General features: G+C 44.0%; 3 protein-coding genes and 1 pseudogene across 3 annotated transcripts; 3 read left to right on the top strand and 1 right to left on the bottom strand.

Annotated features, from left to right (window-relative positions):
• Positions 1 to 17,765: 17,765 nt before the first annotated feature.
• On the top strand, positions 17,766 to 33,194 carry LOC115134760 (serine/threonine-protein kinase H1 homolog). Its single transcript, XM_029668956.2, has 3 exons — positions 17,766 to 18,153; positions 18,983 to 20,136; positions 26,902 to 33,194. Exons 2-3 carry the CDS (start codon positions 19,186 to 19,188, stop codon positions 27,217 to 27,219), a joined length of 1,269 nt encoding a protein of 422 aa, XP_029524816.1. The 5' UTR covers positions 17,766 to 18,153; positions 18,983 to 19,185; the 3' UTR covers positions 27,220 to 33,194.
• A 1,711-nt stretch (positions 33,195 to 34,905) lies between these two features.
• On the top strand, positions 34,906 to 62,559 carry LOC115134880 (membrane-bound transcription factor site-1 protease-like; annotated as a pseudogene).
• Positions 62,560 to 73,951: 11,392 nt separating this feature from the next.
• LOC115134276 (putative sodium-coupled neutral amino acid transporter 8) lies at positions 73,952 to 82,706 on the top strand. Its single transcript, XM_029668077.2, has 10 exons — positions 73,952 to 74,437; positions 77,730 to 77,928; positions 78,164 to 78,320; positions 78,467 to 78,571; positions 80,193 to 80,250; positions 80,974 to 81,088; positions 81,400 to 81,547; positions 81,713 to 81,912; positions 82,018 to 82,069; positions 82,187 to 82,706. Exons 1-10 carry the CDS (start codon positions 74,249 to 74,251, stop codon positions 82,287 to 82,289), a joined length of 1,326 nt encoding a protein of 441 aa, XP_029523937.1. The 5' UTR covers positions 73,952 to 74,248; the 3' UTR covers positions 82,290 to 82,706.
• An 87-nt stretch (positions 82,707 to 82,793) lies between these two features.
• On the bottom strand, positions 82,794 to 92,068 carry LOC135573391 (N-terminal EF-hand calcium-binding protein 2-like). Its single transcript, XM_065022579.1, has 4 exons — positions 90,010 to 92,068; positions 86,719 to 86,796; positions 85,598 to 85,689; positions 82,794 to 85,212 (listed from the first exon to the last, which is right to left on the bottom strand). The coding sequence occupies exons 1-4, from the start codon at positions 90,246 to 90,248 to the stop codon at positions 85,184 to 85,186; spliced, it is 438 nt and encodes a 145-aa protein (XP_064878651.1). The 5' UTR covers positions 90,249 to 92,068; the 3' UTR covers positions 82,794 to 85,183.
• Positions 92,069 to 103,937: the final 11,869 nt, after the last annotated feature.

Below are 103,937 nucleotides of genomic sequence, written 5' to 3'. Positions count from 1 at the left end.
TTGTTTACAGACAGATTAGTGGGTCACAAGTTAACATACATTAAGTTGACTGTGCCTTTAAACAGCTTGGACAATTCCAGAAAATTATGTCATGATTTTCGAAGCTTCTGATAGGCTAATTGACATCATTTGTCAATTGTCAATTGGCGGTGTACCTGTGGATGTATTTCAAGACCTACCTTCAAACTTAGCGCCTCTTTGCTTGACATCATGGGAAAATCAAATAGAAATCAGCCATGACCTCAGAAAATAAATTGTAGACCTCCGCAAGTCTGGTTCATCCTTGGGAGCAATTTCCAAACGCCTGAAGGTACCTCGTTCATCTGTACAAACAATAGTACGCAAGTATAAACATCATGGGACCACGTAGCCATCCTACCGCTCAGGAAGGAGACGCGTTCTGTCTCCTAGAGATGAACGTACTTTAGTGCGAAAAGTGCAAATCATCCCAGAACAACAGCTAAGGACCTTGTGAAGATGTTGGAGGAAACGGGTGAGTCCTATATCGACATAACCTGAATGGCCACTCAGCAAGGAAGAAGCCACTGTTCCAAAACCACCATAAAAAGCCAGACTACGGTTTGCAACTGCACATGGGGACAAAGATCATACATTTTGGAGAAATGTCCTCTGGTCTGACGAAACAAAAATAGAACTGTTTGGCCGTAATGACCATCGTTATGTTTGGAGGAAAAAGGGGGTAGGCTTGCAAGCCAAAGAACACCATCCCATTCATGAAGGGGTGGCAGAATCATGTTGTGGGGGTGCTTGCTGCAGGAGGGACTGGTGCACTTAACAAAATAGATGGCATCATGAGGAAGGACAATTATGTGGATATATTGAAGCAACATCTCAAGACATCAGTTATGAAGTTAAAGCTTGGACAGTGACATCAAGCATACTTCCAAAGTTGTGGCAAAATGGCTTAAGGACAACAAAGTCAAGCTATTGGAGTGGCCATCACAAAGTCCTGACCTCAATTCTATAGAAAATGTGTGGGCAGAACTGAAAAAGGGTGTGCGAGCAAGGAGGCCTACAAACCTGACTCAGTTACAGCAGCTCTGTCAGGAGGAATGGGCCAAAATTCACACAACTTAATGTGGGAAGCTTGTGGAAGGCTACCTGAAAAGTTTGACCCAAGTTAAACAATTGAAAGGCAATGCTACCAAATACTAATTGAGTGTATTCAAACTTCTGACCCACTGGGAATGTGATGAAAGAAATAAAAGCTGAAATAAAGAATTCTCTCTACTATTATTCTGACATGTCACATTCTTACAATAAAGTGGTGATCCTAACTGACCTTAGACAGGGAATTTTTACTCTGATTAAATGTCAGGAATTGTGAAAAACTGAGTTGAAATGTATTTGGCTAAGGTGTACGTAAACTTCTGACTTCAACTGTAAGTTTTCACACCAAGTCAAAACTTTGTGAAGCACCATTGCCGACAATTACAGCTGTGAGTTTTTGGGGTAAGTTTCTAAGGGCTTTGCACACCTGGAATGTAAAGTATTTGCCAATAATTTGCTAAATTCTCCAAGTTCTGTCAAGTTTATGCTGATCATTGCTAGACAGCCATTTTCAAGTCTTGCCATATATTTTAAAGTGGATTTAAGTCAAACTGTAACTAGGCCACTCAGGAACATTCAATGTCATCTTGGTAAGCAACTCCAGTGTAGATTTGGTCTTGTGTTTTTTGTTCTTATCCTGCTGAAAGGTGAATTTGTCTCTCAGTGTCTGTTGGAAGGCAGACTGAACCAGGTTTCCTCTAGGATTTTGCCTGTGCTTATAGCTGTATTACATTTCTTTTTATTCTAAAAAACTCCCTAGTCCTTGCCGATGTCAAACATACCTATAGCATGATGCAGCCACAACAATGCTTGAAAATGTGGTACTCAGTGATGTGTTGTGTTGGATTTGCCCCAAAAATAACGCTTTGTATTCTGGACAAAAAGATAATTTCTTTGCCACATTTTTTGCAGTTTTTTGAGTGGCGCAGCGGTCTGAGGCACTGCATCTTAGTGCTAGAGGCATCACTACAGACCGTGGTTCGATTCCAGGCTGTATCACAACCGGCCGTGATTGAGAGTCCCATAGGGCGACGGAACAATTGGCTCAGTGTCGTCCAGTTTAGGGTTTGGCCGGGTTAGGCCGTCATTGTAATTAAGAATTTGTTCTTAACTGACTTGCTTAGTTAAATAAAGTAAAAAAATACAAAAAATGAAAAAGTGCCTTGTAAACAGGATGCATGTTTTGGAATATGTTTCATTCTTTATAGGCTTCCTTCTTTTCACTTTGTCATTTAAGTTTGAATTGTGGAGTAACTACAATATTGTTGATCCATCTTCAGTTTTCTCATATCACAATCATTCCACTCTGTAAATGTTTTAAAATCACAATTGGCCTCATGTTTCCTTCCTTTCCGGCAACTGAGTTTGGAAGGACTACTCTGTATTTGTAGTGACTGGGTGTATTCATTTGTTTTGGGGCTCCCGAGTGGTGCAGCGGTTCTAAGGCATCTCAGTGCAAGAGGCGTCACTAGAGACACCCTGGTTTGTATCCAGGCTGTATCACAACCGGCCATGATTGGAAGTCCCACGGGGCGGCGCACAATTGGCCCAGCATCGTCCGGGTTTGGTCGGTATAAGCTGTCTGTGTAAATAGAATTTGTTCTTAACTGACTTGCCTAGTTACATAAAGGTAAACAAATATATATATATATAAACATTTGATACATCATCCAAAGTGTAATTTATAACTTCACCTGAAAGGGTGAAGGGATATTCAGTGTCTGCTTTTTTAAAATTTATTTATTTTTTATTTTATTTTTTACACATCTACCAATAGGTGCCCTTCTTTGCGAGGCATTGAAAAACCTCCCTGGTCCTTGTGGTTGAATCTGTGCTTGAAATTCAGTGCTCATTTGTGGGACCTGACAGATACTTGAATGTGTGGGGTACAGAGATGGGGTAGTCATTCAGAAATCATGCTAACCACTATTATTGAACAAGGAATGAGTCCATGCAACTTATTATGAGATTTGATAACCACATTTTTATTCATTAACTTATTTAGGCTTGCCATAGCAAAGAGGTTGGATACTCATTGACTCAAGATATTTCAACTTGTATTTGTTACTATTTTCAAACATTTTCTACAAACAAAATTCCACTTCGACATTATGGGGAATTGTGTGTAGATCAGTGACACAAAATCTCAATCTAATCAATTTTACATTAAGGATGTGTGGGAAAAGTAAAGGGGCTTGAATACTTTCTCTTACTGTTTGTCACTTATGTTAAAATTGCATTTGAATCCATAGCAACTGATTAGACCCAACATGTCATTACAAATGTATAAAGCTTAACTGGAGAAGTAGCAACACTGCCTAAATTAACTAGCTGTGGTGCCACCAATATTAATTTCATGTGGTGTACAGTATAGCTCAGTATAGCTGTGTCTGCCTGAAATATATCCATTCAATGAAAATGGCATTGAAATAACAGTTGTTAAAGATGTCTTTGTTTTTCAAATCAACTCAGACAGAGCAACACAGACCCACCCAAACAGGAGAGATGTATGTTCTCTCGACAAAGCTCACTTTTGCACACATTGTCAAGGATTTGCTATACAGTAACTGTAGTTCTCACACCGTGTAAAGCAGGTCTATTGCATTCTCCAAGAGGTAATCCCCCATGATGGATTACTGCTGCTTGAAAATCCCTCTCAATGTTCACTTAATAAATTCAGGAAGACAATAGGTGATTTATCACTCAGGAAATCCTGATATTGCCCCTACCAGCTCCAAAGAAAACAAGCACACACTTGCTTATTAAAACTGTGCCCAAGGGGCTGACTGGAGTTTACTTTCAGCATTTCCCTCATTTCAGCAGTCTATAAGTCTGAGAGCAACACAGAGAGAATTTTGATTAATTTTTCCTTTCCTCTCCGCTTTGTATACAAGGTCTCAAGTCATTGTCTGAAAGGAGAGGGGATAGGAAAGGAGAGATCATGCAGATGGAGATTGAGAAGAGGAATGGAGAATGCAAAGCAGAGAGAGGTTGGGGGGCAGAAAGAGAGAGAACAGAAGGTACACTACATGACCAAAAGTGTGTGGACACCTGCTCATCTAACATTAAGTCCCCCCTTTGCTACTATAACAGCCTCCACTCTTCTGGGAATGCTTTCCACTAGATGTTGGAACATTGCTGAGGGGACTTGCTTCCATTCAACAACAATAGCATTAGTGAAGTTGGGCACTGATGTTAAGCGATTAGGCCTGGCTCGCAGTCGGTGTTCCAATTCATCCAAAATGTGTTCAATGGGGTTGAGGTCAGGGCTCTGTCATGACTTGTATTTAACATTAATCTGAAGACTGTTATTTATCTAATTAGCTACATTAATCATGTAACAATTAGCTCATTAGGATCTGGGGCACCATGAGAGCGGTTCTTTAAAGAGTTACCATCTCCCGAATAAAACTCTAAAAGGTCTTTACCTATCACATCTATAAGCAGTCAACTTATCAATCATAACATCGTATCATATCATCATTCTGAACAGTCGTAACCTTGCATCTGCAAAAACCTGAGCCTTACTTATGAATCAGTACTTCACATATTGGTTTAATTATTTATTTACTAGCTAATTAAATGGGAACACAAGATAAACATAAACACTCTGCACCAGTTATTGACTGGAGACTTAATATGTTAAAAACAGTCCCTAGCGAAATGACAACAACATGGCTGCTTGTTACAAAAGCGATGGAGAGGGGGGAGAAAGGGACGGACACACTTAACATTGGTACATTCAGAAACTACTCTTACTTACAGTAACCATATACTTTGCACACAAACCGCTGCCCGTTTTGAGTAAGAAATCATGAATGTATTTATGTGAAATGCCTGGGTTCACCGGGGATCTCTCTCGGTGGACAGGGCAACCTAGGAAAGGGAGTTGGGCCTTTTCGCGGCACGCTTGTAAGGCTCTGATTGTCCGAAATGGTTCCGACACGTCTTCTACTGTTGTCCTTCTCTGTAGTTGTCCGGTATCCAGTGACTTGTCGTGTAGTCCTGAACCGAACTACAGAGTTGACTTTCCTTCTATTCACTCTTGAAGATGCTTCTTTGAAGATAGGCTAGCCAGATGTGCGGATGGTTCCCCAGTGGGGGGATGGGAGTAAAGTAATACAATGGTTTGAGCAGAGTAATAGAATGGTCCTATCTAAATTAGCCTTCGAAGATACTTTACTTTGGAAAGCTAATCAGCAGTACCAGTGATTGTCCGGGAGGTGAGTTTATCATCTCTACCTCGTGTTGAGATTCAAAGTTCAAGCCACTTTAAACGTGCAGCTGCAGCTTCACGTCTTTCTGGCCTGTTAATTTCTTAGCCCATCATTTATACCGTTTGTTAGAAAGGGGCGGTTCCGTCAGGCTGACCCGCTCTCTGACCTCACTGGGGGGCGTGACTTGTCACTGTGCAAAGCTATGTAAAACACATCTCTTTTTGCTTCTCAAATCACATCCCTCTCTTTAACAAAAAAACTTTTATAATTTGTCATATCACATGCACAACGCATAGTGGGTATACTTTTCAAGTTACAATATTTCCTTTATAATATTTTTAATGACTTCACAAAATAACAAACAAAAGGACATTAGTGTTCTATAGATTGCCTCTAACCCTTCCCCACGTTCTATGATATAAATATTTTTGCAGTATTCGCTTTTGAACATGTTAGAATTTTGTCGGGAAAAGTATATTGCAACAAAGAACATTCCTTTGGTGAATCTTAGAGACGGAGGCCTGAATCCCCTTTTACTTTAATTTACAACAGTCCGTGAGTTGTTAATCCACTGGTTCTTTCCTCAACCCCTCTGTGGTAAGAGGGGGTTTGATTGAAGTTATTCATTGCAAACCTGATCTATTTGGATTCTCGTGGACAGTCATGACAGCTCTGTGCAGGCCAGTCAAGTTCTTTCACACTGATCTCAACAAACCATTTCTGTATGGACCTGGCTTTGTGCATGGGGGCATTGTCATGCTGAAACAGGAAAGGGCCTTCCCCAAACTGTTGCCACAAAGTTGGAAGCACAGAATCGTCTAGAATGTCATTGTATGCTGTAGCGTTAAGATTTCCCTTCACTGGAACTAAGAGGCCTAGCCCAACCCATGAAAAACAGCCCCAGGCCATAATTTATCCTCCACCAAACTTTACACTTGGCACTATGCATTGGGGCAGGTTGTGTTCTCCTGGCATCCGCCAAACTCATATTAATCCGTCGGACTGCCAGATGGTGAAGCGTGATTCATCACTCCAGAAATTGCGTTTCCACTGTTCCACTGAGTCCAATGGCGGTGAGCTTTACCCCACTCTAGCTGACGCTTGGCATTGCGCATGGTGATCTTAAGCTTGTGTGCGGCTGTTCACCCATTTCATGAAGCTCCTGACGAACTTTGCTTCCTGAGGCAGTTTGGAACTCGGTAGTGAGTGTTGCAACCAAGGACAGACGATTTTTATGCACTACGCGCTTCAGCACCCGGCGGTCCCTTTCTGTGAGCTTGTGTGGGCTAACACTTCATATCTGAGCTGTTGTTGCTCCTAGACTTTTCCACTTCACAATAACAACACTTACACTTCCTATGACAGTGCCATGTTGAAAGTCACTGAGCTCTTCAGTAAGGCCATTCTACTGCCAAAGTTTGTCTATGGAGATTGCATGGCTGTGTGCTCGATTTTATACACCTGTCAGTAACTGGTGTGGCTGAAATAGCCGAATCCACTCATTTGAATGGGGTGTCCACATAGTTTTGTATATATTGTGTACGTGTCAAGAGGACAGATGGCTAAGTAATAAAAGAGGAGGAGAATGAGATGCTCAGTGTGTGGACTAACCTTGAAAAGACAGGAAAAGCATTGCTGATACAAGTGACATAGCCTTGGAGTATTGAGATGAAATGATTCATATTGTGTGCTCAATAGGGATGTATTTGAGATGATTACTGGGCCATTGTACAGTACTGCGCACAATGATACATAACACACAAACACTATTCAGTCTTTGTCCTCTCTCCAATATTAGAATGCATCCTGATCCGACACTAAAACACAGGGTTGGATGGGCTGGTAAACAGTCTGGATGCTATGCTTTCACATGTCCCAGTCACCCGTGGTGAATTGATCCAATGAACAAGTCAAGAGATTTTTGTTTTTGTTCTGTCATTAATTGTGTTGAATATAAATTTGATAGAATGGGTACTGGTCGAGTGATTGTTTGACCTTTAACTAATTGTTTCAAATCAATCATACTCTCAAAATCTCCAATAATGGTACTAAAGATTTCCAGTCTACAAGAGGCAATCTACACAATTATCTTGTCTGTTTGTACCTGCAAAGGGCAATGTGCATCATAAATTCTTGTTTTGTCAGCCACAGAAAACATACTGTAGTTGGTTATTGAGAGTTTTGACCCTGCCCATATCTTTCCCCCAACAAAACACTGACTGCCCTTACATTGAATTGAAGCAGAAGAGTTGTTTGTTACGTTCTCCTTCCCTCTGGTCTGCATGTAGGGTGCCACTCTATTCAAATCAATATTCTCTAACCCTATGGCCTCACTTCCTCCCTAGGGACTTCTTTCTCTGTTGAATCCAGACACACAAAAAACAGGGTTATGTAGGGGCTGGAAGTCCTGTTCATCCCATTTTCTGCTCACCCGCCCCCTGTTTCTGCATGTTATGATATTGTCTCTTTTCAAAAGGTCATAAGACCATTGTATGGCATGGTGCACTTGAAACATGACATTTCAACATGAGATTGGTTCCCTGGAGGATCCAGTGACTGGATGAGCAGTTTGACTTTTCTTGTTTTTCCCATCTTACGTTCTCTCCATATATCTATCTTTAATGGAAGTTGAAATATAAAAAACAACATGACAGTAAAAGAGCATTTGAATCTTAGTTATTATTTAATGATTCTGAATTGTTCTTGATATCTTAGTATAGATTAGCATGAGTCAATGTCTGTAACTTATCCCACTGCATAATGTCCAGAGATTTGTCCATAGGGATTTATAGCAGTGTTTTTATGATTGCCATAAAACACCAATCACAAGAGCCCATGAGGGGTTACACTGCATGCCCTATAGGATGCTATGTGTGTGGGTGCTTGTGCATGCGTGCTTGTGTGTGCATGTGTGTGTAGCAAGTATAAAGCTGTGATTAATTTCTCTCTGTAATCATATTCTAATTTCCAACTGAGATGGGAATGGTCCCTGAAAGAGTCCCAGTGGAAATCATGCTAGGCAGCAGTGCGCTTGCAATTGCTCTGCACTCGGAGAAACAGTGATGAATAATCGATCGAACAGAGGGAGAGAGGTGTGTGTGGAGGAGGGTGCTGAGGAGGGATGATAGGAATGCACAGAGTCATATACACAATGTCTATGACATGGGAAATCCATTGCCTGTACACACTCATTTCGTTACACCCGCAATAACATCAGCTAAATATGTGTATACGACCAATACAATTTGATTTGATTAGATTTCTTCCTGTGTGGCAATTTTTTTCTTCAAATCTGTACCTGACGAATATTGTGTTACTGTTATTGTGCTTGTTTATTTGGCTCACTGTATTATGATCTCTACATAAACAAAATTGGTCAGCTCTTTAGCAACGATTACAAAGTTGTTCATCTGAAAACTTTAATATTGACAATTCTACAGAGAAAATGTCCTTTAACACTCTGTACAGCGTATACACTCAGTGGGACACAAAATAACAGTTAGAGAGCATTATACCATACTTATATCTAGTATACATTTTTAACATGGTCACATAAGTGATAATGCCTGATAAGCTAGTGTTAGGAGGATATATTGTCATGAGTGTTGTTAGGCCTGAGACGAAACCATGCCAATATATCCTCCAAACACCGCCTTCGAAGGCATTATCACTTTTATATAACAGGTTACCAACATATTCAAATGATGATTGATATATTTGACATTTATTCATACTAATTCATCCTTCCACGAGATATACAGTGTTGAATGCATGTACTTGGGGAAATTTGGATGATAGATTTTTTATGTTTAACAGCCTGTCTTTCAGGGAAATTCGTTCTGCTTTAATAGGTTTAATATTTGTATAAAGAGAACTTCTCAAAAGATAAGGTACTTACAGAGAATGGCTTAGAAAAGGATTGTTCACAATATTACATAACGGTTCAAGTAGCACTTTGCAAGCTAAGAACAATCTTTAAGTGTTTATGCTGGAACACAAAATGAGCAGTGGGTAGTGGAGAATAAGCTCCTGAAGTGGTAATCAATAAAATGCATAACAGGCATTCAATTCTTAACATTATTTATTGAAATTATGTTCAAAATACTACTGTTGTTTTAGTGTTCTGCCTTGGATCCCTCACAATTGCCGAGAGAGGGAAATGACAGGAATGAACTAAAACATTCACAGAGAATGGTTTCCATTCAATCTCAGTTCTGTGTCATTGATTGTTATGGAAGAGCAATCAGCCAAATAATGTTCCTCTGTTCTTCAGCCTGCTTTGCTAGGGAAGTCCCCAGTGCCATTGGACGGGACAGGAAATGAGATTGTCGAGCAGAAATAAAACCACAGAAACCACAATGAGTTTAGGGGATCTGACAAAAGTCAGTGTACCAAATCTACCAACTCTGATTTATTATGTTTGTAGTGCTGTCCATTTGCCAAGAGACAGATACACCGAGTAAGAATGATCATCAGGAGAATAATTCAGCGAGAGAGAAGCAGTCAGTAGAGCTTTTAATAGAGCTGCTTCTCTCTCCATGTTGATAAATAATTCACAGCAGTCAGCAAATTCGGATTTAACAGATGATATTTACCTTTTTGGAGTTTGAAGAGGGAGGATATAGACAGACTTAGACAGGGGAGAATGTGGTGGACATTGCTATGCAGGAGAGAGAACATGAGTGTCAATACTTTTGAAGGGATTGAGCAAAGAATCTTTATTTATCAGGGGGACAGAAGAGCACTCAATCATAAATGTTTAACTGTTAACCTCCCATCTATTATGCAGGTATCTGACCACATCTGCACTGCAGCACCAGGCCAAAAAGACAGCTGTTAACCTGAGGAACAGCAAGGTAAAAACAGGGTAAACTATTGGGCACATGTGTGGTCTGGTAAATTTTTCTCTGTAGAGATAATGCCCTTATTAATTTCTAAACAGATGTAAAATGTTCCTTTTTTGAATAATTTAATAGATTGGGTTTAGTCTGCTCTATATCAAATTAGCATACCCCCTGAGTCTCTTCCCTATGTCACACCTGGTAGGACTTTATTTAACTAATTATGTGACTTCTGAAGGTAATTGGTTGCACCAGACCTTATTTAGGAGCTCCATGGCAAAGGGGGTGAATTCATATGCACGCACCACTTTTCCGATTGCAATTTTTTTGTAATTTTTTAAAACAAGTTATTTTTCATTTCACTTCACCAATTTGGACTATTTTGTGTATATCCATTACATGAAATCCAAATAAAAATCTATTTAAATTACAGGCTGTAATGCAATGAAATAGGAGGAATGCTAATGTGGATGATTACTTTTGCCAGGCACTGTAGGTGCTGCTGTAGGCCCTCCTTGGTTGGGGACAGAAGCACCAGATCATCAGCAAACAGTAGACATTGGATTTCAGATTCTTGCAGGGTTGAGGCTGGGTGCTGCAGACTGTTCTAGTGCCATCACCAATTTGTTGATATAAATGTTGAAGAGGGTGGGGCTCAAGCTGCATCCCTGTCTCATCCTACGACCCTGTGGAAAGAAATGTGTGTACTTTCTGTTGCCAATGTTAACCGCACACTTGTTTGTGTACATGGATTTTATAACATTTACATTTACATTTAAGTCATTTAGCAGACGCTCTTATCCATAGCGACTTACAAATTGGTGCGTTCACCTTATGACATCCAGTGGAACAGCCACTTTACAATAGTGCATCTAAATCTTTTAAGGGGGGGGGTGAGAAGGATTACTTTATCCTATCCTAGGTATTCCTTAAAGAGGTGGGGTTTCAGGTGTCTCCGGAAGGTAATATATAATATTATAATATCGTATGTTTTCCCCCCAACACCTCTTTCCATCAATTTGTATAACAAAACCTCATGCCAAATTGAGTCAAAAGCTTTTTTGAAATCAACAAAGCATTAAAAAACTTTGCCTTTGTTTTGTTTTGTTTGTTTGTCAGTAAGGGTATTCAGGGTAAATACGTGGTTTGTCGTCTGTAATTTGGTAAAAAGCCAATTTGACATTTGCTCTGTACATTGTTTTCACTGAGGAAATGTATGAGTCTGATGTTAATGATAATGCAGAGGATTTTCACATATCCCACTGTAGTTATTGGAGTCAAATTTGTCTCCACTTTCGTGGATTGGGTGGTCAGTCCATGGTTCCAAATGTTTGGGAAGATGCCAGAGCTGAGGATGATGTTAAAGAGTTTAAGTATAGATAATTGGAATTTGTTATCTGTATATTTTATAATTTCATTTCAGATACCATCGACACCACAGGCCCTTTTGTATTGGAGGGTTTGTATTTTGTCCTGTAGTTCATTCAATGTAATTAAAGAATCCTGTGGGTTCTGGTAGTCTTTAGTAGTTGATTCTAAAATGTGTATTTCATCATGTATATGTTGTTTGCTGTTAATTCTTTGTTATAGAGCCAAACATATTGGAGAAGTGGTTTATCCATACATGTCTGTTTTGGATCGATAACTCTTTGTGTTGTTGTTTGTTTAGTGCGTTCCGATTTTCCCAGAAGTGGTTTGATAATCATTACGCGCACCTGGCTTTCATCATCAAGCACACCTGTTCTCCATTACCTCACTCATTACCTCCCCTTTATCTGGCACTCCCTTAGATTCGTTCCCCAGGCAGTATTATTTCTGTTTGTTCATGTCTAGACACTACTCCTACGTATCGTTTGTTGTTATATTAAACTTACCACCTGCTTCTCGACTCCCAGCGTCTACGTTACAGAATACTGCCTCAACAAATGGAAGCAGCAGGAAATCAAGACATCGCCCAGACGGTTGACAAACAGGGATAACTACTTTGTAAACACCACGACCAGCTGGCTCAACTGGGGACGGCCATGGAAGAGGTTCTTCACAGTCTCCAACGTCTCAAACATGCCCGAGAGTCGTTGCCTTCCACTAGTGGAGGATACTCTTCCACCAGTTGACCCAGCGAGCCAGCGCATTAGTCCATTTAGCAGTCCGCCCAGGTCAGAGATGCCCGTTTGTCCCTCCCGCATAAATATGATGGATCCGCATCTAAATGCCATGGCTTCCCACTCCAGTGCTCCCTCTATTTTGCACCCCAGATGGGAGCTCCCACCACTGATAGGTCCAAGGTTGCCATAAATATTTTTCTGCTGACTGGATGGGTTGGTGTGGGCTACGGCTGTCTGGGAGAGAGAAGAGGAGTAGCTGGTTTCCTATGAGGGGTTCATAGCTCTGTTCAGAAGTATTTTTGATTATCCACCGGCGGGCAGGGTGAGCGCCTACTCCAACTACGGCAGGATGACCAGACCGCTGCCAAGTACTGCTCACCTTCCGGACAGTAGCAGCATCCAGCGGATGAAATAAACCTCTCCAATCTTCTTCGGGAGAGTCGGTACCTACATCACTTCTCTCCCTCCCTCAGTGAACAATCTGTAGCAGAGTATGAACCTATGGAGGTAGGGGTCACACGCCTCCCCATGGCGGAGAGATGCAGATGGAGACAGCTGGGGCTCTATTGTGGTCAAGGAGGGCTCCAGCAGTGTCCAGTACGTCCCAACTGGGTATCCACAAGAGCAGAGGGATGGTCAGATCTTCCACCGCCTGGGACACGTGTGAGTATCCCATCTTCATCAGTTTCTGCCTTTCAGTGTCAATCACACTAGCTGACTGTCCCTCGTCCTGTTTCTACAGCACTAGTGAATTCAGGTGCTGCATGGTACTTTATTGACCAGACCCTTGCCGCTTCTCTGAACATCCCCTCATACCTGCTCTCCTCTCCGTTTTCTGGTGCAAGCCCTTGACAATCGGCCACTAGGCTCCGGAACCATCACACACACATCACCACACCACTCACCCTCACCGTGGAATCCAGTAATCAGGAAAACATCCCCTCTTCATCACCAGTTCATAAGATCATCCTCTGCCTCCCATGGTCCCAACGCATAACCCCACCATCTCATGGTCGAGGATGAGGATCACGGACTTGGTCACCCGAATGCCGGAGGACCTGTTTTCTTGTTCCTTCTCATGTTGTAGCCCCTGTGGTCTGGGATGTAGATGTGGACATTTGCCAGACTCTGAAGAGGGAATCCGCTCCCACTCCCTGTCCTTCTAAACGCATCTATGTTCCCATGGTGATAAGGGAGTGCCTGTTGACCTGGGCACACACAGCTGTCGTTGTTGGACATCCTGGGATCATCCGTACTATACAAACACTCTCCGAGAAATATTGGTGGCCCACCTTGGCGCAGGATGTTAGATGTTACTTGCTACGTCAACTCTTGTTCTGTGTGTGCCCAAACTAAGTCTAACACGCTCCAGCAGGGAAACTCCTTCCCCTTCCCATGCCTCAGTGTCCCTGGTCTCCTCTATCCATTGACTTTGTCACTGATATCCCCTCTGACGGTTCACCACCATTTTGGTGGTTGTGGATAGATTTTCTAAATCCATGTCATTTTATTCCTCTCTCTTGTCTCCCTACAGCTTTCCAGGTCGCGATGGCACTATTCCAGCAGGTCTTCTGGCATTATGGCCTTACGGAGAACATCATCTCCGACCGTGTGCCCCAATTCACATCATGGGTATGGAAAGCCTTTATGGAAAAGCTTGGGGTCACGGCAGCCTCACTGCCGGGTATAGGCCTCAGTCCAACGGGCAGGTGGGGAGGGTGAACCAGGAGCTGGAGAGGTTCCTGAGGAGTCACTGCTAGGACTGGCAGGGAGAGTGGGCCTGATTCCTTCCATGGGCAGAGTACGCCCAGAATTCATTATGTCACTCCTCCACCGGGCTGACTCCCTTCCAGTGTGTCCTGGGTTTTCAGCCGGCTCTGGCTCCGTGGTCCCTGGGCCAGACCGATGCTCCTGCGGTTTATGAGTGGTTCAAGCGCCCAGAAGTGTGGAGCGGGGCTCAGGTCAGACTCCAGCGCATTGTCCACCGTCAGAACAGTGAGACTCCAGTGTTCTATCCTGAGGATCGCATCTGGCTCTCTAACGGGAACCTCTCACTCCGTTTGTGGGGCCGTTTGAGGTTCTCTGGTGGGTCAATGAGGTGACTTATAGGTTACAGCTTCCCAGTGATTATCGTATCTCACCTTCTTTTCATGGCTCCCTTCTTAGGCTGGCGGTTCCTGTTCCCCTGGCTGATGCAGTCCCCCATGACACCCATCTGCCCCCCCCCTTGACGTAGATGGGACCCCCGCCTATGCAGTCAGAGCCCTACTGGACTCCCGACGTCGTGGTGGACTGTGGACTGGGGTACGGCCCAGAGGAGTTGTGTTGCGGTGGATAACATTCTGGCTCCCAACATCATCAGTGATTTCCATCTTTGCTGCCCAGACTGACCTACTCCTCATTCTCGGGGCCGTCCCTCTGGCCAGCGTCGTCTTGTGTACTGTCACGTCTACTCCCGCTCCTCACCTCCTGCGTTCATGTCGCCGGTTTCCTAACCACCGGTCCTGGGAATTGTCATTACGCGCACCTGGCATTCATCATTATGCACACCTGCACTTCATCAAGCACATCTGTTCTCCATTACTTCCCCTTTTTCTGGCACTTCCTTAGGTTCCTTCCCCAGGCAGTATTGTTTCTGTTTGTTCATGTCTAGACACTACTCCTACGTTGTATCATTCCATGTTCGTTGTTATATTAAACTTACCACCTGCTTCTCAACTCCCAGTGTCTACGATACATGGGTAGGTTTCTCAATTTCTTTCTTAGGGTTTTACATTCTTTAAACCATTTTTCAATGCTGTTAATTTTCTTAGGTTGTCTGCTTGAAATGTTTAGATTTGATAGGGAAGCTGAGAGGTCAAATGCTTTCCTACTGACAAGTTTCACTATTACAAAACCTTCACTATTACAGTGAAATGTTTTGTCCAGGATCTTGTCAAAAGGGGATTGAATTTGTTGCCTAATTGTTTTTTGTTGTAGTTTTCTACACTATTTTCCTTCCATCTATAACATTGCATAATATTATGCATTTCCTTTGGCTTTGATGCCTGATTGAGTATTGCTCCGTTCAAGCAGTCTGTGGGCTGACTGAACGCTCAGAGACTAAAGTACTATGGTACTACTGCCAAGGGATGAGCTGTAGGTGTACCTACCGTAAGAGCCCACTTGAAGCCTACCATTGACTGTGTACAGCGCTGCAGGAGTTGTAACCCACTTTTGTTGGTTGTTTTGTCATAGTTGTGTCTAGGGTGGCATATTTGGGATAGAATGCTGTCACCTCCAGGAGTTTCTCCCCCTGTGTGCTGAGTGTCAGGTTCTTGTCCAGTTCTGGCATTTATGTCGCCTCAGACAAGTACTTGTCCCTGGGCCTGGAAATGGTTGATACCTCCCTCTAGGATGGAGAAGCCGTCATCGTTAAAGGATTATATTTGGGGGGATATACAAAGATATACAATGCATTTGGAAAGTATTCAGACCCCTTGACTTTTTCACATTTTGTTAAGTTACAGCATTTATTTTTAATCAATTTTAGATCGTTTTCCCCCCCTCACCAAACTACACACAATACCCAATAATGACAAAGCAAAAACAAGTTTTTATAAATTGTTGCAAAATTATTACAAATAACAAGTATTACATTTCCATAATAATTCAGACCCTTCACTCAGTACTTTGTTGAAGAACCTTTGGCAGCGATTACAGCCTCAAGTCTCCTTAGGTTGACGCTACAAGCTTGGTGCTCCTGTATTCGGGGAGTTTCTCCCATTATTCTCTGCAGATCCTTTCAAGCTCTGTCAGGTTGGATGGGGAGCGTCACTGCACAGCTATTTTCAGGTCGTTCCAGAGATGTTCGATCAGGTTCAAGTCCGGGCTCTGGCTGTGCCACTCAAGGACATTCAGAGACTTGTTCTGTCTTTGCTCTGTGTTTAGGGTCGTTTTCCTGTTGGGTCTGCTCTATATCAAATTAGCATACCCCTGAGTCTCTTCCCTGTTTCATACCTGGTAGTTTGGTGGATGGGACTACCAGCACTCTGTAACCTAGAGGGCAACCAGTGGATCCGTCTCCTCCAAACCATATCTTTTGTAGGTTTACAATGTCTGTATTTCCAATTTATTTGATGAAGTCTAGGTTCCTGCTCTTTAGTCCAAAGGCAGATGACCTCAGACTTTGTATTTTCCAGGGTGAAATAGGAAAAGATTTGTGTTCCATAGTGTTTTTGCATGGTTTAGGCTCAGACCATTACAGTAGGTGTGAGCAGAGCATGTTGAGCATCTGATACAGACCTCTTAGGTCACAGGATGGGACTTGGGTGGGTGTATTAATGGGGGTTGGAGCTGTTGCTCTGCTCATTGCCTGTGTATATGTGCAGCTGTCATGTTGAGGTCCCCGCTGCAGGGGCGGGAGGCATGTCAGTGGCAATCATTTACAACTAATCCAACACAATTCATAACATTCATTGACCCTATAAAAACCATAGGCTTTTCATTGCCTTGCCCTGTTTGTTGGAATTGTTTATCTGAACATTCTAATTCAAAAGTCACCCATGTAGCCAGCTGAGCACAAGCTCAGCAAGAAGCGTGAAGTATGAAAAATTTGAATTTCTGCCCCAAAATGTCATAGGAATACAACAGATAAAGGGGTAGTTACCAAAATCATAAGAAAAAAGAAGAAAAACCATCTCTAATGAATACAGTACATCTGGAAAGACTCTGAAAACCATTAATCATACGCAAACATATTCATGAGAACAAGAAATTATTCTCTTAAATCTAATCCAGGAGTTACCAAACATTTTAACTCGGGGCCCCCTTCCAGCATTAGAGAACATCGTGGGTACGCTCTATTTCTATGGGCACAAGCGCTGTTCGTAACACAAACTGTTCACACCCTTCTTGTTTTGCAGGTTTAAAGCTTATTTCATGGACTTCTACACATTTTACACCACTTTTCAAAAGTATGTTTCAAGCCGGACTGAGTTCCTTCAACAAACAAAAAAATGCACCCCCCACCCCTTGCGCCCCACAGTTTGGCAACCACTGGTCTAATCTATATCACATGCATATAGCGCCATCCTGTGGATCTGTGTGGTAAAATTAAAAAGCAGAGTAACGTTTATTAGTTTACAATATGCCAAATCAAAATTGTAGCTAACCTATGCTGGTTTTATAGAGCAACATTCTGAGGCTTAGGCTTTAGGTCTTTACACCAGATCACATTTCAAGTAGCCTACATTTGATATAGACCTTGCAGCATCAAGAGAAAACAAAATTCTGAAATACATATAATTACCCACATCAACACTTAATTGATTAGCCTAATAATAAAAAATAATTATGACAGAGTTTGTTAGCAGGACAACAACTTCAGGTAGGTCTGCCCTACACTGTAATTCAAGAGCGATTTCAACGTGTCATGTATTTTCCACTTTTGACAGCTGTTCTTGTAATATTTTAGATAAACAAAATATATGCGTTGGTACCGTACTTTTCTTCGGATCCAGGAAGTGACCTCACGACGTCCTCGATGATTTTCTGGGGTAGAAACAAGCCGACGAGGAGGTCGTTCCAACAAAGAAGTTTGCAGGAAAAAGGTGGTCCCACTCAAGAACACCGTTTTATGAAGCGAACGACCGAGCGCTTCTATCTGTTTTTTTTGCCACGGTGTTGTTGCTTTACGCGCAAAATGAAGCCATCAACTTGTTGCAATTTACTTGAAACGTTATCAGAGCCATAAGGGAGCAGTATGCCGTTTTATAATCTGGATTCAACTTCGGAAAAATCCGAACCAAAAAAACTGAGACAACAGCTGAGAGTGGGGTGAGGAGGAGGTTGGCTTTGGCAAGTTGTGGACTTCTGCCTTGTAACTCCCGCTGTCGTATGTTGCTAGCTAACTTGCTAATTATCTAACTTTGATATAAGGTAAGATTTTACGTTGTTTTGATGCTTCAGAGTATATAATACGATTAAATCTACTCAAACAAGGTATAACGTTACATATATTTTTACATATATGTATATATTTTCTGTAACATTCGATCAAGATAAATGGCTTGGAACTTCACTATCTTTATCTGGCAAATTGTTTCAAATCCCAACCATAAACATTCAAACAACTTTTAGGCCTATACTTTTAGTTCATGATATAGAGGAATGCTAGGCTACTATCGGCATTTAGGTTTGTTACAATCATCATGGCCGACAAAAGTCATTTTGCTGGTTACATCCACCAAATTATACACTGTGCAGTTTATGACAACATTGTATAATTTTGTAATTTGTGGATACATTATATATTTGATACATGGCGGCTGTTGCCAATACCGCTATTTTCCTCGTTTACAAGGTCAGTATACGATGTATCCAGGCCTAAAGCGTAAATGGATATGGATCTGGGGGGTGGTTGGTGGGATGGGTGAACCGTTATTTAGCGGTATGTCAACACATGCCGATTTTTAAATTTATTTTTATAGGTGATCTTGGTAGGCCCGATTCTAGAACGTTTACCAGACAGCCCAGTGTTGATTCTATTAACATAATTCTTGATTTTATTTTGTGTAGTCAACGGTTGTCAGTTTAGGTAGAACGTGATACATTGCCACAGCAAATAGGCCTAAATGCAATGTTTAGTCAAATCAGTCAATGGCTCTAATCTTTCAGGATGCACATTTCTTTTTTTGCTGTTGAACTTGGTATTGGACAATGATTTATTTCAAATGTATAATTGTTCACTCTGTATTCTTTCTTTCAGAATTGCCCCATTTCATCAGTCTACTACAGTGTGGTGAGGTCTGTTTTCTGAGTGGTCTGCCACAGTGATTGGTTCAGTGGGCCACTGCAGCATTTCCTCAAGAACATTGGCTGCCTCCTGTGGCTTGATGCTTTTCAGTGCTTGGATGTTGCGTGGGCGATGAGGATGTCCTGCTGGTCCCAGTGGGACAGGATTGTGATGTGATGGGGTGCAGGACGAGCAAGGTCCTCCCTGAGCCACCTGGAGATGTCCAGCTAGACTTGGTCAAAAAGGTGGATCCCCTCCAGACCGACATCTACAAACATTTTATCCGAGGCGACGGCAGTGGGAGTAAAATGAGAGGGGAGAAAACAGGCTCTCCCCCGCCCCAGGCAGCATTCTCAGCCGCCCAGGCACCCACAAATACAGGCCAACCAGAGGCCTCTGACCCACGCAGAAACAAGGTAGCCAAGTACAGAGCTAAGTTTGACCCACGGGTCACAGCCAAATATGACATTAAGGCGCTGATAGGCCGAGGTAGCTTCAGCCGGGTGGTGCGAGTGGAGCATAAGAGCACGCGGCAGCCCTACGCCATCAAGATGATAGAGACGCGCTACAGAGAGGGACGTGAGGTATGTGAGTCAGAGCTGTGTGTCCTGCGGCGTGTACGCCACACCAACATTATCCAGCTGATGGAGGTGTTTGAGACAGCTGAGAGAGTGTACATGGTGATGGAGCTGGCTACAGGAGGAGAGCTTTTTGACCGTATCATCGCCCGTGGCTCTTTCACAGAGCGTGATGCTACACGTGTCCTACAGATGGTACTGGACGGGGTCAAGTATCTACATACACTTGGCATCACCCACCGTGACCTCAAGCCTGAGAACCTGCTCTACTATCACCCCGGTGCAGACTCTAAGATTATGGTCACTGACTTTGGGCTGGCCAGCACTCGTAAGAAGGGTGATGAGTGCTTGATGAAGACTACTTGTGGGACACCAGAGTACATTGCCCCAGAGATCCTGGTACGAAAGCCATACACCAATGCTGTGGATATGTGGGCTCTAGGGGTCATCTCCTACATTCTGCTGAGTGGAACCATGCCCTTTGAGGATGACAACCGCATGCGCCTCTACCGTCAGATCCTCAAGGGGAAGTACAGCTTTTCTGGGGAGGTAAGCACCTATGACGTTACACCCTCTTCGTCCATTTCTTTTCTTTTTGTTGTCCTCTCTACTTCTCAATACTTCTACAATCCCCTATCGAGCAGTCCTCCTTTGACGTGTTGATAATGGTTGTTATATGATATACCAGACAGTACATACACTGACACACACCACATATTAGTGAGTGGTGAAAAGGGTACCAATACCAGTCGATGTACTGGTACATACATGGCCATTAGAAGGTATTCACACCCTGGCTGTGATAGGAGAAAATTGAGGATGGATCAACATTGTAGTTACTCCCCAATACATACTTAATTGACTGAGTGAAAAGGAAGCCTGTACAAAATAAAACATATTTCAAAACATGCATCCTGTTTGCAATAAGGCACTAAAGTGAAACTCCAAAAAATGTGGCAAAGAACTGAACTTTGCCCCCAACATAACACTTTGCATTCAGGACAAACAGAACACATCACTGAGTACCACTCTTCATATTTTCAAGCATGGTGGTGGCTGCATCATGTTATGGGTATGCTTGTCATCTGCAAGGACTAGGGAGTTTTTTGTAGGATAAGAAGAAACAGAATAGAGCTAAGCACAGGCAAAATCCTAGAGGAAAATCTGGTTTAGTCTGCTTTCCAACAGACACTGGGAGACAAATTCACATTTCAGCAGGACAATGACCTAAAACACAAGGCCAAATATACGCTGGAGTTGCTTACCAAGACAACATTGATTGTTCCCGGGGGCCTAGTTAAAGTTTTGGCTTGAAAATCTATGGCAAAACTTGAAAATGGCTGTCTAGCAATGATCAACATCCAACTTGACAGAGCTTGAATCATTTAAAAAAATTGTGCAAATGGAAATGTACAATCCAGGTGTGCAAAGCTCTTAGAGACATATTACTCAGCTATAATCACAATCGCCATGCTCAGGGGTGTGAATACTTACAGTACAAGTCAAAAGTTTGGACACGCCTACTCATTCAAGGGTTTTTCTTTATTTGTACTATTTTCTGCATTGTAGAATAATAGTGCAGACATCAAAACTATGAAATAACACATTTGGAATCATGTAGTAACCAAAGAAAGTGTTAAACAAATGAAAATATATTTGAAATTCTTCGAAGTAGCCACCCTTTGCCTTGATGATGGCTTTGCACACTCTTGGCATTCTCTCAACCAGTTTCATGAGGATTGCTTTTCCAACAGTCTTGAAGGAGTTCCCACATATGCTGAGCACTTGTTGGCTGCTTTTCCTTCACTGCGGTTCAACTCATCCCAAACCATCTCAATTGGGTTGAGGTCAGGTGATTGTGGAGGCCAGGTCATCTAATGCAGCACTCCATCCCTCTCCTTATTGGTCAAATAGCCCTTACACGCCATCACACCTCCTCCGTGCTTCATGGTGGGAACCACACATACAGAGATCATCCGTTCACCTACTCTGCGTCTCAAAGACACGGCGGTTGGAACCAAAAATCTCAAATTTGAACTCATCAGACCAAAGAACAGATTTCCACCGGTCTAATGTCCATTGCTCGTGTTTCTTGGCCCAAGCAGGTCTCTTCTTCTTCTTGTGTCCTTTTAGTTGTGGTTTCTTTGCAGAAATTCGACCATGAAGGCCTGATTCACGCACCCTCCTCTGAACAGTTCATGTTGAGATGTGTTTGTTACTTGAACTCTGTGAAGCATTTATTTGGGCTGCAATCTGAGGTGCAGTTGGGATCGTTCGGGACGCTAGCGTCCCACCTCGCCAACAGCCAGTGAAATTGCAGGGCGCCAAATTCAAGACGACAGAAATCTCATAATTAAAATTCCTCAACCATACAAGTATTTTACACCATTTTAAAGATACACTTCTCGTTAATCCAACTACAGTGTCCGATTTCAAAAAGGCTTTTCGGCATAAGCAGAACATATCAGGTCAGCAACTAGTCACAGAAAGCATTCAGCCATTTTCCAACCAAAGAGAGGTACAATTAATCACTAACCTTTGACGATCTTCATCAGATGACACTCCCAGGACTCGATGTTACACAATACATGTATGTTTTGTTTGAACAAGTTCATATTTATATCCAAAAATCTCAGTTTACATTGGTGCCATGTTCAGAAATGCCTCCAAAACATCCGGCGAAATTGCAGAGAGCCACATCAAATAACAGAAATACTAATCATAAACTTTGATGAAAGATACATGTTTTACATAGAATTAAAGATAAACTTGTTCTTAATGCAACCGCTGTGTCAGATTTCAAAAAAGCTTTACGGCAAAAGCACAATATTCAATAATCTGAGAACAGCGTTCAGCCACATATGCAAACCATACAGTTACCCGCCAAATTGTGGAGTTAACAAAAGTCATAAATAGCATTATAAATCTTCACTTGCTGATCTTCGTCGGAATGCACTCCCAGGACTCCCACTTCCACAAGAACTGTTCGTTTTGTTCGATTACATCCATATTTATGACCAAATACCTGTTTTTGTTTGTGCGTTTAGTTCACTATTCCAAAGGCACAATGCTCAAGCGCAAAATCCAGACAGTCAAAAGAGTTCCATTACAGTTTGTAGAAACATGTCAAACGATGTTTACAATCTATCCTTAGGGTCTTTTTATAATAAATCTTCAATAATATTCCAACCGGACAATAGCGTATTCATTACAGAGGAAAAAGAAGGCACGGCGTGCCCGTGTGACCGCACAGTAAACAACTGATTGGCCTCAGCCTAGTCCACTTGTTGAAACAGCTCTTATTCGACCACCTTCCACAATAGAAGCATCAAACTACTTTCTAACGACTGTTGACATCTGCTGGAAGCCTTGGGAAGTGCAATTTGGCCCCATAGACACAGCATATTGGATAGGCAGTCACTTAAATGAAACTACAAACCTCAAATGTCCCACTTCCTGGTTGGATTTGTCTCAGGTTTTTGCCTGCCATATGAGTTCTATTATACTCACAGACATCATTCAAACAGTTTTTAGAAACTTCAGTGTGTTTCTATCCAATACCACTAATAATATGCATATATTAGCATCTAGGACAGAGTAGCAGGCAGTTTACTCTGGGAACCTTATTCATCCAAGCTACTCAATACTGCCCCCCCTGTCACCACGAAGTTAACTCTAATGAACTTATCTTCTGCAGCAGAGGTAACTCTGGGTCTTCCTTTCATGTCACGGTCCTCATGTGAGCCAGTTTCATCATAGCGCTTGATGGTTTTTGCGACTGCACTTGAAGAAACTTTCAATGTTCTTGATTTTCCGCATTGTATGACCTTCATGTTTTAAAGTAACGATGGACTGACGTTTCTCTTTGATTATTTGAGCTGTTCTTGCCATAATATGGACTTAGCCCTATTTGGTAAGACCATCTTCTGTATACCACCCCTACCTTGTCACAACACAACTGATTGACTCAAACGCATTAATTTGGGATCTCAAATATAAAATATATTTTCGTTTAACACTTTTTGGTTACTAAATGATTCCAAATGTGTTATTTCATAGTTTTGATATCTTCATTATTCTACAATGTAGAAAATAGTAAAAATAAAGTAAATCACTGATAATGAGTAGGCGTGTCAACTTTTGGCTGGTACTGTATGTAAATGAGATCTCTATTTAATTTTAAGTAGATTTACAAACATTTCTAAAAACATGTTTTCAATTTGCCATTATGAGTACTGTTTGTAGATTGGCAAGAATAAAATATATTTAAACCATTTGAATTCAGGCTGTAACACAACAACATTTGGAATAAGTCAAGGAGTATGAATACTTTCTGAAGGCACTGTAGATTTTAAAACAAATATTTGAGTAGATTGTTTTGGAGTAGTGGACATTATGGTAATTATCATAAATGCCTTCAGCATCATGTCAGTTTGGGGATGTAACATCTTTGAGCTGTATATGTGTCATGTATATTAAGCTCATATGAGATTTATCTGTGGGTCTAAAAATATGTATATTGGATGTCTGCTGGGTGATTGGAAATGCAGCAGTTTACAGTTCAGGAGGTGTAACATCTAGGTCTGTGGGGGTAATGACATTTTCTTAGCTGGTTGTCATGCAAAAGAAGGCCGGTCTTCTGGTAATTAACAAACACGTTTAGCATCTCCAGGCCCCCACGCATACAAGCTGCTGATGTGAGCCTTTAGAACATCTACATAAAAATAAAAAAAGTAGAATAAATCAATTGAATATACACCATCACAATAAATCAATTTATTTTAGTCTGGTCTAAAGAAACATGATATGACAAATGTATTTCAGAAGAACATTTGCCCTAATGTATGTTATCTGGCTATGCGCCATGCTGTAGGCTACTTCATTTTGCAGACAATATATGCTTTAAGTCCCACACCATTATAGTAAGAAGTATATAACTTAGCTAAATAAAATAGATGGGATATTTTTCCCATTCCGGAGCGAGTGTGCTATGAAGTGACTGTTGAGCGTAAAAGTGGTCATTTGAAACGGGTCCTATATGTTAACTCTAAATCTGTTTGGCAACTTTAGTTGTGAATGGTACAAAACGTACAATGTCTTTATAAATCAAAATATATGGGCTGCATGATGCGACTATAGGCTATTGATTTGAGAAAGTAAAAAAAAAAAAAAACTTTGTTCCTTGCTTCAGGCTGCACACGCTAATCTCATCAAGTGATCGATCATATTTTCACCCATCAGACTACTCTCAATTTAATCTGTCTTTACTAATATGTAAAATTTCTTTCAATTTATAATGGTCCATTATCAAATGGGCAGGGGAAAAAATATGTCTGTATGCACTGAATAGTGAATGGAGGCCACTTACCCGCAGGTTAGTTTTTCACTGATGCCGGGGTAGGCTACTCCATTATTTCACTTCACACATTAACCACTATTTGAGGAGCATGCAGCCTCTCACTACGTGAAAGGTGACATTCTTCCCAAACTCTCTATACCATGAGCTCTACAACCCTGTTCCTGCAACTACCTGATGCTTAATTTGGGAAACCAAGTGAAGTCTGTTCGGGCACATCAATAGTAACATGTTTTCACAACGAAACATTGAATGAACTGTTGACAGCCCCTCTCACTGCATGCTCGAGAAAGGGATGAAGGAGAGAGGGGAGGAGATGGAAACGCACCGTGGTGAGAGATTCTGTAGCTAAAGGTCATGTCAGCCTATTCATTATAGAAATGTAAAAGTAATCCCTATTAATAGGCTATTCAAAATCAAATACAAATTCACTAATTGGACACCAATTGTAATTATGTACCAAAGACATCTTATTTTTTTGTGTTTTTTTCTGCAATGTATAATATGCACTAGGCTATGCATTGTATAGACACAATCATTATTTTAAATTCAGTTTTTGGGGGGTTGTTTGGGCTCATATATAGACCTATGCATAAGCTCTAATATGCGTAAGCTCTAATATGCGTAAGCTCTAATATGCATATTCATACGCTGTAATATGCATATGGGTGTTTTTTAATTAATCCTCACCTTAAAGTGTTGTGTTGGGCTTTGAAACACCCACAAAGATCATGTTTTCTACTGTTTCAACCAATTGTTGAACTTTCTTCAATTGATCAGTCACAGTTAAGTAAGTTTTAAAACCACATACTGTTTTGATGATAAGTGTTTGATGTCATTTTTGATTGAATTTGCATTGACTTCATACTGGTTAGAGGGACAAAAGAGTCCCGAGTACCAGGCCATTAGCTTCCTGATGATTGTTACTGAGTTGAGTACTACCAACGCATGTCCAGAGTGCATAGAGGGAGATGACCGTGACTCAACGGTCACTTGGGATATTACTGTGGTCGTGACTTGTGTAGCAGTAATATGGTCACTGCAACAGCCCTAGTAACATCTGACTGGGGTAGAAACAAGTGTACAGTAGGGCACTTAGTGACTCCGCTGTAGTAAAGAAAGATTCCTCATAGTTGGAAAGCTACCCAATCATGCCAAAAGAGTTGAACACCTGAATCCCAGCAAGAGAATCAACCAAAGTTACACTTCTTTTAGTTTAAAAAAAATAATTCTGGATGCATTGCAGACATTTGCTTATGTGTTAGGTTTCATTTTAATAAAAAACATGTGTCTGTGTTTCTCGACTGGGCGTAATGCTCATGTCATCTCTGAACTTACAACACGACCCCCCCTACGTGACTTTGTGACGTAGCTTAAGGCTGGAGTTCCTGGAAGCAACCACAGTATGCCTAATGTGTGCGTGCGTTGGGGCCTTTCTTATACTCTGAATCAGACAGGCTCAGCTTCTCAGTGGGGGTAACATACATGGTTGTAGCTATTCTTCCTTTATAAAGGCCTAATGTTTATGCTGTAGTCTGAGGGCAAATCACCCCCTGTCCTTTATCATTGGACAGCACTTTGAATGAGCGAAAGACATGCCTGGCCAAGTCTTTTTCCTTGGATCCTAGGGTTCAGAAATTGTACTCAATATCTCGTTGCCCTATGTTACACTACAAAAAAAGAATCGGCCTTTAAGTTCACATTGTGAAGTTACTACTGTGCTATTAACATGTAGCCTGTAGGTTTACAGAGCCTTACAGTACAGCAATATTAAACTGTAGCTGCTTTACACTCTGCTGCCCCCTTGTGTGCATTGTTCATTATGGCCATGCCCCCAAATTGACCTGTTATCAACCAGTGTGCTAGAGAAATTGACCCTCTGCTAATTAATTACTTTGATTCGACCCCCCCCAGTGCAGTTTCTCAACATTTAAACCTCTTTCTTTCTCCCTGCTCAGCCATGGCCCAGTGTGTCCAACCTGGCAAAGGACTTCATCGACCGTGTGCTGACTGTTGACTCCAGTGAGAGGTTAACAGCAGGCCAGGCTCTGAAGCACCCCTGGATCGTCAGCATGGCTGCGTCATCCTCCATGAAGAACCTGCAGCGCTCTATCTCCCAAAACCTCCTGAAGAGGGCCTCATCACGCTGTCACAGCACCAAGTCTGCCCAGTCCACACGCTCCAGCCGCTCCACCAAGTCCAACAAGGCTCGTCGTGCTCGGGAGAAAGAGCTGCGTGAGCTCAACCGCCGCTACCAACAACAATACAATGGCTGAGTAATAGTTATGTGGGTTGCAATGTTGAAACTCATAATGTTGTGTGTCTCATTGAGACCACAAGCAGGGACTTACCAGCAGCTGCCTGGAACAGTAATTCAGCTCCTAGGCCATAGTGCCACTGGGGCAGCAAGAAAAACATCCTAATATTTCACCCTTTTTTCCTAGATTCCTATTCCCTAATGTTTCTTTCCTGTCCTTGTGTGTCTCACATTTTATTTATTGTTGATTATATTGTTTCTGTGGAAATGGTCACTTGAAGCTGCCCATCTAAACGGATCTGTTGAGCAACATTTTAGGAATTAAGTTTTAGGAAGAGGTGTTAAAATGCTGTTCCTGCACTAGTTCTTGATTATTTGCTGTGAATTCATGGTACAAGAACAGTGGGTCACTTGCTTTGGTGGAGATACACTACATGACCAAAGGTATGTGGACACCTGCTCGTCGAACATCTCATTCCAAAATCATGGGCATTAATATGGAGTTGGTCCCCCTTTTCGGCTATAAACCCTCTTCTGGGTAGGCTTTCCACTAGATCCATTCAGCTACAAGGGCATTAGTGAGGTCGGGTACGGTCGGCGTTCCAATTAATCTGAAAGGTGTTCGATGGGGTTGAGGTCAGGACTTTGTGCAGGCCAGTCAAATTCTTCCACACCGATCTCGACAAACCATTTCTGTATGGACCTCCCTTTGTGCACGGGGGCATTGTCATGCTGAAACAGGAAAGGGCCTTCCCCAAACTGTTGTCACAAAGTTGGAGGCACCGAATCGTCTAGAATGGCATTGTATGCTGTAGCGTTAAGATTTCAGACTTCACTGGAACTAAGAGGCCTAGCCCGAACCATGAAAAACATCCCAGACCATTATTTCTCCTCCACCAAACTTTACAGTTGGCACTATGCATTGGGGCAGCTAGTGTTCTCCTGGCATCCACCAAACCCAGATTTGTCCGTTAGACTGCGAGATGGTGAAGCGTGATTCATCACTCCAGAGAATGTGGTTCCACTGCTCCAGGGTCCAATTGCAGCGAGCTTTACACCACTCCAGCCAACGCTTGGCATTGCGCATGATGATCTTAGGCTTGTGTGCGGTTGCTCAGCCATGGAAACCCATTTCATGAAGCTCCTGACTAACAGTTCTTGTGCTGACGTTGCTTCCAGTGGTAGTTTGGAACTCGAGTGAGTGTTGCAACTGAGGACGGACGATTTTTACGCACTATGCGGTCCCGTTCTGTAAGCTTGTGTGGCCTACCACTTCGCAGCTGAGCCGTTGTTGCTTCTAGAAGTTTTCACTTCACAATAGCAGCACTTACAGTTGACCGGGGCAGCTCTAGCAGAGAAGAAATTTTATGTACTGACTTGTTGGAAAGGTGGCATCTTATGACCGTGCCACATTGAAAGTAATTTAACGCTTCAGTACGGGCCATTCTACTCCCAATGTTTGTGTATGGTGTGCTTGATTTTATACACCTGTCAGCAATGGGTGTGGCCGAATCCACTAATTTGAAGGGACGTCCACATACTTCTGGTCATGTAGTGAATATATCCTGAGATACGGAATATTTTTTTTAATACTTTGTGCTAAAACACAAGTATGTCAGAAGCAAGGTTTCCATCCAATTGACTACAGATTTTCTTGTGAATATTAAAAAAAGAAGAAGAATTAAAAACAATCAGAGAATTAAAACCCATCAGAGATGTGTTTCCGGGAAATTAACTTGTTGCGGATGAAAGGCTTTGCTTGATGATGTAGTGTACATAAAAATAACTTTTGAGGTTAAATTCCCAAATAACAAAATACAAGTTAAATGGGTTTCCATCGCATTTTCAACTCGGATTGTTTTGCCACAAAAAAAATTGTGTTATATAGCGGATGTGCCCACTCTGGTACTGACCCTGGCGCTCTAGCCAACAGCTCTGATACAATGCAGGTAAAGCCTACATGATGAGATTATTATGGCCATCATGTCACCAGAATAAGACCCTCAATATTTATTGGATAGGAGATTCAAGCTCATCACCTTGCACTTTCACCACCCTGTGAAGTTCATCATAATTTATTTCATCTGTAGCATAATAAACTGCATGGTTTCCCGAGTTGTAGTGGGAGGACCATACATGTCATCACTTGACTCCAAGTTTACTTCGATATGATGGTTATTCTATCACTATTTGCGCATAAAAGCATTTCCACCTACATTTCTCTGATAATTAATTTTACTGACACAAAAATATCCCACCTTGTGTAGCATATATTGTTTTGTCGACATTTGGAAAGTTTACTGAAAAATGTGCTGTTTCCATCAGGCCAGTCGTGACTTAAAAAAAAAAAGCAGGTTGGATGGAAACCTGGTTAATGAAGGCCAAAATAAACATTTATTTATTTAATTTTGGTTTAGAAGTCTAGTGTATCCAATATTATTGTATTCTGACCAGTTGCTTTCATGATTTGAAAATTAAGTATTTTTCTAACCAGGATTCAGTTTTTATAACCTGTTAATGTAGGAGTTGTTTCTATTCATTTTGGGATTATTTTTTAACTGTGATCTTGAAAGACTATGGGAGGTTGACTGGAAACTCTAAATAAGGAAAGATGAGCCAGTGCTTTTGCATAGTTGTCAGTGGGGACTGGGGACTTATTCGGATCGAGGCCTGTCCTGTCTCTGCACTTTCTGCTACACAGTCTGAGATGGACAGCCCTGTTGTAATGAAGGATACACATCAATGGATGTGTAATTTAACAAATTGATGGAGAATCGATCCAATAGATCGCTAACTGGTTGATGGCTCAGTATTAATTTAGTTTGGTATATCAAATGTCTTTCCAATTTGTTCTGATTAGTTTAGACATGTCATGTTTTTATTGTATTTTTTCCCATAATTGTCATTGACCAAACCGTATAGTTAGTAGGTTGACAACATTTGTAATATTGTGGATGCTTTGCCAGTCAGAGCTCAGACCGCTATTGGGAGAGACCAATTTAAATCTGGCACTTGTTCTCTATTGTCAAGTCTTTTAAAAATCAATAATAATTGCCATAAAATATGCTTAAAAATAAAATCTGGAGTGTTGTGATGATGTATTTTACATTGTTCTTTCAAATAATTATCTTCAATACTTCCATGTTTTATTTTTAGCGTACTTTGTTATAGCCTGTGAATGCACTTATTTTAATTATATTCGAGGGATGGATCAAGAACCTGATCACATTTAACTGATTGTTTCAGTTTCTAGCACTTCATTTTAAGGGGTCATTCAAGTGTTTTGAAGGGCTTCAAAAGCAATTGTGTGTTTAAAAACAACAATAATAATAATAATAATTATACCTCTTAGTTATTGTGTTGACAGGATGTAGGTTTTATGTCTTCATTAAAACTGCTCTTGTTAGATACTTTTGTGTTTACCTTTTTGTACTCCCCAACCAGAACAACCATTATAAGCAATTGGTATGATGTGATCATATGTACTTTTAAGTAATTTGTGGTGAGAAGCGCTGGTATTTTGAGGTACATTTTTTTTAAGATACTGGAAATTCAACAGAGCCGTATCAGCTGATCTCAGTCTCTCTTTTGGAATTTCTATAATGTTACATTATGCTCTATCTACACTGTCGGTCCTACTGCTGTTATTTGTTTTGTAAGTCGTTGCACACAGTCAAGTGCAGTGGTGTCCCCCGTCCCCCCCTCTCCACATAGTTCACGTGGTCACCTGTTGACGTAATGGTAACTCAATTTTAATAGCATCTCTTCGTCACATGAAGTGCCTGACATTTGTATTGTTGTCATTTATGTGCATGTTTCTGTAAGTAGACACTATTTTTGTTCAACTCTGTGTGTGTCATGCAGCATACAGTGCATTTGGAAAGTTCAGACCCCTTGACTTTTTATGTTACAGCCTTTTTCTAAAATGGATTAAATACATTTCTTTCCTCATCACTCTACACACTACCCCATAATGACAAAGTGAAAAGTTTTATTTTTATTTTTTATGTTTGCAAATGTATGAAAAGTAAAAAACAGATTTACTTATGAAAATAAGTTTTCAGAACCTTGAAGTTGAGCTCAGGAGCATTCTTTTTTAATTCCTCATCCTTGATGTTTCTACAACTTGATTAGAGTCCATCTGTGGTAAATTCAATTGATTAGACATGATTTGCAAAGGCACACACCTGTCTACATAAGGTCCCACAATTAACAGTGCATGTCAGAGCAAAAACCAAGCCCTGAGATCGAAGGAATTGTCCGTAGAGCTCCGAGACAGGATTGTGTCGAGGCGTAGATCTGGGGATGGGTACCAAAAAATGTCTGCAGCATTGAAGGTCCCCAAGAACACAGTGGCCTCCATCATTCTTAAATGGAAGAAGTTTGGAACCACCAAGACTCTTCCTAGAGCTGGCCACCTGGCCAAACGGAGAAATATGGGGAGAAGGGCCTTGGTCGGGGAGGTGACCAAGAACCTGATGATCACTCTGACAGAGCTCCAGAGTTCCTCTGTGGAGATGGGAAAACCTTCCAGAAGGACAAACCATATCTGCAGCACTCCACCAATCAGGCCTTTATGGTAGAGTGGCCAGACAGAAGCCCCTCCTCAGTAAAAGGCACATGACAGCCTGCTTGGAGTTTGCCAAAAGGCACCTAAAGGACTCTCAAACCATGAGGAACAAGATTCTCTGGTCTGATGAAACCAAGATGGAACTCTTTGGCCTGAATACCAAGCGTCAAGTCTGGAGGAAACGTGGCACCGTCCCTACAGTGAAGCATGGTGGCAGCATCATGCTGTGGAGATGTTTTTCAGCGGCAGACTAGTCAGGATCGAGGGAAAGATGAACGGAGCAAAGGAAAGAGAGATCCTTGATGAAAACCTGTTCCAGAGTGCTCAGGATCTCATACTGGGGCTAAGGTTAACCTTCCAAACAGGACAACGACCCTAAGCATACAGCCATGACGACGCAAGATTCGGAACAAGTCTCTGAATGTCCTTGAGTGGCCCAGCCAGAGCCCGGACTTGAACCCGATTGAACATCTTTGTAGAGACCTGAAAATAGCTGTGCAGCAATGTTCCCCATCCAACCTAACAGGGCTCTGCAGATAAGAATTTGAGAAACTCCCCAAATACAAGTGTGCCAAGTGTGTAGCGTCATACTCAAGGCTGTAATTGCTGCCAAAGGTGCTTCAACAAAATAACGGGTCTGAATAGTTATGTAAATGTGATATTTATGTTTTGCTAACATTTACATTTTTTAAATATTTTTTTAAAAGTTTGGCTTTGTCATTATGGGGTACTGTGTGTAGATAGATGAAGAAAAAACTATTTAATCCATTTTAGAATAAGGCTGTAATGTAACAAAATGTGAAAAAAGTCTAGGGGTCTGAATACTTTCCGAATGCACTGTACGTCTATCTGTAACATGCATTTCCACCCCACAGAACTAATAATGCCATGGTTTCAGTCACTTGTTGATTTGGTTTTTGGAACACCACTGTCTTACATTTATTTAAAAAAAAAAAAAGGTTTGGTTTAAATGCACATTTGAGATTCTAAATTCCCTCTACATCACAAAAACACAATTGCTGGACCAAAAGAGAAATAAATAAAAAAACATGTTGAAATGAAGCAAAGGTTTAAAAATAAAACACATAGTTGTAAAGTGTGCAATGTGTGCCAGGTCAATGAAAAAGTAAATAGTATTTGCAAGCGATTTTGCAGAATGTGAAAATTTTCCTAAAGCGTTTCCTTTCACATTTTCTATATGTACTATACATGTATAAATGTTGTTGACCGTTTTCTGAAGTAGCCAATTCAACACTGTCTTCTGAGTACAATTGTTTTTATGATTTTGAATATTCTTGTTCATGTGTATGTTTAAATGAGTGATAACAACATATTGATTATTCTACATTAACTAATGGTGAGCTGGTTCAAAGAGTCATGTTTTATGCAAATGTGCCAAATAAACGCGAACCTGACTACCTTTTTTAATAGTATTTTAAATGAGTTTTCAGCAATGATCAGTCTTCGTGATAGTTTCTTGCAACAATCTAAGCAAGTATCAGCCATTTGTTCATACCAAAGTGAAGAAACGCACCCTTATTCACACCGAGTGTGTCTCATGCTCTGTCAGATTTCACTGTGTTTTCATCGATTCGGCATCATTGTGGTCTCCCATGTGTGAGCCCTATAGATTTTTTGTTTGGCAGTCCTAGTAAAACATTCCACAAATATGACTAAAAGGGGTTTGCTGCAATGTAAGATTGATGGTGATCTATCATGTTTCATCATAGGTAGGTATTATGTGGCTAATTAAATTAGCTAAGAAGTTTAAAGACTTTACAACAAGGAGCAGCATTGCTATTACTGGCTGATTTCAGATTGGGTAACCCTAAGAAATCCTCCACTCCATCATGTCAACACTATGGCTCGAACGATCAATGCATTTAAAAATCCAAGCCTCTGAAATTGTGCTTTTATCTCGTTTACCAGTTGATGTGTGCAATGTGTTTACTTAATAGACTAGTGTTGATGACTAGTTTAAATGTAGCCAATAAATAATTTGGTGGTCCCGGGTGGCAGGTAGCCTAGTGGTTAGAGCGTTGGGCCAGTAACCATAAAGGTTGCTACATCGAATCCCCGAGCTGACAAGGTAAAAATCTGTCGTTCTGCCCCTGAACAAGGCAGTTAACCCACTGTTCCTAGGCTGTCATTGAAAATAAGAATTTGTTCTTAACTGACGTACCTAGTTAAATAAATGCTGAAGGCAAAGATTCCCAGTGTATGTGATGCTCGGCATTTGATGCAACGCAGACAGGGTGGCTAGAGTAGGGGAACAGAAGAGTCATTGTCTGTTCTTTTGAGTTTTGAAGCTGAGTCTTTGCCTGATAAAGTGAATTTAGGATATATAATTTATCCTGTACGAGCATATGTGCCGAATACGTTAAGATGTTACAGGTGTCAAGCTTATGGGCATGTGGCAGCAGTGTGTAGGAGGGAGGGTCCAAGGTGTGAGAAATGTACAAAAGGGCATGAGACAAAGGAATGTGTAGAATTGGGGAAGTAGTGGAATGTGTTAATTGTAGGGGTGCCCATAGAGCTGGGGATCAGAAATGTCCCGTGCGAGAGAGGCAGGTTGAGGTTTCCAGGGTTAGAGTAGAGCAGAAGTTGTCATATGCAGAGGCAATTAAGAAAGTAGAGGAAGATGGGTTAAAGGGGAGGAGTGGTGAGAGTAGTAGAAGTATACCAGTACAGAGGGAGGAGTGGTGAGAGTAGTAGAGGTATACCAGTACAGAGGGAGGAGTGGGGAGAGTAGTAGAGGTATACCAGTACAGAGGGAGGAGTGGTGAGAGTAGTAGTGGTATACCAGTACAGAGGGAGGAGTGGGGAGAGTAGTAGAGGTATACCAGTACAGAGGGAGGAGTGGTGAGAGTAGTAGAGGTATACCAGTACAGAGGGTGGAGTGGGGAGAGTAGTAGAGGTATACCAGTACAGAGGGAGGAGTGGTGAGAGTAGTAGAGGTATACCAGTACAGAGGGAGGAGTGGTGAGAGTAGTAGAGGTATACCAGTACAGAGGGAGGAGTGGGGAGAGTAGTAGAGGTATACCAGTACAGAGGGAGAGGCCAAAAAGTTAAATAGGTTTCAGTAAGATTGGTATTTTAGCATTTATAGCAATGTTTATTAATGGTACTGCAGGGATGGATCGGAAGTCTCAGGAAATTGAGGTTGTGGTGGCAGATGCAGAGATGTATTTGGGTGTGCAGGACTTGACAGCAGGAGAGTTACAGGATGTGTTGAGTGGTGATGTCCAATCCCTTTAGGGTGATGGCATGAGGTAGGAATAAATGCATTTAATTAGTGGAGTAGGGGGGTGTTCATTTATTTGATATAGTTTTGAAATTAGTGAGTATAGTATTAGATGGTAGGGTATTTATTTAATAAATTATTGTAAGTCGCTCTGGATAAGAGCGTCTGCTAAATGACTTAAATGTAATGTAAATGTAAAGTATAAGGGGGTTTGGTAATGCAACAAATTGGATGCCAACCGCCGTTGAAACCTCATAAAGAAGAAGAAGTGCAATCTGCATCCCATCCAGCAGGCAGGGCTAGATAGCTCATGTCGTAGCCTGGCGTAGAGGCGTCTCTGTTGCTGCTGAATGATGATGGTTAGCTATCTGAACGTTAGTGTTCTGCGGCTGTGAAGTTATTGCTTTTGTTTGAGACCAAGCCAGCTACCAGTCGCATACAATATTATATCAAATGAATCAGGCTGGCAAATTAAAAGTGAGTATATCTGTCAACCAGGTAAATGATAACGTTAGCTAAGCTAGCTGCGTTTCACGCGACGAGAGAAACTCATGTTGACACTGTCGGCTAGATAACTAGTTGGCTAGCTATCTAATAGCGGGCTAGCCAGTCAGTGGAATGTATTTGATGAAAATGCTTAATTAGTTAGTTGACTGGCAACAGTGAGCTGTACAGCGTCGCTCCACAAACAGCGTATTGTTGGGAACTTCAGTGCGTTTTAGCAAACGCAGCTCTGGTGTGGTAGCGGTAAGCTATGTAGAAAATATAATCACATCTCATTTAGCAGACACTTTTATTAAAAACGACTTAGTCATACGTGCATACATTTTATGGATGGTCCCGGGAATCAAGCCCACTACCCTGTCCCCTTACGAAAAAATATTGCAGCTGGAGTGAAGTAACGTATAATTAGTAATGGAGAGTCGACTCAAATCGATTCCTCGACTCCTTACCCGTCTACTCCTAAGATTCAGTATTTTTTTGCAACGGAGGGAACTATTTTCCGTAGCCTACTTCAAGAACAAACTCTTGCGTCTTTCACAGCAAAGAAAGACTGGGATAGGGGGGAGAGATATGGGAAGGTCACAGCCAGGCATATCGGCCACCAGGTACAGTCAGAACCGTGCATCGGTAATCCAAAATATTTAGTCTATCACAATGCTGTATTTCGCAATTTCTGGTATTTTAATGACTAGCGCAAATTCAGTAAAGTAGGGGTTATCAATGAGTATGCTGAGTTATTCTACACACAAGACCGAATAAAATAAATTCATTGTGTTAATAAAGCTGCATACAAACATGGTCTATTTTTTGCTTTCTTGAGTAATGCAACTCCAAAATACAGGTGTTTCAGCCTAGCTCAGTACTTTCTGTAGTGGTGGGGCAGCCAGCCGGCAATAAGGAGCGTAAGGGTGGTAATTGTAAGGAAGTGCTATTTCCTATGCAAATGACCAGCTTACTGCTATTACGTTGCTATAACTGAGACAGCACATAACAACGTATTTTCACAGTAAAACATGGTAGGCCCCATACAGGATAGCTCTCACACCCACTAACTGCCGAGGACACACAGATAAGACATACACCCACACATTGCGAACACACAATGACTTGCCAAGACAGGAACGCACACACATACACACACGCACCCCCACCCCTGGGGATGGGCTCCAAAGACAAAGAACTCTTCCAAACTGCCAATGGGACGCCACAGACACCAGTCTGGAGGGAACTGCCAATCAACTACCAGTAACCTACCAGAGGCCAGATCTACCAGAATCTACCTACGTTATACCCATGAATAAAATGACTGCACACAATGTATTCGGGGCTCTTGTCTGAAGGTTCCCTATGGACTGGACGAACGAGGGTCCGTGCACGCTATGCCAGATATCTCTACACTATAAAATAAACTGTTCCTACTATATCTGATCCACCTTGTCCAGTGTTTCAACTTTATCCTAGGTTCTAAGTTGGTGTACAGGGAGAATACTGTAAGAACTGCCCATGTTCTGAATTCTGTTGCTGTACATTTCAAATGTGCTGAACAACCTAGCTCGCTTATTAATGTCTTAATTTAAATGACGGATTTCCTCTTATCCGCTCGACAACAGCCAGCCAGGGTTTCATTTAATAAGCTAAAGGCTATTATTTACTATTTATTGCACATTTAGGCTTAAAACTTGTTGGGGATAGGGGGCAGTATTTTCACTTTGGATGAATTGCGTGCCCATAGTGAACTGCATCCTACTCTGCCCTAGATTGCTAATATATGCATATTATTATTACTATTGGATAGAAAACACTCTGAAGTTTCTAAAACTGTTTGAATTATGTCTGTGAGTATAACAGAACTCATTAGGGCAGGCAATCTTCCAAACAGGAAGTGAAATTCTGAATACATGTCTAATTTCAAGTCATCGCCTATCCACTTCCAAATAAGATATGGATCTGGTAGCACTTCCTACGCCTTCCACTAGATGTCCTTATTCAGTAGAACGTGGAATGGAGCTTCTGATGTGAACTTTACCCGAATGGGAGGGGAAATAGTCACTATCCCGACAGAATGCCATTTTCCTGTGGTGCATTTGTCTGTGGGTGTCACCATCGTTCCATTTGGCTGCAGATGAAAACATATGCTCCGGTTGGAACGTTATTGGATATATATGAAAATAACATTCTGAAGATTGATTCTCTACTTAGTTTGACCAGTTTATATGAGTGTCATCTGATGAAGATTTTCGAAAGGTTAGTGATTCATTTTATCTCTAATCCTGCTTTTGTGACTATCTTTGGCTGGGAAAAATGGCTGTTTTTTTTTATTTGGTGGTGGTCTAACAAATATATGTTGTGTTTTCGCTGTAAAACATTTTAAAAATCGGACATGATGGGTAGATGAACAAGATGTTTATTTTTCATTTGCTGTATTGGATTTGTTAATGTGTGAAAGTTAAATATTTCTTCAGTCAAAGTTGTCAGGTATTCTGCCACGTGTACTCTCTGTTTAGGGCCAAATAGCATTCTAGTTTGCTCAGTTTGTTTTGTGTACCTCGCTCTTTCTTTGCTGTGAAAGATGCAAGAGTTTGTTTTCTTTAAGTAGTCTACGGAGAATAGTTTCCGCCGCTGTAAAAATATTTAATCTTAAGAGTCGATTCCGCTATCTTGACATCCAGAAATGGGAGTCGACGTGCAAGGAATAGAGGAATCTATTATTTTGGAGTAGACTCCCCACCACTAATCACAGGACCTGTGAGTTTGCAGAAAAACAGTAGGTTTTTAGGTATAATGTGTGCCCAAACAACCAGAAAAAACAATGAAGTTCAAAAACACAACAAAATATCGTCATAATATATGCACGAACTCTACCAAACTTTTTCGGCTGGGAAGCATGCTAACACCTCAACTCCTCAGCTGATAAAAGAACATGAAATCACGCTTCTGCTTAATAGCTTACTGAGGCATGGAATGCAATAGTTCGAACATGTCGACCATGTCCTTGTTGATAAAAGGATATTAGAAGGGTGAGCCGGTTAAGGATCGATTCAGACCAGGTGTTAAAATTGTACGACAAGCGACAGTTTATTTCAGAGTGAGAATATCTGGTACACGTAAATACGGCTCTTCCGTTAGTTCGTGTTGGAACAGCAAGCAGAGAGCGAGTAAACAGTCAGCACAGCCCTTATATACGTCACAGAAAGTAGGTTGACTCTAGGAAGATCGGATCTCCGGATTGGTTCAGCTGGTTGTAGTCTGTAGTCTTCCGCCATTGGCTCAGTTGTCTGTCCGTCATCGTAGAATCTTCTTCGGGCACACAGTGTTCGGTTAAAAGGGAGATTATGTGTGTAATGTGGGAGCTATCCTGTAGGGGACCCCACAGGCTTTACTGTGAAAATACGTTGCTATGTGTTGTCTCAGTTATAACAATGCAATAGCCATGTATTTAGCAGTAGGTTGGTCTCCTGCATAATAGCAATTCTTTACATCCTTTTGTGTATAACATGACATTTGTAGGCTACACCAGACAACGGCATTCATCACCGATCAAGGAGTGCAAAGCAGCAGCTGAGTACTGAGCAACAGCTACGTGAACAGCAGCTACGGCAAAAATATCCTGCACATGTGCAGAAATCTTTATCTTTAGCCTGGCAAATTGAGTTTCCAGAAAATACGGAACCGCAGCCAATCCATTTATATTTTTGTTTATATATTTGTTTTTATTTCTATTAATTTCAGTTTAGTTTTCAGATCCATTTTACTTGTATTTATTAAACTGTAATGACCTGACTAGATCATAAATGAACAATTGTCCAGACAGAGGCCTGAGCTTGCGAATTGACGGTTTATTGAACCAACTTTACACAGGCTACTGTTTGGGCCGTAAGCACACGCCAAATAGATAACCCACAATCCAACCGTGACCTTCTCTTGTGAAGCCCAGATGTAAGAGAGAGAGAACAAAGGCTGAACCTGGTCTTAACTTCCAATGCCCAACCCCCCCTCCACGCCACTCCGCCAACCACCAGGATGCCCGGCATCAGAACATTCCAGGCATTCCCGTGATTGGCAGATAGCAGGTTGATTGACATGTCGGACCCCGCGAACACCGGGTACTGGTCAGTACAACACAACCACCTCCTAGCCTAGCACATAACACACAGCTGTCTGTGCGGGTCGCTACACAGCCCCCCCACCACAAAGTCCCAAAGTCTCTGAAGCGACCCGGAGGTCTCCTTTGCCTGCGTGGCCGTGATGGTCGCAGAGTGCCCCTCTGGGAACCAGGGGATGAAGGCAGGGATATGGGGGACAAGGAAGCGGGAACGGGTAATACAGTCCGTGGTTCTGGGGAACCACGCGGTGACACAGGGGGGGAGACAGGGGGAGTGGGCTGTCTGGAGCCTTGTCTGCGGCACCTGAGGGTGGGTGCCTGGAGAATGTCATTGCCAGAGAGGGGAATTGTGGGGGTTCCTGGGGTTTGGGGAGAAGAGGCCCCTCTGTATGGGGCTAACCTGTCCCGGTGCAGTGCCACCTTTCTCCCCCTGGGAGGAAGCTGCACCCGGTACACAACCTCCCCTACCCTCTCCAGGACACTGCAGGGTCCCACCCAGTGACTGTCCAACTTGGGGCATCTGCCTTTTTCCTTAGGGGGCTGTAGACCCAGACCAGCTCCCCAGCCACAAAGTGCCTTCCCGGGTGTGCACGTCATAGTTCCTTTTCTGCCTCACACCTGCATTCACCAGCTGCTCTCTGGCGAAGGTGTGGGCTGTCTCCAGGCGGTCCTGGAGTCTCCGGGCATACTCCGGCCCCGGAGGAACATGAGGGCTATCCAGGGGCCGACCAACGCCATCTCCGCAGGGGTGCGGATCTCTCTCCCCAGCATGAGGAGGGCAGGCGTGCAGGAGGTGGAGTCTTGGACAGCGGAGCGGCATGCCATGAGGACCATAGGCAGGTGCTTGTCCCAGTCACGCTGGTGTTTGGAAGAGACGATGGCCAGCTGCTGTCCAAGCGTTTTGTTGAAGCGCTCCACAAGGCCATCACTTTGAGGATGGAGAGGAGTAGTGCGGGTCTTGTGCATACCCAGCCTCTCACACATGGTGGCGAACACACGGGACTCAAAGTTTCTGCCTTGGTCGCTGTGGATGGACTCTGCAGCTCCAAACCTGCTGAACATCCCCGCTGTCAGGGCGTCGACGATGGTCTCTGCCTCCTGGTCAGGCAGAGCATAGGCCTCGGGCCATTTTGTGAAATAGTCCATGGCCGTGAGCACCCAGCGGTTTCCACTGTCTGTGGTGGGGAACGGCCCAACTACATCCACTCCCACCCTCTCCATGGGAGCCCCCACTGGGAACTGTTGGAGCTGAGCATGAGAGCGGCCTGGGGGGCCCTTTCTCGCTGTGCAGTTGTCACAGCGGCGACAAAAGTCCTCCACATCCCTCTTGTGCTGCCCCCAGTAGAAGCCCTGACGGAGACGGCGCAGTGTTTTTGTGACCCCAAAGTGTCCAGTCCCCACCCCCCCATGAGTACTCTGGAGCACAGCCTCCCGCAATGCTTTTGGGACCACCACCTGCCACCTCTCCTCTCCCGTAGCTGACTCCTTCCATGCCCGCTGTAGCACGCCATCAGCCAGCCGCAGTCTCTCAAACTTCGACCACAACCCTTTGGTCGCGAGTGAGAGCGCTGTCACCTCTTCCCATGGTGGCCTCACCTGCGCCTCTACCCACTGTAGCACTGGCTGTAGGTCTGTGTCCCGTCCCTGCTGCTGCCGCCATTCAGCCACGTCGACAGTCTGCAGCTCACAGCAGACAGGCCCGCTCGCCCGACACACTGTGGCACAGACACCCTCCTCTGCCCGCAGCTCTCTCTCCCGTCCCTCTCTCCGTTCACAGTGGCGGCAGCCGTCTGCAGTACAGGGCCGACGGGACATGGCGTTGGAGTGGCGTGCCCCTGCCCTGTGCACCACCGTGAAGTCATACGGCTGAAGCTCCTCCAACCAGCGTGCCACCTGCCCCTCTGGCTCTCTGAAAGACATGAGCCACTGGAGAGCAGAGTGGTCAGTCCTTACAGTAAAGGGCAGACCACCCAGGTAGTACTTGAAGTGTTTGACGGAAGCCACAACAGCCAAGAGCTCCCGCCGGGTGACACAGTAGCGGCGCTCATGTTTGTCAAATGTTTTGCTGAAGTACGCCACCACTCTCTCCCCCTCTGGCCCCACCTGGGCCAGCACCCCACCCATGCCCACATTGCTCGCGTCTGTGTCCAGGATAAAGGGCAAGGTGAGGTCAGGGGGGGCGAGCACGGGGCCTCGATCAGTGCACGTTTGAGGGTGTTGAACGCCTCCTCACACTCCACTGTCCAAGTGAAAGCCTTGTCCTTCGGCAGCAGGCGGTTCAGTGGAGCAGCAACGCTTGAGAAGCCCCGTACAAACCTCCTGTAGTACGAGGCCAGGCCCAGGAAGCTCTTCAGCTGACGCTGGTCGGTGGGGGTGGGCCAGTCTCTGACAGCCCCTACCTTGTCCTCCATGGTGCTGATCCCCTCCTTCCCCACTCGGTGGCCCAAGAAGGACACCTCTCTCCTCATGAAGTGGCACTTCTCGGGGTGGAGCTTCAGACCTGCGGCAGCCACCCTCTCCAGCACACGCCGTAGCGCCCCCAGGGCTGACTGGAAGGAGCTGCCATGGGCCAGGATGTCATCGAGGTATACCAGACACTGCTGTCGGGGGATGCCATCCAGCACCCTGTCCATCAAACGCTCAAAAGTAGCTGGAGCGTTGCACAGGCCAAAGCACAGGACCTTGAACAGCCAGTGTCCTCTGTTAGTGGAGAACACAGTTTTGGCTCTGGCCTCTGGGGAGAGGGGCACCTGCCAGTAGCCACTGCGGAGGTCTAGTGAGGAGAACCAGGAGGACCCCCTAACCAGGTCCAGCGACTCATCGATACGTGGTATGGGGTATGAGTCCTTCCTGGTTACCTCATTCAGCCGCCTGTAGTCCGCACAGAACCTCAGCTTGCCCCCCTTCTTCGGAACCATGACGACTGGCGCCGCCCAGGGGCTGTCTGAGGGCTCAATGAAGTCTGCCCGCTGCATCTCCAACACAGCCTTGTCTGCCGCCTCCTGGCGTGCCAGCGGAATACGGCGGGGACGCGTCTTGATGGGTCGAGCATCACCTGTGTCGATCTCATGCTGCACCAGAAGAGTCTGACCCACCTCTTCCTCACTCAACGCAAAGCTGTCTCTGAATTCAAACAGCAACTGCCACAACCGTTCCTGCTGCTCAGGGTCAAGACCAACACAGTTCCTCCCCCATATCTCCCTCACTGCAGACAGTGTCCTCTCCTCTCCCATCTGGGGTAGCTGGGCTGGGGGGTGCGGCCCGGGCTCACAGAGGGCTGTGTCATGGAGGTAGCTGGGGGAATGTAACACACCGCCGTAGGTGACAGGGGACTGGGGAAAAGTCACACACAGCTGTGGGGGGGGGCGCAGCCATGAGTCTCTGCTGCTTTAACTGTTGGAGTAAAGGGTTTGTTGGGTTGAGTGAATGTGACATTAGGGGGGCCATGGTGACTTCCGTCCCTCCCTGGAAGCTCAGTGTGCCCCTATTTAGGTCTAACTGGCAGCCTGTGCTCCTAAGAAAGTCCAACCCCAGGATACAAGGGTCCTGCACAGCCGCCACCCACACAGGATGACGCACAGTCCTGCCCCCTACTGTCAGAGTCATTATTCCCTTCCCTTTCATGGGTGCCAGCTCACCTGTGACTGTGCGGAGCTGCACAGTTGTAGGCTCACACTGAGTCCAACCTGGCACAATATCTGGCCTCACCAGGGTTACTGTGGACCCAGTGTCCACCAGGGCGGAGCAGGGCACCCCTCCACAGTGACAGGGACATGACAAAAGTCCCCAACACAGGTCCGGCCCACCACAACAACAGGCTCCCTCCGCTTGCCCTCGTCTGCTTCTGGGGGAAGTGGAGCCTTGCTTCCCCGTCTGTGCCGGTGGGCTCCTCCTGAAGATGATGGTGGTTGGGATAGAAAGCCAGGGGTCCGCACTACCCGGTCTATGCGGACCCCGAGCCGTTTCCCTGAGCTCTGGGGGACATGGGGCAATCTCGGCGCAGATGGCCTGGCTGGCCACAACCCCAGCAGACCCTGGGACCAGGGCTTGTGTTTCGTGCCGCCTGTAGCGACACAGCCCGAATGAGTTCTGTCATTTCGGCCACCCAAGCAGGCTTTTCCGGCTCCGGGCTGCTCTGCCCCCAGCTCGCACAGAGGGTGTGTCTCCCTGCACCCCCACCAAAGCCCCAGCTGAAGCCCCAGCCCACACCAGCTCCCTCTCCAAAGCCATCTCCAAGGCTGTCTGCAATGACTCAGGATGAGCCAGCTGGGTCTGTATGCGCAGCTCCGTAGGGGAGAGCGCCTGTATGAACTGGTCCCGTGCTAGCTCGCTCTGCACGGAGGGGGCATGTGAGCATATGCCCGCCGAGAGAGGCTCTCAATGTCATTAGCTAGCACCCATAGAGGCTCTCCAGGCTGCCTGCGTCTATTCCTCAGTTCGGAGCGCAGTAGCCCGGGCTGTACACACTGTCCATAGCGCCTCCTCAGTGCTCCCACTAGAGCACCATAATCATGCCTGTCCTCGGGGCTAATCAATATCAAACAGGACAGAGCTTCATCCGTGAGGCATAAAGCCAACTGCAGTGCCCTTTCTTCATCCGACCACCCCCTAAAATGAGCTAACAGTTCAAACTGAGCATGAAAAGCTTCCCAATCCGCCTTACCGGAATACTTTGGGGTCTTAACAGATACGGACGCAGCCGGGAACTGGACGCCGCCATGTTTGTTTACATCCTGAGCCCCAGATTCCTCGTCACGCCGACGTCGCCACTTCGGTCCGCCCACCAGAATCCGCGCGAAATACACTCGACGAAGCACTCATGCCCGCTTCAGCCACCATCACTCTAACGTCCTCCCTCAAGCGGCCTCTGCGCTCCGACGCCCTGGCGATCTCCTCAGACAGAACCCCCGACGTCCATTCACACGCACCTCCTTGGCCATAATCGTCCCCTACCTCCACCTTCACTTTCGGATTCCCTCGACGCATTTTCAATCCCCGTTCTCACCTACGGTAGCTAGCCACATAAGTCAGCTAGCTAGCTGGCTAACTTGTATCAACGTTTTTACTTCTGACACCAATGTAATGACCTGACTAGATCATAAATGAACAATTGTCCAGACAGAGGCCTGAGCTTGCGAATTGACGGTTTATTGAACCAACTTTACACAGGCTACTGTTTGGGCCGTAGCACACGCCAAATAGATAACCCACAATCCAACCGTGACCTTCTCTTGTGAAGCCCAGATGTAAGAGAGAGAGAACAAAGGCTGAACCTGGTCTTAACTTCCAATGCCCAACCCCCCCTCCACGCCACTCCGCCAACCACCAGGATGCCCGGCATCAGAACATTCCAGGCATTCCCGTGATTGGCAGATAGCAGGTTGATTGACATGTCGGACCCCGCGAACACCGGGTACTGGTCAGTACAACACAACCACCTCCTAGCCTAGCACATAACACACAGCTGTCTGTGCGGGTCGCTACAAAACGTTTTAGAAAAACATTTCTATTTCGTTTTTATATTATTTAGTTTCAGTTTTCGTGTTAGGAACAGAAAGTAGCCTATGCGTGGGAGGCTAGGAGACATTTGTGTTGTATATGTTTTGGGATGTAACTTCTAACAACTTGAAAACATGACTCTTGTCCCATTTCATTTGCAAAATAGAGTTTTGACCCACAGGTAATGATTCATCTTTATTTTTGCGGACAATTGTTCTAATAGGGGGATGACGTGCCCAGAGGTTTGATGTTGTTTTCTCATGTTAACACAAGTGGCTCTAGTCTAATCTGATTTAATGGACCACACACACCACACCGACTGTTGATCTGCCGTTTGTTCGGCACAGTGTATTTTAGGAACCACTCGCTGGTGGACGTCTGACTAATTACGTTTGGCACTCAGTTCAGATGTGCTAAGTACTCTCGGGACGGCTAATGCTACCAGTGTGTCCAAGCCTTTACAGCCCTATTTTTAACCCAGCAGGCTGTTCCCAGCCGGAGCCTGAACTAGTTGTTTGGGTCTCAGAAAGGCCCATCTGATGTGCACAATGGGAGGGAGAGAGCTGTCCATATATTCCAGGAAAAGGCTGCCTTAGTGGTATAATGTCTCTGTCTTTGGAGGGGTCGTGGCTGAAGGGTCTATACCTCAGGACACCGAAGGGAAATTAAACCCCACCTGTCCAGGGTCTGTGATTTAGAGGGTGGGGTTTTACGGCTCCTGACCTATCTCAATGATGAGGGATTTTTTTCTCTTGGGGCATACCCCAGATTTCTGGTTTCCTTGCAAGAGTGGAAGACCAATACGTCAAAAAAGCATTACCCATGCTTAGATGTCCCTTTAACCACCCCATTCCGATTTTATGGTGCTTGTAACTACTGAAATTACATTGTACAATAGTTTAACCTTCCAAAACTAGGCTACATAGAATTTAAGTATACTGAAAAAAAATGCAACATGCAACAATTTCAAAGATTTTACTGAGTTACAGTTCATATAAGGAAATCAGTCAATTGAAATAAATAAAGCCCTAATCTATGGATATCACATGACTGGGCAGGAGCCCGGCTTTTCTTGTTTTAACTGATCCACATACTTTACGCTTTGTCATATGGACTGTCCCCATATCCCACGTGTGTGTCAAGCCGTATAGCTGCCCTCCGGTCATGTTTTTCTATCCCCCTGGTAAACTCACCATGTTCTTGTCCCTTACTTGAAACCGTGTCATGAAACTGTTCGATATCACATGTCCACTCACCAAACTGCTCCCATACACACAGACTCCTTTCAGTCAGAGGTAAATTGGTGCTTATTTTATTTCTGCTACACAGTAGCTTTAGTTTGGTCAGTGTGCTTTTGTTTCAGTGGTCTGTTCTGTCAATGTGTTTGGACGTTTAGCAGGGATCATATATCATGCAGCACCTACCTCCTAACCAGAAGTGGGGCAGCTCCAGAGCACTGTTTGTCCCCGGGGGTTGGTAGAAACTCCTCTCAGGACCTGGGTCGGAATGAGAGTGCTGTGTCTGGGCACATTGGAGCCCCCTCCACCCCAGAGCCCTAAATAGTCGTCCTTCTCCCACCACCTAGTCTGCATCTGTAGTGCAGGAATCACTCACCACCACAATGACCATGCTGCACTACAAACCAACACCAGTACCACTAACTGCCACCAATTTAAACATGATGTAATTGAAAGGGAACATTTTAAAATGAACTTGATGGAAGGGGAGTGCACTTAAAATCACAGTGCTCTCCTTGCGTGATGCGAGTTGATGAACCATTTCATAGTTTTCAGTGATGTTTTATTCTATTGACATTAACCAGACTAAAGTTATCTCCACAGGTTGACCTGGATCCATTTAGAGGTGGTAATAATTATGAGTAGACAGTGGCGGTATCATAATCTGTAGGAGTGACTGTAGGAGAATAGTGTAATATAATTACACTTCATAGTGGAGACATCAGCAGCTCTGTCAGTGTCACTGAAGACTGTTACTGCAATTGGGCCATTTCACATGATTAGATCAGTGGTCCTTGTTAGTCGAGAGCTTCTGGTCAGCGGGGTGGTGGCACCGGGATCCTCATCTCTCCCAAGTGGTCATTCTCTCTTTCTCCCCTTACCCATCTGTCTATCGCCTCCTTTGAATTCCATGCTGTCACAGTTACCAGCCCTTTCAAGCTTAACATCCTTATCATTTATCGCCCTCCAGGTTCCCTCGGAGAGTTCATCAATGAGCTTGATGCCTTGATAAGCTCCTTTCCTGAGGACGGCTCACCTCTCACAGTTCTGGGCGACTATAACCTCCCCACGTCTACCTTTGACTCATTCCTCTCTGCCTCCTTCTTTCCACTCCTCTCCTCTTTTGACCTCTCCCTCTCACCTTCCCCCCCTACTCACAAGGCAGGCAATACGCTCGACCTCATCTTTACTAGATGCTGTTCTTCCACTAACCTCATTGCAACTCCCCTCCAAGTCTCCGACCACTACCTTGTATTCTTTTCCCTCTCGCTCTCATCCAACACTTCCCACACTGCCCCTACTCGGATGGTATCACGCCGTCCCAACCTTCGCTCTCTCTCCCCCGCTACTCTCTCCTCTTCCATCCTATCATCTCTTCCCTCTGCTCAAACCTTCTCCAACCTATCTCCTGATTCTGCCTCCTCAACCCTCTCCTCCCTTTCTGCATCCTTTGACTCTCTATGTCCCCTATCCTCCAGGCCGGCTCGGTCCTCCCCTCCCGCTCCGTGGCTCGACGACTCATTGCGAGCTCACAGAACAGGGCTCCGGGCAGCCGAGCGGAAATGGAGGAAAACTCGCCTCCCTGCGGACCTGGCATCCTTTCACTCCCTCCTCTCTACATTTTCCTCTTCTGTCGCTGCTGCTAAAGCCACTTTCTACCACTCTAAATTCCAAGCATCTGCCTCTAACCCTAGGAAGCTCTTTGCCACCTTCTCCTCCCTCCTGAATCCCCCTCCCCCTCCTCCCTCTCTGCAGATGACTTCGTCAACCATTTTGAAAAGAAGGTCGACGACATCCGATCCTCGTTTGCTAAGTCAAACGACACCGCTGGTTCTGCTCACACTGCCCTACCCTGTGCTCTGACCTCTTTCTCCCTCTCTCTCCAGATGAAATCTCGCGTCTTGTGACGGCCGGCCGCCCAACAACCTGCCCGCTTGACCCTATCCCATCCTCTCTTCTCCAGACCATTTCCGGAGACCTTCTCCCTTACCTCACCTCGCTCATCAACTCATCCCTGACCGCTGGCTACGTCCCTTCCGTCTTCAAGAGAGCGAGAGTTGCACCCCTTCTGAAAAAACCTACACTCGATCCCTCCGATGTCAACAACTACAGACCAGTATCCCTTCTTTCTTTTCTCTCCAAAACCCTTGAACGTGCCGTCCTTGGCCAGCTCTCCCGCTATCTCTCTCAGAATGACCTTCTTGATCCAAATCAGTCAGGTTTCAAGACTAGTCATTCAACCTGAGACTGCTCTTCTCTGTATCACGGAGGCGCTCCGCACTGCTAAAGCTAACTCTCTCTCCTCTGCTCTCATCCTTCTAGACCTATCGGCTGCCTTCGATACTGTGAACCATCAGATCCTCCTCTCCACCCTCTCCGAGTTGGGCATCTCCGGCGCGGCCCACGCTTGGATTGCGTCCTACCTGACAGGTCGCTCCTACCAGGTGGCGTGGCGAGAATCCGTCTCCTCACCACTGGTGTCCCCCAGGGCTCTGTTCTAGGCCCTCTCCTATTCTCGCTATATACCAAGTCACTTGGCTCTGTCATAACCTCACATGGTCTCTCCTATCATTGCTATGCAGACGACACGCAATTAATCTTCTCCTTTCCCCCTTCTGATGACCAGGTGGCGAATCGCATCTCTGCATGTCTGGCAGACATATCAGTGTGGATGACGGATCACCACCTCAAGCTGAACCTCGGCAAGACGGAGCTGCTCTTCCTCCCGGGAAGGACTGCCCGTTCCATGATCTCGCCATCACGGTTGACAACTCCACTGTGTCCTCCTCCCAGAGCGCTAAGAACCTTGGCGTGATCCTGGACAACACCCTGTCGTTCTCAACTAACATCAAGGCGGTGGCCCGTTCCTGTAGGTTCATGCTCTACAACATCCGCAGAGTACGACCCTGCCTCACACAGGAAGCGGCGCAGGTCCTAATCCAGGCACTTGTCATCTCCCGTCTGGATTACTGCAACTCGCTGTTGGCTGGGCTCCCTGCCTGTGCCATTAAACCCCTACAACTCATCCAGAACGCCGCAGCCCGTCTGGTGTTCAACCTTCCCAAGTTCTCTCACGTCACCCCGCTCCTCCGCTCTCTCCACTGGCTTCCAGTTGAAGCTCGCATCCGCTACAAGACCATGGTGCTTGCCTATGGAGCTGTGAGGGGAACGGCACCTCAGTACCTCCAGGCTCTGATCAGGCCCTACACCCAAACAAGGGCACTGCGTTCATCCACCTCTGGCCTGCTCGCCTCCCTACCACTGAGGAAGTACAGTTCCCGCTCAGCCCAGTCAAAACTGTTCGCTGCGCTGGCCCCCCAATGGTGGAACAAACTCCCTCACGACGCCAGGACAGCGGAGTCAATCACCACCTTCCGGAGACACCTGAAACCCCACCTCTTTAAGGAATACCTAGGATAAAGTAATCCTTCTCACCCCCCTTAAAAGATTTAGATGCACTATTGTAAAGTGGCTGCTCCACTGGATGTCATAAGGTGAATGCACCAATTTGTAAGTCGCTCTGGATAAGAGCGTCTGCTAAATGACTTAAATGTAAATGTAAATGTTAAATGTTAGTCACCCACCACCATCTCCTATATCTTGTCTCTGAATATTGTAATGGTCTGGTCACGGAGTGCTGTTTCATTTGGAACCCAATCAAGTTCAATGAGCTCATGTATTCTTCATGATAAACTAAATTCAGTAGCTCGTTAACATGCAGATTATTTTAAATGAGAACAAAAGAGGTTCCTTCACTGTATGCAGAATAGAGAGATTTCATATCACTCTGTGGAGCTATCAATTTCTCTCTATTGTGCACGCACTACCAATGTATGACTGAATGTTTGTTTTTCACTTCTGGCTTTTTCAGCAACGATTGTTCTTGACGTTTTCCTCTCTTGTCATCCCTGCCTGTCAGCGCCGGACCCCGGGGAACCCTGCAACAATGACACCCGCTGGACCCAGAAGTGTCAGTCGTCCCGGCCGCTGCACCGGACTAGCCTGTCTCTGGCCTCGGGCCTCTGGCACGCCACGGGCCGCCACTCCAGCCGGAGGCTACTGAGCACCATCCCGCGGCACGTGGCCCAGATACTGCAGGCTGATGTCCTCTGGCAAATGGGACACACCGGTGAGGACAGACAGCAGGGGGCACTGTGTCTGTCTGGTTAATAACATGTTGTGTGTAAACAGTTGAATGGGTGTGTTTGTAGTTGTTTACATTAACGTGTCTTGTGTACATGTTGTAGTTTGTGTACATTTATTTGCTGGTTGATTCTAGCTGTCTGTATTCTCCGTGTAGGTTCGGGAGTGAAGGTGGCTGTTTTTGACACAGGACTCATCGAAAAACATCCACATTTTAAAAATGTGAAGGAGAGATCCAACTGGACCAATGAAAAGACACTTGATGATGGTAGGATCATGGGTACTAAGTGAACCCTGTCCTCTCCTTGTGCTTTAGTAATGTGATCTATTTCTGTGCTGTGGCCATTGACACTAAGTTTGACCTCATCCTTCTCTCTCCAGGGCTGGGACATGGTACTTTTGTGGCAGGGGTCATTGCCAGCATGCGAGAGTGCCAGGGCTTTGCCCCTGACTCTGAGCTTCAGAGTGTTCACCCAACAATCAGGTTTCCTACACCTCTTGGTTCCTGGATGCCTTTAACTATGCCATTCTGAAGAAGATTGATGTCTTAAACCTCAGCGTTGTTGATAAGGTGAATAATAAAGAATCCCAAAAGCATTTAGTTTCTTTTGCTGAAAATGTGTGTTTGTGTGTGCCAGGTTTGGGAGCTGACTGCTAACAGAGTGATCATGGTCTCTGCCATTGGGAATGCTGGACCACTCACTATATGGGTGTGTTCTGACACCGAGAGGAGGTGTGGTGGTCAAAAGGGCGTAGCATTGATTATTACAAGATACAGATTTGTTTAAAGGAAAGCCAAGATGAAAATGTATGTAAAATAATAATTACAATTCTATATGTATCCTAGCACCCTGAACAATCCAGCAGATCAGATGGATGTGATTGGGGTCGGTGGGATAGATTTTGAGGACAATGTTGCCAGGTTCTCCTCACGGGGGATGACTACATGGGTACGTCTCAATCCCAGAATAACCCTGAATAACCTCGCAAATGTCTATCTCAGTGTACTCTTACCTTTCACAGTAATAGGAAACTGAACTCTGTTTCCCAGCCTACTTGTTATCAGTTCCACACTAGACATCTAACCCTGTGATCTGCAGCCCCCGTCTCTGACACTGAGATAGAGGAATTGGATGTGTTCAGACCATATGGCAGCGTATGGCACTCCATAACCTTTTTTCTTCTTCTGTGGGACATATAAATGAGGAATGCAAACATGGTCATATCTCAGTTTACTTACAGTGCTGCCTACTCCTGATCATTCGTTTTTCAAATAATATGAGCAAAAAATATTTTGCTTTGTCTGGGACTCTAAACAAGACAAGATAAAGCATGCCCATCTATTTAATGAATATGAACTGGGTGGGTTGAGATTATTAAATATAAAAAGCACTAAACCTTAATCTAAAAGTTTCAAATGAAGCCTAAATGGGTCTCAAGTAGATTACTAAAAAAAGCTCATCCATTGTTTAAAATTTGCCTTTATACCTTTGTGCAGATTGCCATGTCTCATTTTCGATTAATTGAAAATGAAAACTTTTTCAAACGAGCATTGCAGAGCTGGTTTCAATATGACCCCCCTGAAAAGATAGAACAAATATTACAACAAATGTTTGGTTGAACTCAAATGTGCTGGTTGATCAAAGAGCAGTATTTATGGAAAATATGTTTTAAAGCTTTCTTTAAAAAAAATGATATTGAAAATTGGAGTAAATAACTCTTTCATGGAGTTATTAGAATTGTAAGGGATGGTCTGCTCAAGATTACAACCAATTGATGACAGCATTACCTGGTAGGGATCTGGTCTGTCCAATATAAAGGATCAAAACTAGCAGAAGAATAAAAATAGGAAAGTATACCAGTTTCATTTGAGGACCAGGATATTGACAGCTGTGCCATACAGATTGCAAAAAAACATTTTTGATGTAGCTATTCCATGATACAGAATGTATGAAACAACGTAAGATTCAAGACTTTGTGCTTTTCAGCTAAAATGATTGTACAGAATTCTTGCTACCAACAAAATGTTGAACATTTGGGGCATATCATCACAGCTCTGCAGATTTTGTTGTGAAGATACAGAATCAATAGATTTATGGTCTTGCACTCAGGTAGACTGTTTCTGGTCTGTATTGGTAATTGACCCTAGAAATAGCTTTGGGAGATCTGGAGAGACCTGGTCAGTCAAATACCAATACTCTATTTCATTTTACTCCCTTTTTTCTCCCCAATTTCGTGATATCCAATTGGTAGTTAGTCTTGTCCCATTGCTGCAGCTCCCGTACAGACTCGGGAGAGGTGAAGGTCGAAAGCCAGGCGTCCTCCGAAACACAACCCTACCAAGCTGCACTGCTTCTTGACACACTGCTCACTTAAGCCAGCCACACCAATGTGTCGGAGGAAACACCGTACATGCGCCTGGCCCGCTAAAAGGAGTCGCTAGAGCGTGATGCAACAAGGACACCCCGGTCGGCCAAACCCTCCCCTAACCCGGACGACACTGGGCCAATTGTGCACCGCCTCATGGGTCTCCTGGTCACGGCTAGCTGTGACACAGCCTGGGATCTAACCCGGGTCTGCAGTCTAAGTAAAAGTATTTTTCTTCAACTCGTATTTGTGGATACTATTCGATAGATTCAAATATCACAGCATAGTTGAAAGATGTATGAAAATCTGAAGAGGGTGGCCAGCAGAGATCGGTGGGATGGGCTGAGGGAAGCTGTGGATTTGGAGACAAGTGGGAGTGGAGTTAGAATGACGGTCAAAGATAAGTGGAAAAAAAAGTTTGTTTGCCTGAGGCTGATTCCGCGCAAGTGTTTGTACGCGTGTACACATATGGAGAATGGATTTTTTTTTTTTTCAGGGGGTCTCAATGGTTGTGGGGGGGATCTTGGGGGGCTGGCGGTTGGGAGCTTGAGGAAGGTTTTTGACCTTGTGGGAGATTTGTTGACGTGCCCTTAAGCAGGGCGTTGCTTCTGTGGGTCGCTCTGAATGGGTGTCTGTTAGATGACTGAATGTAAATGTTGAGCGGCTTCGCTGCAAGTGTCTTTTTCTCCCATGTTCTCTTTCCCCTATATACTCTTTATTCAACATGATTCTCTCTGCCTGCTGTTTTAGGAGCTGCCTGGGGGTATGGCAGAGTGAAGCCTGACATTGTGACCTATGGCTCTGGGGTGAGGGGCTCAGGGATGAAGGAGGGCTGCCGCTCTTTCTCAGGAACCAGCATAGCATCACCTGTGGTGGCAGGCGCTGTGACCCTACTGGTGAGGTGAGTTCTGTCACGAACCGGCTCAAAGCCTGTAACAAAAGGGAGACAACGTGGAGATAAGGAGTAACAAAATATATATTTATTAAATAAAGTAAAGTACAATATACAATGGTGTGTGTAATCGAGTGTTTTGCATGCATAAAGGTGCCAAAGCAAACAACCAAAAGGCCACCAAGATACACAACTAAATCTGTAAAGGTGTCTGTATGGAGTCTTCTCCATGACTGGGGAAGTGGTATATTTATCCTGGGACACACCGGGCCCAGGTGTTTCCCATGTAGCTGACGACCCTCCCAATTCCGCCCACCGGCATCCTAGTAAGGAAACAAGAACAAAGAGAATACGGCAGACAGGGTGGGATGGTCGTCACAATCTCTACCTTAACAGGTGAATTTATGTTCATGTGTGAGAAAAATTATTTTTCCTTGCCTGGCTGTCTACACCTGGCCCCTCCCTCCCTCCCGCATGCTCTTCACACTCCCCCACTTTCTCCACAACACATACACAATATATTATTCATGGTCAAACTTTGCTTTATGAGAGAGACGTTGCTGCTTTTTATCTGTGAGCAGAATAACTTCAGAACATACTCTAACAAGAAGTGGCTGCTGCATTACCTACCAGAGGCATTATTAGTGTCCCAGGCCAGCTCATAGCCTGTGGCAAAAATGAGGGGACACGAACAACAGATATAGGCCAATCAAAAAGGTTCTTTATTTTAAACCAAAAACAATGAACTTTAAACAAAGAAAAAGGAATGAGGTGTGAAAGTGTCATAATGTAGGGTGTATGTAAAGTGCAGGGTTGCGTGAATCTGTGTGTGTGAATGACTGAGTGAAAACTACAAAAAAAAATGACGAAGGAACAAACAAAACAGGATCATACCTGGAGAAGCAGAGAGAGAGAGACGAGTGGTTAGTGAAGCAGTTTAAATACCCTGAGCCCAGGTGGCTCCAATTACTAACGACCCTCCTCTGCCTGCAGGAGGAACCGCCCCTGCAATGCAGAGGAGGGGCCGTGACATTAGTTTCTACTGAAATGCTGAAATATGGCTAATGGTGAACATTCTTCTATAGTCTGCCAGCAGTTCACTCAATTTATTTGGTTCAATAATTACCATTACAACACATCTCAATGGGTTGTCATACATCTTGTCTGTAAACATTATGCTACAGTCTGGTGTATAGGCCTAGTAGCATTAAAGCATTTGATTGATAAGTTAGTCTCCTTGTCCTGCAGTTTCTGAAGGAGACCGCTTACCCAGCAGCATTTCTTTAATAGACCACGAACACCTCATTTGCAGTGTTAGTGACAGACTAAGAGTTATCGGATGAATTGAAACAATTGTTTTCAGGTTCAAGATGCAGTTACAATTTAACAGAAAGACTGTTTGTGTGTAAGTGGTCTGATGCTGTTTTTTCATGTGGACCTTTTGGGATAAATGAAATCGATAGATATCCTTCACTTCAAAACAACAAGGACACAGACATTTAACAGAATGAATCTACTTTCCATCCAGGGAAGGAGCTGGCACACTTTCACTTTTATCTCCACTTATGTTTGTCTCTTAAGATCCAGACTGAGTTTAATTCTCACGTCTCAAATGGGTTTATTGTACCTAAATCTCCATCTATCTGTTTCTAAAACCTCATCCCTCTCTTTTTCATAGCAAGCTGTTGAGTCCAATGGAAGCTCTGCTTTTTTCCCCTCATCTTTATTGATCATTGAAACATAATGCAAAGTTAATGTAATAGTTGTTAACCCAGCTGTGTCCCTCCTACAGCACGGTGTTGAACAGAGAGCTGGTGAACCCAGCCAGTATGAAGCAGGCTCTGATCGCCTCAGCACGGAGGCTCTCTGGAGTCAACATGTTTGAACAGGGCCACGGAAAACTGGACCTTTTCAGAGCCTACCAGATCCTCAACCGCTACAAACCCCAGGCCAGGTACTGCACACACTCCGCACGCTCATCATACACTTTGTTTTACATAGTATTCACTTTGTTATATGTTCACTCTTTTAAATTCTTGAAAGGTTCTAGCAATGTCCAGCAGTCCTCTTTCAAAACTCTGACCTGATCCTGTTTGTCTTTAGTCTCAGTGTCCCTACATGTGGCCTTACTGCTCCCAGCCCATCTACTACGGTGGCATGCCCACCATCGTCAACGTCACCATCCTCAATGGCATGGGTGTGACGGGGAGGATTTTGGACAAGGTACTTTTGTATTGAAGGCTTTAGGTCTCATGTCAAACATAAATAATATAAATTGATCTGACATGCTGTGTTTTTTTGTTGTGTCATCCTCCCGTTTGTTGACATTTTCCTTTCTTGTGCTCTCCAGCCCATCTGGCAGCCTTACCTACCACAGAATGGTGACCACATTGATGTGGCAGTCTCCTATTCGCCAGTCCTCTGACCCTGTGCTGAAGACCTGGCAGACTCCATCTCTGTTGCCAAGAAATCTGCATCATGGGAGGGGATTGCCCAGGTTCATGTGATGGTGACTGTGTCTTCGCCTGTTGGGAATAATGTGAGTAATAACCAGGATATGTTTCGCGTAGTTACCATATCTCACCATTCACTTTTTAAACATGTTGTTATTTCTGTAATCTCACACTGCCATCCTCTAATGTAGATTTATAACCAGAGAGCACAATATTTAGATACTACTGTTAGAGTTAGCAAGCTACCTACTAGCAAAGTAGCTTGCTGTATCCTGGGTCAATGGTTCAAAGTCCTGACCCTCAATGTTATCTAATTCCTCAGTCTGAGGTGGATGGGGAGATGACCTCTATGGTTAAATTGCCAGTCAAGGTGAAGATAGTGCCAACTCCTCCTCGTAGTAAGAGGGTTCTGTGGGACCAGTACCACAACCTGCGCTATCCGCCTGGCTACTTCCCACGAGATAACCTGCGCATGAAGAATGACCCACTGTACTGGTGAGTTCTTTGGGCAACTATTTAGCTCTGTATCACTGTTTAGTTTTAAGAGAGAAGATTAGGCTGTTTGGGGTCATTGCAGTGCAACTCTTAAAACGTGCCTATAGAGGGTGCCATATAAGAGCAAGCCAGACCTTTTTCCCCTTTACAATCATTGCTTTTTTTGTGATTGGTGTCTTGATATTGGCTTTGTCTGAATACTTTGTAGGAATGGAGATCACATTCACACCAACTTCAGGGACATGTACTAGCACCTGAGGAGCATGGGTTATTTTGTGGAGGTTCTGGGTGCACCCATCACCTGCTTTGATGCTAGTCAATATGATGCCTGTCTTTGTCAGTTGATTGTCATCTAACATATTTTAGAGCGGGATATGGGGGAGCAGCACATTAATGAATGGCTTATCATGCTGTCATTGCTTACAGCAAAAGTTCCAGTGCCTCCCATGCATAGCAGAGCTTGTTTTTCTGTATCTGGTCTCAGCCTGACATTTCCTGTGTGTGTTTAGGGACATTGATGATGGTGGACAGTGAAGAGGAGTACTTTCCAGAGGACATAACCAAGCTGCGGCGAGACATTGATTGTCTCTCATCAAGGGACTGTCTCTCGTCTTCAGTGACTGGTACAACATTTCTGTCAAGAGGAAAGTCAAGTTCTACGATGAAAACACCAGGTAGGTATTATAACCCCACTTTGTATCTTCTCTGAATCTCTCGTCCTAAAGTCCTAATTAAAACATCAAAGGACAGACAGGGCGTCAAGCCTCCACATAGCCTGTGTCAATAGGGGATGGCGGTAGCTTCGAGGTTAGAGGAGTGGGACATCAACCAGAGGGTTGCCGGTTCGAATGCCAGTGCTGATGGGGTGTAAAATCAGGCGCGAGAAAGCAGTCAATCTCAGGAGTCACCCACTGCCGAGGAACTAAACCAGGCGTCCATTTCCTTAATGCACACAGTTTTTGCTTAATAAAAATGTTAGACTACCACACTTTATTGTGATTTAGTAGGACCAGTATAAACATAATAAGAAATCCATTGCAGATTTGACTTGCAAAGACTAGGCTGCCTTATCATATACCCCAGATTTCTCGCTTCAGAGCTGTCTATGGTAACCTCATAAACAATTAATTTAGACGCAGTGTTTATTTGAAACGGGTGTTTATTTGCTGAAATGTGTGCCGATGCCCAGCATATTAGCATAGACATGACATCAGTCAAAACAAGACATGGTATCAATAACGAGACGAGCTGAAATGAGCCATTGAAGATTCCTCCCATATGGCAGCTTCTTGTCATTGTTGCTAGCTATCTGACCATTCAGAATCATAGCAACACACTGCCCCATCAATGCGTGGACATCGTTTTCGTGACGTCAGCTAACCCATCTGTTTTAAAATTGGCCTTTCATTTGTATCCCCTCTCATTGGTTTAATATGTTCTCCTCAGGCAATGGTGGATGCCAGACACAGGGGGAGCCAACGTGCCAGCTCTGAATGATCTGATCTCTGTATGGGGGATGGCCTTCAGTGATGGGCACTATGAGGGAGACTTCACCATGGCAGACCACGACATTAAGAACACACACCCTCATTCACTCGCTGTGTCACTCATTTGTGTGTAAATCTAGAAAATGAATCAAGGTGAGATGGATTAATACATCTTATATTATTTAGTGTAATGTTTAAACTCGTCTGTCTCCTCAGTGTACTATGCATCAGGCAGCAGTATTGCAAAGTTTCCAGGAGATGGGATTGTGATTACAAACACCCACTTCCACCTGACAGCTGTTACCATGGAGATGTGCTGTATATTCTTGCTTCTCTCCTTTCTCTTGTCTTTCTCACATATTCACCCCCCCTCTTTCTTTTTCTTCCTAAGGGCTGGAGGTCTTGAAGCAGGAGACTGCGATTGTGGAGGGTGTTCCCATACTGGGAATGTACCAAACACTGTCTGAAGGGGGAGGTCGGATTGCCCTTTACGGAGACTCAAACTGTATAGATGACAGTCACAGACAGAAAGGTAGAGACCCCACCTGCATTTTCAGATATCTAAAACCATATCTGAGAAACTGTCAGTTATTGAAAATGTAATGATTTAAACTAATCTGAAATGATCAGTTGGTGTGGTTTTGACCGTTGTGTCCCCCCCAATAGATTGTTTCTGGCTACTGGATGTTCTCCTGCAGTACACCTCCTACAGCATGACACCTCCCAGTCTCACCAACTCCAAGAGCAGGGTGGCTCCTCCCACTGGCTCTGACCGCCCCCTGCCAGAGAGACTGGAGGGTAAGACAAAGCCTTCAAACATATCCAGCTCAGCACTTGTTTCAGCTTTACACAGTAGCTATCCTCCTCCAGGGTAATCATCTATATCGGTATTGGAGGCTCACCTGGGAGACCCAAAGCCACGCCCACTCCCTGCCTGCCCTCCCCTGTCATGGTCCAAGCCACAGCCACTTAACGAAACGGCACCCAGGTGTGTGCCGATTCTCTAAACCATGTAACAATGCCCCCTACCCCTGAAGTGTTATTCCATTGTTCATTTCCATCTCCTGCATTTCCTTTCATTTTCTATCAAACACGTGGGGAGATTATTTTGAATACACTCAACTGTTAATCTCCTCCATATTGATAAGTAACAGTGTCGTAATGTGCATCCATGCCTTTCTTACACAGTAACCTATGGAAGCACCAGAAGCTGCTATCTATTGACATGGAAAAAGTGGTGCTGCCCAACATCAGAAACTACAGACCTCAGGTCCGGCCTCTGTCTCCTGGGGAGAGTGGAGCCTGGGACATCCCTGGAGGTGAGAATACATACCGAGTAGCATTATCACCTGCTCAACAGCACATGTTTCAGAGGTACTGTGTTCTGAGTTTGTTTGTAAAATGCACACAAACTGTTTGAATATCTAAGAGATATGTTTTTTTGTCTAGTCGTTGTCCATTTTGACAATGCTAATGTGCTGCTTCCTGCCTCCAGAGTTACTAAGTGACCCATGTCCCTCCCCAGGTATAATGCCAGGACGCTACAACCAGGAAGTGGGCCAGACCATCCCCATGTTTGCCTTCCTGGGAGCCATGGTTGTGCTGTCCTTCTTTGTAGTGCAGCTCACCAAATCCAAAAGCAAGCCCAAACGACGGAAACCCAGAGTCAAACGTCCAACTTACTTTCAGCAGCAGCAACAACAACTGGCACCAACAGGCAAGAACCCCACAGTGTGAGGCTGCCTTCCCAACCACCACAGACTATTAAGCCAAAGTAGACAAGGCCCTGAACTCTGAAGACTATGCTGAGATGTTGAGACCGTGTGTGCTTCTGCCTTTGAGTTGGGGCTGTTGGAGAAGATTCATAGGCAGGTTGTTTGACTTTGAAATATGCAGCCTACAAACCCAGTCAATGTTTTCCACAGGATCTTGCCTCCACTCTTCAAAAGGCGCTTTTCTTTCCACTGACCAAATGGAGTTTGTTTGAAATGTCTGTCCACTTTTTGTATTTATTGAATCTGCATCGTCCCCCGATTGGCCTCATCTTCCCTGTGTTCTTTTAAAGTCAGATTAATTGGACAATTGATGTACTGATATCCTTATTTAGTACTTCATGTTCAGGCGATTATGGGTTGCTTAATTGGTTGTCTTGTTTGTTTTTATATTTTGTATAATGAGCTCTAGTGAGGCATTCTAATACCCATCATGATTTAACTGTTAATGGAGTAGCATTAGCAAACTTTTCTTATGAAGTGTAAGCCTTGGTTTCCTTGTTTATTTTTGTAATGTTTGGCATTCAGAAAATGAACAGTTGGGAAATCTGTGTTAAAGTATGTTGAGGAAAGCTACGACATGCAAGACCTTAATCTAAATTTATCTGAAGTTTAAGATTTCAAAAGTGTTCTAATGTCGAAGATGATTCATGTCTCTCATCTACATACTGCCCCATCCCAAATGGCATGTGAATGATAGGCAGCATCTGAATTGATGAAATTATATTGTTTATCTTTCCCATTCATTTGGCATTGAGCCATGTAGCTGGGTGCCTCGATGGATCTACACAAGAGATGGCTATGGACATGGACCCATCTTCACAATAAACCACTTGAGGCCTGAAAGTGGTATAAGTGTGCTATCAACATATTTGTGGCAACTGAAGATCAGTTTTAACAGCATCTGAAATGTAATCTTCAGCTAAAACAAGATGAATGGCCTTGTCATGATCTGTCAGCATGAGTGAGTGGTTTACAATACCTCTTGGTAAAATAGCTGTCATCCTAAGTGGCTACATTCTTGATCAAATATTTTACCTCAAAGTAAGTCATGGTCAAACAGTTTTCTAAGGACATCTCTTGCATTCATGTACTTTGGTGTTTGAAACTCTGTCCCACACAGTGTCATTGTTATATATGAAAAGAGTGAATGCACCTGTTGGGATTTTCTACAGAACTGCATTTTTATAAGTGGTTCACATATCAGAATAACCTTGGTAGTGTAATCCCCTACCAGAGATGATAAAACTCCCCATCCCACTATTCTGTCTCAAATTCCATCAGAGCTGTCTGAGGATCAGTTGCCTTGTCGCCCATTCAGTCGCGTCCTTGGTTGTGAAGTAGACTAATTCCATTAAAGGTGATGGGGGCCAGGCGGTCCTGCTAAATCCCCAGCTTGATCCACTTTTAATGGGGGAGAATAGCCTGTGAAAATGTCACTGGTCCCTCTCGGATGACAGCCCACAATGGATGCTAATTACCTGGAGAACATGGGAACTGACCCTGTGATCTGTGGTTGAATGGATTTTTAAAAAATCTTGTGGCGTGAAATCACATGCCCTCTTTTCCCTTGGAAAGTTCCCAGCAGCCAGGAAAAGTAGCCAACGATTTCCCCTGCTGACATCTCCGAATATGACAGTCAGCAAATTCATACCTACAGGCTTCACCACCACAGACCTGAAGGGTATTCTATGATTGAAGCTAGATATACTCCGGGTTTTCTAAAGCTAGTCAGCATCAGGTATCTTCACATTCCAGCTCAGGCTTCAGCTGTTCTATGACGGTGGGTATTGCTCGTACGACTGCCGCTAACTCTAGCAAGCTTGTAACTGTGCGTGCATGTTGAACGACAAACTCTTCATTGAGACAATGCTGACACACCAACACAGGGGCAAGGCAGTGCCACATTTTCATTATTGCCCAAATGAAAAATTCTCTTGCAAATTCAGCAGACTATGGTGTGAAAAAGGCTATTACAAATGCTGCAGTTTAACCTTGCTTGCGTTAGCGGCAGCTGCATTATCAATATCCACCTGCGTAGTATTGATGAAGCTTGAACGTGAAGTTAACTGAAGCTTGCAAAATTGATAAAAGCTTGAGTAGATCTAGCTTCAATCGTAACATACACCTCTGGTTGGCAGGGACCTCGGCCCTAGTGATGTACTAGGCCATCCACTCTCCGTACCACCCACTGTATCGCTTTGCAGTCATGAGCAGTGCAGTTGCCACACCAAGCGGTGATGCAGCCGGTCAAGATGCTCTCAATGATGCAGCTGTAGAACTGAGGATTTGAGGGCCCATCCCAAATATTTTACGCCTCCTGAGGGGGAAGAGACACGGTCGTGCACTCTTCAAGGGTGTGTGGATCATGTTAAGTCCTTAGTGATGACCATGTTAATTAAGTCCTTGTGAATATATATACCCACTTATAAATGCCTCACGTGTTACGTCAATGTTTTTAAACAACCTAAATGTATACTGTATAGCCTCAAGACATGGTTAAAATTATACATTTGATATCATGGATGGTCAGTGCTTGCATCCATAGCTCTATGAATTTGAGAGTGGTTAAATAGTTAAATAAAGGTGTTATGAAAACTTGAAATTGCATCTGTAAAGGTTTGTGCACTGTTGCGCCTTCGTCACCACACTATCTGTGTGGGTGGGCCTTTTCAGTTGGTCCGTGATGTGTACGCAGAGGATCTTAATTTTCAACCTACACTGCTGTCCTGTCGATGTGGATAGGGGTGTGCTCCCTCTGCTGTTTCCTGAAGTCCAAGATCATCACCTTTGTTTTGTTGACATTCAGTGAGGTTGTTCTCCTGACACCACACTCTGTAGGCTGTCTCGCTGTTGTTGGTAATCATGCCCACTACTGTTGTGTCGTCTGCAAACTTGATGACTGAGTTGGAGGCGTGCATGTCCACGCAGTCATGGTTGAAGAGGGAGTACATGAGGGGGCTGAGCACGCACCCTTGTGGGGCCCCAGTGTTGAGGATCAGCGAAGTGGAGATGTTTCCTACCTTCACCACCTGGGGGCGGCCTGTCAAAGTTCAAGACCCAATTGCACAGGGCGGGGTTGAGACCCAGGGCCTCAAGCTTAATGATGAGCTTGGAGGGTACTATGGTGTTTAATGCTGAGCTGTAGTCAATGAACAGCATTCTTACATAGGTATTCCTCTTGTCCAGATGGGATAGGGCAGTGTGATGGCGATTGCATCATCTGTGGACCTGTATGCAAACTGAAGTAGGTCTAGGGTGGCAGATAAGATGATATGATCCTTGACTAGTCTCTCATAGCACTTCATCATGACAGAAGTGAGTGCTACGGTGCCATTTTGTTCAGTTATCTTTGCCTTCTTGGGTACAGGAACAATGTTGGCCATCTTGAAGCATGTGGGGACAGGAGACTGACATAGGGAGTGATTGAATATGTCCATAAACACACCAACCAGCTGAGAGTGGACCCGGTGTGGTTGTCTGCTGCAATAGCCCATCCGTGACAAGGACCGATGAGTTGTGCGATCCGAGATGTCATTCTGCACACCACTGTTGTACTGCACCGTTATTTGCCAATTTGTGGCCTGCCTGTTAGCTTGCACAGTTCTGGTCATTCTCCTTAGACCTCCATCATCAACAAGCAGTTTTCACCCACAGAACTGCCGCTGACTGGATGTTTGTCGCACCATTTTCAGTAAACCCTAGACACTGTGGTGCGTGAAGAGCCCAGGAGGCCGGGTGTTTCTGAGAAACTGGAACCGCTGAAAGTCAAAGTCACTCAGGTCACTCGTTTTGCCCATTCTAACATTCAGTTGAACAGTAACTGAATGCCTCGATGACAGTTAGCCTGCTTTATATAGCAAGTCGCGTCCACGTGACTCTCGCTATCTGTAGCGGCAAACCATTTTCGTGAACGGAATAAACTGGCCAGAGTATCTCTCGATCAAACACACACACAGTTCATTCACTCAGCCCTATCCAGTGGACATGATGTTCTCAAGGTCCTGTATTACCGCCTCTTACAACACCCTGATGCTGTACCCTACTGTGCTGAGACAATATGACTCTAGAACAGTTTTACAATATTTTAAATGGAATGAATGCTCAACAGTGATTATCCATCTCAATTCAATGGGGATTTATTGGTAGGGGAAACATGATAATATTGCCAAAGCAAGTGGAATAAATAAACTCAAACGAACAGTTAAATCTCCCTCTATATATTTCTCTGTCTTGACAATCCTCACAGTTCACTCAGAGATGGTATGTAGGCTGGTTGATTATACCTGCAGGTCTGTTTGAGGGACAATTGGACAGAACATATCAGAATTCTTGGACTTCAGCTGAGACCCTCTTCTCTTTCCCCATCCTTCAAGGAAAGTCCCTTATTTACACTTCCTGTTAGGCATGATGCTCTCAAGATGTTTCTCAATTTCTCGCATGTTGTGTGGTATTACCGAGAGTACACCCCTAGACACTTTCAAATTGGTTGTCCACATCAGACTAATTACTTGTTAACTGTGTGTTTAAATATTGCATCCATCTCACAGAATTCAAATGATTCCTCTACTGCCCTTGCTTTTTCGCTTTCTCTCCAGGATACATTGGGGCAAGTTGTTTTACTGTTGGCACCAATGCCATGCTGTCAGGTTGCCAAATCAACTACTTAATCCTCCTCATCATAAACTTTGCTCACTCTTGTTCAACTGCCCTTTGATTAAATCAGTTTAATTCAATGTTTAAATTGGCTTCATGTGTGGTTTTTACTGAAAGTTGACAGATGGCACTTGTATGGGGGATGTGGTTGTGGGGGGGAGAGAGTGGATAGATGGGTGTCGATGGGTTGGGTTGAAGAAACCTGTCCCTCTACCTCCCCTCCTTCTCTTGATAAGTAATACAGTTGAATATAATTGCTGCATTTTATCTGTGATCCAAAATCAAATAATTGTATAAATTACAAGCTAAGACTAAATGAGATTTTATTTTATTTTGATGGACCCCAGCTACTCTTCCTGGGGTCCAGGAAAAATAAGGCAGTTTATACAATTTTAAAAACATTGCAAATAGGGATGCACAATCTATCGGTGAACATATCGGAATAGGCCGATATTAGCTAAAAATGCCAACATTAGCCTGTTGTCTAGTTTAATGGCGACGTGCAAAACTGTTGTCAAAGCTGACGTGCATACCTACGTAACGTAGGTACATGACGTAATGACGCCACGCAAAATTTTGCCCACAATGTCTGCTGTGTGGATTGAGCAGTCAACAAGTCGAGCAGTCATTTGAAAGAGTAAGACAAGTTCAACTCAAAGGCAAAGTCCATTAACGCCAAAATAATGGAATTCATTGCTCTTGACAATCAACCGTTCTCTGTCGTGATGATGTTGGCTTTCACGACTGGTCAAGCACCGGTACACACTACCAAGTGCACTATTTTTCAGATGTAGCCCTACTGGAGTTACACAGTAATAGCGTCACTGCTATTAGCTTCACGAAATACTATGGAATGCCATTTGGGTTTTTGCGTGTCAAAAAAGATACGTTGAACAACACAGTTCTTTCTATTACAGAATGTTGTGTGTTCTGAATTTGCATGTGCAAGCCAAACACCACCACTACTATCAGTAGCACTGTCAAAATGCAAACAAGAAAACACCGGCCACAAACGATGTGTTTACAATACTGCATTGGTAATAAAGCATTATTTGGATGAACGCAACTTCTGGGGTAGCTAGCTTTAGCTTGGTACCTAGCTAGCACCAATCCCACCAGCCTGAAAACAATGACCAGGAGAAACTGCAGTCATTTTCATTAATCTTAGCAATGATTTAGGAATCCTTGTGAGTAAGTATTAGCTTGGTAGCCACTTGTTGTTTGCCTATTGAAATTGAACTTCAGTTCATGAAAATAAATAGCTAGCCAGCTACTTAACCCTGTTGCCCATAGCTAACTTAATCTGTCTAGTGACGCTCGACCGGAACAGGTAATGTGTTGTGAAGCTAGCCACAATAAGGATTGGGCACAATAGTGGAATTTGCAGTTTGCCTTCAAAATAAAGGTACCTCTTTGAAAGTGATGCAGAAGGTTACAATCGGTGGAATCATGCCAGAATTAGACTAGATCATGTTAAATAAGGTTGGAATGTGAAGCAATGAAATGGGGAATCAGTCTACTCAGTGACACCCACAGAACACACTGTGAAGTGTTTATGCAAATATTAGTGTTGTAGCTCTTATCGCGGGACTGTGACTGTGTGAAATCACCTCCCCAGTCAGCCAATTATGTGTATTGACATTCATATCGCATTGTACAGTTTTACCTAAGGATTGGGGATCAATGAAATGGGGGTATCAGTCTACTCAATACCCAAGATATTTTTTCCCAACATCCTCCTCAGAATTATCAGACAACAAAACATCTAAGCAGTATTGTTTTTCCTCAGGAATAGTGTTCAACACACATAGGTTGACAATAAATGTGTCCCATTTCATAGTTGTTTCAGAGTCCCGCAATAAGAGCTATGACGCTAATGTTCTCTGGGTGTCACTGAGTAGACTGATACCCCATGTCATGGATCCACAATCCACAGGTAAGGCTGTACAGGGAAATAAGTATGCCACCAATGCAATTCTAAAGTATAATACACTGCTCAAAAAAATAAAGGGAACGCTAAAATAACACATCCTAGATCTGAATGAATTAAATATTCTTATTAAATACTTTTTTCTTTACATAGTTGAATGTGCTGACAACAAAATCACACAAAAATGATCAATGGAAATCAAATTTATCAACCCATGGAGGTCTGGATTTGGAGTCACACTCAAAATTAAAGTGGAAAACCACACTACAGCCTGATCCAACTTTGATGTAATGTCCTTAAAACAAGTCAAAATGAGGCTCAGTAGTGTGTGTGGCCTCCACGTGCCTGTATGACCTCCCTACAACGCCTGGGCATGCTCCTGATGAGGTGGCGGATGGTCTCCTGAGGGATCTCCCACCAGACCTGGACTAAAGCATCCGCCAACTCCTGGACAGTTTGTGGTGCAACGTGGCGTTGGTGGATGGAGCGAGACATGATGTCCCAGATGTGCTCAATTTGATTTAGGTCTGGGGAACGGGCGGGCCAGTCCATAGCATCAATGCCTTCCTCTTGCAGGAACTGCTGACACACTCCAGCCACATGAGGTCTAGCCTTGTCTTGCATTAGGAGGAACCCAGGGCCAACTGCACCAGCATATGGTCTCACAAGGGGTCTGAGGATCTCATCTCGGTACCTAATAGCAGTCAGGCTACCTCTGGCGAGCACATGGAGGGCTGTGCGGCCCCCCAAAGAAATGCCACCCCACACCATGACTGACCCACCTCCAAACCGGTCATGCTGGAGGGTGTTGCAGGCAGCAGAACGTTCTCCACGGCGTCTCCAGACTATGTCACGTCTGTCACATGTGCTCAGTGTGAACCTGCTTTCATCTGTGAAGAGCACAGGGCGCCAGTGGCGAATTTGCCAATCTTGGTGTTCTCTGGCAAATGCCAAACGTCCTGCACGGTGTTGGGCTGTAAGCACAACCCCCACCTGTTGATGCCGGGCCATCATACCACCCTCATGGAGTCTGTTTCTGACTGTTTGAGCAGACACATGCACATTTGTGGCCTGCTGGAGGTCATTTTGCAGGGCTCTGGCAGTGCTCCTCCTGCTCCTCCTTGCACAAAGGCGGAAGTAACGGTCCTGCTGCTGGGTTGTTGCCCTCCTACGGCCTCCTCCACGTCTCCTGATGTACTGGCCTGTCTCCTGGTAGCACCTCCATGCTCTGGACACTACACTGACAGACACAGCAAACCACCTTGCCACAGCTCGCATTGTTGTGCCAACCTGGATGAGCTGCACTACCTGAGCCACTTGTGTGGGTTGTAGAGTCCATCTCATGATACCACTAGAGTGAAAGCACCGCCAGCATTCAAAAGTGACCAAAACATCAGCCAGGAAGCATAGGAACTGAGAAGTGGTCTGTGGTCACCACCTGCAGAACCACTCCTTTATTGGGGGTGTCTTGCTAATTGCCTATAATTTCCACCTGTTGTCTATACCAGTTGCACAACAGCATGTGAAATGTATTGTCAATCAGTGTTGCTTCCTAAGTGGACAGTTTGATTTCACAGAAGTTTGATTTCACAGAAGTGTGATTGACTTGGAGTTACATTGTGTTGTTTAAGTGTTCCCTTTATTATTTTGAGCAGTGTACATCCAGGCTAATCCTTATTGTGGCTAGTTTCACATAGATGGGTCTGACCAAATGAGGGTGATTTTAGATGATGACACCTCGCTATATAGTTAGCTAGCTAACTATATCTACTGAAACAGATGTCGTTTTGCTATGTTTCTGGGGAAGAACATTGTTTGCATCCATGAGCTAGCTAGCTTTTTTTTAAATAACCAGCACTGTAGGTGAGGGGTCAGATAATTAAGAGGCAAAGGCCTGAGGCTACAACCCACTAACAAATAACCAGCCAGGCCACCACACACACCTGCAGTACACTCCTCTCCCCGACCCCACCTACTTACACACATTCAAGGAAGATCTAAGTCTGTATTCACTTATGGGCTAATTCCTAATTAGGAAATGTATGCCTTTCCTACATACTTCTCAATAGTTGGTATTCAGACTTACCTTTTGCGTGGCTCCCTTGCACGCACTGAATACATTTAATTCAACTGCTGAAAACCCTCCCACTTGCTGGCCAACAGATTTTCTCATGGAGTTTTCATTCAATAGGGGTTTCAGCACAGGAGTTTGATTTTATTTGGATTTTATTAGGATCTCTTTTAGTCCCCATTTGGACTAATCTTCCAAGAGTCCTTAACATTAAAATACAATTTATAATACAAACACACTTTCACATATAACACACTATTACAAACATACATAATACACTAGCATAATGACCCAATAAATACTCAATCTAAAAAAATATTGATTCTTCATCTACTATAGTCCCACAACATTTCTATATACTATATTTAAATTGTTTTTAAATCATGTTTAAACGTATATATTGAAAGGTTTCTAGTTTGCTCAGTTAATTTATTCAATTTCTTTATTGCTCTAAATCGAAATGTTCTTTTGCCCATTTCTTTTTTCTGTCTGGATAACGCATAGATGGTGGACAATCTATTCCTAGTATTTACTGAATGTCTGTCTCTTACCAACTGAATACCATTGTGAATAGAACTTGGCCGTTTTAAATTATGTATATTATAAAATAAGATAAGCATGTTTTTTTCAATTATCTTGTTGATTGATGACCAACCAAGAACACTGCGCATGACTGCAACAGAAGAACCATATCTCCACCTTAAAACAATCCTTGCTGCTTTATTCTGTGCATTCTGCAGCCTCCTAACTTCACTAGATGATGCATTTCCCCAGACCACCGAACAATAGTTCACTTGACTCTCAACCAATGCCCGTGTTATTTGCTGAAGGATTTTCCCTGGTAAATATTTAGCTATCCTTGTGATTATGTATGCTGTTTTAATATTTTTTTTTACATAGATTAGTTATTTGAGACGACCATGATAAGCAGTTGTCTAGCTGCACTCCCAGTAGTTTGGTTTCTGCCACTTCTTCAATTTGTACTCCTCCCATACTTAATTGTATCCCATGCTGTTTTGGCCTTTTCCTAGTTGAACAGACCAACATAACTTTGGTTTTCTTGGTGTTTAAAGCAAGTTTGTTTTGGCAAACCCTTTCCTGATAATCTCCAAATCTCCTTGCAAAGCTTGCTGTACCTGTTGAACCGATTGTCTTACTGCATAAATGGTAGTATCATCTGCAAATATAGTAGCTTGAGTTTCAACCAAGGCATAGGGAAGGTCGTTGGTGTATATTAAGTAGAGAAGTGGCCCAAGGCAGCTGCCCTGCGGTATTCCACAGTTTAACACATTAGGGGAAGAAAAATAACCATTGATATAGGTGGACTGTTTCCTGTCAGTTAGATATGACTGTACCCAATTCAATGCTACCTCCTTAAAACCATAATGCATTAATTTTGTCAAAATAATTTCATGATCCACTAAATCAAATGCTGCACTGAAATCTAAAAATAGTACACCTACAAACCTGCCATTATCCATAGCATTGAGCCACTGGTCAGTCATGTCAACCAATGCAGTGGTAGTGGAATGGTTTTTGCGATAAGCATGCTGATTGGCTGTAATCAGATCATTCTTTTCCATATACTCCCACATTTGTCTACTCACAATACCCTCCAATATCTTACTGAGTGTAGGGAGTAGACTAATTGGTCGACTATTGGCAGAAGTAATGGGTTCTTTGCAGTCTTTCGGAATAGGACATAGTTTCGCATGCTTCCATACATTTGCAAACAACCCCTTTTCCAGTGACCAATTAAATATGTATCTCAGTGGAACTGCAATCTGGGGAGCAGCACAGCGAAGCAAAAAATTGTCCATAACCTGTAGATTTACCATCTGGTAATGACTTCAATAGGTATAACACCTCCTCCACTGACACCGTTTGTAGACTAAAAGAGCAGATCTTATTGCTCATAATATGATCATCAATCCATTGGACAATAGCTTGTGTGGAAGAATTTATGTCTACATTGTTGCTTAGTAATTTAATTTTCTGTGTAAAAAAAATCTGCAAAATGATTGGCAATATCAACTGGTTTTGTTATTATTCTCCCGTCAACCTCCACACTATATGGGCATGATGAGATAGATGTACCAAATAGGCCCTTAACTGTGTTCCATACCTTTTTAGGATCATTTTTACAATCAGTAAAAGCATTGTTGTAAAATAACTTTTTTTCCCTTCGATTCAATTTAACTGCATAATTACGTAATGTCCTATAATTCTGTTCATCAATTTCTAATTTTGACTTGGCTGCTAAGACTTTTGCCATATTTCTTTGAGAAAAAGCCTCACCCAGTTCATCATCAATCTATGGAGATGGACGGGCACCAACTGTTCTCTTTCTTATAGGGGCATGATGGTCCATTACCTCAGTGGGCAAATCAATAAAACATTCTGTAGTGTGATTTAAATCATCCTCTAGATAAATCAGCTCCCAGGATACAGCAGCTAAATCATTTAGAAATAACTCATGATTAAATGTTTTAAAATGTCTTTTGACCACAATCCTAGGGGGTTTCTTTGGAACCTTGGTGTTCATGGTTATGGTCACAATATTATGGTCTGTCCAGCCCACTGGCATTGATCTGGCTTTTAAGCATTGCAATGGTATATTACAGAAAATCAGATCAATGCATGTGTCTGAACGATGACCCAACTTAATTGAAGATCTAGTAGTATCATTAACCATTTGTTTCAAACCACAGTTCTTAGCATATCTCATCAATTTTGTTCTATTCGAATTATTGTGATCCTTCCAATTTATATTAAAATCCCCCAAGATAAATACATCTCTGTTGGTATCTGTGGCCTGGTCAAACCCAGTACATAAGTCATCTAGATAGGACACCTTAGAGCTAGGAGGTCTATACACACATCCTACCAATATGGGTGCCTGGTGAGGTAGATGTACTTGAGCCTATAGTGCATCTATTTGACCTACATTAAGGTCATCCCTCCTCTTAAAAGGTATATGATTCTGAATATACAGTGCAACACCCCCACCATTCCTGTTCCTGTCCCTTCTCAGTAGACTATATCCTTGAATGTTCATTTGCCCATCATTTACAGATGCATCTAAATACGTTTCGGTCAAAGCCAAAATATGAATATTATTTAACCTCATGTATTTTGTTAGGAAGGCTACATACATTAACCTGAGCTATATGCAGCCCTTTCCTTATCAAGTGGAGATCAATATAGCATGTATTTCTTATAGTTGAAGTTGTCATGATACACTACAACACACAAACTCAGTTTTAAACATTAAATTAAAATAACCAGGGAGTTACTCTAGAGTCCTGATACAGTTGCCCGTTGAAATAAGTTTATCCATCACCATGGAGACTCGTTGATTCAGGCAACGCTTTTCCTTCATGATGGGATAGAGTTTTTTTCTCCTTTCATTGATCTCGGTGGGGAAGTGATCATTCATTCCAAAATCAGTGTTTCTGAGTTCTCTCCCCATGTTCTTTGTCATTTCCTTTTGCTTAAATTTATCAAAACATGCAATAATAGCCCGTGGCCTATTTCCAGAGGCCTTGCCTATTCTATGGACTCTGGAGAAAGTGGCATTGCGCACAACATCGGTGGGCAGTTTTAGTTGAGTTGACATAAAGTCTCGGACTGTGTCCTCACAGCCTCTGCTGTTGTCATTCTCCGGTATCCCTGAGAATATTAGATTGTTCCGCATTGATCGACACTGTACATCAAGCAATGATTCTTTAAGTTGTTTGTTCTCCCTCTGCACCACCTCCACCTTGCTATGAATAGAGTCTACAGTACCTTTCAGCTCCACCTTGCTATGAATAGAGTCTACAGTACCTTTCAGCTCCACCTTGCTATGAATAGTCTACAGTACCTTTCACCTCCACCTTGCTATGAATAGAGTCTACAGTACCTTTCACCTCCACCTTGCTATGAATAGAGTCTACAGTACCTTTCAGCTCCACCTTGCTATGAATAGAGTCTACAGTACCTTTCAGCTCCACCTTGCTATGAATAGTCTACAGTACCTTTCAGCTCCACCTTGCTATGAATAGAGTCTACAGTACCTTTCAGCTCCACCTTGCTATGAATAGAGTCTACAGTACCTTTCACCTCCACCTTGCTATGAATAGAGTCTACAGTACCTTTCAGCTCCACCTTGCTATGAATAGAGTCTACAGTACCTTTCAGCTCCACCTTGCTATGAATAGAGTCTACAGTACCTTTCAGCTCCACCTTGCTATGAATAGAGTCTACAGTACCTTTCAGCTCCACCTTGCTATGAATAGAGTCTACAGTACCTTTCAGCTCCACCTTGCTATGAATAGAGTCTACAGTACCTTTCAGCTCCACCTTGCTATGAATAGAGTCTACAGTACCTTTCACCTCCACCTTGCTATGAATAGAGTCTACAGTACCTTTCAGCTCCACCTTGCTATGAATAGAGTCTACAGTACATTTCACCTCCACCTTGCTATGAATAGAGTCTACAGCACCTTTCAGCTCCACCTTGCTATGAATAGAGTCTACAGTACCTTTCAGCGCCATGTTCTCTTTCCTTCGATCATCAATCTGGCATTGGCTGAATTCGAGACTGGCACATAATGCATTGATGTCCTCTCGTAATATATCCAAGATATCAAGTTTGGCAAGCCTTTCATTAATGGATTTTAACAAGTCAACATCCATATCAGTAAACCTCTCCCCACCCGCGCCCTCTTACTAGGGGATGGTTTTGTTCCATCGTTGATACCTATTGGCCAACCTGGTTTTGTTTTGAGGCACCTTAACTGGGAAGGATTGGCTTATAGTATGGCTGGAACTGACTATTTGGAATGGTAATCAAACTTATCAAACACATGGTTTCCATGTCTTTGATACCATTTCATTTACTCCATTCCAGCCATTGTTATGAGTTGTCCTCCCTTCAGCAGCTTCCTGGGGTTTTCAGCAAATTAAGCCACCCCTTTAAATACAGTGGACCTTTAATTAGAATTGTGTCAACAGAAAGTAATGGAGAAATCTGACCTTTCCATAGCAGGTAACTTTGGCCAGGCAGCTTCATCTTGTTGCAGGTTGAGGGACTAACTTACTTCCACTAGCTAGCATGACTATAGCCAGTAACCAGGTAGGGCTAGCTAGTCAGCTGAAATTAGTTGAGTTTGTTCTATTGGCATGCTAACTTCATAATAAGTTTTGCATCTTAGCTAACATGAGTATTTTTTATCTTCCTGGCACACACAGGCTAAGCCTTTCTTTGTGCTGCCAACCTTGGCTCTAAACACACCCCATAAGGCTCATGAATATTCTGAGGGGAGTGTACTTCCAGGTATGGACAAAATGAAAAACTAAAATCCCAAAATGTCAAATGTTATTTGTTTTAAGTTATTCCATGTCCAACTTTGAAACAATCAATGAGAGAAATTAGAGAACAAGTTGAGTTTCAATTTTCGTTTCTCAACTTCTACTTTTTGACTAGGAAATCAAAACAAGAAAAGTACACGGACCCAACCCAATCCTTGCCCCAGCCTCCTTTTTAGTTCACCTTTATTTATTGAGCAGATTCCTGTGAACACATCGCCTGGCACGAGTCGCAGAGGTTTTTCAGAGAGTTTGGAGCAAGTCTGACAAAGCATGGAAGAGTTGGCGAGGGAAAGCATCAGCTTGCTGGCCAAGCCCACACTCGATACAGATGGCCCAAGACTTGGATCTTTGGGAGCAATTTTCATCATGCTCAAATCTGCGCTTGGTGCGGGACTTCTCAACTTCCCATGGGCTTTCGAGAAAGCCGGTGGAATTCGCTCCGCGGTCGCAGTGGAGATGGTAAGTAACTTTACTGACCCCAGTAACACAATTTACATTATTTGATGCATTCCTGTTATTAAACGTCATTTTAACCACCTCCTAATTTAACACGTAATTTAAACCAATTTAAACGATATATATAGACCTACTCCAAACCTATTGATTTAGTCTGGTCATTTACTGTGTAGAACGAAACATATAGAATTGGTTGGTGATTCGTTTTGGGAATCAAATTAAGTCAAATTGTATTCGTCACGTGCTTTGTGAACAAATGGTGTGGACGAACAGTGAAATGCCTAGTCTACTTATTAGCTTCCCAACAATGCAGAGAGAAATAAGATATAGAAATCATAGAAAAGTAAAACACCTGATAATAGATACACAAGGAGTAATGATAACTTGGCTATATGCAATGGGTACCAGCAATGTTCCCTTGTTTTTTTTTGGCATTGAGCAAACTTCAGGTTGTGAAAATTCGGTGCAACTTCCAGCACACGTTTACTGTGAATACTGTGGTTATACCCCCATTAATTTACTGTTTTAACAGTGTCCAATTAGGCTACTGTGAGTATTTGATTTATAATGTAGGCCTACCATAAAAAACGGTGGAGAAAATGCATCACAACATTTTAACATGGAAATAGGTTATATCATTCAGCCTACAGTAGCAGCCAATATATGGTGTTCAATGTAGGCCTACATTCCACAAGACTTTTGAAAAAAAAAAACATGCTGGGCTTGACATTATCCTGTTTATCCACATGTCCTTCAGATAAGAAAGTGACTGAACATTTTGTTGTGTTGTTTGATGCAAGAAACCACTTTACAAGATACCATTTATTATTATTCCCATACCATTATTACAGAGAATCAGACAAAATATGCTACCCTCTGCCTATTGGCTACTTAGCTTATTCAAGCCTGTTTTAAAATACAACACTGCCCCTTTAAGACATTAAAAAAAGCTCTTTACTTGACTGCTTTTTAAGGATGGATAGAAATGTACAGGTTTGTGCTCTTGTAGGAAGAAATCACTCCCTCATTGCTGATTACACATTAGCTATAACTGGGCTAATGACTCACTAACTAGCAAAGAATATGAACAAATGTGCACACGTGGCTACATGCAGCTCTCACTTTGATCTTAAAACAGGTGCATAATAATCGCGACCGCTCATGCTGTAAAACAGTCCAGTTCAAAGTGAATGGTACATATCCATATATGGCAATGGTCTATTTGCATATAGGCCTACTGCAGCTCTGATTGGTTATGGTGCACCAGTCTGCGTACAGTATGGGCCTGAGTCATGCCTGTCAATGCAAAAGAATCCTATTCCGATGGGCTCTGCCAACAACAAAATCTCTTGCATAGTTTTGCATACTAAGTCTTGCATAGTTTGTTTTGTTTCAGTATGTTGCATTGAAAGTGGCTAATATTGCATTGATTTGATCACAATTTCAACAGTAAAGGGAAACGTTGATAGTGTTAACTAACGGGGAAAACTCTAGAAAGTTGAGTGAAGTTCAGTCTTGTGATTCTCTGCACGGGCTACGCTCCCAGACACATGCGTAGCTTAGAGGGAATATTGGGGACCACAACCTAGTCGATGTGCAGGGGTACAAGGTTGAGGTAGATATGTACATATAACTAGGAATAAATTGACAGATAGATAGTTAGCAGTGTATGTGATGAGTCAAAAAAGTTAGTGAAAAAAGGTTCAACGCAGTCCGGAGAGCTATTTGCTTAACTATTATTATTTATTTTTTAACCCCTTTTTCTCCCCAATTTCGAGGTATCCAATTGTTAGTAGTTACTGTCTTGTCTCATCGCTACAACTCCCGTACGGGCTCGGGAGAGACGAAGGTCGAGAGCCATGCGTCCTCCAAAACACACCCCAACCAAGCCGCACTGCTTCTTAACACAGAGCGCATCCAACCCGGAAGCCATTCGCACCAATGTGTCGGAGGAAACACTGTACACCTAGCGACCTGGTCAGCGCGCACTGTGCTCGGCCCGCCACAGGAGTCGCTAGTGCGCGATGACACAAGGATATCCCTACCGGCCAAACCCTCCCTAACCCGGACGACGCTAGGCCAATTATGCATCGCCCCATGGGCCTCCCAGTTGCGGCCGGCTGCGACAGAGCCTGGGCTCGAAGCCAGAGTCTCTGGTGGCAAAGCTAGCACTACGAAGCAGTGCCTTAGACCACTGCGCGACCCGGGAGGCTTTGGCTTAACTATTTAACTAACTTTTTAGCAATCTTTTGGCTTGGGTAGAAGCTGTTCAGGGTCCTCTTGGTTCCAGACTTGGTGCATTGGTACCACTTGCCGTGCGGAAGCAGAGAGAGTAGTCTACAACTTGGGTAGCTGGAGTCTTTGACAATTTTTAGGGCCTTCCTCTGACTCCACCTGGTATAGAGGTCCTGGATGGCAGGGAGCTCGGTCCCAGTGATGTACTGGGCCGTACGTACTACCCTTTGTAGCGCTTTGCGGTTGGATGCCAAGCAGTTGCCACACCAAGCGGTGATGCAGCCAGTCAAGATGCTCTCAATGATGCAGCTGCAGAACTTTTTGAAGATCTGAGGGCCCATGCCAAAGCTTTTCAGCATCCTGAGGGGGAAGAGGTGTTGTTGTATCATCTTCACAACTGTGTTGGTGTGTTTGGACCATAATATATCCTTATTGATGTGGACACCGAGGAACTTGAAGGTCTCGACCCGCTCCACTACAGCCTCGTCAATGTGAATTAAGGGCGTGCTCGGCCCTTCGTTTCCTGTAGTCCACGATCAGCTCCTTTGTCTTGCTGACGTTGAGGAAGAGGTTGTTGTCCTGGCACCACACTGCCAGTTCCCTGCCCTCCTCCCTATAGGCTGTCTCATCATTGTTGGTGATCAGGCCTGCCACCGTAGTGTCGTCGAGGAGGTGTTAACATGCCAAGAGCCGGATAGCTTGCGTAATTGATTAATGTTGGGTAGCCTACATATTCTTAATCAAATAATAGCATCAATGTTGACAATTTAAATTTGTTTCATTTTGTATATAATCAATATAAAGCACCGCAGTCAAGCACATCATTCTCAGCAGTTGTACACACTAAATTCAGCTTTCTATGAAATTCCCTCTGGTTATCCCTTCCCCTCATCCATGTTATCCTTTATTAGCCTGGCTGACATGAATCACAAAGACTTCGAGTTTGGTGTCAGCCAGACCAATCCGTTATAGACCTACTCTCTTATTATTTGCTCAATCTCATCTCTCTTCTCCTACTCAGCAACCTCTTGATTGTATCTTCATCTCTCCTCCGCCTCAGGTGTCCCTGGTGTTCCTCATCAGTGGCCTGGTAATCCTGGGCTACTCCTCCTCCATCAGTGGTCAGAACACATACCAGGCCGTGGTGAAGGATGTGTGTGGGCCTGCCATCGGGCAGCTCTGTGAGGTCGTGTTCGTCTTCAACCTCTTCATGATCTCTGTGGCCTTCCTGGTCATAGTGTCGGACCAGCTGGAGAAACGTGAGTATCTTCATGCTTCTCCCCGACTTCATGACTCCCTAACTATCTCTTACTGGGTTATGTTACCGTTTTCATAATAAAGTCATTCCTTCCTGAACTATCATCAGATTTTCCTGTCCCCACTTCTCATTATGTAATGATGATCATTGGAAATAGGTTAATGATATAGATTTTCAACTTCATAAACAGTATCTGATACATGTTTCTTTATGTAATTCATGTGTTTGTCTTGCAGTATGCATCTCCCTTTATGAGTTGATCACTGGATTGCCCGAGACAGATATGCCATACCACTGGTACACACACCCGCATTTCGCCCTCATCCTCCTGTGTGTCTTCCTCATCCTCCCTCTCTCCATCCCTAAAGAGATCAGTATTCAGAAGTACATAAGGTGGGTGAGTCATTTGTGGGCAGTGTACTACAGCATTGCAAAGATTTAAGCCCAGGCTACTTGGTGCAGAACATTGCAACATTTGTGTGGCTGTTACTGCCATATTCAATCTCATGTTATGCTCAACCCTTTCCCTCTTTTTGAAGTGTTTTAGGTACTCTGGCGGCTACATACCTAACAGTGGCCATCATTGTGAAATATCACACAAGAGAGAGCAGTGATGTGCATATATCCCCCTTGTACACAAGTGGGTGAGTGCTTGTAATCCCAATTCATATTAGTTTGACCTTTGAGCAATTTCTGTCCTTAGTCTGAGTGACGTGAACAATATTGATATGCTTTTATGATGGCCTTTAGCATAGGCCTATGTGATGGCCTTTAGCATAGGCCTATGTGATGGCCTTTAGCATAGGCCTATGTGATGGCCTTTAGCATAGGCCTACGTGATGGTCTTTAGCATAGGCCTACGTGATGGCCTTTAGCATAGGCCTACGTGATGGCCTTTAGCGTAGGCCTACGTGATGGCCTTTAGCGCAGGCCTACGTGATGGCCTTTAGCGCAGGCCTACGTGATGGCCTTTAGCGCAGGCCTACGTGATGGCCTTTAGCGCAGGCCTACGTGATGGCCTTTAGCGCAGGCCTACGTGATGGCCTTTAGCGCAGGCCTACGTGATGGCCTTTAGCGCAGGCCTACGTGATGGCCTTTAGCGCAGGCCTACGTGATGGCCTTTAGCGCAGGCCTACGTGATGGCCTTTAGCGCAGGCCTACGTGATGGCCTTTAGCGCAGGCCTACGTGATGGCCTTTAGCGCAGGCCTACGTGATGGCCTTTAGCGCAGGCCTACGTGATGGCCTTTAGCGCAGGCCTACGTGATGGCCTTTAGCGCAGGCCTACGTGATGGCCTTTAGCGCAGGCCTACGTGATGGCCTTTAGCGCAGGCCTACGTGATGGCCTTTAGCGCAGGCCTACGTGATGGCCTTTAGCGCAGGCCTACGTGATGGCCTTTAGCGCAGGCCTACGTGATGGCCTTTAGCGCAGGCCTACGTGATGGCCTTTAGCGCAGGCCTACGTGATGGCCTTTAGCGCAGGCCTACGTGATGGCCTTTAGCGCAGGCCTACGTGATGGCCTTTAGCGCAGGCCTACGTGATGGCCTTTAGCGCAGGCCTACGTGATGGCCTTTAGCGCAGGCCACGTGATGGCCTTTAGCGCAGGCCTACGTGATGGCCTTTAGCGCAGGCCTACGTGATGGCCTTTAGCGCAGGCCTACGTGATGGCCTTTAGCGCAGGCCTACGTGATGGCCTTTAGCGCAGGCCTACGTGATGGCCTTTAGCGCAGGCCTACGTGATGGCCTTTAGCGCAGGCCTCACGTGATGGCCTTTAGCGCAGGCCTACGTGATGGCCTTTAGCGCAGGCCTACGTGATGGCCTTTAGCGCAGGCCTACGTGATGGCCTTTAGCGCAGGCCTATGTGATGGCCTTCAGCGCAGGCCTATGTGATGGCCTTCAGCGCAGGCCTATGTGATGGCCTATGTGATGGCCTTCAGCATAGGCCTATCATAAAATCATATCGATATAGTCTGAAAATGCTGTCAAGTTAAATGTAACCTGTAAAAAGTCTGTGAGATCAGGATCTAAGATGCCCTTTTAATATTAGGAGCTTTTAGTCCTTGTTCCGTTGTTAAAGGTATTTTCATTTTGAGCTACATTTTGACTGTCTGGGAGTGGAGTCCGAGCCCTCAGCCCACACATTGTAATGTGTCGGTGTGATTGACAGAAACTGTAAAAGACTGAAATTGCCTCAGGTCAGATTAGGTCTTGTTGAAAAGGCCCTTTTAAGAGCCACTCTGAAGTTTTCTTGTCGTCTCTCTGTAGAATAAGCTCTTGGGCTTCGATGTTCAGCGTTATCCCAACCATCTGCTTTGGCTTTCAGGTGAGTACGGCTTCAAACATGTTTGGTTTTCAAAGTGGTCACTTGTGAGGATATATTTGTTTTCTTTATGAAGCCAATGGTTAAAAGTCTGGCATTTACCCCAAATTCTGGTCAATTGAGGAGCTGTCTATTGAGGAGTGGTCAGTCATCACAGTCCAACAGAGCCTCAGGCTATCCGGCAGAGGAGAGCTGTTTCTCTGTTCAATATTTTAACTTGGGTAAGATTGGAGGAAAATATTACTCATTTTCAGAGGTATTGTTTAATCTTCTGAGTAACCAAGGAAACACAGGGGGATTGTCAGAAATGTAATAAAAGGGAAGTGGGGAGGGCGGCAGACAAATCCCAGCTCCCTGAGCCCCTGCACCCCCGGGCTGATTGATTACTGAGCTGGTGAAAAAAAGAGGAAGGATGGGAATCCTGAAGGAATGTGGATGGAGGAATGTTGAGTAAAATTTGATCGAGAAACACTAGCAAGGTTCTTCCAGGTTAATGTATATAGTTGAATTGTCAGCTTGTGACAAAGGATCTGACGTTCTATGATTGGGAGCATTAAGAGCTGTGGAGCCCCATGCTATACATAGCTCTGGCCCTTACATTGAGACTAACTGGCCACCAGAATGATTCAGAGGACTCAAGCCCGTCACAGGTCTATGTAGTTATGTTTCTCTGAGCTTTGCGTTCTGAGCCTGCCATGTTCTGTTCTGTATCATTCTGTGCTCCAGTGTCACGAGGCCTGCATAGCCATCTACAGCAGCATGGAGAACAAAAGCCTGTCCCATTGGGTGTTCATCTCTGTGGTGTCCATGTTCTTCTGCCTGGTCATTTACTCTCTAACTGGTGAGACTCATCCCTTCAATACTCCGGCTCATAGCACCAAGTGATTGTAGTGAACACAGTGACTATACAATTGTAGACTCTTAGAAAAAAAGGTTCCAAAGTGGTTCTTTGGCTGTCCCCACAGGAGAACCCTTTTAGGTTTCAGGTAGAACCCTTTAAGGTTTCCTCTGTGGAAAGGGTTCTACATGGAACCATAAAGGGTTATACCTGAAACCTAAAAGGGTTCTTCAAAGGGTTCCCCTATGGAGACAGCTGAAGAACCTTTAAGGGACAGTTGGTGTTTGAATGTTTCCCCTCCCTTTCTGGTTCAGGTGTTTACGGATACCTGACATTTGGCAAGGATGTTGCAGCAGATATTCTGATGTCATACACAGGGGACGATGTCCTCATGATCATTGCAAGACTGCTCTTTGGGATCTCTATCATCACCATCTTCCCCATTATCCTCCTGCTAGGAAGGTAACATGATGGCTGGAGAGCATTTAATAATGGGCATTACATAGAAATATCATTCATTGGCCATTTAAATCAGAACATTTTAAGTCGAAATAAAGAACTTGTTAGTAAATTTGTCTGTTTGACCCAGTGAGTCTCATTGCAGTGTCTCTAACGTTCTGCAATCAGGTCCGTGATTCAGGACCCACTGCTGAGTTTCCGTCGGCGCTTCCACGTTGTGACCGAGTCGTATGAGAACTGTAGCCGCGTGGGGCTGACTATAGCCTGGATCACCGTCACCCTGCTCATTGCCATGTTCATCCCAGACATCAGCAAGGTTATCAGTATCATTGGGGGAATCAGCGCATTTTTCATTTTCATCTTCCCAGGTGGGAAAATTATCCCCCTTTCACTCCTTCACTCTCTCCCACACAGTTGTTTGTGAATCGAACCAGCAGAGATAATGTATGTTTGCTTTATCTGCTTGTGTGCAGGGCTATGTCTAGTATTTGCCATGCAGTCAGAGCAAGTATCTTTCAAAACACGGTGAGTTTAAACCAATCATGGTCACTTATTCAAACCATTCATCCATTCAAATCCTTCTTTTCATTGACACCATGTTCTCCTTTATTTTCTCACTCCCCCTCCCCCATTCCCTCTCAGAGTGGTCCTAACAACATGGGGGATGATCACTCTGATCTGTGGGGCCTTCATCTTTGGACAGAGCACCACCATCGCCATCATACAGCTCCTCAATAAGCTCTAATCCTAACTGGTATATGTCTTCATTGTGTGAGAGTTGTTGACTGGGTAGGAATAGGGGAGTTTTCTATTCTTATTCTTCTTACTTTGCTATTATTTCATGTGTTCTGCTCACTGTCTGATACACTGAAGGAAATCAGAATGGAAGTTTACATAGTAGGTTAAAAAAAAGTATTTTCAGCCATAATGAAAGGATGGCCATAGAGTGAACACGTCATATGGGGCTGGGGGAGAAAGTGAGTTATTTTTTACTTTTTGTTAATGTGTGTGTGGTGTTTGCTTTGATATGTTGAATGAACATAAATGGTGTATTCTCACATAGGTTGCTGTCTCAAGTTACGATTCTGACTTTTGTGTACAATATGTCGATGATTTTCATTGTATTGACATGTTTATCAGAAGTAAAATGTTTTATAGGAAATATGCACTGGCATTTGCTTTTCATTAGTCTTCATACTACATGTTGTGTGCATGCTTTCCCAGAAATGTAAAGCAATGAAGCAACAGATTCATGGTGTATTTCCATTTTATTGAGTTTTATCATTCTACATTATCTAGAATTTCAACAGTTTTAAGACTAAATATGGTACTTGCATCCCTGCAATAAGTCTCTACACTCAGAGAGAAAGTCATTTTACTGAAACATACAGAAGTATAAGAATGAGCATTTCTCTAAACACTGCCATAAAAGTGAATGTTCATTCTGTATGCCATTTTCTATTCATATGTATATTTGTTTTGTCTGTCCTTTTTTATAGGAATACTATAAAAGACAAATAAGAAATCCACAAAACCCAGTGAAAGTAACATGGCTAAATACTACATTAAATAAGTTACTGGACATTCATTTTAACATGCACTCAAGAGATGGGGAGAATGAATTTGGTTGCACAGTTTAGGGAACAGCCTGGAATGTTACAGAAATAGAATTGGCATGTTCTGACTGGCTCTGACCTGTTCATACAGAACCCAACGGAAGCTACGGATAGAAAACCTTTCCAGTAGAATTTCCCCACATAAGTCTGTCAACAAGGGAGCCATGCTCTTGCTCTGTAATACTGATGCTGAGGCTAATATGAAGCCCAAGGCGTGCTATTGATTAATATCACGGGTGTATTAACACGGAGAAGTCCAGGGTTCTCCCAAAGAAAAGTGCAATGTGGCTTAGCACCAGAGATGGAACTGAACATGTGTGATTTTCATTTCAGTGGTGGTCCTAGTTATGATCAAAGCCAAGTAAATAAAGTTGTATTTTTACAGTGAACAAGGACAGTCTTTGTTATTACTTACATATAATTATCTGAGATGATATCTTATCCTGGGGAGTGAGGGTTTGATATCCCCCAATTGGTTAAGGACAAGCTTGCCACCAGCATGTGCTTACAGGACAAACTAAGAAATTAAATGGAGAAGTGGGTGAAAGATTCCACCCTCTAAAGGTAGATCAAGATGAGTGATTCATACATTATTGTTTATAGATAAAACACTTTTATTGAGATAATTTGTAATACACTCATACTTTAAATATATGTAATCGCTATATCTCATTAATTTACATTGTGCTTTTCGACTGGGTCTGTTGGATCATGTTGATTTCAGGTTGTTGGAGTTGGACAAACTAGTCATGCGCCTAGATGTGCACAAGAGGTTCTTCAACTGGGTTGGTGGGTGAACATTCTTTCTGATATATTTTCGGTTACTATCATTTGCTTGATATGTGAAACATCTCCTTTTTGCTCAATTGCAATGAACATTGTGATTGTAATATATGGCTGTGCGTTAGAGGTTTAAAATCAAATGACTCTGTGTTTATGGGAAGGCCGTGGCTGCGGATCTGACTTTTCCCAGATCTTTATTCCCTCGACTAAAGGTCCTAAAGATTCTGTGCATGTGTGGATCATGTCCTGCTCATGTGTTTATTCTCTACTTTATGCACAGTCTCTGTAGGCTATGGTACAGGTAACACCATCTGCTCTAAAATTTGCTCACTGTACATCATTCAAAACAACACTATAACTCAAGATCTAAATGCACATCCCCATGAAACTGATTGCGATCAAATGATTGGTATGCAGATGCTGCATGGACTTGACAAATTATCATCAGTGAGAAATGTGAAGGCAAGGAGACCACAAAAATGAGTGTGTGAACTAGAGGTCAAGAAACATGGCCAGAAGCTTCAGAACTAAAGGTCCTGAGAGAAAAAAGATCCCGTGAAGTTGGATCTGCAGCAACTCCATTATTGGAAATCCTACAACCTCAACCCCATGCTGATGTTTAAGGCTTGAGATTAGTTGTTCAAAAGGGAAACTGTCTGCAGCAAACCACAAGTTTCGCTGCTTTTGTTGTGACCTCTTCTTCTGAAGAATTTTGCACTTTACCACTAAAGACGTCAATACAAATATAATTATAATAGAACATGTTTTCATATAATTTTACTAAACTTTAACAGCTAATATATCCATTGCTGATTCATACAAGTACTCTTAACACAACAGGAAAAAAACTAACCTTCACAGCTTGATAGAGATGAATGTTGAGGGCTCTATTACTCTGTCATTAGCAGCAGCATCAGGTTCATGTCTTTTAGTCAAAATTGATGACATGCACTAGAGCCTCAAAAGCAGGTTAACTGTTCACCTCATTTCTACAATGACTTGAGGGTGAACGATACAATGAACAAATGCATTGGATGGCGGTAATCTCGCTTTAATGCACTGTTTAATATTCACTGCAATTGATGCCTTCCATTTTGTCTCAATATCAAACAGACACTGTGTAAACATGTACTTACAAAAGAGAGAAAGAGGGATTGTGGGGGTGAGAGTGAGGTAAAGGGGGTATGTGGGAGCTAAGGATGGGGGTGTTGTGGACTTAGGCGATGCGTCCCCACCCCCATCAGTCTCTGCTCAGGCTGCACCAGGCGGCTGCAGGGAGAGAGAGCGAGGGAGTTCAGTTAGACAAGCAGCTCAGGAATAGATAAATCATTTACAACACTTTCACACTCAGGTCTAGTGTTTCTCTGCTCAATGTGATAAAACAATGATGATACACTGCATAATATAATTCAATTGAATGTCATATATTTTCAGGTTTGCCTGAGGTAAGTCTATGACATGCATTTATACCAATAACAATAAGTAAATATAATAAATATCAGGGTATGTGTTTTCCCTGACTGCTCTACTTCAAACAGTTCTCTCCACCAGTAGGTTCCATCGCTATCAGGGCTCCCCATCCCAGATATACGGCACTATGCCAGCATTACGCAGGAGATTGTGCTCTATGCCAGCTCTCTCTCAGGAGACTAACCTGGCACAGCAACAGTGGACACAGCCTCCGGCTGGCACAGAGTGTCAACTTTAACATGTTGAAAGGCCTTGAAGGATGCAGCCTGGAGGTGCCTGAGGGCAGAGGTGGAGGGCATAAGATCACATGTAAACACAGACTCACACACCCATGCATGCAGATGCACACACGCTCACTCCTTCAGTTCTCCTACGCCCCATAGACGATAGAGAACTTGAAAGATAGAGACTCGTTACAGCCTCGGCACATCCCCCAAAACATCAATAAGTAATTATACAGTAGTATGTCAGCTTTATTCAGTGGCTATAGCTGTAGATAGGTTCCTGCCGTGATAGAGCTCTGTACCTCTGGAGTCTGCTTAACCAAAGTCTGATTCCAGATGTTAGCTTTGTATGAACATTTAAACAAAAACACTAAGCAATGACGGCTCTTCTGTAATCATCTACCCAATTGTGTAAAAAAACAAACACATATCTCATATATGAACTGTGCTTACAAAATAGTAGACACCAACATGTCAAATGATTGTGCATAGTCCCCCCAGGTGGCGCAGTGGTTAAGGGCGCTGTACTGCAGTGCCAGCTGTGCCACCAGAGACTGTGACCAGGAGGTCCGTGGGGCGATGCACAATTGGCCCAGTGTCGTCCGGGTTAGGGAGGGCTTGGCCGGTAGGGATATCCTTGACTCATCGCGCACCAGCGACTCCTGTGGCGGGCCGGGCGCAGTGCGTGCTAACCAAGGTTGCCAGGTGCACAGTGTTTCCTCCGACACATTGGTGCGGCTGGCTTCCGGGTTGGATGCGCGCTGTGTTAAGAAGCAGTGCGGCTTGGTTGGGTTGTGTATCGGAGAACGCATGACTTTCAACCTTCGTCTCTCCTGAGTCTGTACGGGAGTTGTAGCGATGAGACAAGATAGTAGCTACTAAACAATTGGATACCACGAAATTGGGGAGAAAAAGGGGTAAGATTCAACAAACAAAAAAATTATTGTGCATTATTGATTCCATATTTTCTGGACATTGTACCTATGGGGATTATAAGAAGACCAAGGGGTGAAGGGTCAGGAGATGTGGGGGAGGGAGGGATGACTCCATGGGTGAGATGAGACACAATTCTAGAACTTACTTTTTCCACTCCTCCTCTCCATCCCAGAACTCATACACCACGAAGGAGAGCCCATCTGGCAGCCGCACTGCAGTCACACTGAGGAAGAAAGGAATACAAAAAGAGAGAGAGAGTAAGACACTGGCAAGTCAATAATGGGCAGATGACATTGGAGAACAATCAAATATTTTAATAAAAACAGTGAATTGCCAATAAGTTTACGCAGACAGATGTCAGAGAGTGATGTGCGGTAGTTGAGCACAGAAACACTTTCACGCCATATAAACCATAATAATAGACACCCATAGTCAACCATTATAGTAGAAGCCCAAAGTTACTTGACTTCAGCTCCACTCACTCCCACGCATAATCCTCCACTGGAGGGCAGTAGTGGTTCAGACGGCTGACCTGTGTCTCAGGGGTTTAGTGCAGTAAAAGAGTTCTACTGTATGAGCTGGGTTTTCTGTTTCCTTCCATCACAGTGGAGCTCGCAACTGGAGAGACTCCTGACACATCTTATTGACCTGCTGAACGCTTCTATTACAGCTGACAGCTCTCTGTCTGAGGTTACATCTAGATCAGACCACTGCGTTGTTTTATTTGACGGGGGCCGCTGCTGTAGCGAGGCTCCACAATCACATTCTTCAAACCGAAAAAACCCCCATGTCCAAGTCAATGTGTGTCCATCTAAAAGAAAGATGCGCACAAGGGGAGGGTGTTTGAGTGTGTGTTTGTGCATCCACACGTGTGCTTCCTTCCCATAACTTTGTCAATGTTTGTGTGTTTGTCTGTGGGTTGTTTGTGTGTATGTGTAAATTCAAGGCCTTAAAAAGGAGGACATATTCTTATGGCATCATTTGCAGGATGTATTAGTACCATGTAGAAGCACTTATAGGAAACAATAGTAGAGACATGAGGGAGGAAAATAACGTTTTAGACTTAAATAGTGGTAATGTGAGAATGAGAGAGAGAAAGAAAACAGTCTATTCACAGTACAGAGTCAGAGCCCAATTCCTAAGTGATCAATTATTCACCATCCCTAAGTGTATTATGATGAGACTACAAAATGCTGATGACAGTAGCCAGCCTATTTTCTGGACTTGGCTCCAGGGAGTCGCTCTGAAACCGACTGTAGAAGAACTTGTCCTTTTGAACTGAGTCTTACACACCCTGGGCATGAGAATCTGCTGCTACATTGATAGGAAAGAAGATACATTTGTGCTACAGGCAGCAGCAGTAATAGTGGATATACATGTCATCTTCTCTACAAATCAGCTCTTTCCTTGCTATGACAGCAGTGCTCTAAAGCATACTGGAGGTTGTGCAGTAGGCTGCCGTACATTACCTCAGCTCAGAGCAAGACGAACTGAGAGGTTCTGTCCAGGTTTCTCTAATCTGCTCAGCCCTATTTTCCAGTTCATTGTCCCTTGTCACATGGAGATTCCTCCTGGTTGATGATGGTTGTGGAGAGGCAGAGGACAACAGCGTGTTAAACAGGTTTATCCAGTCTGATTGCCTCTTCAGTCCCCAGCACATCCTTTCTCTGCCAGAGGCTCCCTCAACCATCCATAACCTGTACACACCAGCACGCAGAGTCGCTCTGTCTCTCCCTATCTGCAATGTTGACTTATTTGTCCATTATTTTCTAATATCTATTCATGCTCCCTCTGAGTTTCCTCCCTGAGCCTTCCTGCCATTATACTTTGTGATGAGATTAGTACCTTGCGGAGCATTGTGACAAAATAAGCATTACAGATGTAGGATCTTAATTTGATCACCCTGTTGCAGTAGTACTTTACTTTTAAAACTTGTAATGTATTTGAGTTTTGAAAAGGCTTCTGTCAGGTCATCTGTCTCACAATATTAAGCTGTATATTGAAGATTGGTAAAGTACTTGAGCATGGTCAGTAGATGGCAATCAGTGCTGTTTATGATGAGGGAGGACCATTTGTTTTTCATGAGCATGACCTTATTTCTATTACAGCATGTTGGATGACTGTCATGCATATTCCATTCACCCAGTTCAATGTAACATCGATAGGTTTAGGCTACGTCATGACACTACAATTTCCCTATACCCATCACGAGGTTGCTACAACCTAGCCTAAGAATGAAGTTTACAACGTAAGTGCACACAGGTCGAGATAAAAATTTGATGACGGACAGTGACACATTCAATATTGCCTTGCACACTCTTGCCTGCATCTAGCTTATCTAGGGTGTAATCATTCATCAGTTGCAAACAAGAGTTTCTATTGGACAAATTCGCCTTTTCCCTTCGTTTGTGGACTTCAATGAACAACACATCATCTGTTTGTGACCAGGCAAAAAACATTTTTTCTAGCCAAACCATGTCATAACCGCTACACACAGCCTACATATTATCTAAAGTAACTTCCTAGTCAACATAGCTAATAGAACTAATGTGTTAGTAAACCCGCTACAATCATGCAGTAACGTTACAGTGTATAGTCACTAAGCTACTACACCGGCAATAAATGAATAAATCCAAAAGATTACCTTGACTTGGAAGAGTTCCAGTGTTGTGTTGGATAGTCACAGCCATCTAGCTAACATAGCATCCCTCTGTTTAAGCCGGGTGTTTGAGTAACTAAACTAGCCAGTTGCATTTGCTATCTAAGTAAGTGAAACTGAAAGTGAAAAAAAATTACACTCTCTCTCTCTTGCTTCTCCTTCATTTTTGAATAAACTCATTTATTCAACTATTGTCTCACCACATTGTATGCACTGCAGTGCTAGCTAGCTGTGCTTATGCTTTCAGTACTAAATTCATTTTCTGATCCTTTGATTGGGTGGACAACATGTCAGTTCATGCTGCAAGAGCTCTGAAAGGTTGGAGGACGTCCTCCGGAAGTTGTCATAATTACTGTGTAAGTCTATGGAAGGGGGTGAGAACCAAGAGCCTCCTAGGTTTTGTATTGAAGTCAATGTACCAAGAGGAGGAAGGAAGCTTGCTGTCCTCCGGCTAAACCATGGTGCTACCCGACAGAGTGCTGTTGAGACTACTGAAGACCTTCATTGCAAAACAGTATGTTTTAGTCAATTATTTGGTGACGTGAATATATTTAGTATAGTTTAATCTAAAAAGGATAACTTTTTCAATGTTGTACTTAAAAAAAAAATGAAATTCACTGAGGAGGTTGGTCCTCCCCTTCCTCCTCTGAAGAGCCTCCACTGGTAGATAACCAGTTAGGTTGTGAATAACACGCACAGTGGACAAATGGTCATGCAAGGTATTGTGTGAGATGGACAATGAAAGATACACAGATAAAGTTAAATAGGTGGACTCACTGGAAGCAGTCTCTTTCAGCAGAGACATTCTTCAGGTACTGCTTCAGGGCCTCACAGAATTCTCCCAGCTGCTTCTGGGATACCGTCATCTCCTGACGAATCAGGTACAGGGACTGGACAGAAAGAAAGAAAGACAGACAGAAGTAAAACGTGAGGGGTTGAGAAAAAGAGGGAGATAAAAGCAGAAAAATAGGTAAGGAAATCCATTTGATCATGTGATGGGGCTCCTGGTTTAGCATGTGAGTGGAGAAGAAGTTTGTGGACGAGGCTTGTACGCATTAATTAAATTTGCCACATTTTTACTTTGCATTCAACTTTCTTAAATATCAGATTTGATTGATGAGTTCGTAAGTTACCTTTTTGATTCAAATGTCACACGATCTGAGGCGCAGAAGACCTGTAACTAACGTTTCAACCGTGATGGCAAACGTGAATGGTAATGACGCCGACTCCAGTCCAACAGTTACGGATTCTCATATGGTCACACTCCACACAGATCGTCAGAACCTCCATACGGTTCTGGACTCAGAAATTACAACTATCATTGCCACCCAGCTCAAAACTGCCATTGATGCTGCTCTGGCCCCGCTTCTCCACCGTCCTGGATGGTGTCCGAGCCACTGCAGATGAACGACTTGGCGGCTTTGAACATGACCTGTGTGACTACAGTGACCGCATAGTAGCCCTTGAGAAAATGGTCACCCGTCTGAGCTCCGAAAACCAAAAGCTGATTGACAAGACTGATGACGTGGAATCCCTTTCTCGCCATTGCAATCTTTGGGTTATTGGTATACCAGAGAAACTTGAAGGAGGGGACTCAGTTAAGTTCATGTCAGACTTCTTTGTGGAGGTGCTGGTCCTGCCATAGTTCCATCACCCCCGAAGCTGAACAGAGCCCCTTGGCCCCTCCCCAGTGGGCGGAGACGACAAGCTACAGTTCGACTCCCACCAGGATGCCCAGTGTCGGTTCGACAGTCACTTCTGAGCCGTTCCTTGGATCTATGACCTACTCTTTTGCCAGTTAGCATGCATAACCTAACCTACCCTCCAAGTCGAAGGTATGTTTTGATTTTTATTGCAGGGACATTTTCCCCCTGTTGCCATTCCTTTTCTACTCTGCAGAAACACTATTGAACCCTGATAAAAATGACTAATACTGTCTTGTGTGGTTGTTATTTAAGCTTTTAAGGCTTTTGCAGAGCTTTCCTAGATTTTTAATATAGATACTTACTGAAGGTCTTTTCACGACTTTATTACACCCCATTGATCATTTGTACATGTACAGACACTCTGCCCCTTTTCTTTTTTGTAAAAGGGCAACATACTGCGGGACACTTATTTGGCCATCCTTACGAGACATTGCACATGTTGCACTGATTGAAGACTCCCCGAGTCAGGACGGTTTTGTTTTACTGTTATGGGATTTTCTGACCATGTTTTGGTTATCTGTTGACCTACTTTACCATTTTGTGAATTTCTTTTCAAATGTGTTTCACTACTCGTGCTATGGAGCCTCTCCGCGTTAGGAAAGGAAGGGTTTCTGTTTATATGTACTGAAGCTGCGCAAACGTCAATCTGCTGTCTCTATTCGCTGGGGAAGGAGACTTCGGATTTTGGTGGGAGGGGGAGTGACCTTTTTTTGGTCCTTTCAATTAAAAAAAAACAAATTAGCTTTTTTCATCAGTTTTCTCTGTTATTTTTGCAAATACTTGGTTTGTTTTCACACCTTTTTCCTTTCAATATTTTAGATGGCTAACAACGCTAATAATAGTAATATTGGAATAGGTAGGCCTAATCCTAGAACGTTTTTATCCTTGAATACTAAGACAATGAATAATCCTGTCAAGAGTTTTCTCCCATTTGAAAAAGCTAAAAGGTATTTTTTTTACAAGTGACCCATTTATGCATTAAAGATCATTCAAGGCTACAAAACTCCAGGTTCAGTCAGGTTTTCCACTCAGACTCTAGAGGTGTTGCAATTTTGGTTAGTAAAATAATACATTTATCTACTACTAATGTTATTTCAGCCAGTATTGGGAGATATTTAATCATAACTGGCACCATTTGGCAAACACCTGTAGTAGTGGTCAATATATATGCTCCAAATTTTGATGATGTTGAATTTACAATGGGTTGATATTTGGCGGGGATCTGAATTGTGTTATTAGAGTGGCTTTAGACCACTCCAACCCCAGAACTATGTCTCCTTCTGCTATGTCAAAGTCCTTCTCAGGTTTTATGGGTCAGAATGGGTGTACAGATCCCTGGAGGTTTCAGAATCCCCAGGCAAGAGAGTATTCTTTCTTTTCACATGTACACCATTAATTTTCTCATATTGACTATTTCTTTATTGATCATAAGTTACACCCAAATGTCACCTCTTCTGAATATTTATCCATTGTAATTTCTGACCATAGACCTTTAGCCCTCGACCTAGTCCTGTCAGGACAAACTTCGGTTCTCTTCTCCTGTCTGATGCAGACTTCTGTAACGTTATCTCCACTTCTATTGATCATTTTCACTTTTCCAATCAGACAAGCTCAACCTCTCATTCTCTCTTATGGGAATCACTTAAGGCCTATCTTAGAGGAGAAAACATTTCTTATTCTTCTCATTTAAACAAAACTCGGAAAGTTAAACTAGAACATCTCATTAAAGTCATCCTTGACTTAGACCATCGATATGCCCTGACGCCATCCCCAGAGCTATATAAGCAACGCTTGAACTTACAATCAGGAATTCAATCTCTTGTTCACTACAGATGCAGAACGATTACTATTGCATTCACGTGATATCTTCTATGGACATGGCGACAGAGCAAGTTGTCTGCTTGCACACCAAATAAAACGCAGCGCTACTACCCATCTGATTCACCAAATTGAAGATTCCTCTCGTAACTTGATTTCTGACCTTACAGGGATAAATGACACCTTCAAATCTTTCTACACCTCCCTGTATACGTCTACATTTCCATCAGATACTGCCAATATGACTACATTTTTGGGTGAACTGGAGACTCCCACAGTTGAGGCTGCAGATGACCAATATTCTCCTCTCAGCCTTGAAGAAGTTATTCAGTCTATCAAGCCAATGCAGAGCAGCAAAGCTTCAGGAACGGATGGGTTTCCAACTGAGTTCTTTAAGAAATTCCATACCAAGTTAGCCCCTTTACTTTTATCTATGTATAACGAGTCACTTGAACGTGGCTCACTGCCACCTACCCTAACACAGGCTTCAATAGTGCTTCTCCTTAAGAAGGGGAAAGACCCTGTTCTTCCTGTTTTTCATTTAGGCTCCTAAGCCTCCTTAATGTGGATGTAAAGGTGCTTGAGAAGGTGAAAGCGAGGCGTCTGGAAGTAGTCTTACCAGGACTCATATCACAGGAACAAACCGGTTTTTATAAAGGACAGATATTCATTTTTTAAATATTCGGACACTGTTTTACATAATTTATTCAAAACAAATTGAGGTGGCAATCTCCCTAGACGCAGAGAAGGCATTCGACAGAATTGAATGATAGTACCTATTTGCTTTCGTAAAAAAATGGATTTGGGGACAAATTTAGCTCATGGATCCATCTCTTGTTGGTACCAATGACACCTGTACGGATTATTTTGCCCTGGAACGTGGGACACGCCAAGGCTGCCCATCTTCCTCTTAGTTATTTGCTGTCGCCATTGAGCCCCTTTCAGTAGCTTCACGTGCATCCTCCTCTTTCCAATATGTAATACAGGAAGCAGTTGAACATAGGTTATCATTATACGCAGATGATTTGTTTATTTTTGTAAATAACCCTGTAACCTGTTTACCTTCTATCCTTTCAATTCTGGAGAACTTTGGCTCTTTCTCCGGGTTACAAGCTGAATCTCCAGAACAGTGAGTGCTTTCAAATCAATCCAGCAGCGCTACAGCTTTTCAGCTTAGCCACTCTGATTTCAAATACCTTGGAGTGAACGTAACTCGTTCATTACATGCTCTTTTTTCTGCAAACTTTGCCCCCTTCCTTATGCAAATGAAATCTGATTTTCAGAGATGGAGTAGCTTACCACTATCACTTATAGGAATGATTAATGCTGTAAAAAGGATTTACCCAATGTTCCTTTAACTATTTCAAATGATTCCATTGTTTTTATCAAAGTTTATTATTATTTTTTTTTTACCACATTTAGTTACCACATTTATCTGGGGAGGAAAGGTACCCAGAGTCAGGAGATCTTTACTTCAGAGATGCAAGTTTAGTGGAGGGCTTGCACTACCCAACTTTTTACACTCTTACTGGGCAGCCTACTTTCAGAAATTGCTATTCTGGTTACATGCTCCAGATACCCCATGCTGCCACCTAGAGGCACATTCTTGTATTTCTGCTTCTCTTCATGCTTTATACTCTGCTCTTCTCTCCCAGCATCCCCCTCTCGCTATACTGGCAATCCTGCCGTACTTTCCACTCTTAAGATTTGGTACCAGTTTCGACGGCATTTTAAATTCTCCTCTGCGTCTACTATGGATCCTATGGATAAGAATCACTTATTCCCCGCTTCCCTAATAGATAATATCTTTCCTTGTCCAGTGAGAGAAAGCATTAAGTCCTTCCAAGACTTTTCGTAAAGAGATTTTTCTAGTTATCCCAACCTGGTCTCTAAATACTCTTTGCCTCCATCTCACTTTTTCCGTTACCTTCAAATTAGGCATTGTGTCTCCTCCCAATTTTCTGGCTACCCTGCTCCACCCCCTTGCCAACCCTGGGATGACATATTGACTCGATTACCGCGACAGAAAGCAGTAATTTCTCTGCTATCTATCTGTGTATTATGTCATTGGACAAACACTTCACCAACAAAACTAAATCTGCTTGGGAATGGGAAATGGGTGTTGAATTTACACAGGTGTGGTGGGATGAGACGATTGATAGAGTACGCTCCACTACATCTCGTGCTCGTCTTGGCCTCAAACAATTTAAGGTTTTACATAAAGTGTATTTTTCCAAATCCAGATTGTCTGAAATATATCCAAATGTAAATGATGAGTGTGATAGATGTCATGTCTCACCAGGACATCTATCACAGGGAATCGAGGTGGGTGGACTGAGGTAGGGCGGAGAGGTAGGGAAGGGACTTGGGTTTTTGGGGGTGGATGTGTTGCGTGGAGGGAGGAAGAGAGGGTTGTTGGAATATGGTAAAATCTTTGATGCACATTTTGTAAAATTTGAATAAAAAAATATATATAAAAAATACAATGTGATGGGAATGCTCTATGGCAGGGATCATCAACTAGATTCAGCAGTGGGGCCGATTCTTTCTTGAGCGGATGGTCGGGGGGCCGGAACAATAATTAATAATAATTTGTAGACTGCAATTTGACAGCAAGAAGCCCAAACATATAATATTTGACTAAAACATAATCATTTCAAACCTTGCTTACATTTTTATACAATCACATCTCTCTATTATGAGTGGGAATACATGGGAACACATTTATATATGATCCCGTCTCTCTATTATGAGTGGGAATACTTGGGAACAGATTTATATATGATCACATCTCTCTATTATGAGTGGGAATACTTGGGAACATATTTATATATGATCACATCTCTCTATTATGAGTGGGAATACTTGGGAACAGATTTATATATGATCCCATCTCTCTATTATGAGTGGGAATACTTGGGAACAGATTTCTATATGATCCCATCTCTCTATTATGAGTGGGAATACTTGGGAACAGATTTATATATGATCACATCTCTCTATTATGAGTGGGAATACTTGGGAACAGATTTATATATGATCACATCTCTCTATTATGAGTGGGAATACTTGGGAACAGATTTATATATGATCCCATCTCTCTATTATGAGTGGGAATACTTGGGAACAGATTTATATATGATCCCGTCTCTCTATTATGAGTGGGAATACTTGGGAACATATTTATATATGATCACATCTCTCTATTATGAGTGGGAATACTTGGGAACAGATTTATATATGATCCCGTCTCTCTATTATGAGTGGGAATACTTGGGAACAGATTTATATATGATCCCGTCTCTCTATTATGAGTGGGAATACTTGGGAACAGATTTATATATGATCCCGTCTCTCTATTATGAGTGGGAATACTTGGGAACAGATTTATATATGATCACATCTCTCTATTATGAGTGGGAATACTTGGGAACAGATTTATATATGATCCCATCTCTCTATTATGAGTGGGAATACTTGGGAACAGATTTATATATGATCACATCTCTCTATTATGAGTGGGAATACTTGGGAACAGATTTATATATGATCCCATCTCTCTATTATGAGTGGGAATACTTGGGAACAGATTTATATATGATCCCGTCTCTCTATTATGAGTGGGAATACTTGGGAACAGATTTATATATGATCCTGTCTCTCTATTATGAGTGGGAATACTTGGGAACAGATTTCCTAAATGTAAATAATTTGGAGCTGATTTTCTGGTGTTTTTACAGTATTTCCCATCTAACAATGAAAATAAATTATATTATTATTATTTTTTCGCTCAGACAACTTGGGGGGCCAAATAAAAAACCCCAGTGGCCCAAATTCATCCCACGAGCCACCAGTTGGGGAACCCTGCTTGCAGTGTTCTGTATATACATGGTGTCGACCCTTTTTCAGTACACGACACACTGACGTCACACACGGATGCGTGCGACTCTTGGCGGCAGTAAGAAAGCCATCGCCATCTGCGAAAACCACTTTTTGGGGTATTCATATGCATAAAATGATGTTTTGATTCTTGCTTGAACAGTCGCTAAGATAACATTTGGTTGTGATCTTTGCAAAATAAATGTTTTGGATGCAGCAGTTGTTAGTTAGAACCAAGCCTTAACCCTAAATCCTAATTTTGCATAACCCTAATCCTAATCTTGGCATAACCCTAACTCTAGCTTCATGTCCACTTCCCTGTTCAACCCTAACCCTCAACCACAACCCTAACCTTAACTTCATGTCAACATCCCCGTTCAACCCTAATCCTAGCCTCGACCACAACCCTAACTCCTTCGCCAACTCCTGTCATTAAATCATGTTCTTTCTGTTTAAAAAAGTATAATTCATATAATATGCTGTATGTATTAATGTCACTGATTCGGTGTTTGCTATACAATACATTCATTTAAATTATGCCTAACATTATTCTGATATGTGACATTGGGACTGTGACAACGCAATCAAACTGTTTAAATCTACAGTTGGTTGTTTTTCTTCATTATTTAGCAAGCAGCTGAGTCCAACATGTGGTGCTTCAGCAGGTGGGAAAGATAAAAACTAATTGAAGCCATTAGAAACTGCTGTCTGACAGGACCATTCCAAACTACAGTTATCATCCCCTCTGGACCAGAGCAATAAATGGGTAAAAAACTGATAATAAACTCAAAACTCAATCAGAAACAGTAAATTACCCATCTTTCCTCAAACCAGAGCAATATTATTACATTTCCTCTTCCATTCCAGATGGAGAATAAATCAACTATTACCAAGACACATGCAGCATTTACCAGGCTGCCTAAAATAAGGGCTAGGCCCATCCTGCTAAATTAAAGTTGATTCAATTGTGTGCCTTTCATTTGTCATCTAGGCTGGTTTTAACAAGACAGCGTGTGGCACAGACAAAAACACAAACAAATCTAGAAATCCTTGTAACTGTGTATCTCAGCATGAGTTTCTATAAAATAGTAATTGTCTGTGGGGAGATCTATAAAGTGTCATCATTACTGGATGTGAAAATGGGGACATTTCACAAATGGTTATCGACTCTATAAGCTAGTTTGATAGGAAATATTTTGACCACCACTGCAATAAAGATACAAGAGGCCTTATCAATGATAGTATTAAAATCCATCCATTCATCCCCCTTCTCTCTCTTTATTACCTACATTATTTATTGTGTGTGCCCCCTCTCTCTCTCTCTCTCTCTCTCTCTCTCTCTCTCTCTCTCTCTCTCTCTCTCTCTCTCTCTGTCTATCTGTGAGTTTGTGTGCGATTGTACATGTATTTGTGTGTGCGTATGGCTCAGGGCAATATCTATATGTAGGCATATATGTGCACACAAACATATGCATGCATACATGGTATAATGAAGGCAGTAAGGAATCCATTGAATATATCATGAGATAATAGTGCATGGCTGTGTATATGAGGGTGTGTGTGAAAGAGAGAGAGTTTGAATGTATGTACAGGAAGGTGTCCCCCATAGGGTATGGAAGAAGTTGGGGAAGAACTCAGAGGGGAATCACAGAATTGCACTGTTAACATGGAAACTGGAGAATACCCCCCCACCCCCTTTATTCAACTAGGCAAGTCAGTTAAGAACAAATTCTTATTTACAATGACGGCCTACCCCGGCCAAACCTGGACGACGCTGGGCCAATTGTGCGCAGCCCTATGGGTATCCCAATCGCGGCCGGATGTGATACAGCCTGGATTCGAATCAGGGACTGTAGTGACGGCTCTTGCACTGAGATGCTGTGCCTTAGACCGCTGCGCCACTTGGGATTCAGTCGTTGGCCGATTTTCCTTCTTTTCACTCTGTCAATTAGGGTAGTATTGTGGAGTAACTACAATGTTATTAATCCATCCTCAGTTTTCTCCTATCACAGCTATTAAACTCTGGAACTGTTTTTTCTGAAATCACCATTGGCCTCATGGTAAAATCCCAGAGCGGTTTCCTTCCTCTGCGGCAACTGAGTTAGGAAGGACATGTCATGTATTGTCATGTTATGTCTTGTCCCTGTTCTTTCTCTTCTCTTCGTTTCCCCCTGCTGGTCGTATTAGGTTACTTTCTCTCCCTCTATCTCTCTCTCTCTCTCTATGGTCCTTTCCTGCTCCCAGCTGTTCCTCATTCTCCAAACGACCTCGTTTACTCTCTCACACCTGTCCCCTCTTTTCCCTCTGATTAAGTCTCTATTTCTCTCTCTGTTTCTGCTTCTGTCTTTGTCGGATTCTCGTTTGCTTTGCCCTTGTCCCGTCCTGTCGTAATCTGCCTCTTCATTAGATGCTGCGTGTGAGCAGGTGTCTCTGTCCTCTACGGCCCGCGCCTACCCGGAGGGACCTGCAGTCTGTTGCCGCTAGCCCTGCTATTCTCCTCTACTGCTAGAAGGGGACTCTCCTGTAAAGATTGAGGATTTATGTTTTCCCTGTTTGGACATTAAAAGACTCTGTTTCTGTTAAACCGCTTTTGGGTCCTCACTCACCTGCATAACAGAAGAATCCGACCAAGAATGGACCCAGCGACTTCGGATCCTCTCCACTCAGCCGTCGAGATCCAGGGAGCGATGCTAGGCAGATACGAGCAGGAATTGTCTGCTGCTCAACATGCCGTTGAGACCCTGGCCGCCCAAGTCTCCGACCTCTCGAAACATATTCACCATCTCCGCCTCGATCCACCGGCTACTTCCAGGGCTTCCGAGTCTCCGGAGCCCAGAATTAATAACCCACCGTGTTACTCTGGGGAGCCCACTGAATGCCGCTCGTTCCTCACCCAGTGTGATATTGTGTTCTCTCTCCAGCCCAACACGTACTCCAGGGGTACAGCTCGTATCGCCTACGTCATATCTCTCCTTACTGGACGGGCTCGTGAGTGGGGCACGGCAATCTGGGAGGCAAGGGCTGAGTGTACTAACCAGTATCAGAACTTTAAGGAGGAGATGATACGGGTTTTGATCGTTCAGTTTTTGGGAAAGAAGCTTCCAGGGCCCTGTCTTCCCTATGTCAAGGTAATCGATCCATAACTGATTACTCTATAGAGTTTCGCACTCTTGCTGCCTCCAGTGACTGGAACGAGCCGGCGTTGCTCGCTCGTTTTCTGGAGGGTCTCCGCGCGGAGGTAAAGGATGAGATTCTCTCCCGGGAGGTTCCTTCCAGCGTGGATTCCTTGATTGAACTCGCTATTCGCATAGAACGACGGGTAGATCTTCGTCACCGAGCTCGTGGAAGGGAGCTCGCGTTATCCGTTTCCCCCTCTCCGCATCACTACCATCTTCCTCCACTGGCTCAGGTGCTGAGCCCATGCAGCTGGGGGGTATTCGCATCTCGACTAAGGAGAGGGAACGGAGAATCACCAACCGCCTCTGTCTCTATTGCGGTTCCGCTGGTCATTTTGTCATTTCATGTCCAGTAAAAAGGCCAGAGCTCATCAGTAAGCGGAGGGCTACTGGTGAGCGCTACTACTCAGGTCTCTCCTTCAAGATCCTGTACTACCTTGTCGGTCCATCTACGCTGGACCGGTTCGGCAGCTTCCTGCAGTGCCTTGATAGACTCTGGGGCGGAGGGCTGTTTTATGGACGAAGCCTGGGCTCGGGAACATGACATTCCTCTCAGACAGTTAGGGGAGCCCACGGCCATGTTCGCCTTGGATGGTAGTCCTCTCCCCAGGATTCAGCGTGAAACGCTACCTTTAACCCTCACTGTCTCTGGTAATCATAGCGAAACCATTTCTTTTTAAATTTTTCGTTCACCTTTTACACCTGTTGTTTTGGGCCATCCCTGGCTAGTGTGTCATAATCCTTCTATTAATTGGTCTAGTAATTCTATCCTATCCTGGAACGTCTCTTGTCATGTGAAGTGTTTAATGTCTGCTATCCCTCCTGTTTCTTCTGCCCCTTCTTCACAGGAGGAGCCTGGTGATTTGACAGGGGTGCCGGAGGAATATCATGATCTGCGCACGGTCTTCAGTCGGTCCAGGGCCACCTCCCTTCCTCCGCACCGGTCGTATGATTGTAGTATTGATCTCCTTCCGGGTACCACTCCCCCCCCCGGGGTAGACTATACTCTCTGTCGGCTCCCGAACGTAAGGCTCTCGAAGATTATTTGTCTGTAGCTCTCGACGCCGGTACCGTAGTCCCTTCCTCCTCTCCCGCCGGAGCGGGGTTTTTTTGTTAAGAAAAGGACGGGACCCTGCGCCCCCTGCGTGGATTATCGAGGGCTGAATGACATAACGGTTAAGAATCGTTATCCGCTTCCCCTTATGTCTTCAGCCTTCGAGATCCTGCAGGGAGCCAGGTTTTTCACTAAGTTGGACCTTCGTAACGCTTACCATCTCGTGCGCATCAGGGAGGGGGACGAGTGGAAAACGGCGTTTAACACTCCGTTAGGGCACTTTGAATACCGGGTTCTGCCGTTCGGCCTCGCTAACGCTCCAGCTGTCTTTCAGGCATTAGTGAATGATGTACTGAGAGACATGCTGAACATCTTTGTTTTCGTTTACCTTGACGATATCCTGATTTTTTCACCGTCACTCCAGATTCATGTTCAGCACGTTCGACGTGTCCTCCAGCGCCTTTTAGAGAATTGTCTTTTTGTGAAGGCTGAGAAGTGCGCTTTTCATGCCTCCTCCGTCACATTTCTCGGTTCTGTTATTTCCGCTGAAGGCATTGAGATGGATCCCGCTAAGGTCCAAGCTGTCAGCGATTGGCCCGTCCCTAAGTCACGTGTCGAGCTGCAGCGCTTTCTCGGCTTCGCGAATTTCTATCGTCGTTTCATTCGTAATTTCGGTCAGGTGGCAGCTCCTCTCACAGCCCTTACTTCTGTCAAGACGTGCTTTAAGTGGTCCGTTTCCGCCCAGGGAGCTTTTGATCTCCTCAAGAAGCGTTTTACATCCGCTCCTATCCTTGTTACACCTGACGTCTCTAGACAGTTCATTGTCGAGGTTGACGCGTCAGAGGTGGGCGTGGGAGCCATTCTTTCCCAGCGCTCCCATTCTGACGACAAGGTCCACCCTTGCGCGTATTTTTCTCATCGCCTGTCGCCGTCGGAACGTAACACTGATGTGGGAAACCGCGAACTGCTCGCCATCCGCTTAGCCCTAGGCGAATGGCGACAGTGGTTGGAGGGGGCGACCGTTCCTTTTGTCGTTTGGACTGACCATAGGAACCTTGAGTACATCCGTTCTGCCAAACGACTTAATGCGCATCAGGCTCGTTGGGCGCTGTTTTTCGCTCGTTTCGAGTTCGTTATTTCTTATCGTCCGGGCTCTAAGAACACCAAGCCTGATGCTTTATCCCGTCTCTTCAGTTCTTCAGTAGCCTCCACCGACCCCGAGGGGATTCTACCTGAGGGGCGTGTTGTCGGGTTGACTGTCTGGGGAATTGAGAGGCAGGTAAAGCAAGCACTCACTCACACTCCGTCGCCGCGCGCTTGTCCTAGGAACCTTCTTTTCGTTCCCATTCCTACTTGTCTGGCCGTTCTTCAGTGGGCTCACTCTGCCAAGTTAGCCGGCCACCCCGGCGTTCGGGGTACGCTTGCTTCTATTCGCCAGCGTTTTTGGTGGCCCACTCAGGAGCGTGACACGCGTCGTTTGGTGGCTGCTTGTTCGGACTGCGCGCAGACTAAGTCCGGTAACTCTTCTCCTGCCGGCCGTCTCAGACCGCTTTCCATTCCCTCTCGACCGTGGTCTCACTAGCCTTAGACTTTATTACCGGTCTGCCTTCGTCAGCGGGGAAGACTGTTATTCTAACGGTTGTCGATAGGTTCTCTAAGGCGGCTCATTTTATTCCCCTCGCTAAGCTTCCTTCTGCTAAAGAGACGGCACAAATCATCATTGAGAATGTTTTCAGAATTCATGGCCTTCCGTCAGACGCCGTTTCGGACAGGGGTCCGCAATTCACGTCTCAATTTTGGAGGGAGTTTTGCCGTTTGATTGGGGCTTCCGTCAGTCTCTCTTCCGGTTTTCACCCCCAGTCTAACGGTCAAGCAGAACGGGCCAATCAGACTATTGGTCGCATCTTACGCAGTCTTTCCTTTCGTAACCCTGCGTCTTGGGCAGAACAGCTCCCCTGGGCAGAATACGCTCACAACTCGCTTCCTTCGTCTGCGACCGGGCTATCTCCTTTTCAGAGTAGCCTCGGGTACCAGCCTCCTCTGTTCTCGTCCCAGCTCGCCGAGTCCAGCGTCCCCTCCGCTCAGGCTTTTGTCCAATGTTGTGAGCGCACCTGGAAGAGGGTCAGGTCTGCACTTTTCCGTTATAGGGCGCAGACTGTGAGAGCCGCTAATAAGCGTAGGACTAAGAGTCCTAGGTATTGTCGCGGTCAGAGAGTATGGCTCTCCACTCGTAACCTTCCCCTTATGACAGCTTCTCGCAAATTGACCCCGCGGTTCATTGGTCCGTTCCGTATTTCTCAGGTCATTAATCCTGTCGCAGTGCGACTTCTTCTTCCGCGACATCTTCGTCGCGTCCACCCGGTCTTCCATGTCTCCTGTGTCAAGCCCTTTCTTCGCGCCCCGTTCGTCTCCCCCCCCGTCCTTGTCGAGGGCACACCTATCTACAGGGTCCGGAAGATTATGGACATGCGTCCTCGGGGCCGTGGTCATCAGTACCTAGTGGATTGGGAGGGGTACGGTCCTGAGGAAAGGAGTTGGGTTCCATCTCGGGACGTGCTGGACTGTTCGCTGATCGATGATTTCCTCCGTTGCCGCCAGGTTTCCTCCTCGAGTGCGCCAGGAGGCGCTCGGTGAGTGGGGGGGTACTGTCATGTATTGTCATGTTATGTCTTGTCCCTGTTCTTTCTCTTCTCTTCGTTTCCCCCTGCTGGTCGTATTAGGTTACTTTCTCTCCCTCTATCTCTCTCTCTCTCTATGGTCCTTTCCTGCTCCCAGCTGTTCCTCATTCTCCTAACGACCTTGTTTACTCTCTCACACCTGTCCCCTCTTTTCCCTCTGATTAAGTCTCTATTTCTCTCTCTGTTTCTGCTTCTGTCTTTGTCGGATTCTCGTTTGCTTTGCCCTTGTCCCGTCCTGTCGTAATCTGCCTCCTCATTAGATGCTGCGTGTGAGCAGGTGTCTCTGTCCTCTACGGCCCGCGCCTACCCGGAGGGACCTGCAGTCTGTTGCCGCTAGCCCTGCTATTCTCCTCTACTGCTAGAAGGGGACTCTCCTGTAAAGATTGAGGATTTA

This window comes from Oncorhynchus nerka, linkage group LG9a, assembly GCF_034236695.1.
Source record: "Oncorhynchus nerka isolate Pitt River linkage group LG9a, Oner_Uvic_2.0, whole genome shotgun sequence".
In the NCBI taxonomy this organism is placed as follows: Eukaryota; Metazoa; Chordata; class Actinopteri; order Salmoniformes; family Salmonidae; genus Oncorhynchus; species Oncorhynchus nerka.
This window is presented reverse-complemented; position numbering and strand designations above follow the sequence as displayed.

Excerpts from the sequence above, each read along its gene's own strand:
- LOC135573391 (XM_065022579.1), bottom strand. The coding sequence starts at position 90,248 with ATGCTAAACCAGGAGCCCCATCACATGATCAAATGGATTTCCTTACCT. Across the intron at positions 86,797-90,009 it reads GCTGAAAGAGACTGCTTCCA|TGTGACTGCAGTGCGGCTGC; the intron begins GTGAGTCCACCT and ends TTTCTTCCTCAG. Across the intron at positions 85,690-86,718 it reads GGAGAGGAGGAGTGGAAAAA|GCACCTCCAGGCTGCATCCT; the intron begins GTAAGTTCTAGA and ends CTCTGCCCTCAG.
- LOC115134760 (XM_029668956.2), top strand. The coding sequence starts at position 19,186 with ATGGGGTGCAGGACGAGCAAGGTCCTCCCTGAGCCACCTGGAGATGTC. Across the intron at positions 20,137-26,901 it reads AGTACAGCTTTTCTGGGGAG|CCATGGCCCAGTGTGTCCAA; the intron begins GTAAGCACCTAT and ends CTCCCTGCTCAG.
- LOC115134276 (XM_029668077.2), top strand. The coding sequence starts at position 74,249 with ATGGAAGAGTTGGCGAGGGAAAGCATCAGCTTGCTGGCCAAGCCCACA. Across the intron at positions 77,929-78,163 it reads GTCGGACCAGCTGGAGAAAC|TATGCATCTCCCTTTATGAG; the intron begins GTGAGTATCTTC and ends TTTGTCTTGCAG. Across the intron at positions 78,572-80,192 it reads TCCCCCTTGTACACAAGTGG|AATAAGCTCTTGGGCTTCGA; the intron begins GTGAGTGCTTGT and ends GTCTCTCTGTAG.